Here is a 121,896-nt window from a genome sequence, read left to right on the forward strand (position 1 = left end):
GCTCGGAGGTCCGTGTACCTTTGGTAAGCTGAGCCTGTTGACCCCAAATCGAACAAACCTAATACATTGGCAAAGAAAAAACAACACACACACATTGGCTATCCAAAAAAGAGACCTAAGGCAATTAGACCCTGACTGTAATTCAGAAATTGTTCACTGGTCCAGACTTAAGGCCACTGCAATTACAGTCCTCCTGCCATGGATATCGGCAGCAAAAAGCATGGGAGAATTAGGCCGATTGGAATGCTGGGTTGCAAAACAGGCAAATCTCACTTCTACTGCCCTGAGTGACCTCTTATCAGATGAGGAAATTACCAGGCAAGCCACCATTCAGAATAGGGCAGCCATAGACTATCTGCTCCTTCTGCACAACCATCGCTGTGAAGAATTTGAAGGCCTCTGCTGCCTTAACTTGTCATCAAAAGCAGAGGACATCCATGCCACAATCGACAAGATGAAAATCATGGTGAACGACATCAAGAGAGAAACTGACGACTGGCTGAGTGGATTGTTCAAAGACTGGGGACTCTCGGGCTGGCTGAGATCTATTCTGAAAACTTTGGTTTTAGTATTGTTTATTTTAATTATTGTTATTATAGTTGTTAGCCTTGTTTTTAGTTTGATCAAACGCATGGTTCTCAAGTTGATTTCAAGCTCACCCCCCCCTCCTGAAGTGTACCATTTAGAAGCCCTTAGTGTTCAAATAGATGACACAGAAGCCTCAGTAGAAAACACTGATTCTCCTGCAGAGGAGGAGCCAATTTACCAACCATGGTTTGGCAAAATTTCTGCACCACGAACCCAGTTCTCTTCTTTTTAAACAAAACTAGGGGGAGATGTTGTGGTGTAAAGCTAGGTTCTTCCCCTCAGCTGTGACTACTTCCTCCTTGCCTGTCCCCTGCCCAGTTCCAGATTACTGTATCAAGATCCACATTTCAGGAAGGGCATCATGAGATTGGGAGAAGTTCAAAAGATGCCCTTCAGGCCTGCGGTCATTGGCCTGTCCAGATGTCATTGTTCCCGGAGACCCTCCCCCTCCCACCTGCTTGGTGGCTCACCTGTCCTCCCCCCCCACCTTCCTGTGAGCTTAAAAGGAGTTGGAGCCATGTGGTCCGGGTCTGTTCGGAGCAGTACTGAGATTCGGAACTGTAATACCTTGGAACAAACTCTGGATTTAACTCTCCGGCAGAACACGCTCTCTTTCTCTTCACTATCGCCTGGACTTTTCTACTAGAGGTAAACTGAGTTCCGCTTTGCATGGGCCTATCTCGAGTGCTTAATAGTAACTGCTTGCGAGCCGAAGGTGTCTCTGAGGAGAAATATCCCCAGTAGCCACTTTTAGCTCAAGAGAAAGCAATAGTAGGGGATATGGTACACCCACTCAACCCCATGTTCCCTAGCCCAGGTGTTGATAAGGCTGTTCTTGAAATGAGTCCCATTATCTGACTCAATCCTCTCAGGGGTTCCATGTCTCCACAGGACTTGCTTTTCAAGGCCCAGGATGGTGTTACGGGCAGTAGCATGAGACACAGGGTAGGTTTCCAACCATCCAGTGGTGGCTTCTACCATGGTCAGAATGCAGCGCTTGCCTTGGCGTGTCTAGGGCAGTGTGATGTAGTCGATCTGCCAGGCCTCCCCATACCTGTACTTGGACCACCGCCCACCACACCACAGGGGCTTCACTCGCTTGGCCTGTTTGATGGCAGCACATGTCTCACAGTCATGGATAACCTGAGAAATACTGTCCATGGTTAGATCCACCCCTCGGTCTCGTGCCCACTTATAGGTGGCATCTCTACCCTGATGACCTGAGGCATCATGGGCCCACCGAGCTAGGAATACTCTCCCTTGTGTTCCCAATCTAGGTCTATCTTTGACACCTCTATCTTTGCAGCCTGGTCTACCTGCTCATTGTTTTGGTGCTTCTCATTAGCTCTGCTCTTCGGAACATGGGCATCTACACGGCAGACCTTCACAGGTAGCTTCCCTACCCTGGTAGCAATGTCTTTCCACTCATCAGCAGCCCAAATCGGTTTTCCTCTACGTTGCCACTTAGCTTCTTTCCACCTCTCCAGCCATCCCCACAGAGCATTGGCTACCATCCATGAATCAGTGTAAAGGTAGAGCCTTGGCCACTTCTCTCTCTCAGCAATGTCCAGGGCCAGTTGAACAGCCTTGAGCTCTGCAAGTTGGCTTGATCCACTTCTCCTTCGGTAGCTTGAGCAACCTGTCGTGTGGGGCTCCATACGGCTGCTTTCCACTTTTGTTTCATTCCCACAATGCGACAGGAACCGTCCGTGAAAAGAGCATAGCATGTTTCTTAGGCTGGCAGTTCATTGTATGGTGGAGCTTCTTCAGCACGTGTCACTTCTTCTTCCTCTTCATCAGCAAGACCAAAGTTTTCACCTTCCGGCCAGTTTGTAATTATTTCCAGAATCCCAGGGCGATTCAGTTTTCGAATACGGGTGCGCTGTGTGATCAGAGCGATCCATTTGCTCCATGTGGCACTGGTGGCATGGTGCGTAGAGGGAACCTTTGCTTTGAACATCCACCCCAGTACTGGTAGTCGGGGTGCCAGGAGGAGTTGTGCTTCAGTGCCTATTACCTCTGAGGCGGCTTGGACTCCTTCATAGGCTGCTAAAATTTCCTTCTCTGTTGGGGTATAGTTGGCTTCAGAGCCTCTGTAGCTTCAACTTCAAAATCCAAGTGGTCGGCCTCGAGTCTCCCCAGGCACCTTCTGCCAAAGGCTCCAGGACAAGCCATGGTTCCCGGCTGCAGAGTAGAGCACATTCCTCACCTCTGGTCCTGTCCTGACTGGGCCAAGGGCAACTGCATGAGCGATCTCCTGCTTGATCTGGGTGAAGGCTTGTTGCTGCTCAGGGCCCCAGTGGAACTTGTTTTTCTTACGGGTGACCAGGTAGAGAGGGCTCACAATCTGACTGTACTCAGGAATGTGCATTCTCCAAAAGCTTATGGCACCTAGGAAAGCTTGGGTTTCCTTCTTGCTGGATGGTGGAGACATTGCTGTGATCTTGTTGATGACATCAGTGGGAATCTGATGCCGTCCATCTTGCCACTTTACTCCCAGAAACTGGATCTCTTGAGCAGGTCCCTTGACTTTGCTTTTTTTGATAGCAAAGCCAGCTTTCAGGAGAATCTGGATAATTTCCTTTCCTTTCTCAAACACTTCTGCTGCCGTCTTCCCCCATACAATGATGCCATCAATATATTGCAGATGTTCTGGAACCTCACCCTTTTCTAGTACACTCTGGATCAGTCCATGGCAGATAGTGGGGCTGTGCTTCCACCCTGGGGCAATCGGTTCCAGGTATACTGCACTCCCCTCCAGGTGAAAGCAAACTGAGGCCTGCAGTCTGCTGCCAGAGGAATGGAGAAAAATGCATTGGCAATGTCAATAGTGGCATACCACTTTGCTGCCTTGGACTCTAGCTCTTACTGGAGTTCCAGCATGTCTGGCACAGCAGCGCTCAGTGGTGGAGTCACTTCATTCAATGCACGGTAGTCCACAGTCAATCTCCATTCTCCTTCAGATTTACACACAGGCTAAATGGGGCTGTTGAAGGGTGAGTGGGTTTTGCTGACCACCCCTTGGCTCTCCAGCTCACGGATCATTTTGTGGATGGGGATCACGGCATCTCGATTCTTCCGATACTGCCGGCGGTGCACCATCAAGGTGGCAATTGGCACCTGTTGCTCTTCCACCTTCAGAAGTCCTACTGCAGATGGGTTTTCTGACAGTCCAGGCAAGGTGTTCAATTGCTTGACACCCTCTGTCTCTACAGCAGCTATTCCAAATGCCCATCTGAATCCTTTGGGTCCTTGAAATACCCACTTGGGAGGAAGTCTATGCCTAAAATGCATGGGGCCTCTGGGCCAGTCACAATAGGGTGTTTCTTCCACTCATTTCCAGTCAGGCTCACCTCAGCTTCCACCAAAGTGAAATCCTGGGATCCCTCTGTCATACCAGCAATAGAAACAGACTCTGTCCCCACATGTCTCGATGGGATTAATGTACATTGTGTACCAGTGTCAACCAAAGCTTCATATTCTTGTGGTTCAGATGTGCCAGGCCAACGAATCCACACAGTCCAAAAAACACAGTTTTCTCTAGGCTCTACCTGGCTGAGGCAGGGCCCCTCTAAGCCTGGTTATCCTTCTTTCCCTGGATGTATGTCTTTGAGGTTCCTTCAAGGGCATCAAAAATATTGTCATTATCATGATATATGACAGTTCGGTTACTGCCTACTGGAGCTGCTTCCCTTTTGGAACTTCCTCTCTGAGTCTTCAGTTCATGCACCCGTTGTACCAGAGCAGCAGTAGGTTTTCCATCCCATCTCCTCATGTTTTCTCCACAATCACTCCACAATCAGAAAGAACCACAGCTCAGCTCATGGGGTGTACCTTCTCTCTCCATCTGGGGAGCGTCTGCGTTGGGCACCAGAACCTCTGATCTGTACTGCTGAGATTTGAAGAAGGTCTTCCTTAATCTCCTCTCTGAGCTTCTTGTGATTCTCCTCTATCTTATCCTCCAACTTCTGCAGACGTGTTTCCACCACTGCGATTCTGGCATTTGTCGGGCCATGCACAGCATCTGCATATGCTCGGAGCTTCTTTGCCATATCCAGCACGGTCTCCTCACCGTCATCTCACTTCATTATTGCTAGAGCAGAGGCATATTCATGTGGCCCGAGTCGTACAAGTTTTCTCCACATTACAGATGTGCATTGTACCAAGTCTGAATTTACAGTGTTTACATCATCTGAGAAGACAATCTCTGCCACTGCCATTTCCCTCAAGCGTTGGATCTTTTGTTCTATGGTCTTTTACTGTGTTTGCTGCATATAGAGATCATCTGCACACAGGTATCTGTGCAACACTTCCCAGGACCCGTGCCCAGAGGCTGTGAGGGTTAGCCCCCCTCATCATTCCTTGGTCGATGACAGGATCATGTGACAGGGATCCCAAATGCCTGGCTTCACTACCATCCAAAACTGTAGCCTCACCTGCAGCATCCCAGAGATGGACTAACCAACTAATTATGGATTCATCAGGCCGCCGGGTATAATCCTTCCTTAGGCCCCGAAGGTCCTTCAGGGAATAGGACTCAATATTGGCTTCTGATGCTGTGTCAGTTTCATTAACATTGGGCTTTTTATCAGTAGTTGGTGGTGAGGGTCCTTCCCCTGGATCATCATCGTCAGTCACTGGCCAATTGGTTTTGCTCGTGTGCTTCTTTCCTGCAGCAACTGCCAGTGACTTAGGCTTACTGTCTGGTTCAGCTCCAGCCTGAGCAGCTGGAGTGTTGGCTGCAGCCTGAGTGACTGGGGCAGCTGCTGCTTTATCTCCCTGCCTGCCTGCCTGTCAGCTACCCTACAGTATCTAGCAGGGTGCGATAAGCATAGGCCAGGGCCCGGCTTATTGCAATGAGACTTTTTTTCCTTAGAGTCACCATGGCACTTCTCTTTCAGGTATTTTCCCACCTCAGTTGGGTTCTGAATTTGTTCACATGGAAAATCCCAGTCTACAGGATCAGAAAATTCCTTCAGGGTTCGGCCCATATTTTCCCATTCTCCACACCACTCATCATTTTTCATGCCTGAGTCTACTTCTGGGTCAGGGGTCTTGTCAGCTCCTCTGGACATCTCAGCCCTCATTCTAGAGAAGCTGCAGACCATATAGAGGAAGCCTACCACATTAAATGCCAGAAACATGGTCTCCTTAACAGTCAGGGGAAACTGAACATTCTCAAAAAGTGACATAACAGATTCAGAGGAGAAGAAGGAAAGGAGAGGTTGGAAAGTCTCATTCCCTGCTCTTCTTCTAACAAACTGGGTGCAATTACTAATAAATTCCCAAAACATACTACTGGAACTAGGATGCGGGGTAGGACGAAGAAATCATAAACCATACATATTGTAAGCAGACTCCAGTTACATTGTAAATGCCCTATAAATCATTATCACCAAGGCCAGCAAAATAGCTATTACAATCTGTGCCCCTGTACTGTGAAAATTACGTCTTAGGGACAATAATCCTAGTGACCAGAAAGGTATTGAAACCTCAAAAAGGCTTATAGACCAGAACCACATGAAGGCCTCCACCCCAAGAGACATTACGAATTCAAGCAACATGGCTACTGACTGCTTTAACTCACTACAGAGCAAGCACAACCAGCATGCAATCATTAATGCTTTTTTCCACTTTCTCGAGCCACGCGTTGGGCACCAATAGATGTATTTGTTCTGGTTCAGGGCAAATTTGGGAGAGAACCCCCAATGGGCTCCTCTAGGAAATCAGATTCTATCGCCCCTCCCCCAACCGGTCCAGGAGAAAATACCTCCTTCGAGAAAAGTGGAAAAAAACTGTTTATTAAACAAGAAAACCTAAACAAGAAAACCCCTTGCTGCTGTAAAAGAGATGACAAACCCAGAAAGTCCCCTCCTCAGGTTGCAGTTCAGCTCACTCAGTCCCTTATCAGTCCCTCTGGTGCTGGAAATGCCGTGGCCCAAGCCCGGCCTGGTGGCCACCGATGCGAGCTGCTGGTGCTCTTATGGTTGTTCAGTCCAGAGCAGATGTGAACAGGTCCAAAGAAAGGGGAAAAAAGGAAAAACAACCACAGTCCAGGGAACTTCTTTGCCTCAGCTAGCTAAACTAACTAAAAGCAAAATAAGAGAGCCCTGTCCCGCCGTCTGTTCATCCGCAGACAACGCAGTCCAGGAGCAGGAATGTGTAGGAGAGAGTTCAGTGTCTGAAAACAAACTGCACGCCTCCTCTCCCCCCCTCAATCTTTGGAACAAGTACTAAAGGTGCAAAACTTATTATTCAGCATAAACGGAACAAGACGATTGGGAATAAAAGCATCATATAGTCAACCTAGGACAACCAGCACAGTCCTTCCCAAATGTTCTTTGGTACATTCCCCTGTTTCTGCCTTCATGACACATTGATTAACATAGTGGCTATTTTTACAATTCTGATTAAAGCAAAAACTTCTGGACAGTTTTTAACAAATGAGGCTTTACCTGAGCAACAGGATTTGCTTCAGTGACAACAATTGCTGCCACCATTTTAATGGATCAGGGTCAGTTGGTGCTTTCTATTAAACTGTTACAAACTAAAATCTTTTTCCCATTTAACTTTTTACTCTTAAGACACAGTCAAATTTCTTTCTTAGCCAGATCTTTTAAGGAAATGGGATTTATGCATTGAAACTGCATGACTTATAAATCCATCTCCATTTTTTCCTTGCATGCAATGGAGATGTAAAAATCCCCAGGTATTGGAAGTGTTTATAAACTCCATCACATGTTCAGAGAGAGAGGGCTTTGCAGTCCCCAGTGATAGCAGGGAAGGCTGCAGAATGACTTGCTCTCCAAGAACAAAAACATGGGGTTTTGTTTTCAGACATTAATTCTACCCATTACGAAGTAAATTATGTTTTTAAACTTTCTGACTCTAAAAACTTTCATCACCAGATGAGGGCTTAGGAACATCACTTTACCACTCAGAGAGCAACTGAAATGCAGGTTTCATTATTAATTCCAGGTATTTCCTGGAAGCAGCTATCCAAAAGCGTTATGGCTGACTACCTGAGCAGCACTCATGGCTTCAGTTCAGCTCTCAGATTTTTGCAGATTTCTGTCCTCAATTAAATGGGAAACATCAACAATTTCCTTTCAAAGATGCAGTGTGCAAAGGTGACCCAAATAAACTCTCAGTTTTGTTAAGGTCTCCAGATCAAAATTGTATATGGACCTCCAAGAACTGCATCCACAACGTGCTTTCTCGACAACCAGAGGACTTTGCGTCCCAAGCTCCTCATCCACTCCAATCCATGAGCACTGGATGTGTTTCAGTGCTATTTCATAGGAAGGTTCACCCCTGCACCTTTTGCAAACAGCCCAAGCCAAAACTTGAACAGGAGAGCAGCACTGACATTTGATGCAATTTCATCACAAGGAAAAAAATAAATGTTCAGTTGAATCAGGCATCCAGGGACCTATCCAATCATCACTGTAAAATTACAGTGTAGCTCATAAACACCTAGATGCACTATTCTCCAAGAAGTTTCTTCACTATTTTTTTTAAGAATGTAACTAAAATGTGGAGTCTTAACTTCTTTTTGCCAAGGATTAAATGTGTGAGATGGTTTTTCTTGTTGGGACTCAGATGTTTATTAGTTCTTATCTATGTTTCAGTCTCACAAACTGTGAGTTCTACAGCACTTCACTCTAACAAACTAAAAATGGAGCCCTGTATCTCCCTCTCTACAAGGACTTTTAAGGATAAACTGTCCAATTAAGAAATGACAGCTAAATTATTTTTCCTTTTAACCCAATGACCAACCACCCATGCTCACAATGAGGACTTTTTTATCCAGTTACACAAAACCACCCAAACCCATGGAGAAGAAGGTGAAGAGAAGGACAAGCCACTGCCCTAAAACCTCTATCTTGCTTTATATATATTACTATATTCTGAAACCTTAAACTCCAAGTTTTCCCCCTGTGGTATTGCACCCATCTCTTCAAACTCCACACCCACAATCCCAGTTCTGTCATTCCATTTTGGAATCCTTCTCCAAGGCCTCAGGTGAAATGCAGTGTTCTCTTGGGGGTCAGTGCCTGCCAGCACAGAAAATGAAATTCTCAGCATCCAGGGTTCCAACACTGAAAGAGTAATTATTCTTCAAATTTATCTTCGAGTAGGGTTAACAAATTCTGTCACAGACTGTAAAATAAAAATCCCTCCAGTTTGCCCTCAAAATCCAGAGGAAGAAATATGTGTTCTCATATGTGCACACAATACCAACACAAACATAAATGGGAGAATGAAGACAAAACCCACCAGAACAGGTAGAACAGCTCTTTAAGTTTGCTTTAATTGCAGCATATGCTAATTCATGGATGCTTACTAGAGGAGAAGCCCCGTTTCCATTGGCCTCTCAGGATTCAGATATCTGAGCCCAAAATGATGCTGCTGCTTGTAACCCCTGCTATCCAACCTCTTCTGCTGCACACTCAAAGAAGGCAGAAAAGTGACATCCAGCATGGTCATTTTCCCCCTAGAATGTACTGTCCCAAGCCAAAATGTCTTTGGAAAAGGAGTTTAACATCCATATTAAGATTTCCAAAGTGTTTTTTCCATTACAACCAGTAAGGAAGAGACTTCTGAGTAAACAGTTCTAGCTGTGAGCATAATGGGGCCTACAAGAATCACACTTATAACATTCCCATATAATATCCTATACTGTAATAGCGACTAAAATTGTATGAACACTTAGCTTCAGGAACCTCTACCTTAATGCAAATCTGCCTCCTAGAGCTATCAGTGTCAATATTCAAGTTATTAATAATGTTCACAAACTTCTGCTGATTTCTGATTGCCCAGGAACACTCAGGATGGCAGCTCTGCATCCACAGGTTTGGGATAAGGCATATTTAGCCTCAAATAATCAAATATTCCTGTACCACAAACTTCACCCCAGGGTAAAGCTGCCCACAAAAAGTAGTTTTTGTTCTTAAGTAGCCTAGCACAGAAATAGAGGAAGTCTGAGGCCTTAACTTCAAACATTTAAGAGCTTTGCCCATGCCAGCAGCAGTTCTAGATGCTAACCAATATTTAGTTAAAAACCTGGGGGTCATCTATAAGAAGACTAAAAATGACAGAGTGCAAATAAATACATTTAAATGGTTAAAGTTTCTTATGAATTGATTAAACCCAGAGAAATAAAATTTACTTTTTTTTCATTTAATAAAAAAAAATATTTGTGCAGCAGCAGCAAAGAGTCAATGGCTTAATACAGAAAAAATAAAATTCAATATATCTGAAGCCAGGAACATTCACTGCAGGGTTGTTCAGAATACAAATTAAAAAATGTATTCCTAGCAGCACTTCTTTAAGCCTAGACACTGTATTTTGCTCACTCTCTCTCACACAATTAACCTGAGAAAATATTAGTGGTTTTGTAATCCTCCATGGTTTCTTTATGTACCAATCTATTTCTTGCTGTTGGCAGTGTGTGAGGCCAATAATGCATGTTCAAAGGAATAAAAGCTATATTTAGAAGCCAAAAGGAACAAACTGACAGGAGCAAAAACTGTGGCTCCAACAGAACTCAGAAGAACATATGCAATGTGGAACAACAGAGGTCATCCTTGCTGGAGTGAGTGGCAGACAGGCGAGCAGGAAGCAGACCTTACAAGGAATGAGACTGATGCCTGAAGTTTTAACTTTCATATTTTCCAGATTTTGTACTGCTTTAGTATGTAACTCTGAACTTCATATCAAGTGTTAGCAAGTTATCATCACAGTCTAGTTAGACAGAACATTATTTTTTATACTTTTTGGGCCTGAAGCTGCAATGGTGTCCTTGGTTCTGGGGCTGGAAAAGTATTGAGCTGAGAACAAATTGAGAGGACAGGATTTATTTTTTAAATTAATTCCCTTATTTTAAGCTGGTCCCTACAGCTCATTTTGATGCCTAACACTACCACCTTTCTTTAGCTTTCTTTTCCCAGTTTTTAGGTGATTTCTTTAAACATCCTCCATTTGATTTAATTTGATTTCTGCTTTATATTATCTTCATTTTCATACTAATAACACATCTCTGAATCTACTCTTCCCCCAGATGCCTACATTATCTCTTTTATCATGGAATTTATCTTTTCATCCTTGAATCTACTGATTTTCTCTCTAGTCTAATTCCTTTTTGTTTTCTGTGATGTAGCCTGACCCTTTTATCAGCTATTCCATCACTTTTATATCATTCTCCTCCCTCTAAAATTACTCCTGAGAGACTGCAGACCTGAAACAGAGATCCCCTGTAGATCATCAGTGTCTGAAGAAGAGAGATTACAGTTTTTGACAACAAAAAAAACCCTCTTTCAAGGCTCTTCCCTCTTACAGAGATTACCAGAAATTCACAGGACCATGAGAATGCTCTGCCATTGCACTTGATATTCTTTTGGGGTATGTGAGGACTTAAACTCCCCTGTGACTTGAAAACCCAAGTAGCTAAATGCTGAGAGGGGACTCATTAGGTTCTCCCGGGACACAGGAGAATCACAGGGGGTTGGAAGAAAAAGAAAATACTTGAAGAAAAATAAATAATAAAAGAATAATGAATGAATAAAAGAAAAATTAAAAGAAAGTAAGAAAAGAAAGAATGCTTGTCTGTCATGCTCAAAAGCCAGGCTGCATGGACATGGGAAAGCCTGCCAGTCAAATGGGCACGAAGAATGTTGTAAATAACCTGAGAATGGAATTGCAGTGTGCAGTCATGTGAAATGTGTTTCCAGCTACAACAGAGCCAAAATTCAATAACAAGCCTCAGAAGTGTCTTTAAAGAGAGCATATTTTTGAGATTACAGTGAGTTATGGCTTTAACCAAAGTAAAAAGGGAAGCTTTTTTGATTACTTAAGGTACATATTAAATTATAAATTTTTGGATGTCAATGAATATTTTCAGAAAATATCAATCAAAGCAGGGCTGCATTCTGAAGAAACGCTATTTCTCAGCACTTGGAACAAAATCACTCTTAATCCTTGCCATATCTTCCACAACTCAGCTGTTAATCACTGTGTTGTGACATATATCTCTCTATATTAAAGGCTGAAGTGTTGAAAGAAAACAAAATAAAAATCACAGTTAAATGCATAACTGAGCAGAGATTTGCTTTGAAATATCCCCACTTGAGATCTAAACACAACTGCACTTGTCAGTTAGATTTTTTCTCTTATTTCATGGCACATAATGGCTAAGAATCCAATCATTTCAGTTTCTCATCTGGCTGTTCACTGTAAAATCTTTTAAAATGTCACCTATAGTAAACTAGGGATATTGAGATACCACTTGCTACAGGACCCAAAATACCATTTGGCTATTTGCTGCTTCAAACAGAGCAAAGCCCAAGATCCACCTTGGGCACTGCAAACTCTTGCCAAAAAGTTAGGAACCATTGTTAGGTTTTATAAAACCAGGAAACCTAAAAACAGAGTGAAATGTTCATCCTGCCACTACCGCCCAAATTTTCTGGGGAGAAGGAGGCTCTCCCAGTGTGCCCCAAAGCCAGAGCTTGCCAAGGAGCCTGCTCACCTCCCACCAAAGAGAAGAAGGCCTTACAAATATAATCTTGGGCCTTGTTTTACACCATGGAGTCTGGTACATAAGACAGAAAAAAGAGAATTCCTCAGTGAGGTTCAATGCACTTAGAACTCCACAGTCTGAAACATCATTCAGTCTACCCCAAAAGCCACTGAAGGAGCATGAATTTTAATGATGCTCTCACACACAGATCTACTTCTTCACACAATTAAACAGTACTACAATAAAGGCCCCATTAAAAATGTTTCTCTAATCCACTTGTGAAGATAAACTGTTGCTAATAATTCCTTTATTCTATAAACATCATCCTAAATGTCTTCGTATTTCAAAAACTGACCCAGACCTTTTAGGTAATTAGGCAAACCATCCACAGCACACCCTGCGTGTGTGAGTCAACATCATAAAGTTGTCACTGTTAAATACTCCTGACTTTACACTGCTGGTCATAAAAATTAATTATTAAATGAGAAAATGCAGGGATTTAATAATATATGGTAAATATTTACTTTAAAGAAATGTCTCAGTATAGAGCGTTTCAGAAAAGGAAAACATGTAATGCTAATCTGACATAATGAGGAGTATTTTAGGATATGGGATTACCATCTTACCACCTGGAAAAAAAGCATTATTTTAGGTCTTTTTGCAGTAATTTCTGTCCCCAGGATCCATACTATGATTCTTTTGTCTCTCAGGCTGCAGCGTGCTTTTAAATATCCAGTTAACTGAGAGAAAAGTTTTTACTGAATATTCTTTGAAATAGATGAAAGCAATTCATGTTAGAAGACAATTTTTGATCCATGCATAATTACCCACAGTGCTTCCAAGGGGTTGAGTCTCATATACAAACAAAAAATAACATCTGTTTACTAATAATGGTTAAGAGCATACATTGATTTTTGAGTAGATTAACTAACTGGTAAACTGTTGGTTTAGACAATGAAGTCCCACCATGTGGAGAAAAACATTCTACATACTGCGGCTATTTTCTCACAACAATTACTTCCAGGTGAGCAATTACAACCCTTTAAGTTCCGTCCATAAGTTTATTAGGATTAGGAAAAATTACCTTGTAATATCTTCAGAGAATTTCCCCACTGTGCAAACAGTCTTGGCACACTTGCAGCTAAACATCATTTCTAACATGGACTTCTGCATTTCCACCTGTTTTGCAGCTAAACCAAGGAAAATGTTTATTTATATAAAAAGCTTATTTGAAGTTTCATGATGAACAAGAGGAAAATTGTGTTACATTTTTTTCTCTTTGCACTCAAACTCCTTAATGTATTGTGTTTTGAAGAGGCTGTTAACCATTGTTACTGCTGCCCACTGGATTTTTCAATTCTCTCAAAATATTCTATTTACTGAGTGTATTATTGCATCCTCTAGACACACAGGGCATGGTCCTGACCGAGTGATCAGATATAGCAGAGCTGAAAGAGCTGCAAAATCTCCCTGTAAAGCTGCCGAATTACTGCAAGCACCTCCTGAGCATGTAATAAAGATCCCCTTGTGAGCTGTAGGAATAGGATCTGTGGCTACTGCAAAGGCTGAAGCTTCTCTAGACAGCAACCAAGTGACAAGAGGAAGAAGTTACACAAGGTGCTACAAGGTCAGCACCACCAGATGAAAGAGAGAAGGAGAAAATATAAGGTCAAAGTTAAATCATTGCATTATCTTCTCCAATACCACCTAATGTCCATGCACACGATTCAAGAAGCAGTTTCTTGCTATGAATCCCTCCAGGTGTTAATTATTCCACTGCCAGGTGTTCCCTACCAGGTGAGTGCTAACTCCAGCCCTGGGAATATGTGTCCCAGCTGTGCAAGCAACACAGCTCAAGGCAGAGCTCCCTCCTGGAGGAATGTCTCCAAATATAACATTGTGGAGGGCATAATTGGTTGCTTATAAAAGAAGTCATTTCAGCTGCAGCATTTAAAAACTGCACACAAAAAGAAAAATCAAAAATCTGCCACCATCTTTCTTCTGGAGCAAATATGAAACTGGAAGAATTAAGGGTAGGGGTACAGAAATACACTTTGCCTGGGATTTAAGGCAGGTATTGCACCCAGGGAAGGATCTGGCTGAGGTGGAGGAGGAGGAGGAGGAGGAGCCATTTAACTGAGAGCAGGGCAAGTAGTTGTAACACAAAAATATGAGCTGTGGCACAAACACAGGGTTGCCACAGGCCCTGCTCCATGAAGCAAGCATACTTATGGCCCTTTTCATCGCTAAACCACCTCCTAAATCAACAGGTCTGCTGAGGAAGAACATTCAGCTGTTGTTTATAATGTAATGCACAGGGATTTGACAGCCAGCGAGAAGTCATTATACAACAATGAACTTAATTCATAAATGTTTCCGTCTTTTTCTAGAATGGCTGTGCATACATTCTATTTTCATCAGGCATCTGAACAACCTTTACAAAAAGTTGCACACTCCACATGTCACTCAGGGGGAACCTATGCAAACAGCATTTCACCAGGGCCAATTTCTTTCTTCTCTTTGGAACAATGTCAGATAACAATTAGACCTCTCTTGCTCCAAGACAGGAGCTGCTTCCCAAAGTTTACACCTGAATGGTTTTCCTTGGCAGAAGTGACATGAAACAACTAACCATTAAAACCTAAGTTACTTTACCTGTATTCTTTCTTGCCCACAGCACTAAACTACTTATCCAGTATAAAACCATGGTGCAGCTTAGAATATTTTTTCCTACTTTTGAATATCAACCTCCAAAAGAGAGAGGCATAACTTAACAACAGCCTAAAAGCATGGTCCTTTTAAGATCACAAATACAGAAAGAGTGCTTGCTACCCTTGGGGGTGCCAAGAGATTTCAAATGTAGAGTACTTTTTTCCACTTCATCTAAAGTATTTTATAGCATTATCTGTTTTCACAGTATCTCTTAAAGATATTTAAGTTTCAGCATGCTTTGCAACAGCCAAATGACAGCTTAGCAGGGGATTAACTGTTCCCCTCTCATTTGGTTATTTCTCCTCCTCACACAAAGTACTTATTTGCAGCGCTGTGCAAACATTATTGAAAACTTTGCTGCACTGCAGCACCTCGGAGTAGCCCCAGCTCTGGAAACCATCACCAGACATTCCTCCTGGAGGATTCTTAAGGGGCTGGGCACAGCAAGCAGCCTCACTCCCAGAGTCAGCAGGATGAGGCCCTGGGTGAAAGCAGAGGCTCTGCCCAGCACGGAGAGGAGCGAGCGGTACAGCTCAAGCCCAGCAGTGACCTGGCACCCCAGAGCAGCATAGTGAGGGACTGGCTGGCAGAGCACAGCTGCTCATGACAGCTCTCCCAGACTTATCTGACACAGAGATTAAACCTGTGCAGTGCAGAATAATGCAGAAAGCCATATGCCTCTTTCTATCCCCAAACAAAGGACATGATTCTGAAAAAGCCCTTTTCCAAATCTGCCTGGCTGCTGGATGAAGAATCATTCATGAGGAACTTCTGGAGGCTCACAGGTAGAGCGAAAGCTTTAGAGAGAGCTGCAGAGTTCTGCATGAAGCCCATAATTAAGCAAGCTAATGATCTGAGATGATGATCCATGCCAGAACTGGTTTGAGTTTATTTTGAATTTGCTTTAGAATTCTCAAAGAAATGTTTTGCATTAGTGGATAAAAGGCCCTGGCAAGTCCTTTGTGCTTGCTGATAGATATTAAATGCCTCTCAGAAAGCATATAAGAAGTCCCTGAAATGCTACAGATTTTTACAGCCAGCATTTCCTCCAGTTAACATATCCAACCAACAGCAAAAATCAGAGAATAATTTTAAGGTTGAAGCCATTGGGCTTTATCTGATCAAATCCCTTACTTTCAAGCAAACAAAAGTCTGTAAATCAGGACCCTGGAGCAGTATTTTCGTCCAACCCTATCTTTTGCAGGACTGGAAACAATGATGTGCACAAGTCTCAAACGTGAGTTTAAAAGCATAAGATTTTCAGCCCCAAAAATGGGTTCATTTCATGTGGCATTAGTCACAGCAGCTCTGGCCCTTACAGAAACAGGATATGGAGAACAGTTGACATTTCGCTCACACAGACTGCATCACCCAGCTCTTCTAAAAGTCTCAAATGCCCTGATTTGAAGTGTCCCAGCTGTACCTCACTGCAGCAAGGGCTCAGCTTTCTCCTGGGCTTCCCTTTGGCCCTGCCACCTCGGGGGTGACATTTCCAGCAGTTCATCCTCCCCGGGTGAGCAAGCGCCACACACCGCGGGTGCCACACATCGGCGCACGGGCTCTGACCCAGAAAGGGAGAGATGAGAAGGGGCTGATGAGATAAACTGTGCTTGTCCCCAGTTCAACACCAACACAGCCACACTGCACTCACAGCATACCCAGCAAAAATATCTGTTCTTCCTGAGGATTTATTTTTGTACAGCGTTTCCACACTAAACAAACACTCCCGATGGAAACTGTGTCAACAGTGCTGTTGGAAAATGTTAGACCAGACACCCTGATCACATCTTCAAACTCTTTTTTGTTCTTTTTTCACAAAAAAACCAAAAAAAGCTGTCGGGATTTATTTGCCATATGATTATTACCTCTGTATTAATTTTTACTTATTATTTGGTTTAGTTTTAAATTTTTATTGAAAGCTATTCTAGGTGGAAACATGGTTTTTTTGAATAGTTATAATGGTGAGACAGAGTATAAAATAATGTTTTCTCTAACATCTCCCTTTCCCACCCAGATGCTCATAAGCAGGCTTTACTTCCATTAGAATATTCATGGGATATAAATAATAAAAAAAAGTATGAAAGCTGCTGCAGTGTAGGTAGAAAATTCACTCTCCTTGCTAGTTCTTCATTTTCACCTAACTTCCTTACAACCGGTACAATAACTTAGAGCAAAATCTGTCCTTTGAGAGAAACTTCTATGCAGTTAACAATGAACTCCGTCTTTTAAATCCACACACTGCCACAGGATATTAATGTAACAGGCCCATCCCTGATAATGTACACTGCAGCCTATTAAGAGCAGGAGCTGGGGAAGCTAAAATGTTTTTCAAAATTAAGTAAAGGAAATTTTTTTTGTGCTTAAGCAGATGGTATGCACAGAAAATTTTAAAACAATCTCATTTCCAGTCTCTCCTAGGACAGTTCTCTCCCCACCAAACATAGCTTGTTTTCCAAAACATTGTTTTCATTTACCTTTCACTAACACCAATTTTCCACAGGCTCTTGAATTTGAGCCTCTACAGATATCACACATGTAGTAGACAAAGTCCTGTGTTAAAAAGCAAGAAATTAATATTTATGTTCCAAAAGTTATGGCTCATTATTAGACAGTATTTCCTCCCAAACTGTTGAGGTTTATTTTAGTAACTAATCAGCAGACATATACATATTGCCTTATAAAGCATCACTATGCCATCTGCATAATTAAGAGTATATAAAGCATTCTTGTAAAATTACAATTCAAGGTGCATTTACTAACATTTTGTGAATGATTTAAGTTTGAACTCTTTCAGCTGCACTGTAGGTTTGCTATTTATAGAAACAGGAATTAAAATAACACAGCTTTGTTTGGAGTTTAATGGCTATGTCTCCTTTACTAGCCACAGAATTTTCAAAGCAGCTACCAAACACATGAATGAAGATTTGAAAAAATTGGAATTTTTCAAAATTCCTCTTTATAAACTTATTTTGCTTCATGAAACTTTGATTGATGTACCCTCTTCAAAGTACCAAATTGCTAACAGCTACATCTTTGAGAAGTAGCTGTTAGCAACTTAGTAAGTTTATTTATGTTGTGGATATTCTTTCTGGGAGATTTCAGAAGTTGCCTGAACATCTAATTCTCTAAACTTCTTTTGGAAGACTGCTGGTGAATGTTTTTGCCATGTTTGACTCTTCCCTGGCAGATCCAGTAGAAGAGGATGTGCTATTTAGTAAGTTAGTCATCTTGAACATCTTTGCCTTTCAGAGCACAGAACATTAAACTAAACTAAGTTTGCACTGAAAAGGACACCAGGGTTTCACCAGCAGAGTTTTACAAGATGCAGTCAACACTTTACATTATTTGTCCTTTCTTCAACTCATGTTTTGACATTATATTGCTACAAGAGAATCAGTCACCCACACCTATTTTTAAGCTATCCAGGTTTAGAAATTATTCTTCCATTTCTATAAATCAAACTCTTTTAAACATGGTAACAAGCACAACTGAATTTATTTTTCAATCTAATAAAACAAATCTGCTTTCAAAGCAGTGGCCACAGTTAATCAGGTAAATGGATGAGAATGGTTAAAAACCAAACAAAAAACCAACATCACAAAAAAGATTTGCAATGGGCTTGTAATTTCTTCCAAATGTTTTGGGCCAGCCTCGAGGCCTTGTCTGACTCAACTCAGCTGATTGAAGTCCCCAGGGCATTGAGTTTAATGTACTAAAGTGCACACTTAGCATGATTCTGACAGTTCTCCTGTGCCCCAAAGCACTCCAAGATGCCCCAAGTTCAGGGTAATATTCAGCTGGAAAGTACTGTCAACTATCCTGCTCCATGCCATCCAGAAAAGAAAGGCAACAAGCCCCAACTGTTAGCAGGGGTTTGGGTTGTGTTTAGACTTTAGAGCTAAAATATTTCAGACCAGTTTGTAGAATGACAGAGTCCCAAACCCATTACTTATTGTGGAGTGGTTGTCTTCAGGGATGTCTTCAACTAGACCAGGTTGCTCAGAGCCCCCCCTGCTTGCTCCTGGGTTTCACCACCCTCATTGCACAAAACCCCTTCTTTATACCTCATCTGAATTGACCTCTTTCAGTCTGAAACCATCATCCCTTGTCCCATCACAACATGCAATCCCAAAATGTCTGTGCCCACCTTTCAGCCACCCCTTGGGTACTGAAAGGCCACAATTAGGTACCTCCAGAGCCTTCTCTTCTATAGCCTGAAGGCTCAGCCTTGGCACAGACTGTTTTCTACACTCCCATAGCTCAATCCCACTCCTCAGCCCCAAACTGGAAACTGTACTCCACATCTTGCAAGCCCTGAACAGAAGGGAAGGGTGGGAAGGGTGCCAGGTTCCCTCTGGTTAACACAGCCCTGGTCAGAGCTGAGCAGCAGGAAGAAACTAGAACATACAATAGGATCCTACATTTGTACTACATTACAAACACACATCATTGCTAAACCTTCAAAAATGCATTATTTGAAATAAAGCTAGAGTTTGTAATTAATATGAGCTGTTACATTAACAAAAATACATAGAAGGCAATGAAAAAATCTGACAGACAAAAGACTGAGCAGCTTTTTCCTCTTGGGCGTAGTCTTTAATAAGAGAACCAGTCAATCATTCTTTGAAGTTCTGCTATCAGGACAAACAGAACATGTCTCCAGGAAATTTAGGATGATGGTGTCTGGAAAATGAAAAAAAAAAGAAGCATTTTGAAAGCATTAGTATCTCCAGTAGTGGATTAGTATCCAGCATTTAACAGATGCCTTTATAAGCCTTGAGCTGCAAGGACTGGAACAAGATGCTCTGTGTATTATTCTCTCACCTCCCCTGTTGAAATCCCTGCCAGTGTTAATACAGGTAACAGATTTATGTTCTTACACTGAACCAAAAAAGCTTGAAACACAATGGAAGATTTTTGCAATGCTTATCCAACCTAATGTAAATTCACACACACCTCAAAGGAAATTTTACTGCCTTAAGACAGAAGCAGTGTAGAATGTGGTTTAATAACATTAGGTATTTTCTGACCATTAAAACATTCTGCCCCACCACAACAAACTCATATTTTAGAGACATGTGGGCCAGTGTCCTCACCAGTTTCAGTACCAAAAATGGGCTGCTCATAAGTTAAAATGTACAGAAATTATGAATTACTAAATTATTCCTAGTCACATTATAAAGCATTGCTCACCTGCAGGCATGTTTTGATGGTTTCTGGTGGTCCAGCAGGTCATCGCTGGACTCTAAAGACACTGAAGATTCCTGTGCAAGTCAACCTCGAAGGCATACATTTGCCAAATCTTTCTTGCACATGGAAAAGAAAATAGTGAGAGATAAGAAGACAGAGAAGCTTTCAATGCAGAATAGAAGGGAAAAAAAAACAAACCAGTAGGGTTTTATTTCCTAACAAGACTCCATTACATAATTATATTTACTCAGAAAAAATGTAGGTATTTAAGGTGATAACAAAATTACAAAGGCAGTACATTGCAAAATGCGTTTCCAAAGCTATTGCAGTGTTCTTTCCCAAGATGAATTATTAACATTAGTATGACTGCATTTTTGAAGTCAGGGATGTGGAATCATGAATTCACCACCAATAAGACAGAGATGCTGCACACATTTGCAAGGAACAGTCTTAAAATGGTGGCAAGAAAAACCCAACAGCATCTTTTGCTCGCTATTGTGAAGAGTTATGCCTCATCCCATCAAGGAGAACTGCATGTTTTTCTTTCTTTCTAATCCAGGTAGTTCAAATTTGCAATGAGAAATACTATCACGAGTTATTTACAAGTGGGTTGTAGAATCTCCCTTGCCAAAATTATTCAGCAGATATGAAAATAATTTTGAAAAGCATCTGGCTCAGAGTTACCAGGTTCTGCACACGGATGTCACTTTATGCAAATTATCCCATAAACACGTCAGTATGTTTCAAAATAAGACAGAGCAATGGACAAACTGTTCTAACTAAACCAGTTGTGGCAGATGGCTGGATGCAGGATGTCTGGAGCCTGCCAGATCCATGGCTTCATCTGGAGAGGACAGCCTTCGGAGGAGTGGCACGTGACCACTATTTCCTTCCCCTCACCATCCTCTTCTCTTTACGCCTTCTACATCCAAATCCAGTAAGTGTTAAAAAGATTAAGGAATGAAAAAAGGGTATTTGGACACAGCCAGGCAGTCCAGCTAAGGACAAGTAAATGCTCTCCAACAGAGAACAAGAACATCTTAGAGAAAAACAACCCAACAAAATACAAAAACCAAGGTGGGTTTTCTTGTCTAAGATAATTTGCTTCTGGCAATCTGCTGTTTTGAAACCTCTTGAACATCAGCCTGGGGATTTTTTCTCCATAACTCTATCAAATTTTCTTTCTGAACTCTTAGTTTTGTTCCCTATTGCATCCTGCAAAAGTAAATCTCACTTCTCTAATAAACTATTTTAGAAGAAAACTAAACGAAAACAAAACATCTTCAAGAGCTCAAAATTTTTGTGGTGACAGTATTGCCGAGGAATTCTATATTAAAGCCCCCGGAAAAGCAGCATTGCCAACCAAAAATAAAAAGTATCATAAATTAACATAAATCATCTCAAATTAGAAGTCCTACAAGGATCATCAAGCCCAAGTCCCTGCTGCTCTCAGGACTACATAGAACTAAACCACAAGACTAAGAGAAGTCCAGACATTCAATGAATTCTAGCAAAGCTTGGTTATGTTCCATATTTGCATTGCACATCTATACAGAGCTACTTCAGCATACCCTTGTTCAGAAGACAAAAAACTCCAGTTATTAACTCCAGAGATAGAAGTTATGTAGCTAGAGCCAAAAAGTTATCGTCTTTTTCAAATTTAATTGTATTTTTTCCCACATGCACTCAAACTATGCATATTTCTAAAACACATGCCATAAGTGCATCAGCACAGACCACTGATGTAATAAAAACCCCCTTTCACACTTAAAAACTTTTAAGGACCCTTGCAATGCTCCTCATTCCATGGCTCAATAAATAGCAGTACAGATTAAAAATTATAGGATTAAAAAACAAATATAAAGAAACAAAAATATCAGTCAGCATTGAGTAGTTAACTCCCAGTAGAGTTTTTCAGTTTGCATCCCACACAGCTGGTGCCAACAGCTCAAGAGGGAGTTGGGCAAGATGAAATTTTTCCAAGGACTTTGTCTACTTTGAAGTCAACACAGCTATCATATTCTATGTTTTAATTCCTGCTTTCTGAATGACTGGGAGCAGCCACTTCTGCTTGATTCAGAAATTGCCTTAAAGAAATGGGAAAAAATAGAAATAGAAAAAAGAGGCTAATTTCATTGTAATGAAGAGCAGCACTGTATTCTGATGACTTTCAATTTTTTTTGTCTCTTTACTGCACACTGCACCCAACTGCCTTCATAGGGAAGTTTGATCTTGATATTACAGCATATTTTAGGAAGGTCTTTTTGTTATTCATTAAAAACCAGGAAACTGTCCAAGTATTTTAGATATTTCTCCTGACTCTTCAGCAAATGCTCTAATATTTAATTACTTTTCATATTTATGTTTGCCTAATGGTGGTCTATGTTATCAAAAGTGAACGAGGCCAGATTTCAGGGATAGAAAAAGGCTCTCGTTTATTAAAACACAAGCCGGGGAGAACAGAGGATCCGGGATAAGCCCAGATCCCCACACAACAGCTCGAAGGAGGAACAAAAGAACCGAACAGAACAAACAGAACCAAACTCCCCAGAACACAAAAAAAAAAAAAGAGCCCCAACTGAACTGAACAGAAAACCTCCCCTTTTAATAGGCACCCCTGGTCCAGGATTGGTGGGTTTTGGATCCGTGCACCGATTGGTGGAATTTGGGCACTTTGATTGGTCCTTATCGATGTTCATTTTGGACCAATCATTTCTCCAGGGCATCGAGTGATTAGTTGGTGCTCCAGCCCAATCACTCTCTGAATTGTCCACCCTCTGCCCCCACCAAGTCCTGGACTCCTTACCTTACCCCACAACAGATAACTCCCCCTTTTCCCTTCCCCCACAACAAGTAACTCCCCATTCCCCAAACATTTTAACAACAAACTCATAACAGTCTATGTGCATGTAACAGCTCTACTGGAGGTCTTCTATCATGTTCCAGGAATGCAGTGCTCAGATTTGGTCTAAGTAAAACAAATAACAAAAAACTTTATCCAAATAGCATTTCTCATGTAATGATTCCTGACTAGTCTTGATGAATTATAAAAGTCACAAACTTACTCTAGATTTGTGTTAAATAGCAAAAATAACTACACTTGTTGCCACATTTATTTTCACATGGCAAGGCAAAAGAAGAAGCTGGATGCTATGTTAACACACTGCCTGTTTCCCAGCATCCTCTTGAACATCTGTTGTATCTTCCCCCTAAAAAATGCAAGTAGAATCAGCACTTCCATTGCCTCTTACATAGCAACTTAATCTAGCATTTTTATTACCCAAAAATGGATTCTAACAAACAGCCCCAATATCTTAATGCATCCAAAACTCTTACTTCTCTTTTTAAACAAATGACAAAGATAAATCTAATATTTCTAAGAACTAGAATATTTTCTAAGTTTCTGTAAAACTTACAGAACCAATAGGTCAACAGTATATGCAACAATTATCAAATTATCTTGTGGTACTACAGTAGCCACAACAAATAAACTGAAAGAATTATGAAATTAGTTGCTTTGTTTGGAAAACCACCCCAATGGAATCCTGGTATCCCCAGTAATCTAAGAAAACAGCATTTATACAAAGACATTGTTTTAAAAAAACAGAAGTTTGGGAACTGACTGGTCATTTTAGAATTTGTTTAACAGATTCTACAGCATCAAGTGATTAAATTGAGTAAGAGGGGATGACTGAAATAACACAAATATATTTCTTTCAGACAATGTTAAAAATTCATACGTATCCCTTCGGGTCATGTTAAAAATGCACATATGCCCAAGAGACCTTTAATCTATGAATAGTTTATCAAAGTCACCAAGTTTTAACAGAGTAAAAACCTTTCCAGAGAATGAGGGCTTCCCAATCTGCCTTTCCTACACATAATATCTATTACATAGGGAACATGAGAAGCTCTGCATCACATTTTACATTCTAATTAATTTCAACTGTATTCACCTCGAGCATTTTGGAAAGTGAGCTCACTTGCAATCTCCTGGAAAACCTTTTCAGAGATATGCAAAATCTCTCAAAACCTAAGTATTAGGCTAATCCAATAAAACACCCAAAGCATCCCAACTATTCAAAAATCTTTCACGTTGAAAATTCCACCTTGCTGATAAATTTCTTCATGTAAACTTGACTCATGTCAATAATTCACAGCATTATGCAGGAAATAGTTTAAAAGTTCCAGGGTTTTTTATAAACTCCAAGGAAAACTGTGCATTAGTATTAGAACAAAATGTTTGCTTTTATTTTTCAGCTTCTTTTCCCAATTCCCTCTGGGTGGGATAAAAATATTTCAAGCCAAGCTGCAGTTAGTAATATAACTGTGCTCACTAAAGAAAAACAGATTCATTAAAATACATCTAGTTGTAGAAGTCCTCCACAAGGCAAATATCTATCACCAGTCATAAAATGCTGACTTCAAACTGAAAGCAGAGCAGTATCACACAAACTTTACCTTCAGCTAAAATTCAAACTATCATTTCAGTACTCTTCTAGTACAGAACACTTTTTAATTCTATTATTGATGCTGCTTTTTCTCTGCTGTTGAATACTCACACCAGAACCATGGACACAAACTGCAAATTTTGCTAAAAAACTTAGAAGCATAAAGCTAGAGTTTTATCTGTAAGGGAAGGAACATCACACCACCTACAGCCAGTAAAGGCTTTCTTAGCTCATCTCAGCTCCACTTAGTGCACCCGTTCAGCTTTCAGGATTATTCCTAATGGGCTAAAATCCTGACAGTATTAGTCAGAAAAATTAAATTAGTCTTTACCAAATCACTTTGATATAAGTTATTCCAGGGCTCATTGGATCAATCCTGAACCATTAAAATGCTTTAGTACTGACTGGGAAAGAGTGAGACAATTCACAATTGATTTCCAAGCAAACTAAATTAAATTACATGGAATTATATGTCTAGTTCAAAAAGGGCAACAACAAGTCCATGCTGTGTGCTTTTTAAAGAAAAAATTCTCTAATCTCCACTTCCTACAACAGTCTTTTCCATAGAGAAAAATCCAACTGATACAGGCATCTGGGTGCCATGATAGTAGTTTGTAGAGATTTTCTTCTTATTTATTTTGGGAAGCATTTAGTGAAAAAATTTGGGGTTTGATCTTCTTTTCCAGAGTAGCCTAAAAAGATGAGACTTTATCTTGGCCTTCTAAATTCCACCTATAAGACTTCATCTGTGGCAGTTTCAACTTTATTTGGACCATGTACAATTTACATGCAGTCTTTTGCTTATTTTTGCTTTTTCATTGTAAGCTTCCATGGCATTTTCCAGCAGCCATGCACTTGACTGCCTTCAGATTCTTACTTTTGAAAATATTTCCCCAACAGCTCCTCAGAGTTGAGCACCAAAACATGATCTAAAAATCTACGAACACCACATTACCTGTCCCTAATGGGGATCCCCAGAGCTCCATCCTTGGCCCTATGCTCTGCAACATCCTGAATGACATGGAAACAGGATTTTGGGAGAAACTAAATTTGGAGCTGATAAAAAATTGGGAGAAGCTGTTGCCTCCCTTGAGGCAGACGGGCCCTGCATAGAGACCTTGATAAATTAGAGGCCTGGGAAATCACCAACTGTATGAATTTTAACAAGGGCAAGTTCTGGATTCTGCACCTGGGATGGGCAACCCTGGATGTACAGACAGACTGGGGAATGAGAGGCTGGAAATCAGCACCAGGGAAAGGGACCTGGGGGTCCTTGGCAAGCTGAATGTGAGCCAGCAGTGCCCTGGAGACAGAAGGGACATCAGGCACAGCACCGCCAGCATGGCAAGGGAGGGGATTGTCCCACTCTGCTCTGAGCTGGGGCAGCCCCACCTTGAGTGCTGGGGCAGTTTTGGGTGCCACAATGGAAAAAAGATATAAAGGTACTGAAGAAGATCTAGAGGAGGCTTTGAGAATAGGGATGGCTTTGGAGGGGAAGCCATGTGAGGAGCAGCTGAGGACACTGGGTCTGCTATCCTGGACAAGAGGAGACTGAGATCAGAGCTCACCACAGTCACAACTTCCTTGTAAGTGGAAGAGGAGGGGCAGGCATTGATCTCTGCTCTGTCACAGGTGACAGGACTCAAGGGAATGGCCTGAAATTGTGTCACAGGAGGTTTAGGTTGGGTATCAGGAAAAGGTCCCCCTAGAGGGTGGTTGGGCACTAGAACAGGGTCCCCAGGCAGTAGTAACAGCACCAAGCCTGACAGAGCTCAAGAAATGTTTGGACAATGCTCTCAGGCACAGGGTGTGACTCTTGGGGTGTCCTGTGCAGGGCCTGGAGTTGTTCTTTGGAGATACTTGTAGGTCCCTTCCAACTCAGAATATTCTGTGAGAATAAAAATTGATAAAAGTTTTAGACAGACATATCTTTCTACATTTAGTGCTACTCAATTTGATATCTCTTGTTATATTATAAGTCAGGAAGAAGAAGCAGTAGTAACTTTTTCATACAAATGACAAAAGACCACCCCTGCGCAAAATTTAATCATCATGCCCATTTGAAACTTACTAATGTTAACCACAGAAAAATACTGCAGAACATTAAATGCTAATAGAAACTCATGTCTATTTCTCCGTGGATAAATTTACTTAAACACATAGTAATCCCTTAACAAGCTTTGCTTTTCACAAAAAGACACAAAGAAGTTATTTCCTATTTTTGTTTCAAATTACAAAAAGCTTCCCTTAAGGAGAATCAATGTAGCACTGAAAGCTGGGCTCCAGCCATTACTCATCGGGACACATGAAAGTTACCAAAAATCAGGTCCTGAGCTGGGAAGTCAGAGAAAGAATGCATCTGCAGACTATTCCAATGCCAAAACCATCTTGTCATCTAACATGTGCCACACAACTCACCCAAATACCCAAATTCACTCTCAGATCCAGTTTTCCATCAAACCATTTCTAGCTCTACTAAAAAAACCATTTCTAGCAAACTGCTCAAAGCAGAACACAACAGAACCTCTAAAATTCAAAGGACACAGCCATGAGATGTTTGATGATGAACTGCTGTTGGTGGGCATGGTGACAGGAGAACGCCTGCTGACCAGGAAAAATCAGGAAAAGGGAATCAGAATGCTGCTGGGAGCAGCATGCCTCCAACTCTGTCATCACCAACAGCCTCCAAGAGCCCAGTAAAAATAAGAGCATACAACAAAAGAAGAAAGGAAACACACTGTACCAGGCTGGCAAGTCTTCCTTAATTTTAGCAGCTCAGAAATTTAACAGAACAGAGAAGCCTTGAATTTTCACAAGAGACAATGTGGATTGCATGTTACACTAATTACAAAACTGTTATTAGTAGTGGAGAAATAATCTGCCAGTTGGACAGCCTAAGCCCACAGTCAAGTGCAATGTGTGAAAGAGTCAGCTCTAGAGGCACATGGGACAGCAAAAACATAGCTGCAGTTCTGGAATGGTGCAACACACTCCTGGCAATTAAACTGGCTGTTCCTCAAGAAAACATTCAGCAATGCATCTGAAGAAAAAAAGAAAATATATCCTTTCCCACAGAGATTCACAGGTTCTGTGTGAGTTTGTTCAACAGGCAGATTTTCACACTGTCTTAGCACATGATTCCTCTGAGCAGATTAATTTGATACTAGATTTTTGGTCACCTGGAATCTTCTCAAGTCAAAATCCATACCCAATGCACTGCTCTGCTCAGTCCCAAAAATGAATTTGTTCTAGTTGTCATAATAGTCAAATACAGAAGCAAACCTTGTGGTTTCCCCTCTATAAGGAAAATAGGGCTTAAAGGAAATGAGGAGTTAAGAAGCTCAGGCTTTTGCTGTAACCTATGTGACACCCTATAAGTGTCATGTGGAGAGGAATCAGAGATGCATCACAAGACCAAAAAGTGAATTTTTTGGCACAGCAGGAGCAATTCTCTGCCTTAGAGTACATGCATTACACTGTATGTATGTGTACATACTGTACTGAAGAAAGTTCCTATTACACTGCCATCTTTCTAAAGCCTGAAGCCAAATCATAAGGTCAACAGTTGTGCTACAGATCAATTAGGCTCCCTGCAGGCGGTCATTTTTCCCTGCATTAACCACTGCAATGTACAAGAAATAGTCTGGTAAATAAAATGCTTAGAGACTCAATCTCCTTAGAGCACATCTGTCTAATTGTTACTTTTTACCACAACTCCCTTAGGTAAAAAATCACTTGTCACACTATATCTATCTTTTAAAGTAAATATACTTCTTCTATTTTATCTACTAAAAGTGTTTCTGACCTACAGTTAGGGGATTCTTAGCAGCTTCCTGTGTTCTTCCTCCTTGCAGGGCAGCATTAGTAACACCACAATAACAGCTGCTTCAGTGACATGGATTATAAATGATCTCTTTATCAACAGAAGTCTATGTTTTATAGAAAGACCATATTCCAGAAAGCTTTTATTTAAAGCATTTGCATAGAAATAACCTTGCACTGGACAAAAGACAGAGAAACTCCAAAAACTGTCAGGAGCAAGAGGTGAAGGGAACATCTTGCAATGCTTTGATTTCTAGTTAGAATGCAAGATGCTTGAAGCAAATAGTACAACTGAGATGGTCAATTATGAGTGCTGTGATTGTTCTTCTACTGTAAGACCCCCTCAACCTTGCAAAAGACAGAAAATCATTACAAAATCGTTAATGCTTCAGTGTCTAGGTAGCTTTGGAGAAGAAAAAGCTTATTTATATCAAAATACAGATACGACTAGAGTAATTTTATCTTCTGGTTTCCAAGGAGACAAGTGACCTCTATAGACTTTGCCTAACAAGTGTATCAAAGTCATATCAAAGCAAGTAAAGCCTTGAAAGCCATAAGAAAGTAGCTCAATGCAGACAAAATCTGCTGCTCAAACCTGAAGTTTAACAGCTTGGGTAGTTTGCCAGCACAGCTTCGCTGTTGGTGTTGCTTCCCAAGATTCCTTATAACAGAGCACTCTCTGTAACTGGTATTGCCAATCTTTACTTCAAGGCAAAATAACAGGCAGGAAAGGCTCCAACATGGCAGCACAGAGAGTATATTACAACCAACAATAGGGGCAATAATCCCCTATTGTTATAGGGGATTATAGTTAAATTTATAGCACTCATGGGGCACACCTTCCTGAGACCCCAAATCCATCCTTTCACAACCCATCAGCAACACCTTGAAGCCAACATTTATGTTGTGTCAGCAATTCTCTATTTTAGTGCTCCAGAATCACTGCAGGATTCTGCTTTCTTCCTCAGTCAAACTCAGGAAACCTACTGGAGACTACAGGATGTATAATCACATTTTCAATGCCTTCCTAATCTACAAAAAGCAGATTTGTTTTGGCAAAGTGCAGTTAAAGAGATTCCCTATCTTTCCCCACGTCCCTATTGTCACTCACATGTTCTCAACACACTAGGGAAACACTGAACCAGCTTTCTTGGGGAAATTGCTTCAAGTTTCTCCAGTTAAAGTTTAGTATCCATCCCCAAGAACCTGCACATATTTTAGTTTCCTTGTGTGGCTCACCCTCATTTTCCTGCTGTTGCTCCTCCATGTGTTCACTTCAGGCAGAATGCTGTAGAGCTAACATGGAGATGGTGAGCTGCAGGACTTCAGGGTGCTGCTGGGAGCAAGGAGCATGCCTGGGGAAACCTATGACTAATTTCAGCCTGTCCTGATTTAGCTCAGCTGACAGAAATAAAAGGAGGTAAAAAAAAAAAAATCATTAAAATATATGAAAACCCTAGACAACAGGTCTATGTTGTAATTGTGGAGCAGATTAATGGGTTCTCTGTGGTAATTCCAAGATCAGCTTTAGAGCCTTGTATTTCTTGTGGGGTAGGGCTGGGAAAGTGCCCTTGAGAAATTCACAAGTGTTGGTGGCAAGTTCCTGCATCCTAAACATCTACCTGGGCACAGGCTAACCAAGAACTCAGGAAAAATGATGAGGAGACAGGAGACAGATTCAGGAGACAGAAAAAAAATCAGGTAGAAGAAACTGTTATTTTAGACCTGACTAATGAAGCGTTTGAGAATATAAATGTGTGAAGGTGTTTTGAATGAGATCATGAGAGACAGTGCCAATGATTTTGCAGAAAATAAGAAGTGACAAAAGCTGAACAGGAGCAAGACAGCTCCAGGTTAAACTCACAGGTGCATCAGATGAAGAGCTATGCCGACAAACATGGGGGAAAAACATCTCATGTAATGCCAGAATTGGGGGCTGCAGTGTGAAATAGATTTGTGGAAAGACACAAATAGCAATAAGAAACAAAAAACTAGGCCTAGAAAAGTACAAGTCCAGGATTTCTCCAATAAGACAAATTGCAAATGCAAAAACTCCCCACACACGTTCAATACCTGTTTTGCTTACTCTTCAGAGAAGACTAAGAGACAAGATATTGAGCACAGAAGAGAAAGCAAAATGAGGAAAAGAGTTTAAAAACAGCAAAATCCCAACACCACAGAAAATTCCAACATACACAATTGTGGTGTGAAGCTATATCCTTTCCCTCAGCTGCGCCAACTTCTTCCTTCCCTTCCCCCTGCTCTCTTGCCCTCTTCCTAAGTGCTGTCTGTCAAGTTCCACAGTCCAGTAAGGGCGTCGTGTGATTGGCAGAAGTTCAAAAGATGCTTCTCAGACCTGGGGTCATTGGCCTGTCCAGGTGTCATTGTCCCCTGAGACCTTCCCCCTCTCACCTGGTTGGTGACTCACCTATCCTCTCCCTCCCCCCTCCCTGTGGGCTTAAAAGAGACTGAAGCCTTGCAGTCTGTATCCTGTTGGGAGTTGTTACCGAGATTCAGAACTCTGTCACCCTGGAATAACCTCTGGATTTAACCCTCCGGCGGAATCCGTTCTATTTCTCTTCACCATCGCCTGAACTTTTTCCACTAGAGGTAAACTGAGTTTCTACTTTGCTTGGACTCATTCTGAGTGCCTGCCAGCCAGCCAAAGGTAGCATCCACAGCTGCTGTCTTTGAGCACTAGGGCTGGACAAGACCAGGCACGCTCCACCCGGCAAAAATGGGATTTTTTTAATCCAACACACAATGATAAAGATACCTTGCTGGAGAATTGATCTAGTTGTTCTATTCCAGTGGATCCTGCAGTTGAAAAATCACACAGAAGAGAAAGCAACAGAAGAAAACCCACATTGCAAGGACCTGGTGAATGCTCAGGTGCAGGGCTTTAATCCACTACCAACTCAACAGCAGAATTGTCACTCAGGTTTTTTACTCACTGCTATTTGTGATGAGTTTTACAGGCAATCAGCTGTAATCCAATCTTCTGTCTTCTACAGATTTCTACATTTTCACATTCTTTTGTTGCCATATGCATACTGCTCTATCATGTTCTACCCCTTGACCAGTCGAGCATGTCTTACACTTATTTGGTTTGTAATTCTCTCCCTGTTTGCACAAAGGGTGGTCTTATGGGGCAAATAAAAGCAGTACTCAAAGAAACCTATTTTTAGAGGAAAAAGTGCTGAAATTACCACTTTTTGAGTTTCCTCATCTCAGAGGTTCTCTGAGAAATTTGTGTAGCTCATTCATAGAGCATCTCCCCGGTGCTGCGAGCTCTCGTTACAGTAAGAGAAAAGAAAATGAATCAGAAATCAAGTGTTGAGCATTCACAGTCCTGTGCTTGCTCTTCCTTCTTGGAAGCACAGCCTCACCTAATTACAAGGCGCTCAGCACTCCCAGCTGTGTGGTACAACGTGACACAGGCGTGCAGCATCCTTTCAGAAGCAAGATGAGAAACACAGGCCTCCCACACTGGGAGATCTGTGGCAGGGTGTTTTCCAGAATTCCTGTGCTGAAAAGCATTTGATGATACAGAAGGTTACATAAATAGACAGAGAGATGAAGGTAGATAAGAAAAGATGTGACAGAGATTGACAAAGACACTTTGGGCTACAAGTCTTAGAGCACAATCAGCAAAAGCCCAAGGCAAAGTGGTATTTTACAAAAGTAAATCACATAGCATGGAGAAAGGCTAAGCAGGGTTATCAAACCTTCTCTTTTCATCAGAAATAAAAAAAAAAAGGACTGCTGCTTACAATTTAAAGAAAGGTCTGACTGTTGCGAACCTTAGCCATGGAATTCTCACTAAAACTGCTGCTTTTACAAAAGGTCCTCTCTCTCCCACTGGCAAACAACAAAGCATTGGACTGTTCAAAAGTCCTCAGCTAAAAGCAAAGTAATAGATTCAAACCCACAAGTATGTCAAAGTGCTAGAAATCAAAAAGCTGCAGTATAATTTGGCTGAGTGTACAAGTTTCATTTTTTTTACTACAATCAAAGCCGTTCAAGTCTGTGCCCTTTGTGATTTATCAGTAAACAGGTAATTTTTATTTGCTGTTGCTCAATCTTAATTCGAGGGCAGTAAAGGATCTACTTTACCTGCCACAATGTAAGCTTATTATGAAACTGGCTATTCTATCTGTAATTTATCATAGGAGAGCACAGGGTCCCTGCAGCAGGAAGTCTTCCAGTGGCTCACAGCTGCTGGGTGTAAGCACTTAGCTTGACATCACTGAACATCATTTTCTTCAACCACCAGCCTGCTAATCTTTCAAGGCAGCAGGATGCTGGCAAGGCCTCAGTACTCAGAACATCTGGAGCACTCCAGGAATCTTAGGTGTTGCCAGCCTTCTTTTACTCCTCATACCTTTTGGAAAAGAGTTTAAAGCTGACAATAACTATGGGCATGCAGTTAGCCTTGATATAAAGCATTTCCTGAAATCTCTTAATAAAACAAATAAAAAACAACAGTTTTCATTCAATTCTGATAAGATCTCGTTCAGTCTGAAAACTCAAGATCTTAAAACTGATTTTGAAAATTCAAGACCTGAAAACTGATTTTTCCATCACTGATGTTGTATTAGTAAACTGTGTTTATAGATTCATTCTAATCTGGGTTTTCTGCTCCCAATCTGCTTTGACAACATCAACCTTCCTACCTAAATTCTGCTATTTACAGGTAGCATATTGCATTAAATTCACAGTGATTCCTTTGTAAAATTGATAAACTTTTTTTTCAAGAGAGGATATCTTTTATAAATATCCTTCTTCATCAAAAGGGATAAATATTAAAAAATTCTACCATTCAAATGGTTGAAGAAACACACTTTGGCAGCTGCCTAGAAGCATCCCTTCCTGAGAAGCATTGGAATGCAGCAGTGAAAATGCTCTTGGACTGAATTTAATCTATCTGAAGAATCATGTGTACAGCTTTTTTGATAGTCTCATGGTGAGGAAGGCTTCACCACACACATCCATGCCGGCTCACTTGGGTGGGAGTCAGGCTTTCCAAGAGATCTGCTACCAGGGAGAGATCATAGCAAGTTGACACATTTTTCAAGAAAGCACAGCACACAAAGTACTCCCTGTGCTTCTCCTAGAGAGAGGCTCTCCTTGGAAAAATCCAGCCCAAAGGGAAGGCTGGGGGTGGGTAGGGAGCTTGAGCCTTTCTCCTTACACCCTGAAAATGTAATTTAACGCACAGGAAAAGGCTACACATCAACCCTGCTAGTGCTATTAGTTAATAGGACAGATTTCTGTAAAAGAATAGCCATCTCTGAAAATGAAAATGTGTGTATATATACTGTGTTGCTCATGTAAATGCATTATTTCAACAGGCTTGCAATCAAAATTTTAGTTATGATTTCTCCTGCTTGGGTATAAACTCGATTTATCTACCAAAGTAAACACAGCATAGAAACAAAGTAAACACAGCATAGAAATTAACAGTTAGATATTTCCAGGCTAGAGGTGTCAAGCAGAAAGTCTGAAGTCTAGGAAACAGAATAAAGAACTAAATTCAGTAATCCATACACAACTGCCTGAAGGTTGGGAAGAAGAGCAGGTGGACTAAATAGTACAAAGGATCACCATAGGAAAGCCTGTAAACCTAGAATCTTTTTTGGATTAGACCTCTATTTTGGACAAAAATTACTTGACTGGCTGCCTAGAGAATCAGGCTGGCATCACTTGGCTAGGTTTATTACTTGGAATAAGGCTCAGACTATGAACAGGCATCAGGAAAGCAGGGACTAAAGCTAAGATGATGTTTGATTCTAGCTATGATAAATGAGAAAAAAAGCTCTCTTTATACAGGAATTTAATCTGGACTCGTTGCTCCAGCTGGACATCTTACAGACGATGGTTTTCCAAAATGTAACTCAAACTCCTCAGTTTCAGCCTGAGTAAAAGATTATGGTGTGAGCACAAGTTAATGATTTATTAATGATTTATAATTTAAATGGGAAGTGCGAGTCACATGGCCAGGGATATATTCAGGGATGAGGGGAAAAAAATCTTCAGGACTAGATCTTAAAAGAGTTTCTAGCCTGGGAAGAAAAATGGTCACAGCTGAGACTGTAGTCAGGGATGGCTCAAGAAAGGAGAACTCATGAAGATGAAACAGGTATTAAATCATAAAAGACAAGCAAGACTACAGGTAAAACTTTGTTAAAAATATATAAGTAAGGCAGAAGCCTCACCTGAAATATAACTTGTACCTATCCCATTTTAGCTCTGTGGGTCTTAAAAAAATCGAGCAGGCACTTGAGCCTCTCCCAACCCCTGCAGAATGGACTGTGCCTTCCTGTCCTGTCCACAGCACTCACTTCATCCCTACAAACTCTTCAAGACGCAGCCCTACTTTCAGCCTGGCAGATGCTCCTGAAATGAGAGTTGGAAGAAGTAGGGCTAAATGAGCTGTCACTCCAATTCAGGCAAGTATCAGCCAGCCCTACAACTACACTGGAAGGCAGCATTCAGGAGAGCAGAGAAGCAGGAGTGAGATGAGTGCTGCAGGCTGAGCGCCTTCCAGGTGACCTGGGGACGGTGGACAGAGGTGTAAGCAAGCAAGTCCCACTGCCAGGCTGAAAGATGGAATTTAGGTTAAGGATAGAGCTTGGAAAAGCACAGCATATGCAGCTGAGTGATAGAGCTTGACATGCTCACACAGCTAAAATAAGAGCTTGAAGAAGCAGGAAGCAATGTCATGTCACGCCTTCTAAAGCTGGTGTGAGACTCGTGGGTGCAGCTTGGGCTGTGGCTGGTCAGGTACAGAGAAAATCCAGAGGTGAAAACAGCCATGGACTGTCAAAGATGGGAAATGAAGACACAGGAATGAAACCATGGAGGAATTACTACTCCTGCTACAGCAGGTACAGAGCCTCTGGCAATAATCCAAAGGAGAGGTGAGGCTCGTTTAAAGTTGGGAATGCACAGCTGGAAAGCTGAAATTGATGGTGATTGTTTAAAACCTCACATGGAAAAAAATGAAGACTGGAGGAAGAAGAGGGGATTTATCTATCACTCTGTTTAAGACAGATACCAATTTATGGCAACAAAAAAAGGTTGGATTTAGAAATAAGAGCCCCCAGAAGGCTGCTATTGCTCTTTGAGTGCTGAGCACAGCCAATTCAGTTTGCATTTGTTCAACAGCATAGGCTCTGCCTTCCCAAAAATCAAGTACAATGGGAAAGGTCTAAAGGCCTGACAGAAACATCTGCCATTGTAGACTAAAGTTTAGACTCAAGTAATGCTCCACACAAATATCAAACAAAATCAGTATTTCCTAAAAGAGAAAGTAATCACCAGCAGTCTCCAATAAAGTACTCTTCTTTTTACCAGCTAACAGAGGTCTCCATACATCAAAAGTAGTGCAGGTGGTTCAGGTTTCAAGTACTACCTCTCTGGAATTTTTAAGCATCTCTTGAAAGGCAGACCTTGTGAGGTTGAAGTAGTTACAGGCTTGGACTAAGAAGAAAGAAGGGAACTGCTTGCCTTGGAAAGGAAAACAGAAAATACAACAGCTTTGAACCATTTTTGTTTAGGCCCTGTTAAAGGATGTCTGGCATTAAGATTTGCAGGTGGTTACACAACACCAGAGTTGCCTGTAATCTTAGGATTCTGTGAACTCAAGAGGATGATTGATGCATGCTTTTGTTCAGTCAGAGACTGAAGAGTAAGATAGCTTCAGTTTGGCTAAAATTAGGTTAGTTATGGTCACCTCTCTCATGATTTAGTAAGGTTAACAGTAAGCAAATACACAATAATAGCCAGCTGTTCTCTGAAAATGCAGATTGGTTTTTTGTGCTTTGCAATGACAAAGAAAAAAAATCATGGCATTTGTAGCACCTTACATTTCACAAAGAAAATTTCTACGATTATTCACATGGAGAAAAATAAGGAATTACAGAATTTCCTTAAAAAGAAGGCTGTCAGAACCCTTTAGATTTCCACATACAGAAGCAGACACAATGATGACAATCCCATACTAAAGTTTCCCTCATTAATCTGACATCACATGAGGATCTTACAGTATTAGGATGTTTTATTTCTTTCTCTTGGCATTTTCAGTTCTTCTGATGATCCACCCAAATTCTCTTCCCTCCCCCAAGCCCCTAAGTAGCAGCATTCTCATTGGTTTATAACCCAATCTGCTGCACTGTAGTTAAACACATCTCACTGTTTTTAATTTCATACCAGTTTCTTTCATGGTTCCAATGCTCTTAGACTAATAGAGCCTCCTCTGTATTTCTCTGTGTCACCCTGCACACTCTCTGTTCTTACTGGTTTTATTCAGAGTTGATGCTCAGCATTTTTCAGAACATAATCTTATTTTATGGGCATAGGCTCTAATAGCTCCTTAGGGTTTGTCTGGTTATTGCTGTTTGCCTGGGATGAGCACACAGTGCTCCCAAGGTCACTGATGTGGCACCACAGGGTCTGTCCTGCAGCAGCTGCAATCAGCAGCAAGAAGGGATGACAATGACCAGAGAAGCAGCTTGTCATCCCCTTCACCCCATGACACAGAACATCTGCTGAATCTGCTGGACTGTACATCAATGGGAATTAGCCCTCCAGCAGCTCCCAGAAGGAGGGAGGCTACAAGACTTAACAATTTAACCGTACCTCCAATTATCTTTGCTGTGTCCAAAGTAGAACTGTATTGCCCCAGACAGCCCAGCCTCTCTTGAGTTCAGGCTGCTCTGAGTTTAGGAACTTCTCCTACCTTTGCAAATACAACCTGTCCTAAAACAGCCAGTGTGTTATTTTTCCTAACCTCTCCTCATTAGGCTGTTGGCACCACTCTGGGAGATATCAGAGTTGGCTTTGAGAGAATAAATATTAAGGGCAGGATGGTGCAGATTTGAGATGGGGAAGCCTAATTTTGGTAACAAGAACTACACTGCATAATCTTGATATCAAGTATTCTTTCTGGTAAGTCTGCAACATCATCTGGCAGGGAGAACAGAAGTCCATACATTATTCCAAGAAAGCGAGATACAGTGCCACTGTCATGTTCACAACATAACTATATGAAAACTATTTTATGGCTCCCCATAGTCAAACATAAAATGCCTGAGTAGAGCCTGGAAATCTTACCAAGTGCAATCAATGAAAGACAAAATACTGAAAACCACCCATTTCCCACAGCCATATAAAGATATTATGAGCAAGACAAAGAGTACTAGAAACTATGAAAGTAGGGCATATAAAGATATTTGAAACTGTTTCATTTGGAACCCTGCAACCTTTTATTTTTTTTTCTTTCCGAGGGTAACAAATATTGTCATACTCCAGGGATCCAGTTTAAAACAAAGAAGCAAAAACTGAAAACGGCACAATATTTATTTTGTTGCCTTAGCTCTACAAGGCATACCAGAAAGCCAAAAACTCCACAAGGAAATTATAGTGTAAGTTAACATGGAGAGCTGAAAGGAACAGCAAGCATGATGTAGGCTGAAATGAGCCCTCACTTTTATTTGCTAGAGTAAAGCAAGGTGTATTGAAAGAGGCCTCCTTGTTATGTTTTCTTTCTTCCCCTGACTTATGGAATTATAAAGAATTGGTCTGGCTGGTGTCTTAGAATATTTAATCCCTTTACATCAGCAAAGGGATTTGCTCGCAGAGAAAGCATGCAGCAGAGTGAATGCGGTAATCTTATTCTTTAAAAACATGGTCAGCCCAGAAATTGTCCATTTTACTCAGGAGGATGCAATTCCATTTCAACTTTCATGTAAAGCTGCTTCATGAAATTGAAAAGCCTGCACATGAACAGAAACAGAACAGCAGGGAAAAAACAAAGACTGCGGCTGGATATGGATCATTTCCCCTTTTCCACATGGTTTGAGGGAAAAATAGCTGGCTGCACTGGGTGAAGGCAATCTGCAGTAAGCAGGCTGGTACCAGCCTGTTGACCTAATGGCAACAAGGAGTCTGGACTGAAGAGCTCAGACTCCTGGGGAAAGCAGGTAATCCAACCCCTCGTGCCGGTGAGTAAAGACTTTTTGAGCTACACAAGATTAAAAATAAACAACCACAGGGGAAAAAAGCAACCACAGAAAAAATAAAAAAAAAAACAACAAAAGATGCAGAGAAATGGGAAGACATCTGAGATCTCAAGGGAGGAAGAAGAATCTTGTTAGCCAAACCAAATCCAGAGGCTGGGACTAAAATAGAGAAGTCCCACTCACCGCTTGCTCTGCCAAAGCCTTCGAGAGACAGCAACACAAACTGCCAGGAGGGCTTTAACTGAACAGGTTTCTGCAAGGAAATGCCAGTGTCTTCATTTGGTTCAGTAATGCTAATAAAAAAAATAAACTTTCAGAGAGAGTCAAGGAGAAAAGAATTTAAAAGGTGAGTCTTTGTTCCTTCCTCCCAGCTGGATATTGCAATGGAAGGAAACTCATACAGAAGGAGGTATCCGGCATTTGCTTCAGGGTGCTCTCTTCCCAAGATGAGAGTCTTCGGTTCAATGAAGGCAGTTCCACTTTTATCAGCAAAACCAAAAAACTACAAAATACTCCGAAAAAAGCATATTTTCTGCCCATGCTAGAACAGAAGCTATCATGAAAATCCTCCAAATTTCAAATAATCGGAAAGATACTTCTCATTCCTTTCTGGATGCATGATAATGAACAAAAGGAAAGTATTTATATATTTTTTAATATATTTAAATTCAGATACAAACTGTAAATATAACTTTCAAGTCAGAAACTCTCAGCTTAAGAAATTACACTCTGATTACGTAAGGCTACAGTAAGTTAATTAAAATGTATTAATCAATGTTGGTTTCAATGAAAAAAGCAGAAAATCCAGTCAGAAGAGACTGTTTCTACATTCACACAAATATGGCTTATGTTCTACATTCACACAAATATGGCTTATGTTATTATGGCTAATCTTGACTTGTTAATTATCAAGGTCTTTACTGTGTAGTTTTTGATAATTCGATCAAAGGTTAAAATCTCCTGTGAGAGACAGATGAGCATTTGGAAAAACACAGTGATCATATTTATTATAATTTCTCCTCGTTTTTGGAGTATAAAGTTGTTGGACAGAACAAAAAGTTCAAAGATCTTTTTGATGGATATCTTAAAAATGTCTAGTTGCTATCGATAAAGAGATTAAATTTCTGTACCCTTGATATTTGGCATGTCTGTCAAGGAAGAGCAAAGTTATTACCAATATCGTCTTTGTTATGTAATGTAGAGATATTTAAGTAACCATTAACAGATCACTAAGGAGAACTACCAATAAAAAAATCATATCACACATTCCTTAGTTTGCTCACATCTGTACTTTGATAAAGCATACACTGAGAAGTAGACATACCTGTCTGGTTTAATCATTTTGCATTTTTGAAGTAAAAGAAAAAAGAGAAAGTGTGAAAAGCTAAATCCACTATGTGATTCAGAAGAAAGAACTGTAAATGTTTCATCTTCTAATCCCTTGGTTCTATGCAACACTGCAGTGCTGAAGTGAGCCAACAATTTACAGTGGGAACTTAAGATGTAGAGGACAAGATGAGATCCACCTTGAACTAAAATCCCCAGACTCCACACAGACAAACAAAGCTCAGAACTGACTGCTGCCATGTACTAAAATACCCCAAACACTTTCTTCCTCACAGATCACTTTGCTTTTACCCAATTTTGGGAGTAAAGGCTGTTTTACAGTGTGGAAAAAGTCACCACAGTCTTCACAAGGAATTGGGTGGGAGCTGCACTGGATATTGAATGACCTGAGATGGGCTGCATTTGGAACAGTTAAGACAACCTTTTATATTTTTTCTAAACTTAATACACATTCAACAGCAAGGCATATTTATTCACTCAAGAAAAATATTTTAAATCAAAATAAAGTTTTGCTAAACTAAACCACTTTTAAGACATAAAGGTAAAATGCTTTTGCACGATTTTCATTTGAGACAAAAATGCATTCTCACTTAAATTATTTTCTTATTTGGTTAAATCACCTTCCATTGAATAGAAAACTGCATTTACTTTCCTATATGTTGTATTGATTTTATTTTGCCCCATTTTTCTGTGTAATCATACTCAATTTATATTTGAAGAAGCCAGAAAACCTGGCTACAAAACCAGCAAAGTTTTCCACAGTCATAACATCATTCTCTTTTAGAAAAGCTTATGAAACCTATTTCTTTTAGCTTTTTCTCACAGGAAATGCTTAGAAATCATTGTTTTGTATGATTATTTTTTGTTTCTTTTTTCTGGACACTCTTCAACTCATCTGTATCTGAAATTGCAGTATCCAAAACTTGTGTTAGATTAAGCATCAGCAATTTCAAATCAGAGTAATCATGTTCTTTGTCTTTCATGCAATATTCGTCACCATAAACTGCAGTCACATTTGTCTTTTTGCAATAGCTTCACATTGTCAACTCACTCTGTTTCTCCCCATGAGCCTAAGTTTGCGTTCCAAACTTTCTCCAGCCAGCACAAGCACAGGGTGGCTTATGCATTTTTTAACTTTTATTTTCTAATATGGGGGAAAGAGGCCACTGAATTTCACACAAAACCCATGGAGTCAGACACAAACCTCAGCAAAATTCAAACTAAATTCAATCTCTGTCACTGACCAAGGAGATTGCTGGCATCAGCCCACTCCAAGCACCACTGCAGACACAGCCCAAGGGAATACTAGAACCAGCACCACACTTTACATTTCCCCTCTTTCTTCCAGACTCAAAGGTGGGCCCCACCAGCCACCTGGATTACTGTTTAGAATCCTCCCCCAAAGGCACGCACTGTGCCAAAATCAAAGTCCATAGTAGCCAAAACAGCAGGATTTCAGTAAAACAGCACCCTGCATAGATCACATTGGAAAAGGTGAGGCCAGGAGTAATTTCATCACAGAAAATATTTTTTCTCACAGGTTCTGGCTCAGAGAACAACTTATAGATGAGGCCTGTGCCCTCTGCCTTGCTAAAGCAACCTTAACTTTTCTGGCTGCAGAGATATTCCTGGGTTGAAAAGAGCTGAAAATCTCGGTGCCTAAAGAAGAATGAGCTCTGAAAGCTAACAGCAGCTGACATAGGCTGGAGAACATTTCTGTAACAGCTTCAATATTTAGCCAGAAAAGTATGTAACATTAATCTCAATTTCCTATGCAATGTTTTGGTGTGAACTTTAGTTCCTGGAGTAATTAATGGCAAGAGAAACCCTAGGTGCTTACCTAGTTTCTTAGCAAGCAACTCATGTATCCCAGAAAGTAATCATTTGTGAGAATTTATTTTTAACACAAATTCTGCTGTAATATGAATGTTCAACTGCTACTGATTGTCAGTTTTCCCTAGATTTAGGCAACAATGTATTTTGGGAGTATGACTCAGGAAAACACTCACATGACCAAGTAAAGCAGGTGGCCAGGACCTACCACACAGTATCAGCTTCATCAGAACATCCTCAGAGAAGGAAAAATAGCTCCTAGCTGCTTGGGAAGGTGATCACAGGGTGGAAGAAAAAACTGTTCTAAGGTATAGGTTATAATTATTACAACAAATAAAGCAAACTGCAGTGTCTTTTGCCTCAGCATCACAAAGAGATACATTTCTAAAAACCATGATTCTGCTGATGGAAGTGTTTATATTGTGTTGAAAAAACTCATTTACACAAGGGACTCAGTCACAAGTTTAAATTATGCCTCTGCCAAAGAAACAGCTTACCTGCTTCTCCCTCAAAAGTATCTCACACAGCAGCACAGTTCATTTATTCCCGCAGTGTTTCAAAGGGCAGAGGAGATGTTGGCCAGTCTGTTGGGAAGGGAGATGCCCAAGATCCCATGAAACTCTCCCTGTCCTGTGCAGATTGATGCCCAGCCCTGGGTGCTGTGGCTGCACAGGAACAGGAAGCTGGCACACATGGCACGGAGGTACCATGAGTTACAGTGTGGCCAAAGGGCCCTGTTCCCCTGGGATTCCTTCCTCTCCTCCTTCACCTGGATAAGAGGGATTTGTTATTCCTGTCATTCCCTTGCCCAGAAACAAGGCTGTGCCCAAGTCAGCTGTTATAAAAGCTGGGCAGTTTCAAGGTAAGTTTTTCATCCTTAGCCAGAGATTTGAAAGGATTATGCCTCAGCATGCTCACAGCAGCATTCCAGGACCCCTCCAGGGGCAGCCCTGATTCACACTGGGAAGCACCTGCCTTTAGGGACATAGGCTGTTCCCTTCAACTAAAACCAGAAGTGTTCTGGCGCTTGAAACTGTGTGCATGCATGTGCTACAACTCTGATTTGAATTCCTGCTTGTGGCAAAAGGGATTTTTAGCCCAGAACAGACACTATTTCTACATTTCCTACCTCAAGAATACCTTGCAGAAAGCATATTCTTGATGCAGTTAACTGACTATTTTTAACCAAAACTGCTTTCTGGATGGACTCCAGTTTATTTGATTATATGTTAATCAGAACTAAAGATAGATCTAAAAGGAATAAAAACTTTCATCCTTCCACAAGGAGACTTGTGGGTTTGTTTCACTTGCAAGCAGATCTCATCTGACCTGTCACTTAATTTAAAAAGTTTTCTAGATTTAGCCATCTTTCAAAGAAGTCCACGAATACAGAAACAGTAGTGATATCTGTAAGTTACAAAGCATTAATTTGCCATGAATCAAAAATGAAGGTTTATTCCTTGGATATTAAGAATTTGGTTTGAGCTTCAGTTTGGTTTGTGCTTCAGTTTGGTTTGTTGTTTTTTTTTCTTTTTTAGGTTAAGGTTCTGTTATCTCTAAAGTTCAAGGATAAGGGACCATATCCTCCTCACTGAAAGTTACTTCCTTAGCATTCTCTTACAAATTCATCACAAAACCACCAAGCATTTTAATTTCTTTCTTTTGGTTAGGAAATGTTAATTTGTAGCTGCAAGCAGCTGAGTGGAAATACATTAGCAGAGCATTCCTGCAGTCTACATTATGACTGAGCTCAGATATTTACTTATATGAACTATACCACTCAGTGAGATTGTCAAAAGGAGTTAATAAATAAAAGTTCTACTAGACAGTGTGATAACAATTTTCAGGCTATATATTTTTTTTTCTGCAGATGATTCTGCTTTTTGAACTAGGGAAAAAATGCTTTAGAGGTAATAACATTTACTTTATTCAGTGGCTTTAAGAAATTATGAGCATGGTTCAGTTTTTATATAGAGTCCTGAATACTGGCTAGACTCTTACAATTGTAACATTTTTCTGGGCAAGCTACTTTCAATGACAGATATTGCACCATCATTCCACCTTGCAAAAAATGGGCTCTATATTTTATGCATTTACAAATTCTCAAATGGTATTAACTTTGGGTTTTTTTACTTACTGGCTGCCAATGCATAAAATGCAGGACCAGCTTCTATTGTTATTGTCTGGCTCCCATCAGCTTGTTAATATAAATAACCAATTTCATGGTGAGTTAAGACACCCTATTCTCAGGAGGTTCTTTTCTGACATCAAACTTTCACCTTCCTTGAGAATTTGGATATTCCAGCACATGAGGGGAGGATAGTAGGAAGCATGCCTCACATTCAGCATGATGACTCCATCAACTTTCATTGGACTATCTTCAACATTCAGGTCCAAAGTTAAATTCTGATTTATTAGTGTAGCAGGCTATCTATGGCTCCCCTTGGAAGCAGAAAGGTCCTTCAATGGTTCTTTTGTGTTTCTTTGCAGGAACAGAGAGCTGGTGGTCAGGGATGGAAAGCCAGACAAAATTGCAGAATCTGAAGGGGAGATAAAAACCACTGACTGCAGAGACAAGACTTTCAATCCATGTGAGCAGTCAATAACAAAAACCACAAACCACAGACTTGGGAATTCAACAATTCTCCTCAAGCTCAATTCACTCTCAAGGCTGAATTATTCAGTGCACTTCTTTTTGTTCTCCCAGTAGAGTTTGCAAAAGCTGTCAAGGAAGAGATTGTCAAATTAGAAGGCAAATCAGAAGAGATGTGTTTTCCTCCCTCTTTCTCAAGTTTTAAGGAAGCTTTCTTAGGATAGATTAAAATTGCATGTGACATGCTACAGCACCCACAGTACTCTCTGTTAACAATGTGAATGGTATAAAGATCAAGAAAAAAATGGTAATCTTTTATAAAGAGGTCATGAAAGAGGTCCATCATACCAAAGAGCTTGTGATGTTGAGCTGTTTACAGTCTTCTGTGCAGTGTCTTCTACTTTGAGCTTGCAACTTTTTCTTAGGAAGTAAAGTTTAATCCAATGGCAGCATGGGGAAAAGAACAACTGAACAACAACAAAAAAAGGAACCATAAAAAATCCCACTGATGTGCTGCAGTCTTGTTTTTGCTCATAACCACCTTTCAGACAACTCATTTTTTATCCATATCCCTTCAGCTCACTCTGTAGCATGTAGCTGAGTCCCAGTTGTACCAGGACACTGGCTGTCAGATGTACACTCCTAATCCTCTGGTACAGCACAGCTTCTAGTGACACTTGATGGCATCTCAGACATTTGACACACTTTTCCTCTGCTCAGGAGGGACACTTGGCTCTTCTTCAGGACCTGCTGTGAGAAAGCTCCCTACCATCATTCAGAAACCCCAAAATGACATTTTACTCGTTCTGACATGGGAACAGCTCACAGGCCTCCTGCAGAGGAAAGTACAAAGATCGGTACTATCCTAGATTTTAACACTGGGTTTATGCATTACATTTTAAATACCTGAGCACAAGTTAATAAATTACATGTGAGTTCAAATAAAAAGCCCTAAGATTTTATAAAAACCTTAAGAAAAATACACTACTATCCTTTCTTTCATCAGAGCATGTAATTCTGATCTCAAAATCTTCAAATGACTCCATTATACTCAAGGACAGCTATTTTTTCAGGTTAACATCATCTAAGTGATGATACCGCCTTCCCTTTCAGTAACACTAACTTGTTTCCATATGACCTCTAGAAGTCGATGATTAGGGAAAGCCCATATGGCGGACATATCTATTTTCTAATTAACCTCCCCTTAAAAGCATTCCTAAAACCTTCTGTGAAGAATAACTAACTCATCTCAAGAATGACTGCTCAGAAAACATCTCAAAAAAAACCTCAATTGTAGTTACTGAGATTTCCATTCTCTCGTTTGTTTACCTAAGCATTTTCTACTTTTCAGCAGTAGCAGAAGATATATCCATTAAGAATAGAAGGGTGACTGTAAATAAGAGGAAGAGTTAGGCAGAAAGTCTGGCCCAGCCAATAACAGAAACATTTTTGATAGATGTATTAATCCTTGGGCCTACAACGGCATTTCCCTTCTCCAGCCTGGACTACAGGTGACTGCCTTTGATGAAATGGCCTCCTTTAACCACAGCAATGTCCTTCTTGTTTTCAGCCATTTTCTCCTTCTGTTTAACTACAGACTCACAAACTTTGAATTTTTGGGGTGAAAAAAAAATCTTGCTTGTTGTGTTCCATTAGTGACTTAGCTGTTCTATGTGTTTTCGTGATTTTCTGAAACAACCCTGGCCTCCCTTCCTCCCTTTTTTAAAGAAAAAGGTACTCCTATGATCAGCTGCACCCAAATGAGGAAAAATAAGTCAAGAAATTATAAATACTCAACACAAACATTTGATAAGTTCTGGTTGCAGCACAGCCCTAACAAAAATTCTGATGCAAGCTGCCTTACTTGCTTCCAGAAATGCATTTTTTTCACAAATGCCTCAGCTTTGAAGGTGACTTCATTGCCAGCAATCCTTGTGCTGCTGCCAAGTTTTATTTCAAGGAAAGAAAGATGAACTTGTCAATTGATGATGACAGAACTGTTGTAGGTAAAACAGTTAAACTTATTCTGACTCCATGTGTAGCAGGCTTGGGGATTTTTTTCTAACTTCTGAGTACACTGTGTTGTGTGAGGGCAGCTTGAGCTAAACAGAAAAAAAAAAATAGACTTACTGTGTCAGTACAGATTGTAACTCTCAGGATAAGGTTAATAAGAGCAACCCACTGCATCATTCAGTGACCTTCTAGGACCAAAGTTAATTAGTGCAGCATTCATTAGGGATCTCAAATGTAACATGGTCCCCTCGACTGGAGAAATCTGCTGCTGACACAGGAGCAAACCAGGAGTGCCTGCAAGAAAACAAATATGCAATCAATGATAACAAAATGGCAGTTCCCGAGGCAAGATCAGGAAGGAAATGTGGCACTTGCTTTGAGACACAGCTCATTACATTTACTGCTGTTATCTCCAGAGACGTGGACATTTGCTCACACAGTGCACTTAGAGCTTAGAGCTCTGGAGAATAGATGCCTTTGTTTACAAGCAGTGATGTTCAAATAGTTTTTCTTCTCCATCAGAGTAAAAAATTTCCATCTCCAAGCACCTGTATTAAAAACATCTCAGCACCTTCAAATTGCTGCTATTCAAAAAAAAATGAAGTAATTTTTTTTGTTACAGGATAAAGAAATTGCCACTTGATCACCAAGCTGTCCAGAGCTAACTCTGCAGCAAGCCTGAATCCCAAGCTAGCAATGGCCTTGTGGTCCCACAGGATAAAAACCACACTCTGGCATTAATATCACTTTGCAGATGATATATTTGTCTGTCCTGGAGAGAGGTCAAACTACAGAGCAGCACAACCATCTTGGTCAATGCCAAACTACCAAATTATAGCTAAATAATATGAAAAAATAAAATAAAAATTATAGGCAAATTGTATACAGTAATTCAAAATCTGGTCACACATGATCACTGGACTTTGTATACAGATATCTCTGATAGCTTTACCAGCTTTGAGAGTTTACATACATATCAATAATCTTATAGCCCTCTTGAACCTGTTTTTCTCTAATAGACATTCTAGTGCTTCTAGGTCTACGAAGTTCTTTAAAATTTGCCCCTTCTTCACTGCAGTAGGGTAAGCAGCAGGACTGCTGTAACCTGATGCTTAGTTTCAGAGGAGGAGTTCTGACTGACAGTACCTCTTACGAATTGTCTTTCTCCCTGCATGCTTGGAGAAACAAACAAATGACATTGGTTTTTCCAGCACCAAGATGAGCATTTCTGCAGCATTTATTGAGACTAGCAGAGAGTTTCACACGGTTAGATGTGAAAATATATACTGATGTCACCAAAACCTCTGGCTCTCAAAAATATGATTACAATGGTAACAACTGTAACAGCTACACAATATTTTATTATCTATTATTAATTCTTAACAATGACAAGCCAGGCTGAGCGAGTTGCCTGATTACTGGTGGAATTATGCCTGGCTTATACAATCATGTTTTACAGATATCATTTTTGTATTAAAAAGGGGGAGTGGGGGGGTGAAGGGGGGAATGCCTTTCAGAAATAAGCAATGCTGCCAAAGTACTAGGAGGCAAGTTATATTAGTAAACAACTTTTCTTATTAATACCCTCTCCTTTCCCAAAATGCACCTCATTTCGATGACATACTTTTTTCTTTAAGAAAAAAAGTGTCTACTAGAAGATGATGCTATTTCTAGAACTGTTATCATCAGTCTTTAAACAAGAGGCTGAACATCCACACCAGTCTGAACTTCCTGAGCTCACCGTGGCCTTTGATATTTGCCTGAAGTATTATAAAAGGGAGAGAAAAAAAAATGAAGTTAAATGGAGCATCCAGTTCTCAGCTTTTCCCCTCATGACACCCACCAGCCTCCCAGCCTACAAACCCAGAAAGCGAAGCAGCACCTTACGAATCTCCTACTTGTCAGGATAAACATGCCTAATGGCAGACATCTCCTCAGCCCCCTCCTCCTCCGCGAAGGCTCTCCTGCCCTCCCCTCCGGCTATGCCTGGGTCTCAGGTGCCTGAGCTTTCTCAGCCACGCTTTAACTCTTTTTAACCCGTCAATATGTATGCGCTGAACGAAGACCGCCGCTCCGCCCGGGCGACATCCCTAACACTTTCCCCTCCCGACTGCGAGGGCGCGCGTCCCGGATAGCGAGGCGTTCGCGGTCCGCCAGCCGAGTGAACGGGCTCGCTCCGGAGCGGGAGCGGGCACAGAGCCGCGGGGGCGCCCGGCCCGGGACGAGCCAGCGGAGGGCCGGGCCTGCCCGCCATGGGGAGGCGGGTGACGGGGCGCTGTCCGTCAGGACCCGCGACCGGCTTCGCGCTCCGCCAGCCCCTGCGCCGCCTCTGAAGTTTCCCCCGAGCAGCGTGCGCGTTCGGGGCCGCGGGCCGGTCCTGCCCCCGGGGCGGAGAGGGGAGCGGCGGCCCCCGCCCTCTCCTCCGCGGGCAGCGCTGCGCCAGCGCGGCTGGGCGGCCGCGGCGCCGGCGCTCCCCGCCCTCGCGTTCAACTGGTGGGACCCCCGTGCGGCCCCGGCCGCGGCACCGCGCGGAGCGGCGGGCGGCCCGGCCCGGCCCGGCCCGGCCCGGCCCGGCTCGGCCCGGCGGGGCGGGCGCCGCCGGCTGAGGAGGATGCGGGCGGCGGCGCAGCGGCCGCAGGCGGGCGGCTGGCAGCGGCGCGGCGCCTGACCGCAGGGCTCCGCTCCGCTCCCGAGGATGCTGCGGGGCGATGCCCGGCGACAGGGAGGACGAGATCTGCCAGAAAGCGCTGCAGCTGCTGGCCGAGCTGTGCTCCGTCGGGGCGGTGGAGAACGAGAACTGCCGCGATTTCATCTACTACCTGCGGGACAGAGCCCGGCCCCGCCTCAGCGACTCAGGTACGGCCGCCGCCCTCGGGGGCGCGGGCACCGGCGGCCTCCTCCGGCCCCGGCTGCGGGAGGAGGGGGAGCTCCCCCGAGCATCCCCGGGCTGCCGGGAGCCGCGGAGAGAGGCCTGCCGGCGCGGCGGGGGCTGCTCGGCAGCGGGCGGCCGCGCAGGGAAGGAGGTGGCGGGGGGATGCTCCGGAGCCGCGGTGCCGGGCGGGTTTGCTCGGCCCGGCCGGGGGAGAACGCCGGTCCGGGCTCGGTGCCGCCAGGCTCGGTTTTAGCGCCCGGCGCTGGGGGAGATGCGAGCCCGAGCCCGCAGCTCTCCCGGAGCCCGCGGCGGGTGCGGCAGCGCGGGGGGCGGGCGCGCAACTTTGCGCGGGCGCTGCCGCCCGGAGCGGGTCGGAGTCGCCCTGGCCGGCGCCGCCGCCGCCGCTCTGCTGCACTGACAGCGGCCCGGGGCTGCCCCGCTGCTTCCTCGCTGCTCCCCCACCCCTCCCCGCGCTCCGGGTGAGGCGGCCAGGCGCTTTCGCAGCTCGGTTTAACTGGAACGCTCTTTAACGCAACTCCCCGGTTCCGTGTGTCATAAGCTAACAAGAGTGTTCCTCGCGTTTCTGTAGCAGATGTGGGGGTGCAGGTCTGACAGGATGTACACTGGGTTTGTTTCTGTGTGTTTGTCAGGGTTATGGCTTCCACATCGTGGCATGACTGTCTTAACTTAAAAACTTTAACTTATGGAAGCTTTCTCATAAGGAAGCTGAGGTCCAGCTGGACAAAACGAGAAAAGATTGAGGATTTTTCTCTGGATGCCAGGGAAGGGCAAATTGCAGTTTAGATTAGGAGCTTATTATATTTATTTTTACATTGTCAAGTTGAGGTTGCCCAGTATGGGGAGAAATTTAGTGAGTTAAGACAGAAGTTGATAAACGTCTGCAGTACTAGGAAGCCTTGCTGTTAGATCAGCAAGTCATCACAGCACAGTATTCATTGCTTCATTATTCTCAGAAATAAATCAGTCCATTTAGCACGGGGCAGTCTAATGACACTCTTTTCTGTAATTTAGTAGCCTGAAGTAACACTCAGAGTGCAACTTCCTGACAAATCCTTGGATATGCTCGAGGCCTGTAGAAAACAAATAAAACTAAATGAAAAAAATACTCAAGGGAGGAAAAAGATGTGCTGTCACAATAAATGAATAAGGAATTTTCCGTCATTCAGTTTGCTTGTATCCAAAGCTATTTGCAGCCATTCTGGCTTTTCACCACTTAAAATATTCAAATTGGAGTGATTCATGCAATGTTTGATAGGGTTTCTTTAAAAGTAGACATATTTAATTGTTTGGTTCATATAGGCAGATTTAATTACTTTGTTCATATAAGCAGTAATTTTAGGACAGACACCTGTGATTTTCTGTAATTTTCATTTACTAAAGGATCAGTCATGTATTTGTGTATCAGGTCATGATTCCAAAGCCGTCTGCTTAAATCAGTGCTCACTTTGGATACGAAACTACTTGAAATGCATATGGAGACTTTAACCTCCACCACTTGGATAACAGCTTTTCAGATTTCTTTCAGAAGCTACCTGCTTTTTTTTTTTTTCATCAGCCTCAGGCAAAAAGAATACCTGGCATCTGTTTGGAAGTGATTTTAAAACACGGTGTGCTCAGTAAAAATTTATCACCTCTACCTAAAGATGATTTAAAAAAAAAAAAAAGGGTGTTTATTTCTACCTGTTTTGCTTGAACCGTTATTACACAACAGCCTTCCGGTGTTGTTGTGAACCTGCTCCATTACACAGAGCAGCAGTCCCTAACCTTTGCCAGCCAATGTGCAATAACACTGAGCAATTATGCTGCAGGCAGCATCTTCCCATTGGCCGCAATCTGAACGTTTTTATTTTTTGCAGCTGCAGCCAATATCAGAGGGTCTAGCAGGCAACATGTTACCCATAAACCCTGACTTTGAAAATAATTCATGTTGGGAATTCGTTAATTTACCTAATCTCATATTTCTTTGATTAAAACATATTTCTTAGCCCAGTATGGCTGTCCATGTAGTTTGTTTAGCTGTAGTCCTTAGTTGTGCTGTGGGCTGTGAGAAGGCAGTGCCCATGACTTTCAAAATGAAGCAATACGACTCACAGTGAAAGGGCAGTAAATAACACTGACCAAACCCAGCTTGCTGAGTGTAGTCAGTTTCATTGACTCAGCAAGGGCAAAACGGCCTTAAAAAGCCCGGGCCGCTCATCCATTCCCTTTCCAGTCACTAGAGGCCTGAACAGGGATGTGGAGAAAAGTGGTGCTGAAGGACAGCGTCTCCTTACAGAACTGGACAAAAGATGAAGCTGTCCTTGCTCCAGCTTCCAACCCCGAGCTTCCTGCCCCCTGCACCTGTGAAGGTGATGTGCTTGAGTCAAACTGAGTAACTGGCTCTTAGGCCGCCCAAAACAGCAATCTAAAAATATCTACAGCACCAAAGTGGAGAAAAGTGCATGATTAAGTAGCTGATGAGGTACATAACTAGGTATTGTGCAGGCATTAGAGCATGGGGACATGCTTTGAAAAGTGTTTCTGAAATGAAGTGGACACTTGCCTTAATCCATAGTGGGTACAGACAATTCTGCAGCACCTTTGGCTGAAGCCATTCATGGATGTTGGCTCTGTCCCCTGTCAGGACTTGTTGGAAAAGCCCAGCCCTAACTGAGGGGGAGGGAGCTGAGGGGCTGCTGACCCTGGTGCCAGCATCTGTGTGCAAGCTCAGCCTCCTGGCACCCCTCAGCCCCAGCAGGGAGCAGCCAGGTCCCTGGAGATCCACTCCTCTCTTGCCTGACATCTGATACACTTGGCTGTGTGACTCAGGCCAGGAGGGGACCGGATACTTGTGGTGTGTTCCACATCTTTATTTTTCAGTTCTTCAGGGTATTTCAACATTTTTCCCCTGTTTTGGGGAGTGCTGCACGTGCTTTGAGCACGAGTTTAAGGGCTAATGAGATCTGGGTTTAACATGCTGGTCCACTGGATTTCAAGGGTGACATGAGTGAGTCAGATTTTAGAGCTTTTCAGAAAACTGAAAATGCAAATTAGGCATTTAGTGAAAAATCTTCAATTAGTTCAATAAGAGTTATATGTCAGAGCAACCTTGAAAATCCCCAAAAGGCATCCTTAAGCATTTAGATACCTTAATAAGCTGACTTGTTTTCTGTTCCATTGTAAAATGTCAATAATATTTCTGTATCACTGAAGGGCTTCTTGAAGATATATTGCAAAGTCTGAGCATAGCAGGTACATAAAGGAGAGTCAGATGGACCTCTCAGAGACATTTAGTTAAAAACAATGTTTGTCATTTGGGCATTTGTAAACAATCCCTCAAGATCATGGAATATCACCCCATGACACGTGATAAAGCAAATACTGTAGAGCAGGAATGAGCAGAAGAATTCCTTACATGTGTCAAAAAAGAGAAATCCAGTACACCAAAACAACAACAAAATCATGAAACCAGAAAATCTTGATAGAGAGACTGACCATTAAAAGAAGAATTAGGACAAAAAAGCTGTTTATGAAATAAGGGTTCTAACAAAGTCCAGGCCACTAATCATAGTGAATAGTTCATTAATTTTGTAGTGGAAAAATTATATAAATATAAATAAAAAGTAATTTTTTCTGTTGCTTTGCTTTGGGTTGCTTATCTTAAGGATGAGCCATCAAGGTCTTATAATACTCCTTTACATTCTTTAAAATTGACTAATAGATGCTAAAACAGAATACATGATGAATATTGTGGGCATAGCGATGCCATAAAGTGTTTTACAGGTCATAAGTATGAAATGATTATTTCACAGTGACAGAAAGCCAGATTTTAGTACTTGATGGAAGTAAAGATAGTTGACAGTCAAAAAATCTGGGAGTGGAAATGGGATGGATATGGAAGACAAAATGTATGAGAAACTGCAATTATGGTCTTGCAGTAGAATTTAGGCATTTTATGAATCAGTACTTTACTTTTTAATGTCTACTTTCAGCTTCAGGACAGAGAGAAGCACAAAGAAAAGAAAGCCAAAGAGGCATAACCATGGCCTCCCAGCCCTCTGGTGGAATGTGAGAGCCCAGGTTTTCTGTGGAGGGTGCTGTTCCAGTAGACAGCTCATTCCCTAGAAAGCTAATACGTGCAATTAAATCGTACCTCAGAAAGTTTCCCTTTAATTCAGAACTGACTTTAAAAACAAAACCTGTCCTCAGAAAGTAGTTTGGTTCCTTAAAAAAGTATTTTAAAATTTTTATACTTTCAATTGCTTCCTGATTTATTCCCACCTCACTCCCCAAATTTTCCAGGAGCATAACAAGCTGCAGAGTTTCATCAAGATATTAAATACATCTAGATTCATCTAGATAAATTCAAAAAGCATTTGCAAGTTTTAAAGACATGAAAAATATTTGGGTGGGTGAAATAACTTCCAGTATGTTTTTTCATTTTATTTTCCTCACTGTGAGCTGTTGCTGTCCAGATTTTCAAATTTCCTTTTCCTGATAGTATTAAATGTGTCCCACTAGTGCAAGACTTTGTAGGATAGACAACAAGTGTAAATCATATTTCCTCTCTTGAGGTCAAATGAGTGAGCACATGTGAGGCCCAAGTTCCTTTGGGTTTTGAGAACCAAAGTGCTCTTTCAAGAGTTGAAAAAAATACAGCAATGTTACTGTGTTTAAGACTAAAAATAGGTATTCATTTTCTCTTTTGAAAAGTCAGGAACAAGTTTGAAGAAGGTAAAAACAATTACTTCCTCTTGCTTGAATTCTAAAATGCTCTGCTAGTTTAATTCCCTCTAAACAAAGACGCTCTCAAATATTTTCCTGTCATACTGGAGGAGTTTAATATTTTTTTTTCTCCTTGGAAATCTGTTTTAAGCAGGTAGCTAAATTTTGAAACAAATTGTAGAAAAGAGCAAATCATGGTCAAAGTAAAGGGACTAGCTGTGCGCTTAATAATGACTTAAGACTATAATTAAAGTAAATCAATTAAAATAAAAGTAAAGATTTTAATTTATTATAATCTCATATAACATTTTCCTGGAATGTTTTTTTGTTCTTTTGCAGCTAACCTAAAGAATTATAGGTGTTTAAGTTATGACTTACTCTTCAGAACCAGAGAAAAGGACGACTACAAAGATTTTCCTCATGATAAAACCGAGCTTTGATCAGGCTGGAACACAGTCATGTTAAATACTCTTCAGATATGAAAGAGCCCTGCTCTACTGAGATCACTTTCTATTTTCCAGACTTGCAGAGCAGCAGCACTTCACCTTGAGAAGCCAAACATGAGTAGGTTTTCTAAAGTCCCTGTGACCAAGCCTCACTCCCCTGCAGTCCCATGGCTGCTTCTGGACACTGTGGGAAGCAGAAATGTTTCAAGTCTATGAGAAAAAGGCAAGAGGAAGGTGGCTTCCAGCCCTTCTTGGCCTCTGCAGCCAGATTCAGTACAGGTGTGGGAAGTAGAGGCTTTCATTTCCATTTTGGTTTTAGTTCTCACTTATATGGGGATTTCACCAAATGTTTGTTGTTTACGGTCTGCCTTATACCCTGAAACTACAACAATGTCTAACACTGTGTTAAGTAAACTGATGCCAACTACATCTCTTTGTATTTAACAGAAAAGAATGTGTTTATTCAAATACAACACATGTATAAAAATGTGTTTACTCATATACGACACAGATATAAAAAGGTGTTTACTCATAAATGAGACTTACAAAAAAATAATACTTATTTCCTGAATTCATTGCAAGCCTATTTGTGAAGTAATACTACAAGTTAGAATAACATGCTGACTGAATCAGGAATTAGTTATCTCTGCAGCCACACAGTTTATGCAAGTGTGCAGTGAACATTAAGGAAAACGGGTTATTTTCAGCTGGAAGTAACAAAAATATCTATCACTGAAAACAGTCTGAAGAGAAATGACCTTGGAAAATTAGGATGCCTAGATAGTATACAGTCTGTCTTACACCTGAATTCTTGTCCCAAGTGCCAGTTCTGCTGATGAAGAGCAATAGATTAATTTAGCCCTTGTACATACAAACTGGTTTTGCCACTAAATCCTGATCACTGCATTTGTCACATCTCCTATTTCAATGGGATTTGCACAGTTCTTCTAGATGAGGGAAGAGGGGAAATGATTTTCTAATTATGCTTTCCTTAGAGTTACCCAAAATCTTTGTACAGGCCACAGTTTACATTTGTCACCAAAAGCTCTGATTGCTTAAGCAGAGGTGTTGCTCTAAGAGATTTATGGGTTATTAATTCCTAAAAAACCCATGAACTTGTGTTACAATAATGACATTTTTAGAATTTTATTGTGGTAGAATACTGAATTGTTAGGTATTTGTATGATCCACACATTTAGTGACCCAAGTACAAATTATCAGCCACATGTTGCCCCAGATAGCTTTCTGTAAAATTCCTTTCCAAACTAATTTGTGTGAGTTTAATTACACTGACAATTCAGAGACCTAGAAATGTAAGTCCAAAATTATTGCTGTCAGAACAGCAGATCTGCTTAAACTCAGTCTCGAGGCAGTGTGGCTCTGTACCAGCTTTGATGTGCAATATTTAGAGGCTGAGCACAAACTGAAATTTATGTATTTTTGTTTAAAACCACATTTCTAGGGTTTAACTCTTACCTCACTGAAAATAATGATCATTGTTGATGTAGTGCAAAGCTGTAGTTAAGAACATTTCACTGTATATTTTTTGCTATATTTTGTCATTTATTTAAGCTCTTCTGTGGCTTTATTTAGACCAAAGAGATAAAAAGAGATTATTTTGACCTAAAGCTTTATGTTTTTTTCATATTGCTAACAAAATTTTAGTCCAAGGGATAAAAATTTAAAATAATTAATTACAGATGCTGTCAGTTGCAGCTGCAGTTCCTAAAATTCATCATTTTACAAGATCAATCTTTTTTGCATGCTTTGTAATATTGTTAAGTAGAGAGTACTTGATCAATTTATTTGGAGAGTACAGAAATAAAGTGTTGTGCATAACAGGTGGTAGTTAGCACATTTCTTACATTTGCTATTGTGGTCACACTGGGTATTTTGTGGCTTAAGCTGCTCAAGAGGTTCAGCTGCCTCTCTTTTTTTGGATTTGGGCATTCATTAGCCCAGTGAGATCAGTTTGGCTTCCTTTGGCAAGCATGTACACTGCAGGATATAATTCTGTGCATCTCCCAAGGTTAGCTGGAATCCAGAAATACAGGAGATGCAGTCAAAACTGGCGTGTGTGTGTGTATGTTTTAAGCCAATTTACAGTTGATATGTGTCTACCAAAGCTAAAGGTTGGAAGAGTTTATAATCTGTCAGAAAAAGCTTCCAGATTATTGCTGTAAATCCACCATGCTGACAAAAAAAAGTCAGGCACTGATGATTTTGGAGTTAAAACTTTCAAAGGGCTTTTTCAAAAACCTTCCAGATTTCTTTTTAAAGTAAGAATAATTGGAGTTTAAATAGGATAATTCCTGCCAGGATAATTTCTCACTTTCTTTTTGTTCCTGTAGAGTTTCACATGCATTCGAGAAGAAAGCCTTGCTGACTTCCCTTGGATATAAGTTTCTTCAGTTCATTGCATGTCCATCAGGGAGTTTGTTTGGAATATCCTAAATCTATCTTACAGTCTGTGAAACTCCCTAAATATTTCCTTTCCAGCTGTGATGGACCTTTCCTGTGTGTATACAAAACACTTAATATTTATCTTTGAAAATTTCTTCTGGTAAACCAGTCTTCATCACTCCCATCCAGGTTACTTTTGTGCCTGGTTTCTCCATCCCTTTTCTAAATTATATGTGTATATACACCAGTGTTCCATGTGTTTGCCCCTTGGGGTGTTCCCACTCCTTTTCTCAAGCAGCATCTCATTTTATTTACTGCCCTATTTTTAATCTCTTTACTTCATCTCTGTTTTATTTGTCTGACTTTAGCAATATAATTTGGTTTTCTTCTCACATTTAGTGAAATTTCAGAATGCAGTGAGAGTTTCATTAGCTATGTAATCAGTCAGTACATAAAGTTTCACCCATCTTACAAGCTTCTTGTCTCACTGGGCATCTGTCTGCAGTTATATAAAATTCCTTTGGAGCTCCTTTTTAAAACTTTCTGCTTCTTTTGTTGTTTGCAGGACGTTCATGGCTGTGGAGTTCATGGTTTCACTGGTACAGATTAGGACATTCCAAAAGCTGTTTCTCACATCTATCCAATTTTATAAATAAATGCAACTTGTAAGTCTGTACAAATTATCCTAATATTACAGAAAGGAATGTACAATGCAAATTAGGAAATGATCAATGAGACCAACAGTCTTATGATCTTCTGTTTCCATTTGTAGCAGATGCTTTACCCATTTAAAAGAGGAGTATTTTTTTTCCCCCTAGAGAAGTGAAATGGATAAGATTGATGCCGTTATTCCATATCTTTTTGGGAAGCCTACCCTGAATAGGCTGATCTCAAGTGTTCATTATGCTAAGTTCTCTCTACACAGCAGAAAGGAAAAGAGAGTTTCCTGAGCCTGGCGGCAGGGAAATGCAGCAGGTATTGAGTTGTTCTTGCTGAGTGCTCTCCTATTCCCTCTAGTAGGGTTGATGTAGGATATGTGTAGCAGTGGTATTACCTGCTGTAAAGAGATTTTAGGTCTATTAGCAACTAAATACAAGAGAAAACAGATCTGGTATTGCTTCAAAAATGTGTAAAGCTCTAAAGAGAAAATTCTCTTATCAGTAAAATTCTATTTTTTTTAAGCTATACCAATTTACTCGGGGTAATACAAGACACAAATCTAAACCAGTTGTTTTCTTCTGTGATTGTGCCCTCTCCTGCAGTAGATCATGCATCAAGACAGGGTACTATTTCTCCAGATGCCACTAAGGCATCCATGATAATAAAAGTCTAATGTAAACTTTTCTACCTTTTTGTTTTCATTTTAAGTTGACAAACATGAAAGATGACTAATGAGTAAAAAGAAAGCAGAGGTGAGAAATTAGGCTTAGCAGGTAGACAGAAGGTGAGGGGCTGGCCCAGTTTTGTCCATTTGTTTTGTTTTTTCCAAGTTCAGGGGTGTTTCACAAACAAGGCGTGCGGAAACCTCGAGGTCAGCAGGCACGAGCCTGGTACCTGTCACCTGTTCTGCTCAGGAGATGGACCTGAGGAGCAGAAGGGGCAGCCAGGCCACTGAAGAGAGAGATAAAACTCATATTCCTAAGGGACCAAAGAGCACCAAGCAGACTTGCTGTCATCTGGAAATTAGTGTTAGCAGAGTTGAAGCTTGAGGTTCTGAGGACATGCCTGTAGGGACAGGAAAGGCTGTGGATATACTGTGTTATACCCCTGTTGTAAGAATTTCTATTTCTGTTTTATATTACACCAAAACTTGGGTTTTTTTGTCCTGATTTTTGAAGCCTTTTGAGCTTCTTTGTGGAGTTTGATATGGGAAAAAAACCAATAGATAAAGCAGATCTGTCCAAATTCTTTGTCTTGGGGTCCTCTCACTGGTTGGTTTGTTGGCTGGTGGGTTTTTTGTGGGTTCAGTAGCTTTCTAAGCCAGCCTGAGAAATCAGGATTTGCTGCTGACATTTGGGCTGTGGCTAATGAGGAAAGAGAAGGCTTGGCCATTGTGGCTTACCCTATTCTGGAAAAGCTGTCACCTTGACTCTTCCATGTGCAGCAGCATCACTGTTCCTGCCAGCTTCTCTTAGCTGCAGAAGGTGTAACATTTTTATATCTGCTCTCATTCTCAAGTTAATGTCTTGTTCCTGCCTACCTTATTCATTCTGTACCTGTCTCTTGTTCTGTTGTCATTGTGTTATAAAGAGCAAATTGACTAGTCAAGATGATTTCTTTCCTGCTGCTGCTAGGAGCCAGTAATGATAAAATAGCTAAAAGCAGTTCCCAAAAAAGCAGTGCACAGGTATAGGCTTGCCAGATTGATTGGATAGTGATTACTCTATAGGTCCTTCTGTAGTGTTACAACTCAGACCCAGTACAGTGAACAAAAACTGCTCTTTCTTCCTTTGATGGATTTTTCTTCATTTTTTTCTCCTTTTCTTGGAAGCTAGAAACCAGAACAGACCTTAATTGCAACAGGACCAGCAGCATCTTCAGCCACTTCAACTTTTCTTTCCTTCCCAGATTAGGGGGAAGCAGTTTTTCACCTCAGGAACATCCAAAATTCAGTCTTGGTATTCACTTCTTATCGTAAAGGCTTGGCGCACTGAGAGATGAAGCAGTAATTTTGTTAAAATGGAAGGCTTGGGATCTAACATTTTTTAACCATTTGGCAGTTTTACCTCCCTTTTTTTCTGCACCCCTCTCTATGTGGAAGATTTGCAGTGGTAGATGTTGCCATGGCACTAAGCAGGATGAGGTGTCTACTCCAGCCTCAAAACTGGATGTTTACGGCCATATTGTGAAAAATTATCCCTTCTGACAACTCGGGGTTGTTTACTCAGAATTAACACACCACTCCTCTTCTTCCAAAGTGAAGAGAGGCTCTTCAGGTCATTCCCTGTGTGTCAAGACAAATGTGAGCTTCAGCAGTGCTGGAAAAGCCTCAGAATCAGCTCTGTCCTTCCACTCCCTCGTTAGCTGTTCAAATGAACAACCGCTTCACGCCCTGCCGAGCAGCTGATTGGCCTTGGAGGGAAGAAGCATCTGAAGCAGTATTAATGTTTCATTCTAAATCATGAGAGCCAGGGAGGAGGGGAATTAGGGAATTCAAAACCCCAAATCAGGACTGCCTTTTATTTCACCAGGTCCTGTTCTCTTGAGCAGCATCCCAAATTTTCTCCCACACTGGATTTCCTCTCAGGTCTTGCTGCCTTTGTGAGGTATTTTTGCCAAGGGTAAATTTAACAGCTCTCTTCCCCTTGCCTTTCTTTCTCCATTGTCTGCTTCTTTTCCCCAGCCCTGTTGACAGTATCTGCTATGACATATGCTGTTCAGGAGAAGGAGAGACAAAGAAACTGTGCATCCCTTCATCCTCTTCTCTTTTCCTTTCTCAAGTCTTCACTGCTTCATCAAGGCCAGTGAAAATTCCTTTTTATTTTCTCACCAAGCACAGCAGATAAGAAAGCTGAAAAATTAGTGCCCTAAAATGCTATCTCAAAGATATGTGAGCAAACTGGATGTGATAAAGCAATCCGTAAAGGAGTGTAGTGGGTTGCATGACAGCAAGAACAGCCAGCTGCATCTGGGAAATATGTAAGTCCTTGGACTCCAGCAGTATAAAACTTCCCAAGCTGTAAAAGAAGAGCAATTCTTTCTCTTTTGTGGCAGTCCCAATGGTTTGAAACATAGTTGGCAACTAATAACTGCAGTCGTAGAGTCATTGACGTTAAAGGAAACATCACCTCATTGACGTTAAAGGAAACATCACCTCACAGTGGGTATTCACATAAGATCTTGGATTCCTTTTACATAGTAAAGCACGTGCTGGGATTGTTAAATTTGCAGATGTTGCTAATAAATAAAAATAGTTTTATTAGGACAGGAATACAAAAAACATTAGACACAGAAGTGTTGCATAACCAGCCTTGATGAGCAGGGAAGTTCCCCTTCTGCAGCATTCAAGAAATACTGTTCCCAGTAACTGACAGCAAATAGATCCTAAATCCCTAGGTCATCCTGAGATAAATATTAATACCACTGTTTTCAAAAACTCAAATGTTGCTTATTCTTTTACCTGTTAGCCTCTGGAAAAAAAAAAAAAAGTGGAAAAAAAGCAAGCTTTGACAGAGTATTTCCTGACTCAGCAGTTGAATGGGAGGAACAATTCTGACACACTTGGTTCAAGGTAATCGAAGGACTTCACCCCACCTGAGGAGCACTATGAACACAAAACAGCAAAGGAGGGCCCTGCCTGAAACTCCTGCTAATCAAATATTACTCAAAAATCTGTTAATACAAATGTGTTTGATTCAAGGATGTTTTTTAGAGACAGGAGTCATGCTTTAGTTGGCTGCCATAGATTACTAGTTGGAGACTGAAAACTAAGGCTGTATTTTTTGAATTGTGCACTTGAGATGTGATCTTGTAGAAATCGGTCAGTGCTGGTTTTCCCTACCCTTTCAGCTGCTTTTTTCAGTAGTGATATGCAGTAAAAATTCTATCTAATGCCCTGTCTTTAATCAGAGGAGAAAGCAGGGCATGTCTCAAGTGTGATGTCAGTAAAGCATTGAGCAGAAAATGGCCTAAAAAGCAGCCAAGAGAAAACTGTAGGACCAAGGATTTAGGTGGAAAGTAGCCAGCCTGAATATGGCTCACTCTATTTCCATAGCAAACACAAAATAAGAGCCTAGGCTTTGCTGGGGCCTCTCAGCACTTTACTCTTATAAATAATAAACAGAATACATTTTCCTCCTGTGTGGGTTAGCAAATATAAATGTGCCTCTGTTATCAGCAAGGAAGTCATAATTAATTGAGAGGCAGTGATTTTGTGGAATGCACATTCAAATGGGACTAAATAAAAGCATGAGGAGGATTTCAAAACTTCTATTTCTGAGCTAGGTTTCATATGTTCAGCTATGGAATTTATTCATGATACATTTTTGCAAGCTTGGATTTACATTCTCAGACTCAAATCATGCCACTCACTCCAGGCCATATCTGACACCGCAACGGCTCTAACAGGTTAATTTAAGGTATAATCTTTTGCATATCCCAGCATTTTCCTTACTGCCCCATTTTTGGCATAATTTCAGAATTTTGAGTGTTTTCTTTCATGGCCTGGCTTGGATTACAAATACACATCTTGGTGTGACACCATTTGAGACTGAAAGGAATATGGTCATGGCAATCCTGTTCACATTATTGTAGCAGAAATGCAGAATAAAACATATTTTTCTTGGAGAGGGACACATTTCTAACATGCCCCATTTCCAGTTTGTGTCCCCTTCACTGCTGGGATTAAAGAGTGTCTTTTTACTGGCTCTATTTACTTGTTCTTAAGGATATCTATTTGTTTATTCATTTCAGTATGCCTCAGTGTATGTTGTGCTCATGTTTAGGAAAACTACAGAATTAATTATCCACCCCTTACATGAAAGTCCTCTAGAGAAATTACAGTGGGTAACTCTACTCAACAACCCACTAACAGCACAACTTTCACAAGTCTGGTGGTTTGGAACATGCAGTTCTTGGAAGTGCTTGGTCCTTTTCCCTTCTTCTTTTTTGTCAGTTTTTTCCTTAATGAATGTAATGTCATGCCTACAAGTGAAAAGTTTTATATTTTCTTAACATTCACATTTAGTCATTCAAAAAATTATTCCTTTTTTTCCTACAATCATCTGAGTCAACCCAATGGTGGGTTTTGTATTGATTTTAAGGACATAGGATCACAAGGACTTCCTGAGAAAAGGATGTGTACAAGCACCTGAGTCTAAAGAAAATAATTAAAGTACTGTTCATGTAATTCAGTTTTAGGTATTTTTTTCCCCTAATATAATCAAGCTATCAGATGAGTGATTTTATTTTCTTCTTTCAACCTTATTTCTTTATTTTGAGGAGCCTTGCAAAACCAGGATAAGTAAATATTGGTGGGTGCCTTATCTACCTGTGTTGGATGACAAAGTAAAAGGTACCACATTCTCAAAAATTATCCTAAAATCATTCCACTGAAGTGGCTGCAAAGTTAGCAAATCCTGTCAGTATACTCCAGCTAGCAAGAAAACTTGGGTGTGGCTGTCTCTGGAGAAATGAGAACCCCCATTACTATTTTTAGAGACCAGAAGATGAAAAAACTGTGGCTATAAATTTACCATCCATTGTGTTTGTTTTTCCCTTAGAAGTAGCAGAACTTTTTAAATTCTTCAAAGCCAAGGAAAACTCCAGATTTGAGAGCAATCCAGGTGAGCAGGTCTTGGAGGAGGAGAGAAAACATGAAAGCTAAGTGTTTCCACTTCTGTTCTCTTAACTATCCCACAGCAGTGGTGTGGTGGTTTTTAGGAACAAGGGGCTGACACCAACATCTTCGTAATTCTGGGAGGGAGATGAGGAGAGCAGTGGTTCTCCCCTTGGAGTAGGCCAGCAGTGGTGTTGTGGTTTTTAGGAACAAGGGGTTTTTAGGAACATCTTCTTCACACTCCTCGTAATTCTGGGAGGGAGATGAGGAGAGCAGTGGTTCTCCCCTTGGAATAGGCCCAAGGAAGAGCAGCCATGAGTCTGCAGGAAGAAGGTTTCAGGGCTGATGGTCCCTTCTCTACATCCCATTTGTTTGTGTGCATTCATCTGGAGAGCCTGGTGTGTGCGTCATGTGAAAAGTGTATCACTGATTATAATTGAACTCATCTTAAAAGAACTGTGCCATACCCTGTGATTATAATTTTCTCTCTCTGGTAAGGTTGTTTATCTTCTCTTTCTTGTTTGTTGCTTGAGTGAAGGTAGCACATTTGAAATTCTGTTTTAGAAGTAGGATACTGTGCAACTGGTGGTACTTCACTGCAGAATAACCCCCAGAGGGATTTGTAATCCCCTGGTACTATCATCCAATCGTGAGCCAAATTGAATAATGAGCTCGGTGCTCTGAATTCAGCCTCATACTCAGCCTCATTCTGCATTGGTTAGCATTGCTTAGAAATGAATTAATTATTACTCACTATTTATGCTATCAATGACATCCAGAGGCTGGCCTAAACACTCTGGAGCTGCTGGCAGCAGCAGCAGCAATAAGATATTTTTATGTACATGCAGGTATTTTGTTCTCCCTCTATAAATACGTGCTGTAGACTGTCTTTTAAAGGAGCTGTTACTGCATCTTCCCCACAGCTAGACAAAAGCAGACAGTACATGCTGGACATCAGTCAAAGATGCACAATGACACATAGTTTGCTATTAATGTTTACAGGATTTGGAATGTTGTAATTGATTTTGGCACTGAAAGTGCAGTCTGGTAAATTGCATGTCACCCTTCTTTCATCCCCAGTCTCACTGAGAATCTCATATGCAATTAACCATAATTGCTATACTGTATTTATTTTGAGGCACACAGCACATTGCTGGTTTGTTGTTTGGTTCTCAAAAATGGTGAGTTAATTGCTTACAAAAACGGCAACTCAAAATAAGGGGACCTTTGTGGTGAGGGACTTTTCTTCAGAGTAGAAAATTACGGAGACTTTAATATCATCCATGTTCCAAACTCATGGCCCTCCTGTATTTGAAATCTCCCTGGTTTCAGGGACAGGAACTTGTGCATAAAGTCCATCTCCATTACCAAACTGTGGGACACAGCAAGATGTGCTGGATTCTCTGCACACCAGGACCGAAGATAACAAGTTCTTGTGCTGTCTGTAAGACAGAGCAATGCCTTCTGCATGTGGAACTGGACAGGAGTTCTTTAAAGCAATGTATTTGCTCCACATCCTCTAGGTCACAAGGTAAAAGAAGCACTGAATGGCTCACATGAATTTCTCTGCCAGTTTATCCTGGCAATATTTTCTATTTAAACAGCCAAGGCTCCAGAATTAGCACGGACTGTCTAGAAACCTCAATAAAATGAAGAGCTTTGCCAAGAAACAGTCTAGGACAGCGAAAAAAGAAAAAAAGAAGAAAAAAAAAAAGCGAAGCCCTTCTCACAGATCAACAGCAGGAATCTTCAAAATTTTTCTTCCCAGGAATGAAGAGCTGCATTTTCTCCTGCTGTCATCCAGAGGTTGGATGCTGGAGGACAGGTCTGGTTCTCAAGTTTAGGATGAAGGCACCTGCTCTTTTCTTGTGGTAATGGATTGGTCAAGGAAGACCTAATCAGAAATTGATTCCTATCCTTGCTAAAGCAGAGGATACTCTTCAGTTCCTCATGTTAAGAAACCAGCTGTTCTAATTTTTTCTGGAGAAAATAATTTCAGGAGGTAAGATACAGATCCAGCTAAATTAACTTAATTAAAGAAAATGCAAATCCAGTCTAATACATTTTCTAGTAGGGAGTGTAGATTCTGCTTGCTGCAAGCACAAAATATCTCCAAGAGTCTGGATTTGACAAATAGTGGCAATAATTGTACATCTAAAACATTAAAAATATCTTTTATCAGAATGCTGGATGAAAAAAGGAAATTTTTTTTCAACATTTGCAAATTGAAAAAACAAGCCTAAATACCATGAACTGATTTCCAAGATATTCAAACTAGTTTAGATCTTACTTTTCATCCTGTTAATTATTTTGCTATTCTCCATTCAATTAATTATCAGATAAGGTTCTTATGTAATATGTAAAATGGTCTTTTGATAATAAAAGATTATAAAAGAAGTGCTGCAGAGTTTGCTTAAAAAGAAAGCACAACAAGATTGAAATCTGCAGAATTCCAACTTGAAAGATACTATTAACTTTGATAGCAATTGCATGTACCATTACAGTTGCATATTCCACAAGAAAATGGGGTGCATCACTTGGGGCATGGAAGACAGCTACAAATCTTTACTGTAGGAATCATTAAAGATTGTACATAAATACCATTCCTTGGATTTTCTGCTTGGATCTTCCAGAATTGCTACATTTATCAAAACCTCTGTTTCATACTTTTTATTACAGATGTTGATAATAACTGATTTGGAGCTTTGTAGTTGCACAGGAAGGACATGAACCAGAGAAAGGCCAGCAAGATGATTAGAGAGATGGAGCATCTCTCCTACAAGGAAAAGCTGAGAAAATTGGGGTTGTTCAGCCCAGAAAAGAGAAGGTGACCTAAATGTGGCCTTTCAGTACCTGAAGGGAGCCCACAAGAAGGAGGGAGAGGGACTTTTTACAAGGGCCTGTGGTGACAGGACAAAGGGAAATGGCTCTACACTAAATGATTGTGGGTTTAGATTCGATATTAGGAAAAATTTCTTTGCTGTGAGGGTGGTGAGGCCTCACAGCAAAGAAATTGAAAGAAGAAATTGAAAGAAATGAGAGAAGTTGTGGGTGACTCATCCCTGGAATTGTCCCAGGCCAGGTTGGATGGAGCTCTAAGCAACCTGGTCTGTTGGAAAGTGTCCCTGCCCCTGGCAGATGGTTTGGAAGTAGATGATTTTTAAGGTCCCTTCCAACCCAAACCATTCTATTCATGATATTTCATTCTTCATGTTTCAGTGATATCAGTGATTCACGGTATTTCAGTCTTCCTGGAATCTAATCTGGAAAAATAAGGAATCCTTCTGCTTTGCAACCTAAGAACTGATTCTTAGGATCAGTTTTTTTTACTCTGCAGGGTTGGTGACGTGGCTTTTCAGCTGCCTGTATCACCTTCCTTCTCCAAAATCTGTTCTCCAAATCCTCTCAGTCCTTCACGTGTTGGCCATGTGCCTACTGAAAGCAGGTGCATTTGGAGAAATGATGTCTTTCTCAGGACTCAGTTATTTAATTAACTCATTTTTAACTGGATTATTTGAAAAAGCTATCCCAACAGTCTGATGGTCAATACCTTGCTTGTGGGCTGAGCAATGCTTGTCAAAATCCCTGCTTCCCTTCTCTTCAGTTGCATCACACTTCTCTAGAAGCAACTGGAAAGCTGCTAGACTCACACTGAGGAGTGAGAAGATCCAGGTTCCATTTTTAACTTTTCAAACTGTTTTCCAAAGGGTCACCCTGAGAGCTGCGCTGTGTCTTGGGTTTCCATTCTGCGTCTTGGTTTGCCTGTTTCTAAAAAGACATTTAAGTAACTTTGACAATTATAAATGGAAAAGCTACTTAGTGATTAATAGTTTAATCACTGAGATAATTTAACAGCTTTGTTCTATGGTCTACTTGGTATTGTGAGTAGAAAAACAAACAATTCTTCAAATATCCACTAGGGTTTCTGAACACATTTCTGTGCTGTTTACATTCCATTAACATTCTGCTGATTCAGATTTACTCACAGTGGTTTTAACTGTGTCTGTCCAGACACACTTTTGTGCTTTCTCACAGCTTTCATGAGTAAATCCTGATTTAAAAAAAAAAAAATTACTCACCCTATCAACAATTGCAGATAAATTGATTATTTAAATAAGGACAGAAGGCTGTCACTTACATCTCAGATAATGTCCTGGGTTGACTATATGATGCTGTTATCCCCAATCGTCTTGTTCCGTTTATGCTGAATAATAAGTTTTGCACCTTTAAGACTTGTTCCAAAGATTGAAGGGGGGAGAAGGAGCGCGCAGTTTGTTTTCAGACACTGAACTCTCTCCTCCACATTCCTGCTCCTGGACTGTGTTGTCTGCGGATGAACAGATGGCAGGACAGGGCTCTCTTTTTTTGCTTTTAGTTAGTTTAGCTAGCTGAGGCAAAGAAGTTCCCTGGACTGTGTTTTTTTTTCCTTTTTTTCCCCTTTCTTTGGACCTGTTCACCCCTGCTCTGGACTCAACAACCATAAGGGCACCAGCAGCTCGCATTGGTGGCCACCGGGCCAGGCCTGGCCCACGGCATTTCCAGCGCCAGAGGGACTGAGTGAGCTGAACTGCAACCTGGGGAGGGGACTTTCTGGGTTTGTCATCTCTTTTACAGCAGCAAAGAGTTTTATTGTTTAATATTGTTTAAGTTTTATTGTTTAATAAACCGTTTTTTTCCACTTTTCTCCCAGACCGGTTGGGGGGAGGGGCGACTGAATCTGCTTTCCTAGAAGAGCCCTTTAGAAGTTCTCTCCCAAAATTGCCCTGAACCAAAACAAATACATCTATTGGCACTCAACGTAGGGTAGGACGAAGAAATTATAAACTATACATATTGTTAGCAGACTCTAGTAACTTTGTAAATGTTCTATAAATTATTATTACTAAGGTTAGTAAAATAGTTATTTTTATTTGTGTTTTTGTATTGTGAAAATTACGTTTTAGGGATAATTAGTGACTAGAAAGGTATTGAAACTTTAAAAAGGTTTATAGACTAGAATTATATTAATTACATTTACTTTAAGAGATATTACAAATTTAAGTAACATGGTTATTGATTGTTTTAACTTACTACAGAGTAAGAACAACTAACATGTAATCAATAATGGTTTTTTCTACTTTCTCGAGCTACGCGTTGGGCGCCAATAGATTAGATGTATTTGTCCTGGTTCAGGGCAATTTTGGGAGAGAACTTCTAAAGGGCTCTTCTAGGAAAGCAGATTCAGTCGCCCCTCCCCCCAACCGGTCTGGGAGAAAATACTTCCTTGGAAAAAAGTGGAAAAAACCTGTTTATTAAACAATAAAACTTAAACAATATTAAACAATAAAACTCTTTGCTGCTATAAAAGAGATGACAAACCCAGAAAGTCCCCTCCCCAGGTTGCAGTTCAGCTCACTCAGTCCCTCCGGCGCTGGAAATGCCGCGGCCCCGGCCTGGCCCGGTGGCCACCAATGCGAGCTGCTGGTGCTCTTATGGTTGTTCAGTCCAGAGCAGATGTGAACAGGTCCAAAGAAAGGGGAAAAAAGGAAAAAACACAGTCCAGGGAACTTCTTTGCCTCAGCTAGCTAACTAAAAGCAAAAAAAGAGAGCCCTGTCCTGCTGTCTGTTCATCCGCAGACAACACAGTCCAGGAGCAGGAATGTGGAGGAGAGAGTTCAGTGTCTGAAAACAAACTGCGCGCTCCTTCTCCCCCCTTCAATCTTTGGAACAAGTCTTAAAGGTGCAAAACTTATTATTCAGCATAAACGGAACAAGACGATTGGGGATAAAAGCATCATATAGTCAACCTAGGACATTAATAAAAGCTGAAGTAAACCTAACGAAAAATGAGTAAAAAAACACCCTATTGTAACTAACCCAAAAACCCCATACATTTTAAACATAAACTTCCTCCAAGGTAAATATTTCAAAAACCCAAAAAGATTCAAATTAGTATTTAAAATAACTACTTTAAAAGCAAAAACATCAAACAATTAAACACCTTACCTAAACTGTCAAAAAACCCATCTGCAATAAAACTTCTAAAAATAAAAAAACAACGAATACCAATTACCACCTCAATAGTATACCACCAATATCAAACAAATCAAAATACCGTAATCCCCATCTACAAAGTAATCCATAAACTAAAAAACCAAAAAATAGTCAAGAAAACCCACTCACCCTTCAACAACCCCATCTAACCTGTACATAAATCTGAAAAAAAATAAAAATGAACTGTAAACTACCGTACATTAAATAAAATGACTCCACCACTAAGCACTACTGTACCAAACATACTAAAACTCCAATACAAACTAAAGTCCAAAACAACAAAATAGTACACCACTATTAACATTACCAATACATTTTTCTCCATTCTTCTAACAACAAACTACAAACCTCAATTTAGTTTCACCTAAAAAAAAATACAGTATACCTAAAACCAATTACCCCAAAAGTAAAAACACAACCCCACTATCTACCATAAACTAATCCAAAATGTGTCACCGACATAGTTTATGAAAAATGCTTTACTTAGGAATTTTCATCTCCTGAGAACTGAGAGGCCTCGGAACAAACTGTAAACAATTCTTATCTGCTGCTGTGGAATGCAACGGGGAGAAATCTGTGATTGGCCCCGTCAGACTGTTTGCAATTAAGAGCCTATCACAATTCACCTGTTCGGCCCGTCTCGGGCTGAGAAGACTTCAGTTTACACATTCTTTGCTATTCTTAGGATAGCCTTGGTAGTGAAATCTCTAGCTTTATTCTTTTAGTGTAGTTTTTATATCTTATATATCATATAATAATAAATCAAGCCTTCTGATGCATGGAGTCAACTGTCTCGTCTCTTCCCTCCTCCTGGGACCCCAGAAAACCCTGAAACAAAAATGTACTAAAAAAAATAAAACTCCAAAACATCTACAATATATTGATGACATCATTGTATAAAAAAAACCAGCAGCAAAAATATTTGAAAAAAAAAATTATCCAAATTCTCCTAAAAACCAACTTCTCCATCAAAAAAAAAAAGTCAAAAGACCTGCTCAAAACATCCAGTTTCTAAAAATAAAGTAGCAAAATAAACAGCGTCAAATTCCCACTGATGTCATCAACAAAATCACAATATCTCCACCATCCAACAGAAAACCCCACAAACTTTCCTAAATACCATAAACTTTTAAAAAATACACATTCCTAAAAACAATCAAATCATAAACCCTCTCTACCTAATCACACATAAAAAAAACCAAATTCCACTAAAACCCTAAACAACAACAAACCTTCACCCAAATCAAACAAAAAATCACTCATACAATTACCCTTAACCCAATCAAAAAGAAAGCAAAAGTTAAAAATGTACTCTACTCTACAACCAAAAACCATAATTTATCCTAAAACCTTTAACAAAAAATACCTAAAAAAACTCAAAACCAACGACTTAAATTTTAAAATCAAAACTACAAAAAAATCTAAAACCAACTATACCCCAACAAAAAAAAATTTAACAACCTATAAAAAAATCCAAACCACCTCAAAAGTAATAAACACTAAAACACAACTCCTCCTAACACCCCAACTACCAATACTAAAATAAATGTTCAAAACAAAAATTCCCTCTACACACCATACCACCAATACCACATAAAACAAATAAATCGCTCTAATCACACAGCATGCCCATATTAGAAAACTAAATCACCCTAAAATTTTAAAAATAATTACCAACTAACCAAAAAATAAAAACTTTAGTCTTACTAGTAAAAAAATCAAAAAAACCATGTACTGAATAAACTCCACCATACAATAAACTGCCAACAAAAAAACCACGCTACACTCTTTTCACTAACAGTTCTTGTCACATTGTAAAAATAAAACAAAAATAAAAAACAACCATATAAAACTCCACACAACAAGTTGCTCAAACTACTGAAAAAAAAAAAATCAAACCAACTTACAAAACTCAAAACCGTTCAACTAACCCTAGACATTACTAAAAAAAAATAGTAACCAAAACTCTATCTTTACACTAATTCATAAATAGTAACCAGTACTTTGAAAAAATAACTAAAAAAGTAAAAAAAAACCCAACAACATAAAAAAAAAACAGTTTAAGCTATTAATAACTAAAAAAATTCACTACCAAAGTAAAAAAACTACCTGTAAAAATCCACCATGTAAATACCCATGTCCCCAAAAACAAAACTAATAAAAACCACCAAAACAATAAACAAGTAAACCAAACTACAAAAATAAAAGTGTCAAACTTAAATTAAAAACACAAAAGAGAGTTATTCCCTACTCAATAAACCCATAATACCTCAAGTCATCAAAGTAAAAATACCACCTATAAATAAACACAAAACCAAAAAATAAATCTAACCATAAACAATATTTCTCAAATTATCCATAACTATAAAACATGTACTACCATCAAACAAACCAAACAGATAAAACCCCTATAGTATAATAGAAATCCAAATACAAATATAAAAAAACCTAACAAATCAACTACATCACACTACCCCAAACACACCAAAACAAACACTATATATTCACAATAGTAAAAAACCACCACTAAGTAGTTAAAAACCTAGCCTATATCTCATACTGCTACCCATAACACCATCATAAACCTTAAAAAACAAGTCCCTTAAAAACATAATACCCCTAAAAAAATTAAGTCAATTAATAAAACTCATTTCAAAAAACAACCTTATCAACACCTGGGCTAGGGAACATAACATTAAGTAAGTGTACCATATCCCCTATCATACACCAACTACAAACAAAGTAAAAAAGTACAATAAACTATTAAAAACCACTTTAAAACGTTAAGTAAAAAATCTTTCAAAAATGAAAAACAACATCTAACAAAAACCACCTAACTAATTAACACCCAAAACTCTACTAACTGAATAAACCCTACCCAATCTAAACCTTTACATAAAGTAAATAAAAACAAAATCCCAATAATACATATCAAAAGTTTGTTTAAAAAAATAATTTAAATCAATTCTACCTCAAGTACAAATAAACCCATTCATAAAGTTGTCTTTACTCAAAAACCAAGTTCCACATAGTAAATAATACAAAAAAATAAAAAAACACAATGTGTACCTCAAAAAAATCTCATTATTAAATAAAACCTATGTATAAATATCACTGTTTACTAAATATTACTACCATTGTCTGTGTATAACTGTATATTAAATATATAATGTATGTGTTTCTAAAGTTGAAATATATATTAATTTTAGTAGTAAACTGACAATGTAAAAATAAAAAGTAAAATGTCCTGAGTTAACTATATGATACTTTTATCCCCAATCATCTTGTTCCATTTATACTAAATAATAAGTTTTACATCTTTAAAACTTGTTCCAAAAATTAAAAAAAAAAACAAAACTGCACAATTTGTTTTAAAACACTAAACTCACTCCTCCACATTCTTACTCCTAGACTGTGTTGTCTGCAAATAAACAGATAACAAAACAAAACTCTCTTTTTTTGCTTTTAATTAGTTTAACTAACTAAAACAAAAAAGCTCCCTAAACTATAGGTTTTTTTCCCCTTTCTTTAAACCTGTTCAAACCTGCTCTAAACTAAACAACCATAAAAACACCAACAATTCACATCAGTGGCCACGGGGCCGGGCCTGGGCCGTAACATTTCCAACGCCAAAAAAACTGATAAAAAACTAAGTAAACTAAACTACAACCTAAAAAAAAAAGCTTTCTAAGTTTGTCATCTCTTTTAAAACAATAAAAAGTTTTATTTTTTAATATTGTTTAAGTTTTATTTTAATAAACAGTTTTTTTCCACTTTTCTCCAAAGAAGTATTTTCTCCCAGACCAACTGGGGAGAAAAACAACTAAATTTACTTTCCTAAAAAAACCTTTAAAAGTTCTCTCCCAAAATTACCCTAAACCAAAACAGATATATAGAAGAGGTTACTAAACTTAAATTCTGAAAAAAAAGCTTGTAAATTGCTCTTTAAAACATTATAAATTACATCTTTCTGATTAGAAATCTGAATTTTCATGTCTTTTCCTATTACTATGATATTTGAAATCACCAGAGAAAAATATTTTTAATGGACCTTCATGTCATAATCCAGAGTGTCATGTCATAATCCAATATTGTAAATTGATGGACATTAATGAAGTAACTGCATCAGAGAGGTAGTCTGGAGATTTGGACAAAGAAGTGTCAACTCTTCTTAATCACTCCTGAAGAGTAATTAAATGAGTCCTTAAATTGGGGTCTCATAGGTGCTTAGATGGTTTAGCTTTGTAATTCTGAGCTCACTGATGACATCTTCATTGAATCACAGCATAGAATCTTTCAGGGTGGAAAAGCCTCTTTAGGATCATTGAGTCCAACTCTTAAGCCAGCACTGGGAATTCCACAAAAACCAGGCCTTGATTGCCAAGGTGCCATGTCTGGACACCTTTTAAACACCTCCAGAGAGGGAGACTCAGCCCCTGTAAGGTCAAGGAGGGAAGCTTGCATTTGGCTTTCTCTCTCAGCTCCTTGCAGTTCCATCAAAACAGAGCAAGGACCTGTGGCTCCAGCCATACACATCTATCCTACTCAGCATTAGTAATTTTTAGAACACCAAAGCCCTACAGGCTTATATCAATAAATATAATTTATTAAGCTTATTTCAGTGGTCATTTTATATGTATTTAATACATACTTCAGAATCTTATCTTTCCAACCATACTGATGTATCTTAGACTTGGGATGGTCTTGTGTGAGTCTGTATGGCAGAGGGGAGGGATGGAGAGAGGGAGAAGAACAGAAAGAGAAGGAGAAACCTCTGAACACACAAACCAAAGTAAATGGATGTGGATCCATCTGCAGTGTTGGCAAAATGGAGTGTATGAAGTGTGCCTGTTCATTGTCATAGAGAAAAATAGATTAAAATCTTCAGAAGAGTTTTAATATATTAACCATTCATATTTTAATTGCTGGATATTTTTACATGCATCAAATTTACACAATTCTTTAAAGTGGTTGATACTCTTAAATAGGGTTCAACATGCAGCCATGGCTATAAATTACTTTTTGTATGAGCATAAGAGCTTCTGATCCTTTCTCTGGCCTTAGTCTCTGATGTTCAGAGGTTTCTTGAGTTGTGACTCACAGTGATTTTAAATATCTAAAATAAAAACACCTCCTGCTTTTCTTAGGTGCAAAATCTACCACAAGGCTCCTTGAAGCTTTTGAAACACTCAGAGGGATGCGAGGCTAATGTGTTTGGTGAAGTTACTATCAGCCTTAAAACCCTGAAATGCTGAAGCATTACTATCTTGACCTTTATGTCAAGATGAATGAAAAATAAATTAACTTCTAGGACAGCATGCCCTTCTGCAGGACTGCATTTGTTGGAAAATGTCTGGTTTTACATAGAGGCAGAAGGGCAAAAATAGGCTGTTTTTCATCAGTGCTGAAATATCTTCATCTTGATGGTTGCCAGAATTTCTAGCCTTAAAGAATTAGTTATTGATACTGTTCTGTGAAGAACAGATTTTCTAACCTTAAAGAATTAGTTATTGATACTGTTCTGTGGTGTTTCTGGTTTATTATTCTGTGGGTACAAAGCTATGGGTGTTGTTAACAGGAAGGTGCCAGATGGATCAGGGTTGACAGCATGTAGGGTTATACCAAGTCTCATCTTTGTCCCTTGTGCCCCACCTGTCTCCTTCTAAAGATTTGTTTTCCTTATGAATCCAGCAGGTTTTCGCAGCTCCTGACCTTCTGCCAGTAAGTGATTTGTTGAGTGTGTCCCTTTGGGTGTGTGGCAGGGCCATGTTTCTCCTGGTATAGGTGTCCAGTTTGACTCAAGAAATTTAAGGGCATATTAATAAACTAATCTTCCTGAGTCTCTGACGAAGTTTTGCGTCCCATCTGTGAACTCTGACATTTATGTTGGAGAGCAGCAATCCCATGGCTGCTTCACTGATGCTGAAGTGCATGGCTCAGATTTATTATCATCTTGATTTTTTTTTCCTCTTTTTAATCTATCACAGCTCAATCACAGTGCTTAAATCAGCAGCTGTAGAGAGTAAAGCCCTGAATTCGTCCCTCAGTGAGCTACAGTACCTTCAGTTTGCTGTTCCCTGAGAAAGGTGCAGAATTGGATGCCTCCTGCTCACTGTGGAGTGAGAAATACAAGAAGAAAAACCCCTCTAGCGTTCCAGTTTCAATTTTATACTCATGACTAAATAAAACATGAAATGATTCAGTTCATAAGAAATTGTTGTGTTTACAAGAGTTGTTGCTACTTGTTCTTTCTACAGATTTCTTTTAAATAACATGTCTTGCACGGCTGTACAATTAAACCCAAGAAAACAGCAATCCAGATATATTCAAATCTTACTCAAAGCATACATTCTTTAGTATATGCTTTGCAAAAATAAGCAAGTTGAAGTTCTTTTCTGTATTCAGATTTGCCAAAATTAGGAAGGCTTCCAAGAGCATCTTAGCTTTAAAATAATCCATGTCTAGGAATGAAAAAGAAGAAGAGCAGTCTGAATGATAATATTATCAAATCTGTTTCTCAGTTCTGTTCTTTAGCTGCTGCATTCCTAAGATGTTTCACTTCAGATTTCTCTTGCTTTTCTCTGTTTTCATATCTGTTCTGCAGTTTTCTCTTAGACAGTGCTGTTGTCAGACAAGACATTTGGACTTGATCTTAAGGATCTTTTCCAAGCCAAATGATTCTATGATTTTATGACTTCCAGAATTACCCACTCATAATTCTGAAAGTCTTAAGCTATTTATATTGCTCTCTATCAGTGGAGTATGAATTGAAAAAAAATACATTCCATATTTTTTTTCTAACAGTGAATTCATAGTAGACATGATTTGATGGTAAATTAATAATTCATTATATTTTCTAGTAATAAATCCCTGCCAGTAAGGCTTTCATCACACCCTAATACCAATAGATCAGCCCAAAAATCTTCCTTTTATAAAGTGGGAACCCTAAGTTCACAAAGAACAACAGACCCAGAATACATTAGCCATGGCTGAAATATTTTAAACAGAAGTCAATGTGAGTGTTGCAGTGCATCTGGCTCCTCATCAGAGAAAGATAAATGCTTTCAAGGCTGCCTTTATTTCCCTTTGTGCCAGCAACCTCTTCTTAAAAGAAAAATCAGGCTATTTAATCAGCTTAAGATGATAGTGATTTGTGATGGCAACAAGCAATAAAGTTCCTCCTTATCCATCTCAGTCTATGCAGGCAACTTTCTTGAAGTCCCTTGTGAGGTTTCAACACTTGTGACAACCTTTTTATGATCTGCCAGTATAGAGAAAGCAAAGAATTTTGGCTCTTCCTTAAATGTAAAGCAAGTATTGTAAATATTGAACTACTGTGAAGTGCAGAGTCCCATAATGTAGGCTTAGAGTCATTGTTTCTGAAAAGGAAGCTAATGAAATAATTGACCTCGTTTCCATTGCAAGCAATCTGACTTTTGTCCAGAAAAGTAATACTGTCTTATTTCTTACATACTTATTTTTAAAAAACCAAAATGAAAATACACTGAAAAATTAAGAAATGTTAAAAAATAGATATATTCTTTTAGGTTATTCAAAATCAAAATGCTAAGGGTTTCCACTAGACTTAATAAGATTATAGAAAAGGAGAGACCACTGGTATGTTAAATTCAGTGCTTCTAGTAGGAAAACGATTGGAAGTTTGAAAGAAAAATACAGATTTTGACTAGAACTATATTAGCGACACAGCTCCTATTAACCATTTGTCTGTTAATCATATTCATCAGGTTATAGATTTGTGTGTAAATATTTAGTCATTAGGTATTAATGTGAAACTTAAATGTTGTTGAAGCTCAAACAGCCCTTCATACTCTTTAGTGCTCTGTCCACATCTCCCAGTCCTTTGAATTAGTTTAATTTCACAAATTTTGGAAGGTCATCCCATGGCAGAGGGGTTGGAATGGGATGATCTCTCTAGCTGTTGTTTTGATCACTTTCGGAGAATATTACAGTACAGTTTCATACAAATGGGAAATGAAATGCTGCTCTGTCATTTCCTCTAGTACTCTAAAACGCTTTACTATTATTGCAGCTTACTGGGCTTTCAAGGACTATAATGGAATTTGGAACTTTTTGGCATGGTTCAAATGAGCTGTTTCTCTTCCATAACCTGGGGGCTTCCTGCTGCTGGCTATATATTTTAGAAATAAATGGCAATTTCTCTTCATCATTATTCATAGGGTCATAATATTCAAGATTAATGTGTGCTCGGATGGCTTAGTCATTAAAATATTCACAAATCTTGATGGTTTCATAATTTTTAACACACGCATTTTGTCCAAAAAAATTTCTACTGGAAAATTTCTCTTAGGTTATTCTTTATTCATTCTTCATCATTCATTTTGGTATTAAAACCTTTCATTCTGCTAATGAGGGAGCATACATAGTATTTGCCAAAAATGACTAGTCATTTTGTTCGACTAGATGAGAAGTTAAATTCTTCAATTACTTCATGAACTTCTACTTTGCATACCGTAATAAAGGCCAGGATAAACACTTGCAAAACATTAATTAACAGCTCTGCTCACTTTGTGAAGGGTCCTGCAAGGAAAAGAAAAGTCAAAGTATATCATCATAATTGTTTTCTTGGAATAAATACTCTGATTCTGTGATTTAACACATGCAAAGAAGAAGCAGAAAAAGTCACGGGAGCTTTAGTCCTATGAAGCACAGCTGCTCACTGTGAAAGACCTCGCAGAACTTTGCAGTGTGAGTGGCTACCCCCAAAATTTCTTTTCCACTAGTAATATCACCAGCTTTCCCTTTTAGCTAAGACACAAGCATGCCTCAAATGTCAAATGGCTTTTAGGAGATTTCGTGTTCCTGTGCTCCAGCTACTTTTCCTGTCCTGCAGATGTATCACCCTCTATGATTCTTCCTAAGAGGGTAAAATAGAGCCATTAAAGCCATATCCATACACAGAGGACTTGCAAATCTGACATGGTGTCTTTAGAACTGCTGTCTTCTCTTCTGTTATATTTTAATTTATGGATTTTTTACCCCAGTTTATAATTTTTTACACTCGGCATTAGAAAACCACAGTTATTCAGTAATTTTGCACATTTTATCAGTTGTGTGAAGTGTGTATTGAAAGAGAAATAAATAATAAGCAAAAAGAAGCAAGAATGAGGCATGAGAATCTGGGAAAATCTTACTGCAGCCGTGTATATGCAGACATGAGAAATTCGTTTTTCTACTGTACTTTGACCATGTCACTTGTGGAGCACTAGATTTCAGTTCCACCAGGGGAACAGCATCATTCCTTGTCAGTAGATACTGCTGCAGAATGGCAGGGAAGAATGCAAGGCCTTGGACATATGACTCCTCTCAACTCTGTCTTTAAAATTCACTGCTCATACAGCCAGCTGTCTGATTAGTGAAGGCTTTTTTGTCACTTACAAACTGTAGCACAGTATTACGTGTCAGCTAACTTGTCAAAGATATTCACATTAATGCAGACTAAATATATTAGAGATCCACTGTGAAAACAGTAATAAATTCTTCTTAGATTAAGTTCACATACAATTTCAATTGTAATTAATCAACAAAGTATGAAATGACCTTACCTGAATTACAAACAAGGCATTCTGCTTACATAACTTCATCTTAATAAGCAAAACTTTCTTTTTGCAAAACAAAAAAGGTGTAATTTACTGTGTTTTGAGTACTTTTTTCTTGTTCTTTAATGTCTATGAACAATTTGCTTTAGGTTTTGTTGGTTTGTTTATTTTGGTTTTGGTTAGTTGTTTGATTTTTTGGGGGTTTTTTTTGGTTTTTTGGTTTTTTGATTTGTTTGTTTTTGGGGTTTTTTTGGGTTTTTTTGCGGGTTTTTTTGTTTTTTTTTTTTTTGGGTTTTTTTGGGTTTTTTTTGCTTACAGTTTTAGTCTTCTGACCTTATCAATAAACTATTTTGTCAATCTTATGTCAGTTTTGAGTTGTATCACAGCGATTCCTGCTAGAAAAATACTCTGCACAAACAAATCTCTTACTGTTTTTGCCCTTGTTATTGTGAATATTTTGTATGGTCATTTAGTAATTGTGATTTCATATTGAAATTGTGCTGTGAAATTTATGCAGATTTAAACTAATTGACAAGTTCCTTGGTGAAGTCCTAGGATTATATTTATGAGACTTGGTTAATGTTAAACAGTACCTGGAAAAAACATTAAACAAATTTGTAACTATAGCAAAGCAGATTGAGAAAGCACACACTGATAAACAGGAATTTGTAACACTTTTCAGGAATAAAAAGACATGCAAGCCACTCAGAGGATTAGAACATGTCTTAACCAACACAAGAACTTTACATACCCTGAAGCCTACCTAGAAGATGTAGAAACACAACCAGGGAATAAAAAATAAAAAGAATCACTAAAAGCTAATAACAGCCTCAAATACCAGTGAGACCCAGCTACAAATACATTTCCAGAGCATGGAGAATGTTGCTACCATGTGAAGCCCTGAAACTGATCTCATTTAGGCCTGGTTTGTTGGTCCACACTCATAAATGTCAAGGTCAGACACAGGTGGAGCATGTACATGTTATAAAATGAATTTAATCTGAGATTCATTCCCTTGGTTTTCAGCTGCCTTCCTTTAAAGAATTTCACTGAAAGTTTCTAAACACGGTATTAAGGATAATTAACAGCATTTCAGAGAAGAATACATTAGCTGAGAATTATTCCTCTGTCCCAGGAGTCTTTGCCAAGGGACACCTTCCATCCTGAACAAGTGCCAGTTAAGTTAATTAAGGAAAACTTGTGAAGCACAGAGGAAACTACAGTCCAATGACAGGCTAAAACTGCTTCAGGTGCTTGATCCTTGATACTTCTCCTCTGGAAAACTTAGGGTTTTAAGTTTAAAAACTTAGAGGTTTAGGTTTTTAGGTTTAAAAAACCCTCTACTTGCTCCTGCAGTACAACTACTGAGCTGAATGATGGCTGCTAGCCTTCCATGGATGTATTTGCACAAAAGAAAAACAGTTTACATTGTCAAAAGCACAGCTAGGATTTCAGAAATAGGCACTGATGTTTTCATTGTTTTTCAAGAAACCAGACTTCTGAACATATTTCTTAAAACCTCCCCCCAAACAACAAAAAAGTAATGTAAAGAGTAATTTTTTTTTCCCTAAAGAAATGACAGCTTGAAATTTCCTCTGAATTTGGATAGAATCATATTTGCAAAGATTGGTCTCTCCCAATATTTCCTATAGTCTAGTAATATGATTATTCTGAAAAAAAATTAACTTCATTATTTTTATTTGAATGCCTTTTGCAATTTGTTGGCTATAAATGGGGAACGATTCCTTCTCTTGGACTAAAAATATCTGTATTGCAAGATCTTGAATTGCTAAGGTTTGTTTCACCCCTTGCTAGCCAAACTTCAGCCAACAATATTCTTGTCCAGAAGTAGACTATTCTAATATTGTCCAGAAGTATTGTAATACACAATGAATATTGTATATTGCAATACTTCTGGAATATTAGAATAGTCATTTTAATAAAAATGAGAGCAATTCAGCAAAGAAAGCCTGTTGTACTTTGATAAGAATGTGTAAAGAACTCCCCCAGTTAGGATTTCTAGTAAAACTCATTCAGCCTCAAGTTAAACCAAATTGCAGCCAGTTTGTTGGGAAAGGAGTTTGTTTGGTAGAACACCAGTCACATCTAGGCAACCTACAACTTGATTTCACATCTAGGCAACCTACAACTTGATTGTCTAAATAATTACATTATTGATCAGTTCCTTTGATTAAATGTCATCTCTGTGCCTGGATGATGAGAAATTGCCCGCTCAGTTGTTTTTTTATTTATCATATGTTGGCTCTTATTTGAATCTTTTGGAGTCAGAGAAATCCTAACAGCATAATTTGTGCTTTTTGACTCCACAACTCCAATTGCATGTCTAGACACATAAATTGATCTGCATTAGCTATTGACCTTTCCCATTGTTGGCTAATTTAGATATTTTATTTCATATAAAATTTAGCAATCCAAATGGTAATTTAATAAATACAAGAAGGAAAAAAAATACTTCAATCCTTGTTTCACATATGAAAAGACAAACACATTTCTGTGTGTTTTGCTTGTCTGATTTTTTGGTGAGATATTTCAGCATCAGCGTTTTAGAGGGTAAAGCACGACCATTTATTCCAGAAAAAACAAGTCACACGCTTGTAATGTGGTACTGTCAGTATTTGAATGGAATCATTACACATTTATCTTTGGTCTTAAAGCCTCCCATACTGAACAACACTCATGTACCATCTATGGAAAAGTTCAAGACAATTCAAATTCTTCTAGAACAATCTATGATTTTATTCAAAGTTAATATAAAAGTTTATGTTCAGTGGATCTACACTAAAAACCTTTGAAATATAAATAGAAGCATAATTTAATTTCCTTTTTTACTAGATATTATGCAAAGTGCAGCTATGTCTTACAACATTACTGAAATTTTGGTTATTGTGATCTAAAAAATGTTACCCACTTAGTATTTCACCCCTGCCAAAGTGAGATTGTGCTATGAACCTACTTGGTGGCTCTCAGACATTGGAATAGGTTGTCCACAGTGGCTGGTGAGGTCTCCATATTTGGAGAAATTTCATCTGGGCATATTCTGTGTGAGGTGACCTTGCTTGGGCAGAGTTGAACTAAATGATCTGCAGGGTCCCCTCCCCAAAGGTTCTGTGATTCTCTTTAATAGGAGAATCTGAAGACAAGAAAATTTATATTCCTATCGTACATTCCTTGACATAAAAAGTGGGATTTTTCTTTTCTGTGTAACAGATCTACTTCAAAATGTAAGTAAAAAATGTAAAAAGATTCAGCATTCAGCAATGACCAAACTGAGTCTTTTTAATAAAAGAGCTGAGGATTTTTTTATCTCACTGACTTTAATAAAATCTGTCACAGACAGAAAGGCCATGTTCATCTCTCCAGTCTGTGGTAACATCTCATGGTCTGATACACAGGTAGAAAACTCCATTTCACTTGCAATTTCCGCATCATTTTTAACCTTGTGATTGCTACCAAAAAAATCCAAAACCAAACCAAAACTGAACAAAAAACAACAAAACAAAACAAAACAAAATTATGCTGATAAGCATAGTAGATAAATGAGGTGGAAGTCAGTAAAATAAAAAAAGATTGAAACATGGAAACCTGGTCAAAAATTGATTGTTGCATCACAATATCTGTAAGACGCTGCCAAGATATTCAGAGGGCCTCTGTCCTTCCTGGAAGCCATAGCTGAATTCCTGGTGGTAGGAGCTGCATGGAAATAGTGACAGTGCCTCCTGAGTCCTATAACAATGAAGTCAGAGTCTCAGTAGACAAAGAATAAGAGACAGCTGCCAAATCTCAAGAATGTTTAATCTGGGGCCACCCTAAAGGTCTGATCTCTTGTTTTCTGTCTATCCAAAGGCCTCCTTTGCTAGAGGGGAACACACTGTCCAGCAGCAACATGCCATAATCAATATGCTATAATCCAAGTATTCTGACATGCTGGAATTTGGGAGTGCAGCCATGATGACAAAGGTAGAACTGTGAAATTCTGACTTGGATTCATATCAGGATGCTTGGCTGGCATCATGGCATTCACAGAGGGAATTCAGAAGAAGCTGGATTTGTGAGGAACACTTTTCTGTGCTGCAGATCTCATTTCTGTGAGGACAAAGTAGTGAAGACTTTCCCTGCTCTCATTACAAAGCAGAGGAAATCACTAGCATCAGATGAGTATTGCTACCACAGGAGAATACAGATAAACAGGCTTAGAAAAACTGAGACATCTGGAGAGATGGAGTAAAAATCACACAGAAAATACAGTATGGATCAGTAAAAGTGGCTAATAAAAAATCAGCTCAGGGATGCAGCCAAAAATCTCTTTGCGTGGGACTGTGCTCACCTCAGATGTTCAGCATGAATCTGCACTGTTGTTGAAAATTGCCTGCCAGGCACACAGGATGTGAAAATTACTGTCTGATGAAAGGAAAATACTTAGAGCACTACCCTTTAGTCTACTGTCTTCCACAGAAGCAAGACGGATATGTGATGGTCTCTTTTCCACCCACAGAAGCAAAAATTTTATACAAATCTTCTTCCTTACACAAAGGAGTCAGGAAGAAGTGAAACCAAGATGATGGATAAACACTCCCCTCTCCTGCTGTGACCTGCACTGTTTACTGTCCAGCTTCTCTGCAAGCAAGCTGTGAGGTGATGGTGTTATAGATGTTATTAAAGCCCCCCAGACTCTCCAAATGAAAAAGAGTTCATATTGCCCTCATGTGTTTCTTCTCAGTGTCTGTTCTCTAGAAAACTTCCTCTGCTAAAGTCATCTTCAAGGTAGGGTAGGGGACTGCTGGTCTACTTTTAAAATTGTTCCTCACTTTCGCATTCACACACCCTTATCATTGGGCAGTCTTCTGTTCTCACCCTGTAATCTTCTGGCTGCTTCTGATAACTCCAAATGTCTCATTTCTTTCAATGCTGGGTCATTTACTTGAATGAGTTCTTTGAAATAAATGGCCTTTTTGCAGACCTCTCATGTATTTCTTGCTTCTTCTCCAGGGAATCCAAGACAAATTACTTTATTCTAAAGGCCCTCTTTCACTTCATCCTTGATCCTTAGCTTTTTAATCAAAAAGATTATGTTGTGCTCTGCCTCCACTGATAGATTTGTTTACCAATAAATATTCAAAAATTATCAAGAGCTACCATTTCACTCTCTCCCAAATTCCATTTTATGCATGGGAGGAATTTCTTTAATTAATTTTAGCTCTGAAAAACTCTTTGCTGCAATTCCAAGCAGCTGCTGTGTTGTCCCCACTCTTAATGAGCTCTGTCTTGGTATGACTGGGAGAAGGACAGAAAGGGCCATGCTGGCTAAAATTGTTTGAAATTGGTTTGCAGCATGCAAAATAAACCGGACAGCTCCTGTACGAAATGGATTGCAGTGTCACTCCCCCCACTGTGTAAAGTTAATCTGTCTGGCTGGTGAAAATGAGACTCACAGCAGGGGCAGAAGGTATTGACTTTTCCACTTTTTTAAAAAATATTATTTTTATTTTGGAATGGACTGGGGCTGTTTCATCTGAATTGTCATTTTTAAATAATTGTCTTAGTAGAAGCAGTACATTTCAACCTTCTGCCATCCTTTGAGAATTCAGGCTAGCTGTTTGCTTAGAGAGATGCAGCCTGACACTCTGAACCTACAGACAGTGTGAAAAATTGCTTTGATCAGCTTGTGTTTACAATTTAAGGCAGTAAAATAGAATCCTCACTAATTGTGTTCAAGGCATGATGTATTGTGTAATCCACAGAGAGATTAATTTCAAAAACGTAACCACAAAAACAGCTGTTCCACTGAGTCATTTTCCCAACCTGCAACTTAAAGCAAAACATAGCAAAACCCACTCCCAGTAACTTATTTCTGTTGATGGACTAGGATAATGCTGGAAATGTGGGGAAAAACAACAGAAAACTCATCTGCACGTTCCTTTTTGTAGCAGAAGTTTGGAAAAAATAAAGAAAGATACTTTGGAGTTAAAAAATCCAGTAAAACCTCAGCTTTGAAGAGATACTGGTATCCTAATTAAATTACAAAAAGCAAGCCAGGCATTGATAATCAAAAATAATTTGCAAATATAGGAATGAGTCTAAAATTATATGGAATGGAATTAAAATAATAAACCAAGATACAGCAGTGAAATACTTTAAAAATTGGTGTCACAGAGGTGCTTGTGTGCATATTTTCATGGCGTTTAAGCCTAATACAGGCTCTGGAAGAGAAGCTAGTAAGATCTGGTAAAACAGGGGAGGAAACTGCGCTACATGAAAAGGAAAAAAACCCAAAAAGATAAAACGTACTGCAGGAAGTTGAGTGAGCAAGCCAACAACCTTTTTCAGATTTAGAATGACCTTTCTTCCCACCCAGTTTTCGGAGGGTAATTGTAAGCTAGGTTCAAGTCTTATGCCGCTCTGATTTTTTAAGTTTTTCTAAGCCTTCTGATGTTTACATTCTTTTCACAAACCTTCTCACACACTTTATGTAAATAACTTATTGTTTTGCATTCTTTTATGGAAGAAATTTGATAGAATGTTGGTTTGTCCAGTGTCATTGGAAACATGGAAAGGAAACCCCTCCAATCCACTGTCACTTTTACAAACCTATAAATGTTGGAGTCAGAAATTTAAAAATCTCTTTTTACCTTGAGAAAGCTGCATGGCTGCATCAGGTTATTTCGTGTCCTATAGTGACAGTCTTATACTGAATTCCAAGCTTTTTTTATCCCCCTGGGGGGAAAGAAATTAGAACTTTTAATAATTTATGACTGTTGCACGGACCAGAATTTAATTTGCAGTCGAGTGGTGTTGGGTGCTGCGTTGGTGCTTTGGAGACAGTGTCGAGGCGTGACAGGGATATGCTTCTCTCATTTGCAGATATCTCCATAAGCCTGCTGTCCCTGGTTGTCACAGCCTGTGGCCTGGCTCTGTTCGGTGTGTCCCTGTTCGTGTCCTGGAAGCTGTGCTGGATCCCGTGGCGGGAGCGGGGTTTGCCCTTCGGGAGCAAGGACAGCAAGCAAGAGCCGCTGCACTACGCGGACGCGGACGCCAATGAGCGCGACTACAGCGAGGAGTACCTGGGGCAACCCGCTGCCTACCCTGAGGCCTCCATGAAGATCAGCCACACCTCCCCGGACCTGCCGCTGGACACCCAGGCAGGAGCCAAGGAGAACTGCGTGCCCGACGGGCGGATGCAGCGCCAGACCACTGAGCCCACCTCGTCTGCCCGGTCAGTAAATCGATTTGTCTCTGTTATTCGTGAATACAGCCCAAAAAGCACGGCAGACACTGATCTAAAAAAGGGTTTAATTTTCTTGCCATGTACCTTTAAAAATACATATATATTTTTTTATATGTGTTTGTATATATATATATATATATATATATATATATATACACGCATATATACAGGAGTTGTTCGCTGAGGTGCACAAACCTTGTAGGCTGAAGAGACAGGATTGAAATCCTATCCACTCTTCTCGCAACTGATGCCTTTTTGGGACTACCTAAAAACAGAGGCCAGTCAAAATTAAGGGAATAAAATGCAGTTGTATTTATTGAAAGGCCTTCAGGTACACTTTGGTCAGACAAAGCCACCCCAGGGACTATACCCAAAATGGATGACAGGTCTTGGGTTTCATACTTTTATAAGTTTGGTCCATTTGCACATTGGGGGTTAATCTTCCAATTACAACTTCAGATAGTGAAGTCATTCACCACCAGTTTGCTGCCCCCAACTCACTTTTGCTTACATCTCTTGGGGCCTGAGACAGTGAGGTGTCCTTGATTCCCAGGCCTGGAGAGGAATTGCTCTGCCTGACCAAACTGGGAGAACAGTAGCTGATACTTTATATAGAGTTTAGATTACACCCTGAAGAATTTTAGGATTACAAATATATGAAAAATATAAAAGCTAAAATCCTAAGACATCACAACTACTGTCTCATTGGTGCTTTTCCCTCAGGAGCTGGATAACACAGAGCCCTACATCCTTTAAAAGCACCAATACAGCCTAGATTTAGCTTGTAAAGCATATTCATTTGCACTTAGCACTGGTGCTGAACATTCAGTAATATCTCCTCAAAGATTTTTCCAAAGAAAAGTAGGACAAGCTAATGAAACTCTTGCAAGAGTTAGAAATAGGATTAAAAAACTCATAGATTTCAGCCCCAATCATGACCTTGGGGGGAAGAGTGACTGACCACAAGCCAGTGAAGTCTCCAGGGGAACTGGAAAACCAGTACAAGAGGGAAGAGGAAAGGGGGAGGCTGAGAGTGTGTGCAGGGGCAGGTGAAAAAAGAATTATGTTTCATACAGCAAGAATAAGACTCAGCATGTGAAGAGCCAGTAAATATCTGAGTCAAAGCAGATGCACTTCAGTTGGAGGAGGTACAGCACTAGCTCAGTGGCTCTTTGCTAGCCTCTTCTTTTTATTTCTCCACAATATATTCTGTACCTCTCACTGCCATGAAGAGTTTAAGGGCTGAATTTTTTTTCCTTTGCTGACATGATAATATTTTATCCTGGAAATGACTAATGTAGAGCCATAAGATTATGTATTTATTATGCAACAAGAGAAAAAAAATTAGGGTAGCACATAAGAGGCTGTTCCTGCTTTAAGCATGGGTAAACAGATATTTACCAGGAATGAATGAACAATTATAGCAGAGGAACTCTTGCTGATTGCATTCAATATAGATAGCTTTGGATTAATCCTGTGCTGGCATTTTCCACATGCTCTTTCTGTGTTCAGCCTGAGCTCCTGGTGCTCCAATACACTGAGTGATTGCTGCATATGAATAGGACAATAAAATGGAACTCATAGAAGATTAAGCTTTTACCTAATTCAAATTTCACATCTCCCTACCTCAACAGGGATTGAAAATTTGATTTTTGTTACCATTCATGAAGGAGAAATTTCAGTCCCAGTAAGTGTGAATTATTAAAGCTAAAAGCAACTTTCTTATCCTCAGCTAAAGAAAGTAAAGGAGCTTTTCAGCCTAAGTACCACAGAATGTATTACATCAGGTGTGAGAGAAAAGGAAAACAATTGCCAGAGTGATCAGCAAACCGGCAATGTTCAGCCCAGCTTGAGAGAGGTGGGAGCAGACACTGATGTGGCATTAGCAGGGGGGTGCTGAAGGTCAGCTCTCACAAACGCTGGGTCTCAGGGTTTATCCCTTTGTTAAAAACCCGACCCGTTGTATATCACGGAAACAGCTAACGTGAGCGAGATCTTCAGCATGTGTGCACGGCCTGTTTCAATTCTTTCTTCTTGGCTTCAAGGCACAACTCACTCCGGAGACAGCTCAACCTGTCCAACCCTGACTTCAACATCCAGCAGGTGCAGAAGCAGGAGCAGCTGACGGGAATCGGACGCATCAAGCCAGAGCTGTACAAGCAGAGATCGCTGGACACGGACGATGGCCGGAGGAGTAACAACAAGGCCTGTGGAAAACTCAACTTCATCCTCAAGTATGACTGTGATCTGGAGCAGCTGATAGTGAAGATTCACAAGGCCGTCAACCTGCCAGCAAAGGACTTCTCTGGAACTTCAGATCCATACGTGAAGATATATCTGCTCCCCGACAGGAAAACAAAACACCAGACTAAAGTGCACAGAAAGACCCTAAATCCAGTATTTGATGAAGTTTTTTTATTTACTGTCCCCTACAATGATCTCAACACAAGGAAACTCCATTTCTCTGTGTATGACTTTGACAGATTCTCCAGGCACGACTTGATTGGCCAAGTGGTAGTGGATAATTTTTTAGATTTGGCAGATTTTCCCAGGGAATGTAATATTTGGAAGGATATTGAATATGTCACCAATGTAAGTATTATAATTCTTCTTTCTGAATTTTATTTGTTTCTGACTTTATTTCCCTAATCTGATTAAAACTGAAATTGTCTGTTGAATTTGTGAAGGAAAATACTCTATTCTCTCTCTTTCTCAAGCTTTGACCTTAATCCAGGGAAATTGACAGTACATTTTCAGTCCTCATTTCTTGTTATTTGGATATATTAAAGAATGTTTTATGTAGGAGACAGTGGCTTTAGTCACTACCCTGCTGATAGCGCAGAAATGCTGGAGAATGTTTTAATCTCACTTAATCTGAAATATACTTAAGGAAATGTTACTTTTCTTATTTTTCCTGTCTTTCTGTTTTGCATGATTTTTTATGTAACTTACAGCACACTAATCAGCGAGAACTGCAGATTCAACATTTCTTATGTAGCAATCTTCAGTTCTTCAAAAGACTGAAGACTTTATTCTCATAAAGTCAGAAAACCCCACATCTACAATCCAGCCAGAGTTCAGACAGTGCTGTTCCATGAAAGCAGTAGATGGTTTAACACACTGAATTGGTTTAACTCTTTGTTTGTTATTGCTGTATTCCCAGGAAAATGAGGAATGTATTTTAGAAGTCTGTATTTCAGTTATCCCAAAGTCTCTGTTATCAAGTTCTATGCAGGAATCCAAACAGGGATTAGATATAAAATCATGGAAATTACATCCAAAAAAGAAGGAGCTTTCTACTCAGAGCAGGAGCCAACCTCCTTGTAATGCCATTGGAGATGAATCCCACACATCCTCGGCAGGGCAGACCTTCAGTGAGAATAATACGTTGCAGAAATCCACAGGGGTGAAGGCACCAGTGCTAAGTGTCAAGAAACATTTCATTTGCTCTGTCAAACTGCACTCCAGTGCAGTGCACATTTTAGAGTCAAATAAACCAGGCATCATTAGCAGTAAGATCAAAGGGTAAGTTTGTTGCACCTCGGTTCAGGAAAGCACTGAAACATCTGCTTAGCTGAGAATAAGAAGTCATTGAAAAGTGAAAGATGTTCTGAGGCAAATAACTTGCCTGAATTCAGACCTTCACCTTATACCTCTGTGGTCTGGTAACATGCCCATATTAAAGACCAAATTGATTAATTTTTTTTTCTTGGAAAATTCTTCACGAAAATGGATAATTTCCTAGCTTTAAGGATAATTCTCTACACAATCCTGTCCCACATGAAGTTGGAAGTGCAGCAGCAGCACAAGCTGGGGGGGGGGTACAGGGCAGGGACATGGACACTTGGTATCAGGAAGGATAAACCTGGCTTTTGTAGGAGAAGATACTGCTTTTCAGCTGTAACGGAAGAGCAAGGATGTGACAGAGCAGATGACAGTCATTGCAAGTGAAAGGCTGCCGTCATATAGTATTAAGTGTCCAAAGACCAACTTAATTTTTCACAGTCAACTGAAAGCTGAATATGCACGCACACTGGAGCTGCTGTGATGTGAACTGGTCATTTTCCCCTGCTTTAACTTAGGCAGAAGATTGGCTCTGGTATTTTCTTTTGAATAACTTCTTCCAAATTTCAGAAGTGATGCAGCATATAATTTATATTCAGATTTTCTGTAATTTCTGAAATGAAATTCAGGACTGGAACATGAGTCATTTATTAATTCCTCCTGATACCAGTTCTCCCATGAAGTGTAACCATGTTTATCCAAACAGAACACACGACCTGCCATCTAGACTTGTCACTGGCTTTCCAGCTAACAGAGGCCTTTTCAAAGCAAGTGACTCATGGCACATAGGAGACACATCCAATTTTGGGTAATGTGAGTTCTGAGATAAGAGTAGCAGATAAATGAAAGTGAGGAGTACCCAGCTTACCAATTAACATTTCCCAAATTTCAAAGGTTAGAATTCATTCCATGAGGTTATGAGAAATACTCTAAGCATCATTTAAGAAACCAAGTTTCAGTGCATTTTCTTGTCTGGGTAGCTGAGATATCTCTCAGCCTGAGAGCAGAAGCTGGATCCTGATCCAGGGCTACTCGGTGAGGCTGTTGCAGTGAATCCTCCTGTGGCTGCTCTCCAGGCCAGCAGACAGCTTTAGTGAAACTCTGAAAGAAATTTTGGCAAGGTTTTGAGCCCCACTGGAAAGTTCATGGCTGGAAACCAAAACTGTATCAACTGTAACAGGTTTTCAATAATTCATATTCGAACGTCGTCTTGTTTCAAATAATAATTAAGAGAACAGAAAAATGCTGGACAAAGTCACTGAAAGGAATTCACTTTATGTAGGTCAGCAGAAAGTGCACACAGGAAGGATATTCCTAGGAAATGAATGAGAAAAAGGGAAGCTCCACACAGACTGCACATGACAGGTTTGACATACTTCTGAAGAGTACAATTCATTTTAATTCCTTGTGCATCTTATTACACTCCTAACCAGCGAGCCCAAAGGCCTTTATTTTACATTCTCCATTTTATTGTGTTCTAATTCAATTTGACACAGCAATATAAAAGAATGTATCAAATCCTTCTCTGCCCAGCAAAATGTCCTACTTCAAGCGAGCACTGCAGATTATGCCTGAAATGTCAGCTGCCTGAAATGTCAGCTTCACTGCAAACAATGCCATTAAACTTCCCTATTATGCCATGTGCTTTCTTCTGTTTCCTAATACCGCTAGAAGATTTTTTTTTTTATCCTAAACCAGCAGTTTTCATTTTTTGGCCTATAGCATCTGTTACCATTCCAGTGTTTGAAATTATTTCAGAACACAGACACATGTCAGCATAAAAATTTTTACATGCTTAAAAGCAGTCTGGTGCCAAAGATGAATCTCCAATATCAAAATTACTTTTCTTCTAATCCAAGGCCCTCCAAGCATAAAGTCTCTCTCCTGTAACGCTGACGCTTTTTCCAAGCAGAAAAAAAGCAGCAGTGGGCTGTATAATTGTAGAAATAACTAAGTGGATCAACTGTAGCATGAGCATGAAATGAACTAGATAAGCTTTTTTTTTTTTTCTCTTTTTTTGAATATCTACCAGTCAGATTACACTGGTTTCTGGTTTATCAAGGAAAAAAGATACTTTTTATTTTTAGCCTGGGTCTCTATTGTTGGCATGTTTTGTTTAGTAGCATGTAAAACATAGTCAGGGTTTGGGGTGGGGTTTTTGTTTGCATTTGTACATGAACTGATGGCATGTTTGAAGAGAAAAAACAAGTGCTTGATATTTCCTTGGTTGCTGTCTTCAAACTCAAGTGGGATCAAGCAAAAACACATGGCTTTGTCACAAGATAAAATGGAAAACCATGAAAGAAGGTGTCAGATATGAAGCAAGAAGGTGTCAGATGGTCCATTTCCGATAAAGGAAAATCTTCTCTTTTAGAAGGTGCCAAGTGTCCTCTTTCATAACTTGCTGTGCCCCTAGAAAGGAAAATCCTTTGTCAAAAGTTGCTTGTTAAACATCACTAGCCAATACAGGGAACAGAGAGCCAGCTGGAAATACAGCTCTGGTTCCTCCTGGCTCCTGGGATTCTCAAAGTGCTCAGCACTTGATAAGCAGGTGAACTTCCTTGAGGAGTTTTTTCAACTTAGAGGAGGGGATAACTGGAGTAAGAAAGTCATTTTAGCAGGTAAATTTGTGGCTTTGGTCTTAGTGTGTAATAGCTTCCACCACTGATGCTGTTTTTTTAGTTGTCAGATACATTTATGTTTAATATCTAGGCATGGAGGAAAAGCTGCTCTTTTTTCTGAGTGTTTAAGTTCATATATACACTTTAAAAAAATCCTGTTCCTAACACCCCATTGGCAACTTTCTCTCATCTCAAAAACCCAAATAGATCAAGGTGCAAATAGAAATACAGGGAAATATTTCTGAATCTAAGAAGGAAGAGAGTACAGAAACAAGTCCCTGGGTAATACAGATAGAATTTGAGAAGTAACATGCCACAGACTTTAAGGAATGTGTTTACTAAAACCCAAAAGAGAGTTATGGATAGTTCAGAGCTATGAAGAGACTTTAGCTGTATATCAAGTTGTTCACTTTGACATCCAGAAAGAACCGGCGTATGCCAGAAATTTCAAAGCCAAGAAATTGATTTCATCTGTTTGGAAGAATCTTCAAGCTATATTAGGGTCTGGGTCAAAAAACCAAAAGTATATCAGACAACCCTGAATTCCTTGTGCACACATTCAGGAAATAGAAGCATGTTGAAAAAAAATTAATTTAAGATACACGTTAGTGTTTTGGCAAGGAGAGAGTTAAAAATTAGAGTGCCTATAAGTATTTTAAATTCTGCATTCTAAAATGCTAATTGTTCACTGCTGCTGTTCTTGAGTTTGCCCAAGCAAGAAAGATTTGAGAATTTGTATTTTAAGGCATTTATGTTGTATAACTGAGATGCAACTGGAATCATAACATCACCAAAAGGAAGTTTCAAGTTCCCTGTTTTGGAGATGTTAATGCCAACCACAGTATGTGTGGAAGAGGGATGAAAAGAGGCTAAATTTTTCATGGAAAGCATAATAAAAGCATAAAATACTAAAATCTGAACTGAAAAAAATCTTCCTCAAAGGCTGCATTGCTCAGGTCCATTCCTGCTAAGAGCTGTGAGCAGTTCAGCATCTGCCAAATGCACATGAATAGGTGCAGGTCATAAGGCTGAGGGCTTAAATCCTCTAAAATCAAGGAAAATAAACATTCCTTAAAAGAAATAGGTAAATCCTGCCCCTAGCTCACCCACAGAGGAAGAGGCTTGGCCAACAAGAACAGGGCTTGCTCAGGACACGGCGCTGCTAATGGCAAAGATGAGAGCAGGTCCAGGATCTGCAGATTCCTGGCACCAGCCTTAATCCATTCTGCTTGCATTGCTTATCTCCCTCGACAGTGTGCAGACTCTGGAGCTGGCAGGAAGTCAGCTAAGTCCACCTACTCCAGTTCTAAAAACTGTTTAGCTTGTCAAGATGTTTTAGCTAGTGTTTCTGAAATCCCTGTTCTGGCAACTTGCAGGGTTTGGAGAAGTGATGGCAGTGAGCAAGAGCTCAGAAAAGCCTTTAAAATATTTACAGTGGTTAACAAAACTTTTGAATTTGAGGAGGAACAAAAACAAACCAAGTCTCTGTTTATGAATTCAAATCCTATCCATCACTGTCAAGTGCCATATCTACTTTTTTGTGTCAGTAAAAGAGAAACAAAAGTTGATTTGTTTTATTTACTTTTTTTTTTTTTTAATACAGAAAACCTATCCTCTATTAACCTGGTCTTCTATTTCTTTAGGCATTGGCATCAAGGAAGCAACCAGTTATAGTTGTGGAGATGTACATATTTAATTGATTTGTAAATGCAAGTCTCTTTAGAAGAGACCGATTTGCAAACCCATGAGTCTTCCCTGTTTAAAAACATGGCAAAAGCTTAGCAGCAGCAACAACTATTTCATGGCTATTTTAGGGCAGTAAACACAAGGGATAAGATTCACCTTGTTTAATGAATATTTTTTATTAACAAAAAAAAAACAAAACCAAAAAACCACAATCAAAACCAGAAAAACCAAAAAAAAACCAAAACCAGAAAGCATAATTGCCTTTGAGAGGCAGATTAGTGGATATTCATCTTCTCCTGAGTCACAAGGTCACCCTTTGTTGCATGATTTTTTCTGTCTATTCTTAATCAACTGTACAGAAAAAAAATGAAAGTGCATGTGTAATGAATCATTTCATAGCCAAAAGATGCTGGAAAGTCATAGATATTTAATCCTTTCGATTCCTAAGGGTCACCACAGTAAGGAGGAAATAGAAATTAATTAGGCTTTAGCATCAGCAGAACAGGTATGGTACTCAGTGTACAAGACAGAACAGCTGCAGACAGTGTTTCTCTTTTTAAATACCTTTTAAACTACTATTTATATGCATTAATTTTCAAAACTTTTCCTTTTGTCTTTTGGGGGATTTTTCTTTGTAAATTTAATGATGTAATAATTACTTTGTAGAAGATTTGTCAGGAATGCCATGCATTTAAATGATTAGGGGCCAGCACTCAGCCTGGCTGAACAAAGGACAGACACGTTTATGTACAACCACACAGCGTAGAGAGAAAATATTCACAGCTTTTCAGAAAGTTAAAGGCAGCATGTGCCTAATTCTGCTGGAGCAACTGGGTAATGGTGAGAATATTAAACAGCAAAAATTGGGGAGGGTCAGGAGTTAACAAAAAAAAAGCCAAGTGAATTGGAGAGCAGTGGTTGGATAAGGATTTTTTTTCTGTCGGTCCCAACTCAGTGGTACAAGCACTGCAAGCTTGGCTCTAAAAGGAGTGAAGTCTGTTTCATGCAAGGGATTTCCCAAGAGCCTTGTAATTCCACAGGCATGGCCAGAAACAGGATGGATCCTGTAATATCACTTAGGCTTCAGCTACCATTTACTGGCGGTTTGGGAGCAGTTTAGGGAAATAATAATTCAGAGAGTTGTGCCTGTGTGTATGCACCATATGAAGTTTACAGAGCCCAGAAGCGTAGCCATCATCATTTCCAAGGGAGCTTTTTCAGGATGGATATTTCTCTACAAAAAAACCCCAAAACCTACATAGAGAAAATCAAGCAAACAAAAGAAACTAAAGCAGTCAAAAGAATAAAACCAAAACATATGTAGTAGAAATGGCATCATTCCAGTTAAAAAGAATTAAAAAAAAGGTATTTCAAAGTTAGTATTTTGAGAAAACTGATATTTCAAAATAAGATCTTTAGATTTCTCATTTGGAATGCCCTTCTGTGACTCTATTTTAAAATATTTTGAAAGCAAATTGTTTTGAGTGAAGTGATGGGTATTCTGCTTCAAAACTGAAATAACTCAAAATTCCTTATCAGATGAAAATACTGCTTTCTAAACTGATACTTTGTCTGCCTATCAGTGCTGCATCTTCTTGAGTTCTCTGTGGTCCCTGTATCCTCCATGTTTCCCTGGTACAACAGCCCCAGAACAGCAGTGGTGTATGAAGAATAATTTCCTCCACACATTAGCTACATGCTGAAAAAGGTCAGACACCATCCTAAATTACTGCTTCCTTGCAAGTGGAAGTGTCTCTGAATGTCCCTGTTCCACACGTCCCCCTTCTCCTTTCTTCTCACCCTCCTCTGCCAATCCTTTTTTTCCCCCAGAAATCTCTCTCAAGCAAAGCTCTGGGAGAGAAAAAGCTCACAGCAACACTGACTGCACATAAACCAAAGTCAGAATGTGATCTCGGTCAGCGAAGCCTGTCCTTCAGTTATACCATACAAAATTGTCAGTGGGAGCTGCAAATACCAAAAAATCTTGCCCCAGTATTTTACAATTCATAGGTGGCAATTCTTGAAGACAAGCAAAGAGCATTTGCACAGTGCTGGGACTTAAATAGCTGTATTAAAGGGATCTTGGTTGTAACCATTCTGCACATAATTCAGGATTAGACTGTGCCATAGCCTTTTTTTCTACAGGGTTATATAACTTTCAATTTAAACATGTATTTAGCCAGGCAGGGGAAAAAATCGCTTCAAACACGCATTTAATTATTGAACAGTTGAACAGTTTTGGGAATGCTTACTCTGTCTTTTTTTTTCTAGCAGAGGTCACAAAAAGCATTTCAATAGCTTATGGATTTATCAAAATTTCTGCAAAATCCTACTCTTTAAATTAACTTCCAATATTTGGAGCCAAACTTGAAAGTATTCTTCCCTCTGAACATACTGTGCTTATGTGAAAAGCCTCAAGCCATTTTTAGCCTTTAATCCCCACTAGATATCCCAGCCATCAGGCATCTTTTTCTCTATCAAACAGGGTATTTCAGAGTTTTACAGTTCCCTCTCTGTGCAGTCTGTTTACCCAGTCCTCATGTTATTTTGACAGGGCCTTTTATTTCAAAGTGGACTTTTTCTTTTCCAGTTTCCTTAGGGGTTCACTGTAAGTGTGCCCTGAATCACAGCAGGATATCCTGGGAGTTGGGGCAGGGGACAGCAGAGCTGTTTGTGAAGCACCTCCAGCACAGCAGATCCAACAAGCTGGCCTGCTAACACAGCCTGAAATGTGGATGTGTCCAGGCACAGCCCTGACTTCATCTCCTCTAGTACACCTGTGGCCCAGGTAAACAGGTGGGAGAGAAAGTGGCACTACACACAGGCTCTTCTCTCACCAAAGGATTTGTCTGGCTCCCTTCAAAGTCTTGTTAGAGGATGTCAGCTGTGTCACACTTTAACCTCTCAGGATTCCAGGATCCGTAACAGAGGACAAAATATCGTCTGTACAGAAGGGAGGGATTGCTGGATCATAACTTGTGCTAGGAGGAATGAGATTAAATTAGAGATCTTGCCAAAATTAAGATAAGGCTATACCATTTTCTAAATAATCACACAAGGACTGCCTCAGACCTCTTCACTGCCCTTGTCGGGGGAAAACATTAGAAGCTGCAGCTGAAGTGGGAGCTGACCTGAGGAGAAGAACATATTATTCCCACAGTATGTATCTATAGCTTTTCTAGCAAGATTTAGTGCAAGATTGGCTGCGCTGGTCAGAGCAGGGTGCTGATAATGCCAAGGCTGTGGATTCAACCCCTGTAAAGGCTGCTCACTGGAGGGTTGGGATGGGTGATGCTTGTGGGTTCCTTCCAACTCAGAATATTCTGCCATGCTGTGAGAAGTAGAATTCCAGATATTCTGGAGGCCCTGTTTGTCCTTGGGCGGCCGTGGAGGTCAAGGTGTGTGGCAGCTTTGCTGTGTTCAGTCACAGCCCCTCGGAGCAGGAGGGCTCTCTCTGTAGGGAACCTTTCTCAGGTCATTGCAGAAAGATTCACAGCTCTGCTCCTCCATTCTTTCACTTTGTGAAAAATAGGCAGCCAAACCACCTAGGGGAAGAGGGGCAGAAGGCATCACTCTTTCATGCTAAGTGAGCTTCCCAGCTTTCTGGGAGCTGAGCTAAAGAAACAACAGCAGAACTGAGGACCTGACTGAAAGCTTTTTCATGGAGATTTATCAGCTCCAGCTTTATGACGCCTTTGCAGGAGAGAACTTCATTTTTATTCACAGTTTCATTTAATTTCCTGTCATGGGTGCTATTTTCTCTATACATTTGGAATACATGCGTATCAGGAACAACATGAAAAGTGTGGTGTTCCCTGCAAAAAATCCAACAGGCCATGGCAACATCCCTTGGTGCTTTCCGGGGGAACATTAAATGACAGACACACAAATCTCTGAATTCTGCACTGGTTCTCACAAGGGCAATGCATGCTCAATGCACACTCCAATTCTAAAATCATGGATATTATGACCCCTGTAGCTGAAGTTACTAGAAGTATTCACAGGAGCAAATGAGGCAGAGAGGCTTTTGCAGTGTCTGAGCCTTCCTGTGGCTCCCTAACAGAGATTTAGAGTGAGCATTTCACACTGTGTATTGTGGAGAAGTGACAGGCTCAAATGATGAGAATGCATTAGAAATGTCTGTGATATCATGACATTTGAGATTTGTGTAGCTACATTCTCCTGGCCCTTCATTGCTTGATTAAACACCTTGCTCTATTTACTCAAGAAAACAGGAGTCACAAGCTACCTCTTACCTTAGTGAGTGCTCAATCATTCACCACTCCCTTCACCAGACAAACTTCAAATTAAAGCCACATACACCATCTGGAAGAGGATTGCTGCCTAGTGGTGGAATCTTGCTTGTGATGGGCAGGGAAGCAGAAAACAACTGACAGCTGGTGGTTTTCACAGCGGATTATATGAACTATTGGGGGAAAATCCCCCACTGAGATATTTGGGGCAAACATGACATGTAAAAAAATATCACCTGACATCTAAAAAAATAGCAGTTTATCACAACATCAGGAAACATCCCCTTTCTTGCCAGGCAACCAATTACTGACATCCTCAGAATGTGTGTCTAAAGTCATTGCTCCCCCTACCTAATATCGCTGCCTGTTTCCTGCAGTAAAATTATTTGGAAAGGAGCAGTGAATAGGAGAAACACTTTGAAGTTTAACTCCAAAGAACAAAAGAACAATTCTCCATACTGTATTTTGTACATCTGTTTTCAGAATTCATTGAACTCTATATGTGTTTTCTCTTTAAAAGCATACTGGGGTTTTATAAGTATTTTTAAAAGCCAGCTGTGATTTAATCAACCATCTGATCTGCATTATGAAAACTCTTCTGAATAACCCCAACAATAAAATAAACATGTATGCAGTAAAGTGAAACAAAAGTGTGTACAAAAATGATAGAAAAAACCAGCAGACTTTGGTTTCAAGCACCCTAGAGAGATATTTATGATCATCAGGAAGAAAGGAATCACTTTAAAATAATGAAAACCTTTCAATATCTGCACTTTACTAACCACAGAGTCTTACTGTAAATGCTAATTTAAGTATAAACTTCACCCTGTTGGGACACCACACTTTATGCAGGTAGAAATGAGTAGTGCTCAGAATTAGATCCTGACTCTACTGTAAAGTCAGGGAAAGAATTCCCATTGAAGCTCAGATTTCATGCACATCCTCTTGCTGTAGTCTGGCAATAGTATCTTGTAAACAGTACAAAAAGACAAGGGTAATCATGTAAACAGGTAGCCTGAGCTGTGTATCAGGTAACGCAATAGAACTGAAGAATAAGCAAATTACCAGCCTTGTATTCCTTTCTACAAAAGAAACATCTGACAATGACCTACTCAACAAAGATTTGGAGGTAGTCCTCCTCCCCCAAAATCTGATGATTAAAATGTGAGCGAGTTATAAACTTTGGTTTTGAAGAAAGCAGATAGGGTTCTCACCATCAGAAATTGCCTGAGTTCAACATCTGCTTCTTCATTTCTGACTGGCTGCACCCATCCTGATGGAATGAAGACAGATTATTTTCCCCCAGGGTTTCTGCTGGGAGCACCCTGACCCATCTCTTTTTGTAGCTTGCCATCGTTTCTCATTTTCCAACTCCTTTTCCAAATCCTTCGCTTTACTTAATGTATAGAGCACCAGCATTCCTGGGAAAGCCATGAAAAACACTTCATTTGACACCAAGCTTTTATCCTAAAAGGATGTATAAAAAACTTCTTATCCCATCTGCAGTAGTAATAATTTTTTCATAATAATACAGATATTTTTAAAAACATATGTATCTATAGCATTATATACTCACTGTCTTCATCCCCATCATCATGTTTATCTCAAAAGTTACTTATTTTGAGAAACATTTCAGTGCAAAATCAGCACACACATCCTTATTTTCTGACAGTTTTGAGTCAGGACGGTCAGAGATAAGAACACTAAATTCTTTCAAAGTCATACTTCCAAAAAAATTGAAGTTAGGCCCTTTTAAGGTATCAGATCAAGTACCCAAAATCAGATTAACAAAGTTATAAAGTATACTCATTATTTAAGACAAAAGTTTACAACTCTTATCTAAAACCATCAAATTATTTAAGTTACAAAATGAATGAAACTGATTCAAATAAACTGAAAACTTAAGAAGGCATTTAAGTGACCTTGAGATTTTAAGTCACAAGCTGCCTAACAGTGCTACATATTTTCCCATACCCATAAGTGAGAATGTACTGAGTAATACCATTTATTCTGAAAATAGTCATAATCAGCTCTAAGTCTGGGCATCTCACCACACTCATCTCATAATTCCATGAGGAAGAGCAGAAGAAGCTGCAGAAAACAGCCATTTTCCTCTCTAGGTGTGTTTCACATGTAGCATGTGTAAGGTAAAACAAGTTAGAAGAAAAATCTGCTAGGAGGAGAGGGTTCTGTTGACTCATCTTTATGGACTTCAAGAACTAAAGCACTTCTATATTTAGTGTTCTCTTTATCTCACATCTTACACTACCCTCTGCATTCTTTAGGAGAAAAAACATGCTCACTGAGGTGGCCCTAAAATTGCCTAAATATAATAGGAGGCAGGAACACATCTGATAGAGAAGAAGTGTTACAGAAAAAGAGCTGTTATCACACCCTTCACAATCACATCTTCCCCTGCTTATGCTGTAGACACCTGGATGGATGATACACTCGATTTCAGAGTCTTCATTTTCTAAAATGGATTCCTGTCCTCTCTCTTCACCTTCCTTCAGCTTCCTCACAGTCTTTTGTTTCACTTTAAAGCTCTTTTTTTTTTTCTGTACACTGCTTAGTAGATGTAGTGGTTGGTTGACAAACTGCTTAGCAGCTTCATGATTAAAATATTGTGTTTATTTGTAAGGTAGGGGGATGATACACAGCAACAGCATAAATTCTCCATGACCAGATCTATATATCTCAATGTGTGTCAATTTGTGTCCTAATGACAGTAGTCCAGAGCTGTCTCTGAAGAAAAGCAGGCAGCTGGATTTGCATGAACTTCTGGGCAGCACCAGCAATGAAGAGACCAAGAAGCACTGAAATGTACCTGGTACTCCCTGAGAGAAGTGGATCACCATAGATTCCATGGCATTGTTTTGGGAGGTGAGGCAGGGAGGTTTGCCCTGGCAGGGTTGGACACCTACAGCATCTCAGCATGACATGCAGTCAGCAGGTTTTGCAGACTGTTATGAAATCATCTGTAGCACCTCTAGGAGGAAACAGAAGAGCATTCTCTCCCATGTTTCCTCCCCATGCCTCAAAAAACCCTAACCAAAACCCCAACATCTCTCCTGATTCAAATGTGTAATTTTCTTTTTACCATGGTTTGAGAACCAAAGGATGAAAACTGTCCTCTTTTCCACACTTCTGGAATGATGCTGTCTGTATATCATTAATTTTCCTCTCATCTTCTTTCTTTCTCCCACTACTGCTTTAATTCCTTTCGTATTTGGGAGTCAGAGAGATTCTAAGTTATAAAATGAGATATTTTTGCAGTATTGAAGATGTAGGAGTTTCATCCATATTAACATATTCAATAACTGAGTTTTATAGGATTAAAGTCCATGATTCTATCCTTCCATTTAAATTGCAGTTAAGATGGAATGGCTGTGCAAGAACACTCAAAGAACTACAACTGCACACCTTTGCACCCCATCCATTAGTAGAATACTGCCAGCAGTGAAGTATTATCTTTACCTTGACTGCTTCACTTTGAAATTTGCAGATATTTTCTTTTCTATATTACCCATATAAAAAAGTAAATGAAACTTCTGTGGAAATTGTTTTATTTGTCTTTAAAAGTAGGCAATTTTATATAGGAGTGTTACTAGTACAATGCACGTTGTGAAATTTAGTTGTGCATTTGTTCCAATGGAAGGTTACATGGAGTGCTCTCAGAGTTGGGTTGGAGCCATAATGATTCCTTTTCACCTTTTATCAGGCGGAGAAAGCTTTCTGTGGATGGTGCATTAGAGTCTGGCGCTGTTGGTGTTATACAACTGTTACTGTTACTTAGGATACTGTTACACAGGTGACAGATCAGAAAATGTTTGGGTTTCTTTTTTTTAGTATTTAGTGGCATCACTTAATAGCAAGCAAGTCAAAGGTAACAGAATTTCAGCATCAGGGAACTCTAGAAATGAAGTTGCTTTTTTGGCAGCAAAAAATACTTCTTCATGTGAAGTATCTTCACTGTTGCCTGACCTGAGGGCATGCATGGCACAACGTGACAAAACTGTTTCCAGAGAAACAAAACACATGGAGAAATTTCAGCAGAAAAACACTTGATTATTTGCTTTAGAATCACAAGGATGCTTAGGAAAAGTAAAAAAAAAAAAAAACCAAAAAACCCAACTTTTAATAGCAATGAAAAAAAAATCTTTGTAAATCATAAGAAATAAAAAGTAGGAGAAATACATTCATAAGCTGATGCTGCTTTCCCCACCTGCTAAATTGCCATTGAACTTGAAAGGAGCTACTCACAGAAAAGATTGCTTTTGTGAAGTCCAACTTAGATAATAACACTTGTATTACGTTTTTAGTGGGATGAGAAGTCAAAGAGGATCAGAGAGAGACAGACAAAAGGTGCACCAGGGGTTTCATTGAACATGGATTTGATATCCTGATATCACAGAATTGTTTAGGTTAGAAAAGACCCTGAAGATCAAGTAGTCCAACCATTAACCCAGCAGTGCCAATGCCGCCACTAAACCTTGTCTCTGAGTGTCACATCCCCATGTCTTCTAAATCCTTCCAGGGGTGGGTGACCCCACCACTTCCCTGGGCAGCCTGTTCCACTCAGCAGAATTTTTAAATGATCAGACAAGGTTTGGATTAATGGCACTAAAGTTATTTTTTTGGTCTGTGAAGGGAGCACAGTGTATCCAAGGGGCCAGGATATAAGGGCTGCTTTGCTGCCTGTTTGCAGGGAGCAAGGCACATGTGTTTCTCCAGCTTCTGCATTCTTTACACTGGCCACCACATCTTCCCCCCTGAAATCACACCTGGAGTGGAATTCCACTGCAGATGGAAAAAAATCCATCTGATTAAATAAAAAAATTAAACATATCTCTGAGAAAGTGTCTAGAATGGCAGGCTACTGCAGCATAGAGTTTGACATTAACTTTCTGTTTTTCCAGCACAATGCTATTTGGACTGCTCTCTTTTTTTTGTATCAACTTCTGTAAAATTGTAGAGAAAAGTTAGACTAATCATAGATTTAGATTTGTGAAAATGGCCTTCCCTTATTACCCATTTTGTGAACTCCATTTGCTAGGCCTGAGGAGCCAAGTCAGTACAGAACACCTAATGTGAGTGTAATGACCATGTGTACCTTCAGAAGACATTATAGGTGCTTCTGCAGACTGAAAAGAACTTTTTTTTTCCACTGATAGTGTGACATTCTCCATCTTTTTGCAGCATTACCCAGGTACTTTGTTTCTCTCCTCAGAGTGATGTGCTCAGAATACATGATGTAACAGACAACTGCTTTGCACAGCACAAAATGCCTGCACTCAGAATGAAATTCACATTTTAGTAGAACTGTAAGTTCATGTGCAGTCATTGCAACTCAAGGAAGAGTGAATGGCCAATCCATTCATTTGCATACAGATCTAGTTTAAATTGCCATTTTCATTTTAACACACTAGGGGGAAAAAAATTAACAGGCAAGACATTTTGGATTAAAACATTTTGATTAGTTAACTTCCTTTTAAAACCAGCTTCCTCCCTTGCAATTTTTCTTGGATGTATTTGAAATTTTCATTATTAGTGGTATATGGAGATAATTGAACATATCTTTCAACTTATGTCAGAAAGGAGGCAAAGGGTAACTGGCAAATAATTTGTGGTAGAAATAATTTTATGCATTAGAGTGGATTTGCTGCTTCATTTTCTTCAAGCTCATATTTGCCTAGAGATACTGAGTACTTAACACATAATTTAGCCTTTCCTTCATACAACAAACCAGCCTTTAGCCTTGAAACTATGGGGGTTTATTTTCTCATCTCTTTCCATCTCTGTGATGTTCACTAGAAGTTTTCTTTTTAATCTGCAAGGTTGCCCCCCCCAGGTTAAACTGGTTTAAGGTAGTGCATACTACAATGCCATTAACCTCTGCTTCACTTTAGTCATTTCAGTCTGACTCTTTCACAAAAAACAGAGGTCTACTTCAAATCAGTGGAAAAATTACTGGGTTTCATGTAAAAGATTCTGATGGACATTCATAAAAACTTTTGTCCTTAATTTAGGCAATGAATGCTTCAGAACAAATCCAGTCAGTCAGTGTCCCAATTTTCCAGATTGCAGCGTTCCACTGGTTTGTGACACTGCCCTCTGAGGAACATTCCCTGTCTGCCTGACCTACCTGTCCTTCCATTTCTACCACCTTCACCTGACATCAACACTTATTTTTCCCAGTGCAAGCTCCCTCCTCATTTCCTTTTGAGAAAGCACATGCCCTCCAAACACTTATTCCTGTCTAGGGCAATTTGCATTTCATTACTATTCCCAAGCTTGTCAACATTTCTGAAGCAACCACTGCCTTCCTTGCAGAGGGAAAGGTCTGACTCAGCTCTGTGCCAGAGTGCTCCCCCTTAAAGCTTCAGGAGTGGGAAATCAAACCCACCCTCAAGAGGCTCTGGAAGTGTCATTCCAAAGGTGTGAGCACCGACGAGGTGGGGATACCTCGAGGTGGGAGAAAAGAAGAAGCCAATTTCTCCATAGCACCTTGCTTGTGAACTTGTGTTTCACTGATAATGACATTTTTCATACATTCCATCATGAAGGCACAGTTATTTCCTCTACTTTTCAAGCCTTCCCTGTCCTACACCCACCCACTCACCCATAAACACACCCTGCCTCCCAGCACCAATAAAAATTATCCAAGGCAGCTTGGAAAACAAGGGCCAGGGAAGAAATTTTTGTGTTATTAAATCTATACTGAACTTTTCATTTTCTAGAAAGTGACATGTCATAGAATAATTTTTAAAAAGGCAGTAACAATTCAAGAAACTAACATGACTTTCAGAGGAATAGTTTAATTTGCAAGGAGAAACTTGAACTTCAATTAACTTTTCTCTCTGGCCAACAATGCCATCTAGCAAGCCTTCAGAACCAATTCTATACTTTTTCCCTTAATAACTGATGAGGGAGTTAAAAATTACTTCTATTAACTTTCTACAGCAGTTTCACTTTGAGAAGGCCTCATTTCTGCTTTTCCCATGAAATCAATTTCTGACACACACAAACTGGTCAAGTACACCAGCTTTTGCACTCACGTCACCGCTAATTTTCATTAGCTCAATTCAGACTATCTCTGCCATTCATCAATTTCATTTGGAACTAATTAAGACATTATTTCTATCTTATTAGTTAAAGGATAATAGATTCACTGTTAGGCCCAGATTCAGCAAACCACTGTAGCTGTTGTGAGCTGAAAATCTGCATAAAGGATTCAAAGCCACTAAAATTTATAGGATTTAAAAACATATATATGTTTATATATATATATGTGTGTGTTTATATATATGTTTAAGAACAGGTATGGGATAAAGTTTATCCCGTGTAATGGAGGATTTTATAAAAGGATCTTACTACAGAATAATTTAACAATAAAATCCTAAATGACTCTAAGAACAAATATATCCTGTAAATGCATCCCAAGGATCATATGCAGCTCACCAACTGGAAAGTTCCAGTTAATCACTGCCACCTTATTTATAGGATATAAATGATGACAGTGGAGTTGTTGGGTCTTTAGAGAGATAAGTACATTGATAAGTACAAGAAAAGGCGTCTGTCCTTGATTCTGCTCAGGACATGGTGGCAGGAGAAAGTTAGGAGTATGTTCTCCTCAAGGGCACTGACTGGATTTGTTCTGGAGTTTTCACGAAGGGAAAGGCTCCTACTTTGGCTCCCACTGCCTTCATTTCTGAGGCATCTTGAATGACTGGCACAGCACAAAGTTGAGGCTGGAGAATCCTTCTTATGGAGGCTGGATTAAAGAAAAGTATTCATGACACAAGGATAATGAAATCAGGAGAGGAAAAAAAAAAAACAAAACACAAACTCTAAAAATCCATGTTAAAGATCTTTATACTCTGAAGACAGACGATATGGTGTTGACTTTGTTTTTGATACTGTCTTTATAGAGAAATTGCCAAAATGCTCAGGAAACTATGAATGCAAAATCCAGAGTGAAATTACATCAAATACTTCAGCTTTCTTCTATTCCTTCACTGCAGTTAAAACAAGCTCCTGAATTGTTTGTTCATGTTCTTTCCCACTGAGATCAGACATACCAAGCTCAAAAGGCTTCTTTTCTGATCCGCTTTCATTTTTAAAGAAATACATAAAGAAAAGAAATAGAGACAATGAAATAAAATTTTTAAAAAATGAAATCACAGTGAGAAAATGGTATCCCTTGAAAATTAACTTAAAACATGAAATATAGCCTGACATTGATGTATTGAAAGAATAATTCTAAAAGATAAGCCATTCCCATTTTCTACTTACTTCACTTAATCACATCTCTGTAGATATGGATTGATTCAGGCATTAATAAATATCTCCTCTACTAAGGTTCATTTCTGTGATTTAAGATGTCATGAAAATAGAATTTTTCAGTCATATCTTTTCTATTCATCTCAAAATGTGTAATGAGAAGCAACTGGCACTCTTCTAGTCACATGCAAATTCAATTTAAATCCAACATGTCAAAAGACTTTTTATCAGTATATATTTCTCATAGATATAACTCAAAATGACTCTGATGAAATTATAAAAAAAGGAGAGCTAACTTCACAAATTCTTCATGTTAGATACTTTAGCTTTACTGTCATTCCCAAACAGATTATAGTCTGTGGGATTTGTATGATATTTTTGTCCTGGACATGCTCCTCAGCAGAATTAGTATCTTATCACTCAAATCTTATTCCAAGCTTCTCAACAGAGATAAGAAATTTAATAAATGTATATCCCAAAAAGCAGATAACACTATTTAAAGCATGTGTAAGTCATTTGGGCTTAACACATATACCTAGTGTACTTAACTCATCCTTGCCTTAGCTGAGTGAACCTCCTCTGAAATAAATCCTTGCAAAATTCAAATCCCCTCATTAGCAAATATTAGAATGATGTGCAGTGAAACTTATCTTGCACTGGAACAGTATAATTCCCTTAATTCCTGGAAAGATTTGCAAGTAACTAGGAATATTTTTTGTTGTGGTTTAAAATGCAACTCCTTTAATGGGCTCCTCAGCTTGGAAGGGAGAAGAAAGAGAGACTTAAATAAAATAGTGGTAATCTGTTCTTACTGTCCAATTCAAATGATACCTTCTCATTCCATGACACCTCTGCTCTTTTCCTGTTTCCCTGTGTCCTTTGCAGAGACATGTCCAACTGCTACAGGGGGCAGCATGCAGAGATACCATGGCCTGAGCTGTGCAGCTCTGACACAGCAGCAGGAATTTAGCAAATCTCTAAAACCACTTCTGCCTCAAAAACCTCTCTCCAGAGTTACCAGCTTAATAGGAAATAAGCAAGGGCATCAGGGCCTGCTAAGTGCTCCAGTTAATGTTAGCTTGGTGAGATGCATAGAAATACATGTGGGCACCTCACAACCCATAATTAGTTTTGCAACATAGCAGAAAAGTGAAAAAGTAGTGTCTGTCTTTTTATAGCTGGAGAAGGGAGGAATCTGGTATAATTGAGACATATGCTTTAATTAGAGTGGCACAGGCACTGCGTGGTGCAGGCCCATCACAGCTTCTCTGCTCCAGAAATACAAAACTCAACTTGCCAAAGAAATGAGCACAAACCTCATGAATGCCTAACTCGGGGACAGCAAATCTCCTTCCAGATCTGAGGCAGAAGCAAAATTATATAAATTGTCTTGTTTTCTTCCATCCCCTGCTGCCTGCTTTACATACCCATTTTCTGCACTCTAATGTATTTATGAGAAGGCAGAGGAGAGCTCTGATCCCAAATGTCATTCCCATTTGTCAGAATATTCCTAACAACCAGGTGACCTGGAGGTTTCACTGGGAAGGTTTGATCCAGCCTGAGCTGCTTAATGCAGCCTCAAAGGCATCAAAGGTGAGGCCATTTCAGGGCCCTGAGTTACCATCCTCTTTGAGGTTGCACATCTCCCTGTTTAATATGCTGAGTTATACTCACTGAGCAACAGCATGGAGCTGCTGACACAGTACTGGGGAGGGATTTATCCTGCAGGCTAATCCCCAGCAAAATTGAGTAATTTTAAAAACTATAAATCATGTGTGATTATAGATTAAAAGCCTAATCTTACTATTAGAATTCAGCATTTTCAAAGGGTTAGTTTTACAGGGGGGAAAACCTGAAATGTTTTCTGGGAAAAGCAGGAATGATAACCCTTTCAGTAGAAGCCACTACAGAAGAAAATTGGTAAAAAAAAAACGACACTTATAATGTATCAAGTGTTTCCACTGGGAACAGAGCAAGAAGGAAGCATAATATGAGAGGGTAGGGCATGTCTCCATGCTCCTAACAGCAATCTTACTTACCTTGAGGTTTCATGGATTATGGGATTCATCCCGTTTGCAGTTTTCAGGCCAGCCTTATGATTTACACCTCTGGTTTGAACTCTCCCAGGTAAGACTGGGGCATTTTCATGGAAGAAACTTCATGCTCTTGCTCCATTGAATAAAGAGCTGCAGGAACACAGCAAGGGCTCAGAGACAAGTCCAGGTGGGATTATCAGAGGCTCCCTGTAAGGCACAAGGCACTCAGTCCTCACCCTGGGCCCAGGGCCCAAGCCTGGGGCACTGCAAAACCAAAGCTGATCCCAATCTTGTTTCACTTATTTTAGAATACAGGAACAGGCAGATTACAGATTAAAAATAAAGGCTGTGTTTCTGCCTCTGCACCTGGGCAGGTTTTGAGGACAATGGGAGAATGGTATGTTTGTTAGAGGATATTTATTTAGTTATGCTTCTTGCTGAATGGGACCAAAAGAAAAATAATGTAGAGCATGTACATATAAGTAAATTAGAATTTCAATTTAATTATATTCTGATTATTTTCTTTTGAGTTACTAATAAAAGTGACCAGCCTTTAGGTCTGGTTATATTAGGTCTGTCACAGCTGCACTGTAACTTGCCCAGTATGGTATTATGACCATACTGAATGAGGTTAGGCACAAATTTGGAAAGTACAACGTGCATGACTTGATAACCTACACTATTTATGAAATCTTCTCCTAATCAGGAATTCCAAAATGCCTCTGGCAGTGTAATGCCTGTAGTGCCACGTTTTGTGGAGTGAACACAGTAATGCCTAAGCACTCAATTCAAACAGGAACTAATCCTTGCAGAAGATCCTGCCCTCTATCCTTGTTAATTCTGTTCCTCAAAGGGATTTCTTGCTAATACAGCACACCTTTGGTGACAATCCATGGCTTAGGCTGTGTAGCTCATTGATTCCAAACTTGTGAAGATGTGCACTAATCCTCTCTGTGCTCTGACACATTGGCTTTGGTTCTGTTAGAAAGCTGCATTTGTAGGAAGGACCTGTGTTTGCTGGATGTAAGGGTCATGCCTGTGACAGAGCATGGTGCCTGTATCCCCCCAGAGAGATGAACACACCTGCAGATTCTGGGGGGCTGTGGCAGTGAAGCAGCAGGCCAAAGATCTGGGATTGCAGGCAATATTAAAAGTGGCTGACATGTCCACAGCAGCTCAAAGCTACGCAGCCATAAACCAGGGTGCTACAGAGCCATATTTGCAGTTAATAGAGCAATTGCAAGATGCATTAGAAAAACAAATAGTAAATAAAGAAGCCAAAGAACAAATAATTCAGCAATTAACCAGAGATAATGCTAAGAGCTGTCAGCTTTCTCATGTCAGCTCAAGTCAGGATTCTGTTTTTAGGCCTCTGGCTGCTGTTTCACCACCACAGAGGGCAGTCAAAGTTTGTGGGGGTCTCTGAAGAACATTCCCTCATTAAACCTTTCCAGCTGAACCTTGAGGACCCCTTGTTTGTAACAATTTTCAGTGTCGCCCTCTGATTAGACAAAATAGGGGTAAGACAGGGAGGAATAGCAGGGGTAAGGGGCAAGGCTCTCTCTGTTATAAAAATCCTTTCCAAACTTTAGAAAACCTTCACAAGTAGCCAGTATGATGGAGTAGTCATTAATTCTCTACAATTTAAAATGAAAGTATGAGAAGATAGGGCCTCTTTTTCAGACTGAGAGAAGGATTTACATGAGAAAAGGTGTCTATTCCCTGCTGCTGCCTGCAAGCTGCCCTTCAGTCACATTCTGGGGCATTGGCTTATGAGCAGACAATCTCACAATCATCTGTGACCTATTGCTGCAACACCTACAACTTCTACAACTGGAAAAGACTAAAGAAATCACAGGCTCTGTGTCCAGTATAACTCTGTTTTTTTCCCATGTCCAGTGCAGTTTTTCAAGAAGCATTAATAAAGCATTATTATATATGATATATATATATATATCACACACACACATATATATATATTATATATATCACAGCATTTGCTAAAAACCCCATCACCGTGCTGGTGACAATTGTTTTTCAGTTGTAAGGCAAACTTGTGGGTAAGTATATTATGGCCTAATTCCTAATACTGCATTCAACACATGTGATCCATTCTTTTCCTAGGCAGTTCATTTGTGCAGTTCATTTAAGCAGTTATACATGCAGGATGTGATTCTTCAGATTGCTCTGTGCAAGAATGGGAGTGGGACTCTGTGATCCTTGTGGGTCCCTTCCAAATCAGGACATCCTATGATTCTCTGATTTTTCTTGGCATCTGAATTCAATTCCTAAAACAATTGTATATTAATTCATTTACCTAGAAACTTCTTGATAAAAATTGGATAAAAATGTTTTAAGTGTTCATTCAGGATGATCAAGTCTGGAGTGGAAACTTCTGTATTTGATAGTGGCAGTAAATTTACAGTATTCACAGATTTAATTCCTAGACACCACGTGGAGCACTGGAGCTGAATATGGAGTATTCAATATGGAGTAAGGCTCTGAATTTTGCATTCAGACACAAAAAACATATCTGCATCAAGTAGTAATGTACTGAGTGTCTAACATAATGGAGTACAAAACATGTAAGAAGGATATTCTGCAACACAGATATATATTTCAGTGGTGCATAGGTCAGTTGTTGTTTATTGAAGTACCTCCATGATTACATAAAATCCAAAATACTGTGTCAGTACATTCTGAACCATTTGAAGTCAAACATACCCCTATCTGATAAAGATGAACTGCAAAGTGCTACAAAATAAATTGCAAAAATGTTATGTAAAATCCCCAATCAATAACTGTCCATATTTATTTATATAAATATGCCACAGCTGAAAATATAGAAGTATGCCAAAATACTCAGTTAAAACAACAGATGCCTGATAGGCTTCTTTGTGGTCAGGGAAAACCTGACTGATTCAACCACACTATCTTCTAAAGGGTAGTAACCAATTCAAGAAAAACAACCTATCAATATTTGCAAGAGTGACAAATTCCCAAAAGATGGGTTCAGTCAATAATATCTTTAAATGGCTTACGAAATTCTGGTCCCCTCAGAGTTGCAGCACAAGAGAGAATTTCACAGTTACAAGTCTCAGCCCCTCAGATCTGGGGAATTACATTTCCATCTTGGAAGTTGCTCTCACACTGGGAAGGACAGGTGAAAACTTTGCCTCCTGTTTTCCTGGTTATAGGTATCAAGCTCCAGCTGATCTCTGAGGTCAGTTATTTTCCTGTAATGATAAGGGCAGGTATTAGACAAGAGAAATTTCTCCTGGATGTGCTGACACCTCTTTAACTTGTAGGACTTCTCACAGCATCCCAAGCAGCTTTGATCCTCCCACCAAGTGAGTCTGTGGCACAATTTGTTGCAGCAGGTTTGCTTCCAAGTGGGAGCTATCAAGAGGCACTAAACAGCCTGAGTCATAGCAGCCACCTCGATATTGTACCAGCCTTTATTAGCTTCTCAGGCACCCTGAAACACTGATCTTCAGAAGGGGAAAGGTGATAGGGTTAAAACACAGATCTTCAGACTGGAAAAAGTGATAGGGTTAAAAGCTGGTTATTCCTGACAAATGGCCCATAATATCAGCCTCTTCCTTCTTTGCCTGCATCTCTTAAATAACAGCACAAGGAAAGGACTCTCTTTTGAATGACTGTACCTGTTGGGTTTTTTCTTTGAATGAGCTCTGAGTTAAAGCAAAGGTGCCTTTCTTGAGCAAGGCGGTTGGACTGAGCAGAATTTCCTTCTGACACAATGTTTTTCTACAGCTGTGTGCCAGCAACGCTTTCTGTCCTGCTTATGTCCCCTGCTAACTCCTGGAGTGACACAAAGTAATGGCACAGGCTCTGGGCAGCAGCTGCCTCAGACACAAACCTGTGCCAGGGGCTCCTTCCAGGTATTTTCCCTCTCCTTCTGTGTCATCCACCACCCTTCAGCTTTTGGTGACTGACAGAGAAGGAACCAGCTTGGGAAAGATGAGAAGCTATTGCACAAAGCTAAGCAAGCACATACTCCAGCTGCATTTCCCTTCCCTATAAAACCTGGAATGTGGCCTTGAAAGGATCAGGTAAATTTTTAATTTTTTTTTCCTCAGTTAAGTTACAGGAAGCAGGTCTGTGAAAGTGTGAATTCATGCTCAGTCAAAAAATCAAATAAAAGAAATCATTTAATGCAATCCTTCCTTTGCTATTTTTTTAATGAAAGAGCTGGATTTCTCTCTAAAAAAATAGTGATGCTTTGAAACTGCAAACAGGATTTGTAAATTTTCTAGTATTTTTCTGGAACCCTGATGCCATCAACACAAGAAAGGGTTGCAAATTACTCTATCAATGAAACAGATGGATAAATCTACTTAAGGGAGCTTGTCTGTGTGAGGCAGAGGACATTGCTGTTGTTATTATTGTAATCATTATGATCAACAATTAATAATAACCCTTATTCTTCTTCTGGTGGAGACTGTCCCACTGCCATAGATACTTCAGACCTGTCACACCAGCTTCAATGCAAACTTAAGAGCTGGAAAAAGCTTTGTCCTGCCCAAACCATGGGGGTTTTTACTGTGACTGTCTCTGTGGGTTTCCTCCTGCAGACTAAAGAGAAAGGCACAGACACTTGTGGCTGCTTGTCAGTGAAAGAGGCAAATCACTAAAATACATAAAATAGAACATAGGTTTTCCAGCCCCTCACAGGGTACCTCATCATTTCAATGTGGGCCATCTCCAAGGACTGAGTGCTAGAAACTATAACCTCATTTGCCCTGGAGAACTTTGGTGGTCTAGCAACAGAGTGACTTGAATTTTGTATGCACATGGATGGCTGGTTTTTACAGATATGTTTCAGAATTAAAATTCAGCTTTTACTGTATAACTGCGGATCCCCCAATGTATAATTTTATCTTTAAATCCTGCTAGGAGTAGAAAAATTGTTATTATTGCTTCACATTATCTTTCTTTTCTTGGAACAGGATAACGTGGATCTTGGTGACCTTATGTTTTCGCTCTGCTACCTTCCAACAGCTGGTAGACTAACTATTACAATAATAAAGGCAAGAAATCTAAAGGCAATGGATATCACGGGAGCATCAGGTAGGAATGAATTTAATGCTCAGTGTGGATTTCTTTCCCATTTCCCTCCCAAGACACAGAATTCAACACTGTCAGATCCCAGAATGATTTTTGAGAGGGGGGGTGGTTATACTGTGAGCTCTACTTGCATACAGGAGTTGATGAGAAATAAATAACATATTTTAGTTTGCTTAGATCCAAGCAACAGTTTAAAATAAGTTGCTCTCTCAGAAAGAGTGCAAGATTATTATTTCCAATGGCACTGTAATTTAGAGTAAAACAAGCTGGCCAAAACGCATTCCCAGCACTGGGAATTTGTTTGTGCAGCAGACTGTTACAGCTATGACACAGAGGCAGACTGGCCCTCTCTGACAGTCCCCAAGAGCCACTGAGCCAGTTCTGCTGTTGCTGACATACGGAGAAAGTGGCAATCATCCCAGAATCCTTTCAGCAACCCTTTCAAAAGCCCACAATAAAAAGTATAAACATAAATAAGATTTCATAGATTATATTTAAATACTAGCAGGGAGTTGAAGAGCTCAAAAAGGTGCTACAAAGAAATAGCTTTCTTTTTGCTACATTCAGGAGTTTAAAAATAATTATAATTCTCTTGAGAAATAAAAGCCACTAATTGTTGCACTTTGAATTGTATTTAACCATACATCACTAAATCCTGTTGTGAAAAACATTGTCATCTTCTGTCTGTCCTACAAATCTAACAAGTAATTAGGCTGCTATAAATAGGCTGATACACAGGCTGTTGTATAAAATAGTTATGTATAACATGCTTCAGTGGATATTTTAATACCCTTTGAGAAGCTGGTACACAGCAAGGAACTTCTTGAACCTAAAAAGTTCATGAGCAGTCAACCAGGTAAAGCTTTCAAAGCTGCACTGCCTCCCGTACATTCCATGGTGACAGAGAAGCTCAAATTCCAGTCAGGTCCAGGAGATTAATCCTGCAAGCAGGTATGGGCACACAAGAAGTCTCCAATTCACTTTCCATTTGCATTTGTCAAAAATCAAAATTGTTCTTATGACCCACACAGATCCCTACGTGAAGGTTTCTTTAATGTGTGAAGGAAGGCGGCTAAAGAAAAGGAAAACTTCCACCAAGAGGAACACCCTAAACCCCGTTTACAATGAAGCCATAGTCTTTGATGTCCCTCCAGAAAACATTGACCAAATTAACTTGTCGATAGCTGTTATGGATTATGACCGGTGAGATGCCTGTAGCTGTCAAATATTGGCTGATAGAGTCTTGCACGCTGGATTTGCACCCAGAAAGATAGTTTTGGGGTTTTTTTCCCTATAAGCGGGGAATTAATGTCAGGTTGAGCTTGGTAGAAGTCTCCAAATTTTTTGTTTTGCCAGGCAGAACTTCCTTACTGAATTTTAAAATATAGATTTTCATCCATAACTGACATCAGTGAGCTGCAGATGTGTTTAGCAGAACTGAGGTAACTGGGCATTTAAGCACTGATGTTCAGTTTATACATTTATGCTAACCCTTTACATACACATGCTCAGTTTATAAAGTTGTGTCTTAGAGCCTGTTTGCCTTTGCAGCTATTTACAGAACACAGGCAAAGAACCTTTTGTGTGATACAAAGGGGGTAATATCAAATTGTTCTGAGCAGTGGGAAGTGCAAAGAGCAAACCTATGTATTTCCTAGTGCTTTGTGTTCTCCAGGCAAGAATTAATCCTAAAAACACACGGTTAACGTTTCTGATGAAATATGCAACTGGTGTGGTTTCAAAGGTAAAATTTTAAGAAAAAAATATTATGGACCATTTTCACAGTGTAGGTCACAATGAGGTCATTGGAGTTTGTCAAGTAGGCAACGATGCAGAGAGTCTAGGTCGCGACCACTGGAACGAAATGCTCTCGTACCCTCGGAAGCCCATCGCTCACTGGCATCCTCTTGTGGAGGTAAGGCTCTGATTTATTGCTTCCCCCTTGCAGTAATCATAAATGTTCTCCCACACGGCTTTAGAAGTTGGATAAAATTTTATGAGCAAACCCAAGATCCGCGTGCATGAGGTAAATCCTAGAAAAGGGTTTGGAAATGCTTTAAAGTTGAAACGTGACACATAAGTTAAGTCTGCTCCTTTCAGTTTTAGGGAGACAGAAGGTAATTGTTGTCTGTAATATACAGACATGAAAACACCAAACATTGTACACTCGATTGAGGGTTTGGTTTTGCTTTTGAAATAAGATCTTGGGTAACTTTCACCGTAATTGATATAAAGAAATGGACTTTGTTTACAGAACAATCAAGAGTTATTTTTTTATATACAACAACCTAATTTGACTTCTTTTCTTATAACAATATATACATCAGTGGCACTAGCACATCTCAAAGGATGCCTAACTGCAGTGACAAAAATATGTTTAAGTGTCTTTGGAGATCTGAGGCGCTCATAAGAAGCGACACTATCAGAAAAGCTTTTCAAGGTTCCTATGGCTTTTTTTTTTGTTTTGTTTTGTTTTGTTTTTTGTCTTTAGGGCCCTATTCAGCAGGAATGTTATGCAGGTCTTCTGCGGTTGGATGGCTGCCGAAGAGGCTTCCTCACCCTTTTAACCTATTCAGCAGAAATTTGGCATTCCTGTTGAACTCTTTCTTAGCCATATCCTCAGGGGCTATTCCACAGAGTCCAGTGGGGTAAAGATGTCCTTTTAATCCCTCTGTCTAATCCTCTCCCCAATACAGGGAACACTAATCCTGATTCATGAGACACAGAAATTCATCAACGATCGAATTAAATTGCTTCCTAAAGTTATCATTACTTGCTCACATTGTTGCTCTCACTGGCTGAGTCAGGCAGTGCTCCCAGACAAAGGGAAATATCTTATTTATGAACAGCCCCAGAGTTATTCTCAATGTTGAAAGACAGGAAAGAGCACAGTACCCATATGAAGCCAGGAATGATGCTGTGGGCACTAATACTTGGAGGCAGGCAGTTCACAGCCCCTCTGAGCTTACTTCCTGCACCAGAGTGCAGCTGTGTTACCAGAGTGCCTCTGAAGATTTCCCTGCTTGGTTCTGAGCACTGGCCATAGGCAGTTCCAGAAAAGATTGTCAGGCATTATGAAGATGCTGCAAGCTAGGAAGAATCCCACAGTCTTGTCCTGTGTCCATAAGGAATTGTGTTTCCTGGTGCCACAGCAGGACAGTCTGAGCGGGAAGTGCCCATGGGCTGTGTGGCAGGAGGAAGGCTCCATGCCTTCTCAACACAGCTTCTGCCAGCAGTGGGGCAGCTCTGCCCAGGTGCTTGAGTAGATGCTGGCTGAAGTGCCACGCTTGAAATGCTGACCTGGGCATTTGGGAGCTCTCTGCTGCAGCCAAGTGTTGACAGGAACATCCTGACACAGCACACAAGGTGTGGTGTAAGGGTTACTATTGCCCAGAGCACAACAAGTGTCTCTTAGCAGAAGTTGTCTATATCCAACCTGTTTTCCCTCTGATAAATTTCATTGCAGGCAGAGCCCACAATTAGGTTTTGACAGCTCTTCCCTTTTCACAGGCATCCTGTTCTTTTCATACATGCCTGGCTAACTTCTTTAGATTTCATTATTGTGGATTGCTTTTCATGTCACTGAAAGCTAAACAGAGACATATTTTTTTTCCTTCCCAGGAATCAAGTGGGGGAGGGTGTCCAGCGCATCCAGGCTGTGCAGAGAAATATATACACAGCATATCATTTTGGTTCCTGAATCAGGATTAGACTCAGCGAGAGCTTCTGGAACCTCTGTGGCCACAGCCATAGGACCCTGAATATTTGCTGAATAGGACCCTCAGTCTTCTACTGTGTGAAGAGCTATTGGTTTCAAATAGCGTGATGTTATCCACTTGTAGCATTAATTCTCCAGCTGACACTACTGCTACTGATAGATTATTTGTATGGTTGTAAGCATTACCCAAATTGGAGTCATCATTTCTTTTCAGTAGAATAACCCAGGTTTACAAGCAAAATGATAGCAATGTAAACCAACAAATATGGGAAGCAGCAGCAAATATTGTCCTTGTATTTGCAAAAAAGGTGCAGCATTGTGAATGATTAGCTAAGTTGTTTTTTTTTCAAGAATGATTGCCATCAGATACTTATTTTTTGATGACAAGTTGCATCCTCAGTCTCAGCTGGTGCCTCCTTTCACCTGACGGGAAAACAAATTAACATGGTTCCTTGTAGAAATCCTTCAAATCTGAAAAACTGTAAAAAAAGTTCTGCTGGGTGAGAACAAGATGCATATGGTATTTGTAATGACAGCATGTTCTTTGAGAAAGGAGATAACCATCTGTATAACATGGAGGTTGTTAGTTCTTAACCTTTGTGGATGATTTTCCAGTCAATGTTTCTGAGTCATGTCCACGACACTGCAAACTGTTGGAAGCGTGTCCCAGGTGGCAATGCTGGATCATACAAGCACACACACACCCTATGTTGTCTGAAAATGCTGTTCCAAATATATAGTGCCTGTGAAGACTTCCTTTATTATTTGTGGTAGAGTTAGCAGGGCTGTTTTACATGATAGTATATTGTAAATTCTGACAAATTCTGACCATTAAAAGAACAGAATCAAAGCACTGCATTTTGTCACGTAATGAAATTTGTACCCCAAAGCAGGAGACCCTGGAATAAATTTTTCACCACTCATTTAGCCATGCATGGAGTTCTCTCATCCTCCAGTGTCTTCTACAGAGAACTCAACTCACATCTTTACATGGGAATTTTTTTGTTTAAAAAATGCAAATGCAAAGCATGGATGTTTTATACAATACAGCTGTCTGCTGTGTACTTACAGAGAGGGAGCTCTGGTCATTAGATAGAGTTCAGATAAGTTTATGTGCACACACATTGCTTCACATCTAGTATGTGATGAGTGTTCACCAAGCATTTTGGACCTGCAACTCTGCTGACACAAGTATGCATGCACAGATTTGAAGAAATATCTAACATTTTGGCCTCAAGTCTAAAAAATTAGTTTTATAACCAATCATTAAGGATCTTCCACAAAATCAGAATTACTTGTGGGTAAAGAATATCTTGGAACTCACAGGAGATCTTGGATCTGCTGTAAATGTATGCTGCAGGCATAAATCAGAGTAAGCACAGTGGTTTTCAAAAATCTCTTGCCATTCCATGGAGAATACAGCTACCACAGGCAAGGGTATACCTGGCAAACTAAACAGCACTTCCAAACCTGCCCAAGCACAATTTCAGGAGGGCAACCACTGAGCATTTCCAAAAGAATGAAAATTATTTTGCCATGGCAAAACTGTTTCATTGCACCTTCAGCTTTCTATCAGGAGGCCAATGGTACATGACAACATGCATATCTGTCCATGCATCAGCCTCCCCTTGGGCAGAATCCTGTGCTTTTTGCCCAGGAGTCACTGAGGGGAGATAGGCCTGAGCAAAGTAGGAGGTGCTCTTCTTTGGAGTGAAGTTCTCTGATTTCCTGGACAAATCACTCTATATTGCATCTCTGCCTGGAATGCAGAGCGGGCATGCTTCCCACTGCTATATTAGCAGCAGAAACTGCTGGGAACAAGAAAACACCTACACAGCAGGCTCAATTTGTGTTCATGGAAAAGTGCAGGACCCTTTCTAGGATTTGTCCCCAGCAGCTCAAAGGGACATCAGCTGAGAAATGGTATTATTATAATTGCCAGTGGGTTGTCGTTCTTCTATTTTATTATGATGCTGTTTATTTAATGCATCAAAAGAATTACTTTGAACAGAATTCTACTAAAACAGGGAAAGAAATCTCAATGACAGTGCGCATTTAAAGTGGAATCCAGCAGACTTCAAAAGCTTAGAGATGAGGAAAACTCCCTAAATTTATTGAATTCTCCTAATTTTTGCTCATGACTTGCAAACTGTTACTCAGGCTGTGGCATTACTATGTGCTTTTTACAAATATCTGCCTTATCATAGTAGTGCATATATGGAGTGATGAATATTTTCCATATTTGGATACTTCACTCTTGACCTTTATAATCCACTTAACCAGTGGTATTCCCTAGACCCTAAATATTTTTCTGTTCTGGTTCTGGTTGGCCAGTAGACTGCTGCTGTCTTTGGACTGTATTACAATAATACCACAGCCTGCTGGAAGGACCAGAGGATAGATAATTCTGCTACAAACTCAACTGGAAACCCAGGGAAAGCTAGGGTCCCAATGCTGCTCAGTCTTTCTTCTCTGAGCTATGATTCTCAGTGGTAATTACCAGTAGACTCACAAGAATGATTTCAAAGCCGAAACCCTCATTTATTTTCTTATTTGCTGTGAATGCATTATTACACTGTGTGACAAGTATCATAACTCTAAAATAGAAAAGAAAATCGCTTAGAAATGCATCTCAGCAAGATTTTAATCCCACTTTGCTCTTTAACAACATGCTATTAAATTGTTACCTCTAGTTTTCTACAAGCCTCCGTGTCAGGTGCTGTTCTGTGAAAAAGCAGTGAGTGGCAATGGGAAAACCTTCAGAGTTACTGACTGTGAGTCCGAGTACCATGGACAGTGGCCTGATAGTCCTGTGACAAAAGACTCACAGCACAACTCCTCTGCAGCTGAGTGCTCAGACATCTCTTTATCTGCTTCCACTGAAATCACAAGACATTAAAAGCACTGCTGTTTTCTTTTGTTTCGCTTCTCCCTGCAAAATAGCCCTTTCAGTGGATAAGCAAACATTCATCTCAATCTGGGGAAGGAGGGACTACCAGAACAGAAAACCAATATGTAGCATAAAAGACCCAGTGTTAAAACTGTTCTTGCCAGCCATTGCATGGCTCAGTTTTCCATGCCAGCAGAGCCATAAAACACAAAAGCAGCATGTGTGAGACACTTGTTACATAGAGGTACAATTTAACTGCTCATAGGGGAACTCTTAGATCAATACAAAATGAAACAACAGCAAAGGACAATGCAAAAGAATGAAAAAAAGAGGTTATTTTAGTCCACCCTTCTTGGCTTGAGGGGATGGTTGCTGAGGGGGCTTTGGGGTTGTTTTTATTCTTTGGTTTGATTTGGTTTGATTTGGTTTAGTTTGGTTTCATTCATGTGTTTTAAACACTAAGCATGGTATGGAGCTATATTAACATGAGCACCCAAAGCCAGAGACACAAGAAACATATTGATTTACATGCTTATAACCTAGCAACATTCCAGCACTGAGGGAACGTGTCTGCAACTGAAATAAAAAATAGCTGAAAACTCTTTTGGTTTAAAAGTAATGAAAAAAATAAACGGGGACCAGGAAATTCAGCTGAAAATTTTGTTTGACCCAGCTAGAAATCCATCTGAAATGACTTTTTTTATATTATATATAAAAATACATTTTGTTTGAACAGAAGGAAGTGAAAAAAATCAATCAGGTGACTCCATCAGAAGTGTCATTGATGAAATGCTTTTTTCCCCTTAGAACAGTGCATTGCCAAACAATTGCATCTCAGTATCAAGAGAGAAAACAATGGATCTCTTATCTAGTAGGAAAAAAACCTCATACAGTGAAAGTAATCCACAATACTGTAGAATTTAATAGAAGCCCCCTGTGCTGCAGAAAAGGGCAGCGGGACAGACTTGGTGACAGCACCACCTTGAATCTTGCTCCAATTATTAGCACCATGATTGAAGGTGACAGCCTGAAGTTACAGCCTGGCAGCACATAGCCGAGCTATGCCAGGTGCCAGGGGTATTCCAGCGGTGCCCAAGGCTGGGCAGCTCCAAGACCTGTGTTCACAGCTCTTTTCTAACACAGTGGGGCAAGGAACCACAGCTAGGAGTTCTCCAGGGCCCTGCAGTTCTCTGGGAGCACATCCATCTCCATGGAGGCGCACAGAGGGCGGCGGTGGCGCTGCCCACCAGGGAAGGCATCCCCTGCGGAGTGAAGGCAACACATGGAACACATGGGGAGGTGACGGGAGGACTTGCAAACATCTGGGCTCTTGATTTGTTCCTTTGTTTTGTCTGGGCTCTTCAGTTCCTCCTCCTTTTTGCTCCAACGTAGACATTGTAAAACTGAGATGTTTTACTCGGTTGCATGCTGGCCAGCTGCCATCCTTGATACCCGTCGCAAAGGTGTGTGATGAGAGGTGTGCTGTTCTGGTATACTTTTGGTTTTGGTAGCACATCAACATTGTACTATACTTTATTATTTCTTGTTCAATAAATAGTCCTGGTATCTCTATGTTTCATGTCTAATTTTGGAGAGCAGGGCCATACCTGTATCAAGGCTCTCTCAGTTAGGTGGGCATTTTGTTTGTTTAGTAGAAGTAATGCATGATTCTTTTCGCAGTGATGGTTTGAGGGACAAAGAAATTCTTAATTTTGTAATATGTATTACAATCTTCTGAACACAAGTAAAAATGTACTGTGATTTATTTATATAAATCTAGTCTGAACAAATAAGTTTTGATCTTAATAAAAACTGTAAGAAATGGTGCAATTGTAATTTATTACTATTTTGTATTTAATAAATATTAAAGTTCAAGTCATTATTCAGAAAGCCAGAAAACACTTTGGAAATGTTTTTGCTCAGTTTTTCTCCACAGATAACATGTTTTGATAAAGTACATGAGGCCAGAGAGAAGAAGCTTTTAATTTTACAGCACTTACACATAATTTAGGAGTTTGGATACTGAAACCTCCTCATGTTTCATGCCATGTCCACAGTCATCATGGCAGAAAGATTATTTGACAT

The 121,896-nt window shown here is 39.8% G+C and overlaps 1 protein-coding gene across 1 annotated transcript; it reads left to right on the forward strand.

Moving 5' to 3' along the window:
* Positions 1–48,803: 48,803 nt before the first annotated feature.
* Positions 48,804–115,802, forward strand: LOC103822214 (synaptotagmin-9). The gene is made up of 7 exons (XM_030240698.2): positions 48,804–48,951; positions 85,309–85,660; positions 87,718–88,264; positions 113,086–113,206; positions 114,235–114,406; positions 114,989–115,118; positions 115,695–115,802. The coding sequence occupies exons 1-7, from the start codon at positions 48,804–48,806 to the stop codon at positions 115,800–115,802; spliced, it is 1,578 nt and encodes a 525-aa protein (XP_030096558.1).
* Positions 115,803–121,896: the final 6,094 nt, after the last annotated feature.

This window comes from Serinus canaria, chromosome 5, assembly GCF_022539315.1.
Source record: "Serinus canaria isolate serCan28SL12 chromosome 5, serCan2020, whole genome shotgun sequence".
In the NCBI taxonomy this organism is placed as follows: Eukaryota; Metazoa; Chordata; class Aves; order Passeriformes; family Fringillidae; genus Serinus; species Serinus canaria.

Bases quoted from the DNA above. Each gene is read 5' to 3' on its own strand.
- LOC103822214 (XM_030240698.2), top strand. From the start codon at position 48,804: ATGCCCGGCGACAGGGAGGACGAGATCTGCCAGAAAGCGCTGCAGCTG. The intron at 88,265-113,085 runs GTAAGTATTATA...TTCTTGGAACAG, and splicing joins ATATTGAATATGTCACCAAT to GATAACGTGGATCTTGGTGA. The intron at 113,207-114,234 runs GTAGGAATGAAT...TGACCCACACAG, and splicing joins GGATATCACGGGAGCATCAG to ATCCCTACGTGAAGGTTTCT.